This window comes from Alligator mississippiensis, chromosome 6, assembly GCF_030867095.1.
Source record: "Alligator mississippiensis isolate rAllMis1 chromosome 6, rAllMis1, whole genome shotgun sequence".
Taxonomy (NCBI): Eukaryota; Metazoa; Chordata; order Crocodylia; family Alligatoridae; genus Alligator; species Alligator mississippiensis.
In genome coordinates, this window is record NC_081829.1 from 15,441,779 (window position 1) to 15,585,426 (window position 143,648).

Here is a 143,648-nt window from a genome sequence, read left to right on the forward strand (position 1 = left end):
ACACATCTTTCATTGTGAGGTACTAGGAACATGTGCATTAGCCTGGCTTAATGTGAATTAACTAAAGCAAACTCTTTTTAAGTGATGCTTTAATGTGCATTAGCCTATTTTAATGCACATTAAATTAAAAGCACATTTTACGTGATGCTTTATGATGCATTAAAATAGGGTATGCGCATTAAACCACATGTGTAGAAGTGCTCCATGTTCTTTAGTTAATGTGCATTTAGACAGACTAATGAGCATTTTCTTAGTACCTCACAATGAGGTACTAGATTTAATGCACATTAAATAAAGCATGTTAATGCATGTGTAGACATGCCCACTGTGTAGCCTTCCTAGGCTTAGAATAGGAGCAGTGAACCAAAAAATCTGTAGCTTATATACTACAGGTGCAAAGCGTGATACCCTCAAACCTTAGAACCAATTTCCCTTAGAGCATTCTGTGTCCCTTCTTGTCCACAAGAACAATTTCCCTTCCAAATTCTAGCTTTGGAGCCCTACCTTTTAGCAGGTACCTGGGTCATTTAGTTATACCTAGGGAAAATCAATCTGTAAATTCTCCTTGCATTCAGAAGGTCTGCGGCTAGGGTATTTACCCCTTGGTCTTTCCCACAAAATATTCTTGTTGGGCAAGAGATCCAACGAGAACATTTTCAAAACTGATTTGGAAGCCTAATTCCCACTTTTACAAATGACTTCAGAGCAATTATCCAGAGTATTTTGATGCCTGGACAGGCAGGCAAATGTATGGTAGAATTAACTACTGCTTCCAATAGGAATGTATCACCCAAGTCACTTAGGGGTTTTAAAAATCCTACCAAGCACCTATTTTCTGTTTTAGGTGCCTGGATACTTTAAAAATCTGGCCCTTAGGAGCCTATTTAGCTCAGATGCTTGTATAGCTCCCTCAAGGCCCATCTCTACATTTAGAAAGACACATAGGTACCTCAAGATCTAGCCTCAGAAGTTTAAATCACTTCTGAAAATGAGAATTATGTTCCTAAGTCACTTAGGAGATTTTGGAAATGTCTTGCAAAAGCTGAAAAAAAGTTATCCCACAACGGGAATATTGTGGGGATCTGGATGACTGGAAGGGATACTAAACAGGAAATATGGAGGCAGCTTTAGTGGCAGGTGTTTCAAAAGCTCCAGCTCTGATACCTGCATGTATTCTTGGAAATGGAAGGTGGGGTGGGCAGTGTGGAGATGAAGGACATTAACAAAGGAGGAGGTTGGCATCAGTGAGCAGCGAGCAGTGGGTAAGTGCTGTGATATAGGCTATCAATTATCTGAAGTATCAGTAAAAGTTAAAAGTCAGTAAAAATAGTTATCAATAAAAATGTCAAGATAATGCAGGAAAAATATTTTTTTTCACTCTCTCGTACATGTTTCTAGCTTCTGTGATAGGTTTAATACATAATCCAGTTTTACAGACTGTTTTATGACTAGGGTGGTAAGTTTTAAAAAAAACAGACTGACACAAAGAGAAGATACAGTACCTCAACCACAAGCACTTGTGCTCCTGTCACACAGAGATCATGGAGTGAGGGTCCTGCTCTGCAGCCAGTTGGACCCGCTGAGCAGAATAGTGCTTTTGGGTCATGGAACCTACCCATGGCTCAGGAGCAGGTTTCACTGGATGCATTGCATAGTGACTTACATTGTTATTTTCTTATTTAAAAAAAATAGTCAAAAGCCCACTTTTCAAACACGGGCCCTGCATTTGGGAGCTCAATGCTGGTGTGGACATGCCATCGGCACGTGAAGGCACTCACTGTTGGAGCGTAAACGAGTCACCCAAGTGCAAATGTAGCCCCCAAAGGATGATTGTCTCACCTAGGCAAGGGCTTGCACAAGGCATCACTCACAGACCACCATTCAGAGTTGGGAGGTGGCAGAGAGGATGCAATTGCACATGGGAGCAGGAGGACCTTGGAGTTGGACAGCACTAGCTGAAAGAGAATGATGACAAGGGGGAAGGGCTTCTGGCATCAAAGGGCAGAAGAGACCTGGAATAGCAGGGGGGCTAGTGGTATTGAACTGCAGAAGGGGCACAGGGTGGAGGCAGCCTGAGGAGGACTGGCAGGAATATACTACAGTGGCGACTGCCTGGGTCACTGGGAATGGGCTGCATTCTCAATGAATGACTCCTGCTAACAGCGCAGCAATCACATGGAGACCCAGAGCCATTCACATGCGCAGCCACAACTACTCTGAACCATCTGCTTTCTCATGTCCTTGCATGGCTGTGGCACAGACAGCTGCTTTTTCCCCACAGAGGTACTAGTCCCCTCTCTACAAAACAAGTTATTCACTGAGTCTTCATGTTGCCCATGACCCTGGGTCCAGCCCAGCCCTAAAAGTGCGAGAGACTCTACTTTCCATCCCCAGTGCCTTGACTGGTAGGCCAGTGGCAGATCTGAGCATATTTGTTCTTGTCCCCTAGTGACCAGTTCTGAAGTTCTGCATCCTGGACCATCTCACAACGATGACAGCTGGGGAGGGAAATATCCCATCACCCCAGAAGGGCCATCCAAACTGATGGGCTTTTGCATCCCATGCTCTACTTCTGAACTCCACTTGGTCTTTCATCATCCCGTATGCCCAAGGGTCATAGAGGAACTTTTCATTGTCCATCTCTCTCTCTCTGATTCACCATTATTTCTGCCTTCTCCATCCATTCTCACACTCATGCATCAGCAAGCATATGTGTGCCCGTACATATCCACACATGCATGCAGACCCAGGCACATACCTGTACACACACACACTGAAGCCAGGCCTGTAATATTTAAAACAATTTTATTCATGAAAATATGCTGTACAATGCACTATACACAGTTCTTTACATTGCCACATACACAAACTCTAATAGCACAATCAAGAAGGTTACATCGCCTACAATATATGTGCGGTGAGAGATAACAGCCTGTCAGAAACCCTCCCCCCAAGTCTGTACAGTTATAAATATGAGGGAAAGAATGAACCAAAACATCTGTATAAAGCAAACTGCTGGAGCTGGTCACTCCAGAGCACCCTCCCTTCTCCGTAGAGCCTTCTCCTCTACCAGATCGCTCCTTGTCTGGGGTAGTGTCGGGGTCACTGCAGCCAGGGACCACCAGAAGCCAAGGGAGCTGATCTGAGAGACTAGGGTATGAAGTTCTAGGCAGAACAGCTGTACTTAGGCAGAGGGGGACAGACATGGCTTCCATCCTCACTGGAATGAGCTGGCAGGCTATGGTCTGGATGGCCATGACCAGAAGAGGAGCTTCCTACAAGGGAGGGGTTGTAGCCTGTGGTCTGGAAGTCATTTCCAGAGAGAGAATTTAAAATAAAACTTGAACATCAGCCGCAGATTTCTCCAACTCAAAGCAGTGAAAACTAAGACCCAACCTGCCCCTTCCCTGTGCTTCCCGCAATGTTAAAAGCCAAGCTCCTGGGGTCTACTATGTGGGGCTGCAGAACTGGTTCCTTGGCTCCAGGTATGCTACAACTATTGTTCAGACTAGATCCCATGTCCAGATAATGCCTCATGTGGGCAGAGAACTGCCATGTCCTCATCATGACAGAGAGCAGTGAACTAGTCCAGGCTAAGTATAGTTGTTCCCTCCTCTGGTCAGGCACAGCGTAGAAGACAGCATGGCCAGCTCATGACCTTCCCAGACCTGGTCTTCCCTGCAGTCAACATGAGGTAAAAGCATCTGGCCACTTTGGGCCCGGCCTGCATGGCTGCTTGGGGCAAGCCAAGAAGCACCTTATAACTGCCTGCTTATGAGGGTTGTTGGGAGACCCTTGCAAACTGATTGAGTCTGGGGAGCCTTGGCCAATGACTTGCAGCTCTGCCAAGGGGAGCAATTTTCCACCCCCAGGTACTGGGTGTAATCTGCAGACAGATGGCCTCAGACCATCCTGGAGAGCATGAGCCACAGAATTTGGGAAAGGCCAACCCAGAGATGGATTTTTGTTTCCAAAGTGACCCTTCATTTTTTCACCCTCCCCCCACCTGCATCCCTGATGCTATGGCACTCAACATCTCTTCTTTCCCCGTCCCTGAGCCGTCCTAGCCCCATGCACACAGGCCCTACCCTATCTTGCCTGCTGCACTCCCTTCCAATCTCCTGGGGCCACCTGTCTGTCCTGCCCTAGGTGTTGCAGAAGTCACCTCTAAACCATTGCTACATTTTGGCTTCCACTCCAGCTGGTCCCAGCCCTCTACCTAACATCATCTTCACACACCTGAAGCTGAACAGGTCCTTCCCTGGAGACTCAGGCATCACTGGGCTCTCTCAGGTGACCAAATGACCTGCCCAGCTCTCCACCCACTGCCCAGCCCCCCCTTGCACTGCACAATGACGGTATACACGACGCTTACCAACACGACTCCACCGCACACACAACAACCCCACGGTCACGAACCACAAAGACACCTTTGCAATAAGACGTGCCTGGGGGTGGATTCCCAGGTCAAACACACTGCGGGGCAGGGAAGGAGGACAGGATGAGTGGGGAGGAGCATGGCAGGCCTGGGAGGCACAGGAGAGGGGTCTTTTCTCTTACTACCGCCTCACCCCGCTGCTGATGCAGCTACCTCTCAGTGCTATAGGATGGCTCAGGACCAAGTGTGGCCAAGGGGCTCTCCAGACCTGCCAGGGGCTTCCGCGTTCCTCTTCCCCTTTACTCAAAGAGGAAAGTTTACTGCCAGGTGTAAGCTCAAATGTTCCCCTTACCCATCAGCAATGCACTCTAGGAAGTGTGTAGCAGGGGTAGAAAGCAGGGACAGCCAGTAACTAAGGTTTGGAGGGAGCAGGGGCTAGTCTAAGACGGATGAAGTCCCTGATGCTCAGCTCCAAGCATCCTAGTGAAACTGTACCAGCACAGGGCAGAGCCAGGCCACAGACCTAAGCCAGCTGAGTGTCAGGATGCCTGTTACACAGCAGCCAGATTCAGACAGATGGGTAGAGTTTACCTCCAGTATTTCGGATTCTCCCCATGCTGCCCCTCTCCTCCCCGCTCCCCTCCCCACCAGCAAAAGCAAAAATCAGAGTGTCCAAAAGGAACAGAGAACTTGAGGCAAAGCCAAGCTGGGCATGGACTGTGACAACCCATGCCACCTGCCCAGCCACCAAAGATGTATCCATCAATCTGCCTTCCTACAAAATAACCAGAGGCCCCAAGTGCCTGGCCAGTGTCAGCAGAGACCATAATGCTACCTGCAGGTGGCACATCTCTGAATGCCTCTGCCCTCTATTGTGCTGTTAGATGCATGTCTGGAAGATCACCTGTCTGGAAGAAACTAGATCCCTTCCCTTTTGCCCCAAGCATGGAAGGACAGTTAGGACACAGCCACACCCAAATGCTCACAGCACTTGTAAGGGGCCCCAGCCCTCAGTCTCCAGCATCATCATGGCAAGGAGGTCAGTCAAAGGTGCCAGGCACCTAGCTGACAGTCCTTGGCACCTCCACCCCACCCCCCGGGTGCATGGCAGGGTATTAAGTAACCACTTGTTGTTATTAATTTCTGTTTTTGACTAATCAAATGTGTCTGAAAACGAAATCTGAATGTATAAAATGAATGAATTAATTTTCTCAACAAAATAGTAACTTTTTTTAAAAAAAAGCATTTAAGAAAGATTATATATCATAGAATATATTAAATTCTGTACATGATCAAACAATGTAAACATAATTAATTAACCTTTAGTGTCTTTATAAATAGACTACGACTGCTATGTACCTGGAGCAAAGGTGATCAATGGTACATGGGGCTTCCTTGTGATTATCCACTGCAAACATGTTGGGCAGTTTGGGTACCAGATGGAACCTCACTGGGTAAGGGGGACAACTGGATATGCCCGCCCACAGGGTACTGCCTTTCCCCAGGCAAGAAGCAGCTGCCACGACTGGGACATGTTGCCTGGACCTTGATGCACATGAGATAATGCTGAGGGCAGGGAGAAGGGAATGGAAAAGGGATGGGACTGAAAAAAATAATCAGTTGGTAATGAATGAATTCTTTCTCTGTTCCTAGAGGAGCCCTGGGGACTCATGGAAAAGCCAGTGACATACATGAGAGAAAGAAGAGCGAGCTTCAGGGTGGAGAGGGGAGCCAATCCCCTAGGGAAGGCAGCCCTCCCCTGGCATCAGAGTCAGGACTCCAACCCACCTGTTGTACTCAGTTCCATGGATCTCTGTCTGTTCAGAACCAGGTAAGCCTGAATCTAGATCGCAAGCCTTGGAGCCCTGGACCAAAAGTGTCCTTTCCACACTGAAGGGGACACAGGCCCATGGGGAAGGATTCATCATAGCTACAGCCAGGCAGCCCCATGGAGTCAGGGAGTCCCTGGTCCCTAATGATGAGGCACTTTGCCACCTTGGCATCTAATGGTTATGGCTCTCCTGGGCTCTTTGGTGATCCGGCAGCCTCACCCAGCTTGTGCCAGGTTCAGTGTCAACTGGACTGGAAAACCCAAAGCAAACCTCAGTAGAGTTTGCAGGAGCTGGGCACCAGATCCAGGAACTCCATTTCATTTTGAAGCTCAGCACCAGAGCTAGGGCCACAGGGAACTGCATGGGGAAGCTCAGGCTGCAACACTTGGACCGGGTGTAAGTTTGACTCAGTATGGAGGCAGATGCTGCCTGCAGTGCTTAGACACGGCTCTGGGCAGGCTGGGCTCAGGCCTGCACTGGTCAGGAAGCTGGAAGTTCTGCACAGCTTTAATTTTATCACCAGCACCCTCAGTGGCCAGCTCCAGCAGTATTACTGCTGCTTTCCCCCCCCAGCTAAGACTTTATCAGGCTGGCTGGCCCCATTCAGAGTCCCCATTGGGCCCCAGCCCAGAAGCACTGGGCTGGCACCATTCTTGCTGAATGTGAGGAGGACCCTCCCCTCCCCATGAAAGCTGATCCCCTGCTTAGCATCCCTGTGCTCTTTGAACTGCTGTTGCCTACTGGGCCAGCTCAGCTGTCCTGTGCCTATGGCAGCATTTGCCCAGGTGCAAAGCAGTCCCTCCCTTGGGCTTACACTGTTAGAACCCAATATTTTACCTTGGGGGCTTCTGAGATTGGCGAGCACCTGCCTCTCTCTCTCACTCACTGCCATAGGCTGGCAGTCCCCAGGTTCAAGCTTTATGGCAACCTGCCCAGACCCAGCACAGTAACCCATGGGGCAGGAATGGTAACATAGGTTAAACTAATGTGGAAACCCAGGGGCACAATACTAAAGTGCAGGATGGCAGTAGAAACATTAGAACCCTAAGCCCCCTCCAAGGGGACATAGAGAAGCCGGAGACCCTGGAGCGGAGCTGCCCCAATTCTGGAGCCATTTCACATTGCAATCCAGACCCAAGTTTTGAAATGCTTCCAGAGCCAAGACCCCCTGAGCTAGTCCCACCTCCAGATCTCAACACTGTGGCTGGAGCAGACTCCTGATATGAACCCACAATGTCTGTGTCCATTCATTTACCCTGTCACCGGTCTGAGAGCAGAAGGCAGTTCTCAGCAGAGCTCTCCTCTAGCTGCTTTTCGAACCATATTATTATTCCATGGCAAGAGAGTGCATGAAATCAGATAAATAAGCCCCTATCTTTGACCTCCTCTCAGCCAGTCTGGAGTAGAGGGGCCAGGCTAGCAGAGCACCCAACACAGGGCCAGCTCCTAGCACAGTACAGTGGGCCCAAAGAACAGGTATTTGAGTGTGCAGCCATGGTAAAGCACCTGCTTTGCTTGTGCACACATGTGCATTATACAGGCAACTTGCCAGTTATTGGTGTTTTTCTTGCAGGCACCAAGGCTGAAAATGTGGCCATCCACAAAGTTGGCTGAGATCAGAAGCCAGAAGCCAACTTTGGAGCAGGCCCCATGTACGTGGGTGCTGCCAACATGTACCAGCTGCTAGATCTACACAGTTCACAGGCTTTCGCTTGCTCACCAGCTTGCCATCAGGTAACCAAACATGTTTTAAGCAGTACAAGGAAATCCATAATTTTTGTATGGACTTGGTGGGTGGAAGGGGCTGCAGACTGCAGCTGATTTAGTTGACACACAGCAAGGGGTCTTGCTAATGTGGTGAGCCTCCCTTGAGTAGAGGAGATCATTTTACTTGCAATTGGTACTTAAGTGTCTGAAGATGCTCAGATTAAAACAAGCCCTTCTAAAGGGGCGGGGGGTGGGGGGGTGGACCCGATTAAGGTACCCTGCTACAGGACACTACATCTACAGCAGGCTCCCCCACCCAGCACAAGGCTAGCAGATGTAAAGAGTAGGGGAAATCAAATCAAGTGGCAGCATACAGCAACGGGTGAGCCACCACTGTGGGCAATTTGGAAAGGTTATCCCAACAAATGGAAATCCCTTTGGACCCAGACACCCAGCCTGACTTGCTAAGGAACTTCACAAATGGCACAGTGAGCTAGGGAACCTGCCTAACCAGTCTGGATTGAATAAGGCTGCCCTTTGCACCCATGCCTGTCTGCTCTCTCTTATTTTTACAGCGTGAGGTCTAGAAGCTGGTATGGGAGTTGCAGCTCTCCAGCAGATTCTGGAGGTGGCTTGTCTGGAGCACCCAGCAGTACTGTACCTGGAAATGGATGGGGCTGTGTCCTATGCCTGTATTGATGTTTTACCTATGGTTTGTGTTTAGTGTTGATCTCAAGTTTAAACGGATGGCTCTAGCCTGTCTTAACAAATAAAGGCAGAAGAGAAAAGAAAAAAAAGTTTGTTTCAATGTTCCCCTTGTGACTGCTTGATGGAGAAAATCTGGGTGGGCATCACCCTGGCACCCAGCTCTGATTGGTGGGTTGAGGGGCGCTGGGCAATGAGGGCATGTTGAGACCATTCTGTGGTGGAAGAGCCGAGTCAAAGTTAAAGTCCATCTCATCACTGTCCATAAAGTCATTAAGAATAATGGACTCCACATCACACTCCAAGCTGCCATTGAACATGTCCAGGTCAAGGTCTGCTGGGAACCTGTCTTGGCCCAAAACCGGGGGGTGAATGGCCCCTTGGTAGGGGCCCTGTAGGGAATCCAGCAAGCTCACATGTGCCCCTTGGTTATTAGCGTAGGAATGGAGATGCCCATGATGGGGCATGGCTGCCATGCTGCATGTGTCACTAGGCAAGCTCATAAGGCTGACAGGATTAGGTAAGGCACTGTTGTTGACAGCAGGATGGTGACTGGCTGGTGACGGGTGATACAAAGTGTTGTTCTTCATTAGGGAGGCAGAATGGGCAGGGTAAGAGGCTAAGCCCTGATCCCCACCTCCACACATAAGGGCGTTCTGTCTGTGGCTGCGGGACTGCACCATGGTGCTGGCTTGAGACATGGGCAGGTCACCCTGGGCCATGCTCTCTTTGTGCGTGTAGGAGATAGAGGACAGCAGGTCCTGCAGTGAGGCATTCCTGTATGAGCTGACGGGTGAGAAGGTGGCTTGCTTGTTCTCCTGGATGGTCTGCATGGGCAGACGCCGCATCAAGTTCATGGCTGGCTGGCTATAGATAGTCCCACAGTATGTGTTGGTGGCAGCCCCCATGGTTGAGCACTTGGAGTTGAAGGTGAAGCTGGAGCTTCTCTGTCTGAGGGCTCCTGAGGGGAGCTGCTGGGAAGGGCTCATGCTGTAGTTGTCCTGCAGGTCATCCAGGAGGCTCTCCCCGAGCCCCTCATTCAGGTTAATGGTGCCAGTTAAGTCAGTCAGCCGGGGCAGCTCCACAGAGCACCTGGTATTCAGGGAGGGAGACATGGTGCTGGATGGACTGGGGTACATCAGTGGGGAGGATGGTGTCCCATCATCATCCTCCAGGTCATCTGGCTCATGGTTGGCCATAATCGGTGAGAGGCGCCCACTCATTGTGCTGGCCGAGGAATTGGCCCGCGTCCGGAAGTCGGCCCAGGCATCGTACTCATCACTGGCATGGGATGCAGGACTCTCGGACCACTTGGCCTGCTGGGAGGATGGGCTGTCTTCCCCACGCTCCTGCGTGGCCTGGAGTTGCTTCTTCTTGCTGGCTTTCCCTTTGATCCTCAGGAACTTGCTGTTGTTGTCCATGGACACTGCCCGCCGGCGAGGCGTCTTACCAGTCTTGCCCCCCTCAGGGTTCAGCATCCACCAGGAGCTCTTGCCAGTGCCCTCGTTCTGCACACGGATGAACCTGGTGTGCAAGGACAGGTTGTGCCGTATCGAGTTCTGCAGAGACAACAAAACACAGAGAACTCTGGGTCATTAGAAGGCACCAGTACCTTGGTCCCCTCATGGCCACACCTGCCACAGCTGAAGGAGAGCTTCCCTGGGCCGAGCACAGGCCTGGGCAGCAGCCATAGGGTAAGGCCACCTGTTTCCAAGTCCTGGTTCACTACAGAAGCAGTGTGCTCTCTCCAAGAAGCACTAGATTTAGCCAGACAGGGACTCCTCAAAGGCTCTGAGTGCCTTGGATAATGAACATCTCACTCCCTTAGGACAGGAGCATCATAAGGGCAAGCTGCTTGTTTCAGCCCTGCCAATGTGCCTCTGCCCTGGCCAGGTGAAATCATGGGGCAGTCAGCCTCCATCACTCATTTGGGGCTTGGCCTCTCTGCTATGGCTGCCAAAAAGGGGACTTGGGAGTGCCATGGGGAAAGTCTATAACATGGACATTGCACTGATACAACAACCCCCTGCACACAGGCCACTGGACAGACCCCATTCTCAGGCATGATGATGTTCTCTCTATGGGATAAGCCAGGAGTGGCTCCATGTGGAGACTGACACTAATGTCAGAAACAGCAACATGGGAGTAAGAATCAAGCCAAGCCCTGAGCACCTGATAATATGGACCACCCCCTTCCACCCTCCTCGCTGCCCGCTTTAACCCCCAGCTCCTACTAGCAGAGCCTGCCCTCCGATACCAGGAGCCTGCTGTCTGCCTTCCAAACATGGTCAGATGAAAGTGCAGCTCTGGCTTGCTGCTGCCAGGTACCTGGGAGTCCCATGTTGCCAATCCCCACCCTGACTCCCTCAAAAGCACTTCTTCCCTCTCCCTCCCCAACTCTGTTGGGTCCTTAATCCCCACTAACAACTCCCCCCTCTTCCCCCACCCCACATCAATCCATGCTCATGCTAGCCTCTGGACCATCCTTGCCCTGGAATCAGCCAGCTGGAATGGTCAGGGCACACCAGGTACAGCCAACCAATTGGGTTGGAGGCCTCTGCACTCCTTATCTAGGTGTCTGGTTCCCTGGTATATATAAAAAGCATGCATAAAATTGGCAGAAACTTCTGAACCAGTCCTGAATGGGAGCTGTGTTTGGTTGCACCCCCAGCAGTACTGTGACTCAGACACAGCTCCCTAGTCACTGACTTTTATTCCCTTTTGCACTGGCATTCACATCAGTCAACCAGTGTCATAGAAATATTTGTGGAAGAAGATGTAGGGTGACGCCCAGGTGAATATTTATTTGCATACCACAAAGGTTAAGTCAGCCATCTCAAAAGCTCTTTTGGCCTTGAGGAGCATCCATTCAAGAGCAGAAATAAGAGCAGGTGACTTTGGTGACTGCCCATACATTGCCAATAGCAATTCACAAGCAGCTAGGATGGCCTGTAGTTCCATCAGTTGTCCAGCCAGCAACTTCAAGCAGCTGGCCCAGTCAAAGCAGGTCAGAGCCTGGCTCTGGGTAATTCATAAGCAACAAACAGGGCAGGAATATCTCCACACCTCACCTCCCTGGCTCAGGGGCCTCTCACACTTCTTTGCAGCATTTTTTCCGTCCCAGGCAAATGCTGCTACTGTACTACCTTGTGACAGCTCAATGGTCACTGATGCATGGCACATGCATACTGGATCTGATCTGGATTGTGGGTCTGGGACCAACCTCTACTGCAAAGACATACTGCAAAACTGTGTTACTGAGGGCAAGTTTCTGCCACATCCCTCCTCCTCCAGCCCCCAACTCCTGTCCTGCCAGCTGCTCCGTACCTGACCCGAAGATGTGAGGAGGAAAGCTGAATGTGCGCAGGAGTCAGCACAACAGAACCTAACCCTTTGCTTTTCCTCCACTCCTTTGAATTCAGGAGCTAGGGTGGTTATGTGGAAAGTCCCTGCTTACAAACAAGAGCCACTTCAGATCCCTGAGTGCCTCACAATTGTGGCTTCGCACAGAAGTTGGGCCGGTTCAGCACCAGACACCCAGGAAGAAAATGCACATGTCCTCCCAACCCACCCAGGAATATGCGACAAAGCCTGTCCCAGCTGCACACTGCTGGCACTGCCGGCACCCACTGCCATTTGAGGGATTTTTGACACCAGAGAAAGCAAGTTTAAATGTTGCAAATGGAGCGACAGGAGGAAGCCGTGCCTTCCAACTCGTACCACTGCTTTGATGCTAATGCCGAGCGAAACAGCAGGAATTCGATCCAAGACAAACGAGAGACATGGTGAACAGGAGTCTGTGACCCGTGGATTATTCCTCGGAGTCCTGGGGAATTTTCCCATGGAATTCCCAGTGGGGCTCCGTGCAGCAGATTAGCCCTGCTGACAATAGCAAGCATCACTTGTGATGATACTGAAGAAACCCTGGCTACCCGGCAGCAAAGGGGTGAGTTCTCTTCCTCATACCCCCATGCACCAGGACCTACTAGCAGTGTGCTCTGCCCTCTCATAAGTGTCCTCTGCCCCCTCTCAGCCTTGGGCGCCCCTTCAGAGATTCTGCAGAGCAGAAAAGGCTGGTGAACGAGCAGAAGTAGCAGGGGTGGGGACGCCTGTGGCTGCAGAACTGACTTGCCGAATGATCTTGGGAAAGTTGCTTTCATGCTGTGTGCCTCAGTTTCTCTGGTTGTCAGCAATGCTTCCCTGTCATAAGGTTTGGAGCCCCCCAAAAACGTGAGAAGGTGAGAGCCAAGGGCAAGGCCCAGGAGTGGGGTAAGATACTCCTAATTCTTCATGTCGGGAGGCCATGGCTGCAGCATCAAGTGACTTGCCAAGGGACCTGTAGCTGCCTGAGTAGGCAGCTAGCTGGGGCTAGGAGTCACAACAGCAGGGTGCCAGTCTTAGCTGAGGGGGCTGTGGTGAGGGGAGCTTCAGGTGAAAAGGTAAGGGTTTAGCCGCACTAGAGGAGGCAAAAAGTGGACAGGGAAGAAGTTGCTGAGGTGCCGGGGAGAAAGTTTGGTGCCTTTGCCAGCATACAGTGGAATACTAATGAAGAGGCGAGTGAGTTACAGGCCTCATATATCATATTATGTAATGGCTTACTTCTCTGCACTTCATTTATTTGGAGATTGCTCCCAGCCTGGCTCCTCGCCAGCAGCCACCAAATCCAAGTCTACAGAAATCAATCTCGCGCTGACTGATTAAGCCGTGTTTAGAACTAATTGCTCCTTCGTGTGTGGGGAGAATAAATTACGGGCTTTAATTTCACATCTTTAAAATGCAACTGCAGGTACAGGCTGGCCATTAACCCCTTCCTGGGCTGCCCTCAGCACAGAACAGGGTGAGGACTCAGTCCCATCCCTGCCAGGTTGGGTTGGGAGGGGGGCAGAGGGGTGGCTTTGCTGTCCCATTCCCAACAGGGGGGCTTTGGAGTCCAGGCAGTTCTGGGCTGTGGCAGCACAAGGTTATTTGCCCGTGGAGGCAGCACCTGGCACTGAAAGGGGGCTGATGAGGAGCCAGCACTGGCCCTTTGCCCCCTCCGATCTGCTGGCTGTAAACAGAAAGGCTTGTCATCATCCCCAGGCAGGGCTGGCTGCCAGCTGCAGCAGGGAGGCAATCAAGGCACAAGCAGCCCCTCGGATGCACTCCCCAGCCCAGTCCATAAAACCCAGAGGAACAGTGGTTGTGTCCCTATCTCCACATTGTACCAGCTGCTCCCTGGCTCTTGGTCTGAGTCCAGGGCTCTCCACTTCTCCCACTCTGCCCTACACTCTTGGGACCCCCCTTTTCTGTAGCCTTGCCCCTCCTTCCTCTCTACACCTGCCCTCTCTCACCTTCCTCTGTACACACATCACCCCCTGCAGCTCCCCACTCCAGCCCTAGTTTTGATCCCCCACACAAAGCCATGGAGGACACTTGATAGTCCATCCCAGTACATGCATGTGTAACCAAGGGCAAGCAGAGCCCAGGGTGCAGAGGGGAGCCAGCTGGTCTGGAAGTCAGTGATACAGGGCCTGAGGGTAGGTCCTGTAGTTGGCCTTTTGTAGTTGTGACAGCAGGGACTGGCTGTTTCATGCTGAAACCTGGTAGAGGAAAGGCTGCGGAGACTTCAACATGCACTCACTGGTGGACATCCTGAGCTTGACTGAGGACAGCGGGGGGCAGGTTCCCCATGCCACAGCTGGGACTCAGAGTTGCCTTGGGGTGACGACCCTATTAGGGAGAGGGGGTACGCAAACTCCTTCTGCCAAGAGCTGGGTGTGAAGCTGCTTGCAGATGGGTGGAGCACCAGAAAGGGGAGGGACAGGGTGGGAGCAGGCACTAGATGGCACTAAGGGGAGGCAAGGGTGCTCCTTATTGCTCACAGAAAGACAACTGCTGGGCAGTATGTCACTTCACGCCCATCCTCCCTAGCCCTGTCCCCCCACTCCCAGCCCCCAGTTGGTGAACACAGGCATTCCCCCTTCCAGTGACCTCGGTTGCTAAGCACTTCTGATGCCTGTCATGCACTCTGGTCCAAGGCATACTCAGAGCCATGGGCACTGCCAGCCACCAAGGACCTGGGCTTCAGTCCAGTTCTAAATGTGACAGACACCACCTCCCCCAGCACCCGGGTTATGCAGTAACCGCCCCTTCCCAGCAGGGCTCACAGGCACCTGTATCCATGCCAGGATGGATGAATACCCTGCCACAGTGCCTGAGACGTGCCCAGGGGCAGCTGCAGCCTCCTGCCTGGCCCCTGCTCCTGTCACATCTATTCGGCTCTGCAGGTGATTTTTGTACTGCTGTTGAAAGCTCAGGCTTCTTGCTGCCAATGCCTCCTGGGGCACTTTAGTCGTCCAGAAAGGCAGCCAAACAGCAAGCTCTCCAACCACAGAGAAGGCTTGGCAAGCCATGCACAAAATGCAGGGTATAGGACTGGCCACTCTTCACACTACAGCCACAATGGATATCCAGTGGAGAGTGAGATGCCGTGGTATCTGAGGAAGAAGGGGAAGCAGAGCGCCATTCAGATCTGAAGCCTTGTCCCTAGGAAGGACCGTGCGCAAGCAGCTCTGCTGCCAATGCCAGCCCTGAGCCATCTCTGCCACTGGGACTAGCCCTGGGAGTCCCAGCAGAGATAGGCTGCCAGTAGCCTCAGTCATTTGCTTGACCCTGCTTAGGACAGTCTAATCTATACTAGTTCCAGTGCCACAGACCCAGCTGCCTTGGGGATCTCAGCTGCCATAAGCAATGGTGTACAGAGTCTGCACAGACCTCTGGTGAGGGTACAGCTCCTATAAAAGGGTGGAAATACTGCACACAGCTGCATAACACCCACTGATTAGGTTGTAGGAGCCTAGGGGCAGGACATCCTCAGATCACCAGGCAGGAACTGCCTGGGTAATAATTACCCAGTCCAGGGATATTGATGTCTCACGCAGAAACCTGCTGTAGCCTAGGCAATACCAGGGCATAAAGCCCCAGCAAGGGCCACTAAGTGAGCCCAGAAATACTGATCTGCCAGTCTCAGAGGGGGAGTAAGACCAGTGGTCCTGGTTCTAGTGGGGTGGGGGCAGTTGCTATGCAGATGCTTGTCCAAGAAGAGTGACACTATGCAGATTGCAGATAGCTCTCAGGCTACAAGACACGGCAACCACTCCTGCTCTCAACTAGATCCATCCCAGCATCCTTGAACAGGGCTGCAGGCTCTATGATCTGTACTCCCACCCACCCAGGCTGAAGTGTTGTGTCAGGACCGAGGCATGCCAGGGCAGGGGATGGGAGAGCAGCTGGGTGGTGGTTACAGAGCCATGCTGTAAGGCATCAGGGCCTCCTCCAGGAGAGGTGATGGAGGATGTGTGGGATCCCTGTGGGCTGTCCCATTGCTCTGACACTGAAGGCTTGGCAGGTGCTGTGATGTGCCATGGCACTGCCAGGGAGTAGTCCCTTGTACTGTTTGCTGAGCTCTGCAGGAGTGCATGCTTGTCCCTGCCTGCTGGCCTAGCTCCCTCCCCAGAGCAGCTGCCCGTCTCAGTCTCCCCAGTGCCCACCAGGCCAGACACACACAACCCCCCTGCCCCTGCCCCTGGCCCTTCCCCAGGGCTCCTGTGCTTTGGCCTCCAAGCCACCCAGACAGACACTTCCAGATGCTAATCCCCAAAGATGTTCCCAGGATGGATTAGATGCGGCAACTCCATTCCGCCTGCTCATTGCCCCTCCACCCCCGTTCCTGGCTAGACCTGGCCAGCTGGACTCCTCTGTTGCTTGTTCTAGCCAGCTGGTCAGCTGCAGTGACAGCTGTAGTACCAGGGCATCAAGCTGACAATGCAGAGAGCTGGAAGCACTTACATTATGCACCACTGCAGAACTGCCCAAGAGAGGGGTGCTGGGCTGGGGCCTTTGCAGGGGATAAATGTGCCCCTGAAGACCTTCTACCCAGCACTGCTCTTTGGCTTTTCCAAGGGACTTTCCATACTTGAACACTCCCTCCAGCATCACATGGGAATCTCTGACACTTAAGAACCTTTCTTCTGGGCACCCTTTCCCCAGCCTATGACGTACAGCTTCATCCTGGCAGCATGGACTGAAATATCCCCTCCCCTCTCCCAGAGAGCACCATGCCACAGCCACCCCTACTGCCAACCTCTGCAAGGCACAAGCCACAGTTACCTTCCAGCAGCTATACCATGGTGAAGGGGACAGAGAAAGGGACATGGGCAAAGCCAGGTGGTTTCCAGGCAGTTACTGCTTTAACCAAGGGACACTTGCCTCAGGCAAGCTCTAGTACCTTAAGCCAGTGTGCAAGCTCCATTGACATCCAGGGGCTGGGAATGGCCTGTCACTGGTGAGAGTGCCCTGGCCAGCACAGGCTGGGCCCCAGCAGCTGCAGCCAGAGCTTGTGGGCAAAGCTGCTTGGCAGCCTCCATCCTGGCATGTCAAACTGTGATCATCTAGCTCCAGGCTGGCCATGTAGTCCTGTGAGGTGCTAGGTATTGGCTCCAACCAAGATCCTTGGGAGCAGCTGAAGACAGAGCTTCATTCCCTAGATGCAACAGGCTGAGCAGGGCTGCCCCACCCGTTGTGCCAGGGACTGATTCAGAAAAGGGTCCTGGGACTGTGCAGCCTGCATTGGGAGATACCTACTTACCTGGCAAGCCTCCAGCACTCCCTGTGTCATGGGCATGAAGGCCTGGGCCTGTAGATGGGTGAACAATGCTGTTCTAGCCTCATGACTCATTGTACTCAAGCTCCTCTTTAAACCACTGTGATAGCTTCCCAGTTCTAAAAAGGTTAAGTAAGGCCAGTGCTCCAGGGCACACACAAGGCAAAGGGAATTTGTCTTCCCCAAGGGTCTGGCACTGGGGAGGATGGGAAAGCTGGGCAGAAGCCTCCCTGTGGGGGGAGGCAGGGGGGAGGGAATGCCTGGCTCATGCTGGGGGCTAGGCTGCCAGCCAAGAAGGGAACTTAGCCAGACCAGTCACGGAGAGGTAACACCAAGGCCAGATGGAAACGTTCCTGCACTGAGATTCCCCTGCAGTATTAATAACTGAGCTGTAGTGTCAAATACCGTCCCAGCTGCCCACTTCTGCTGAGCATTTCCAACCCGCTGCCTTTCTCCTTTTTTAGGCAATTCCAACAAGTTGGAAATCACTCCCTTCTGAGAACTTGGCACCCAAAGCCACGCTGGACTTGGTAACGGGGCTGGCCTGGGGTTCTGCAGCTGGGCCAGCATGCGTGTGGGGATGAGAGTGGGGCTGGATGCTGCAGACTCCCTTTTTTGAAGCAGTGGGACCAGGCTCTATGCGGGTGGAGAGAGACTGTAGCTCATCGGCCATTGCAGGCAGGGAGGCTGATGCTTCTTGCTTCAGAGAAGGTTCATTAAGAGCAAAGAGCAGCAGTAATTAATTCTCACCGAGCCCTGGCTGAGGCGAGCTGTGGAGTCAGATCCGCCAGTGTCCAGCACTCTGCTTCATTAGCACCCTGATGCGCTTTGCTTGCTGCATCTGTGTAGGCACTGGTGGCAGGGCAGAGAGGCTGGGCAGGGAGAGCGTGTGTGGGGGCGGGAATGGGGAGCTTAATTAGCAGAGTGAAATGAGGCAGTTTGCTTCCTGCAGCAGCAGCCTTGGGGTCAGATGCTCAGCCCCAGAGCCAGTGCTTTGAAGCGGCGGTCCTCTTCTTTTGCAAGCAGCTCCAACCAGCCCCCCAAACCCAGGACTGAGAAAGAGGCCTCTCCTGGGTCCTGACCTTGGCTCTCAGAGCTGAAAGTCCTAGGTGATGGCTGCTGTGAGGCTCCCCTCCCATTCAGCTGCTCTAGATGCAGCTTGGTATCTGGATGGTCATAGCTGTAACCTCTCCAGGATACAAGACCCCAAAGCCCAGGGAAATCCTTATGATACTGAGGCAGTCCTGCCTGCCTGCCTGCAAGCACTCGCCTGGCACAGCCCACCCCAAAGCTGCTGGAATTGCATGCCAAGGTCCCCCATTTAGCCAGTCTGCAGCATCTTTGTTAGCCTATGCTGTGGTGCCAGTCAAATCCCATTTGCACTGTAGCTACCCACGGCCAGTGACCTCAGCTTGCAGGATCAAGGACAGAACCACTCCACCTCGGCAGTACAACCTCTTCCTCAGGGTTTGGTCCCAGGTCACCTGGCCAGAGCCAGAGGATGGGGTCAGTGTGTGCCCAGGGGCTGTACTCTTGGCATAGGACAACAGGGAAGTGGTTCCATAACAAACTGGGCACCTTGCCCTTTGCTCTATTGCCCACGAGAATTTTACTGCCTGTAGGACAGTGTCAAAGGGATTGGCCAGGTCATTCCTGATCAATCGCATGTTATCACCTCCTGCAAATGAGTGCAGTGATAGAAGTCCAGATGCTTCTCCCCACTGTGCCTTAAAGCCAGCTCCGGAGAGTGCCCTGGGCTCACTCTGAGCCCATTTGGAGCAGGTACCACACTCACCCATCAACCTGGAGCAGAAAGAAACAGGTCTGCTCTCTGGGGAGTCAAATGGTGCTGTGGGGCAGAGGGGAGGTTGCAGAGACTGTAGTTTGTTTGGCACCCGTCTGTCTATGTGTCCATCCATTCATCCAGGCACTGGTCTGACTGAGCTCCTCTACGGACTCTGGCTGGCTCAACAGCTTAAGTAGGTTGTTTCCTTCTATCAGGGCCCCAGTCATTCACCGGCTTGTTTGAAACACACTGGGCATTCTCAGTCCAGTTCTGAATGAGCCCATCTCCCCATCCCAGAAACCATCAGATGGCCCCACTAGCCCTCTTACTGGACTTCCCCGGTGAGCTGTGCAGAGATGAAGCCTGAATACAGAAATCCTCTGGCCCCAGTCTGAGTGAGGCACAGCATGTATGGAGCTTGCAGGGCTAGTGCCAGGGCTAGTGCCATGGCTAAGCCTCTCCAGGCTGCTGGCCCAGCCCCTCACCACTGCTCCCTTGCTTCCAAAGGGGATTTCTGCTATAAAACACAAAGGATCCTGAGTCCCGTTAGCCTTGGGCCTGACAAGTCATCTTCACACTGGCCATTCTAGGGAAGGGCATAGGGCACAGGCACATCTTTGCCCTCACTTCACTGCCCTCTACTTCATGGGTTCTGGGACTGAAGTCAAAGACACCAAGTCCTGGCTGCAGGAAAGGAGTACATTTACATGCACATGAATATTTCAGCATGGAGACATGTCTGTCTGAATTATCTGGGACTTCTGAGACAGCCTGGGTACAGCAGGGCAGGGGGACAGTGCAGCACCTGCAGACCCATCAACATATATCTACCCACAACCACATGAGCCTCCGTTGATCAGAGGAAGCTTAAGAGCCAGTGGCTGTGGTTAACCTCATATTCATTCACTGCAGCTGGGCACTCAGGAGGTGGGGGAAGGGAGACAAGATATGGTCAAGATACTGCCTCAGCCAAGGCACTAGTTGTCCATCTGACCCCAGCATTGATCTCAGCCTGGGGGGGAGGGTATAAGATTAATGTGTGTACAAGTGCATCATTGTATGTCAGGGCTGAGGGCACTGACTTGGCTGCATGTGTGAGGGGTATGCAGATCTCTTGCTGAGTTGGCCAGAGCTTGGCACTTACTGAGCCCTTGGCACTTGCGAAACTCTTCATGCACTCCAGCTAATTCACAATTCCAGCCCTCGGCAAGGGGGCTAACACCCCACAGCCTCCCAAAGAGGAAGTTTCTTGCTCAAGGCCACGCAGCAGCTCAGTGGTGAAAGTGGGATGAGGGATGAGTAGCTCCTGTGAGCCATCCTTTACCCCACGCTGCCTTTTCCACAGCAAAGACCTGCTGGTGCTACAGGTGTTGCAAACACAAGCCACATCCAAGTGATAAAATACACAGGAGGAGGAACATTAACAGCTCCCCTCCCAGACAGCTTCAGTTACCCCAGCAGCCTTTCCCACTACCACCATCCTTTTCCAATAATACTCTTCTCCCCCTTTAATGACTGACAAGCTCCAGATGTTGGATGGTATAGCATGGCTGTCTTCCCAAGGCCTGAATGGTAGCCTGCATGGGGGTTCCTGTGGGGACAGATGTGCGTAAAGTGACCATGACAAAGGAAGCACTCCAAGGCCAGACCTTCAAAGCTTTTGCCATGCAAAGCCCCACGGCTGCCCAAGAGCATAGAAGCAAAATTATGATGTGCAACTCAGCTGACCTAGAAACCCAGCTCAGAGGGCTCAACCCTGCACTACTCGCATTGCTGGGAGGACGCTGCAGGATCAATGCAGCTGACTTTTCAGCATGGAGCCAAAACAAAGTCAAGAGCAGGTAACTAGAGCTCCAAAAGCAGCCTGTAGTCTTTGGCTGGGCACCTCAGCAAGACTACAAGCTTTGCACGGGTGGCAAAGCAGAAGGCAAGCCTTTCTGTGGCTAAAAATAATGCTAGGGATCTAATAGGGGTGCTCTTCTCTCTGTCAGCACCCAGATGAACCTCAGCAATATATGAGGGTACATTGCTGAGGGAGGCACCACATTTCAGATGCAAAATGGAGCAACATTGCTCACCCAGGCAATCCCTGCAGACCATGGGGCAATGTTTGCAGAAGCTGGGGGCTAATCCTTATATTCTGAACCAAAAGAGTGCCTCCCCAAAGCTCGCTCCCTGCAGCTCCTGTGGGACATGGTGTAGTTCTGTACTTCCTGTCCTAAACAAGCTTTTCTGCTGCCAGGTGCTGTTCACCAGCTGCCTTGCTCCCCCTACGCAGTGGGTCTGCAGTGGAGCAGGAGCTGCCGTTGTGTGATCAGACACAGCAGCTGTGTGCATGTACATGCTGGGTCCCTGGGAGAACTCTGGATTTGACTAGGAGAGTCCCTGGTTGTCAGCAAAGCAGACACAAGTCAGAATGAGGCGAAGGAGCCAGGAAAGCCAGCTGCCCTCAGAGCCTGCATAGATGGGGCCATAACAGGCAGATGGCAAGCAGGGAACACATTACTGTGGGTGTGGGAATAGAGGGGTTTCTCAGCACAGCAGAACCCCCCCCCCCGCCTCTCCCCCCCAACCAACCTCACCCTGAGCTCTGCTCCATAGATCCTGCACGGGCTGAAGGAAATACTCCCAGAGTGGGAAGGCAGCTGTGCGCTGGGTGCACAGGCAGTCCCAGCATCAGAAGACGTGCTGCCAGGGAGACAGCTCCCATCCCCCCAGGAGCTGTTCTCCAAGGAGCCTCATTGTCAAGGGAAACAGCCAGTGTGAAATTGGTCTGATTAGCAATTAGTCCCATTGTAAAAGGATTAGCCGGACCCCATTGTTTTGATGAGTGACTTGACTATCAATTTGCATCTGGAAGGCGCTGTGCTGGGTACATTTGCTCAGTGTCCTTTTGACCGGACAGACACTGTCTGCTGAGGTGCTGCCTGGCAGCTTGGGCTGGCATCCTGGACAGGGGCAACATGCAGAGGAGGCAGGGCCAGACAGCTAGGGACACAGTCGGGGTGAAAATGTCAGCGCAGAATGTTCTCCTGCTGCACTGCTTGTCCATCTCTCCTGCACTCCCTTCCTCCATCAGCCTGTGCACTGGTCAGTTAACATAGGAGCTGTCTGGCAATGGTGCTGAGCTCCTATTTTCTCCTTCAGATCTGTGGGTCTGGACACTTATTAAGTTGCTTGATCTCAAACTTCATTTCAGGGCCGCTTAACTCAGCCCTGTCTCTACAGCCACACCAAGCACTGGGATCAGCTCAAGTCAGACAAGCCAGTGAGACTATGCACGCGGCGGGTAATGAAAATTTTCCCCAGAGCCCTCAGCCCCTAGGGCTCAGGCATGCCCTCCGGAGCAGCTCCTATTGCCTGTTCATCACATGGAGTTGCATCCACAGGCCATAGCAATTGCTAGTGAAATGGTGATGGGGTCAGAACCAGTGACCTCCCCTGCCTCCTGATGCCCTGCCTGCTCCATCACAGACAGGCTTCAGGAGCCTAAGGTTTGGGGACTCAGCCACTCCCAGATGTCAGAGCCAGGGTGGATGGGATACCCTGCCCTTCTCCTTTTGCACTTCAGAATGAAAAGCACCAGTGACAGGAGGCCCTGTTCAGGCACGATCCAGACCGCACAATCCTAATGTAGATCTAAGCTCCCTGAAGTGCCAGAGCAAAGTGAACCAGCCCCTATTCTGGCAGCCGCTAGACATAATGGGGGGAGGAGGGGGGCTGAGGAGGCAGGGCCTGCGCCTCCAAGCAGGAATGAGGGGGAAGGCAGGTCCCACCCTGCTGCAGAGGCCTCCCCCATTCCTCCTCCGCTCATTCCTGTCTCCCTGCCCTGAGAAGCCAAACAAACAGCTTCCTGGTTGAGAGCTGAGAGCCGGGCTGCACACAGCAGGGCTCCCTGCTCCCTGTCACGTGTTTGTCCTGAGATGAACTGGTATGAGGCAGCTGCTGATTTAGACAAATGGGCCCCCTGCTCTCCTTCCTTGTGCTCAGGCCCGGAGGGGGTCAGTTTTCTCAGGCAGGAAAGTGTAGGCTATGGCAGCAGACGTGTGCATGCAGGGTCTGCCCTGCTATACAGTGGGCTTTGGAGAAAGTGACCCCTCCTGCACACACAGCTCAGGGCGAGCACAGTGGAATGGTTGCCTGGCTTACCTGCACACCACTGGTCTCTGGGCCCACCCATGAGCTGGGCAGGACCCTCCAGAAAAGTGGTCCCACATATGCTTCCCTTCCCCAGCGTGCCCACCAGCCAAGCACTCACTGGCTCAGAGAGGATGACTGGGAAATAGGTGGGGGAGTTGGGAGGGTGGGGAGGGAGAGGGAGATCACTGAGCAGGTGCTCTGCATAATCGTAATGGTTAAAGGTGACGGTGATAGGCAAGTGGGTGCATAGGAACATGGGTGCGCGGTGCAATTTTGTAACAGGAATGAGAATGGTGTAACTTTAAAGGTGTGTTTTGGATTGTCAAGCGAACCACAGCTGTCACAAGACAGGTTGGCAGTGGTACAGCTTTATATATATATATATATATATATATATATATATATATATATATATATATACACATATATACACACACACACACACACACACACATGCATATATATATATTTTCTTTCTTTCTATGTGTGTGTGTGTATACGTGCATATATACACACACACACACACACACACACACACACATGCATATATATATATTTTCTTTCTATGTGTGTGTGTATACATGCATATATATTTTTTCTTTCTTCCTTTCTTTTTGCAAAAAAAAGAAGAAGAAAAGCTGTTGGCTCCTGTTTGCTCAGCTGCTAGGGTTCAGCTTTTCTAATTTCAATCCACCTTGGGTGGTAGTGACCACACTGCTCTCCCACCTACACACTGCCCATTGCCCTGCCTGAAAGTAGCTGGTGGGTCCCAAACCTGATTGGTGTCAGAAAGAGGAGGTCAGTTCATTGCTGGTGAGGTTTGCAGATACCCAGCCAAGCAAGAATGGGGACCATTGTTTCTACAGAGGAATATATATGGCCTAGTCAGGATGGCCTCCCTGGACCAGCATGTGGTTCAACCCAGCCAAGCACAAGGCTACGCAGCTATGGACAAGGAACAGGGTCATTCTCTGAACTGGACTTAGGGGTCAAAATAGAGAACTGACCCACCACAAATTCCTACTGCAATGCTGTAGTTATGAGGGTAAACATGATCCCTGGGTATACAAACAAAGAAAATGTGTGTAGTTGTGGAAGGTGGCATCCCCTCCTTGCACAATGCTCAGGAAACCATTACTGGATGCTGCACCTAGTTCTGGGGTATACATTTCACAAAGGATGTGGGCAAGGCAAAAAGCTTTGCCACGTTCTAGGTCTGTAACACCTGTCTTATGGTGTCAGACTATGCAGCTCAATTTATTCCAGTTCAGCCAAGTGGTTGGAGCCCACAGTGTGGGGAGACAAGCTTGCTCTGTTGTAGTGTCCATGTTGTGGATAAAGAAGGGCTTTGCCCTCTAAGGCTATCCACCTAATACCTTCCCCTTGCACTAAATTCACTACAAACTGAAGGAAAATGCCTTGACCATCAAAAGCTGCCAAGAGGCAGCTGCTGGATAATGGACCTGCCTTCGGCCCAGGGCCTGCTCAGAGCTGCTCCTCTCTCCCTCCTGCCCCGTACCCCATGGACTTCTAAGAAGTGGAGGAGAAGGAGGTGACTCTAGGCATGTCTGTGCTCCAGAGACCGAGTGTAGCTTTAACCTTTTATGAAAAGTGTGCCACAAATGTAACTGCATCCCCTTGCTGTTCTATAGGCTGTGTCCCTGCCTTTCACGATCACATTCGGGGGACAAATGGGTTTTTATCTACCCTGGACACTGCCATGCCCCACAGGTGAAAAGCACGGCTAGAACCAGGATCCACAGCACCAGCACCAACCACTGCGACTGAAGGAGAAACTCCTCTGCCCCAGTGCCTTAGCAAGCTGCTATCCTTTGAGGGAGTCCAGCCACTGGAGGGAGCCCCCATCATGGCCAGCCTGAGGCCTCATTACAGAGCTGTCTTGTGGTCTGAAGTCAGACTTCTCTCCAGCCGGGGAAGCACAGGTGAGTGCTCTGGGGCAGCCCCGTGGGAGCGAGTTGTCATGGAGAGAGCATCAAGACTCCAGTCCTTGCAAACATTATCCGGCCTTAGTTGTCGATCTTGCCATTGGCTTCTTTTTGCATAGCCAATGTTTTGAGTTCCTCCATAGAGGAGAGGTCAGGGATTGGGCTCAGGGGAGGGTGGGGAGCTAGGCAGGTGTTAGCGTGGTAGGGCTCAAAGCTGCAGGGCTCAATGCCGCGGGCTGGCCTGGTTTGTCCCGTCACAGGCCTCAGCCATCTAGGCTGCTCTTGGCTCACAATGCCCTTCACAGCTCCCTTATCTACAGAGGCTGATTCCTGTTGAGAGCTTCGGGCCAGGCCCGGGAATCTCTGACAGTTCACAGCATTTGTGAAGGGCACCTCCTGCTAGACCCCCAGGTCAGAGGCTCACACTGCCTCCAGGGCTCCCTGCCGTCTGCCAAGTGAGTAGCAGCAGGGTGAGTGCATGGGATTCAGCGCCTGCTGCAGCCTTCCAAGAGCTCTGTTATTTATCTTGGCACGGGGAGCCCTGGACGTGCTCAGAGAGGGGCCTCTTATGTCGCAGAAAGCCCTGATCCTCCTGGGTCGACTCCTCTTTCAGACAGCAGCCATCCAAGTGGCCTGGCCAGTCGTGTGGGACCTACCAGGCTCTGCACATCAGGCCCAGCTGCTGGTCGTGCCAGCTAATGAGCCCCTTCCCCAGCTAAGCCGCTTGTACACTTATACCAGTTAACAAGAGGAAGCAGTGACAGTCCACTAATGAGACTCGTCATCGGAGAGCACAGCCGGGCACTCGCTGACGGGATAATAATGCGCGTGGCTCCGGGGGTTAATTGCTGTTTATTTACTTTTCACACACAAAGACTGTAGGTGTTGGAGGAAATATTCCAACTGCCTGAGCCACAGCCAAGGAGCCAGCATGGTGCCCTGCCCTGATGGAGAGCCAGCCAGGCCAGAGGAGGGTCAGATGATACCCAGCCAAGCAGCACGATGCCGGGCTACTGATATCGGAGGACAGAGATGTTGCTCTTGACCCTGCGGGAGTCTGGCTCTCCCCTAGCCAAGGGGCTAACTAATATAGCCACATCCCCACCCCACACCTAAGAGGCAGTACATACCAACCCCCCCTCACACATCCCCCCAGCACTCACTGGCAACATCTCCAAGCAATTTGGGGGGCAGGATATTAGTTATAGCTACCCATCTCCAACATGCCCATCATGATGGCCTCTGGGCATCATCCTCACGACACTGTCAGCATAAACCACTGGCTTAGATGCAGTTATGCCCCTCCTCCCAAGGTGAAAGGACAAGGGAAATGGGAGACATAATTGGATATTAGCATTATTTGCATTACAGTAATGCCTAGAGTTTCCACTGAAACAAGTGCCCTGCTGCGCTAGATGCTGTACAGAGTTCTAGCACTGCTAATGATGGTGTTTCCTATTTCTACAGTGCCTTTGACAGCCTTGCCAAGGTGTGAAACATGCCTAGAGCTCAAGGGAAGCACAGATGGCAACAAGTAGACTGAGAGAAGAGAGATGCTGCAGATAGATAACCACTAAAATGCAGCTTTCTCTGGGTAGAGAAATACCATTGCTCAACAGTTCACAGCAACTCTATAGCACAGTCCAGAAAAGGGAATGAAGACAGGTCCTATCCCTAGTAGTAACTTCCAGGGAACTGAATGTGGGCAGAATGTGGCCAGGCCACCAGTTCCCACTACAACCTTGCAACACTCTGAGGGGTTGTCTATGAGGGCTCAGACCATCCTCTCCTTATTCCTGCTTTGAGTTCAGGGCTTGAAAAAAGCTTCAGTAGAATTAGCTGAGCTTCAGCTGGGCTCAATGTAATGCCCACAGCTCAGCCTGGGCTGGTCCTAAAGATTGCTGAGTCTAAACCAAGGACCCAATACTGTTCCCTTCTCCATGGGCATGGCCTGCCCCATACTCATTGAAGAGCCCAAGAATCTGGGCACTGCCATATAGCCAAAGCAAGCACTGCACCCTGAGCACAGATGAGGACATTCATTGCTGACCCCAAGGGCCATACAGCCCCAGTCCTTCCCCTTTGGGGATCACATGAAACCCTGGCATTCAGGGTAGGCCCAGTGGGATGGAAAGCAACTTAAATCTCCAGATATAGCTGCACCCTGTAAAGAAGGAGGGGACAGATGTCCCAGTCTGGCAAGTTAGAGCAGGAATCCACCACCCAGAGCAGGGCGAGAACCCAAGCTTCAGCCTGGGCCCAACAGCGCAGTAGGAAAATGCCTCTTCCCATCTGGGCACTTGTTCAATATGCCCCTGTTGCCCTCTTCCCAGGCAGGGTATCAAGTAAGATTGTGTTAGTGCTTGTCATGTGGCAGCAACACCTTGCAGGTCTCAAGCACAACACCAAGCCCTGTCATGCCAGGTGCGACTCAGCCACATAGGGATCGAGTCTGATGCAAGAAGCATTGCAAGGGCCTGGGAGAATCTCATCATCACCCCCAACCCTCCTCCCTGGCTCCTCATCTAGCTTTGCCAAGTGGCTGGGACCCTGAGCCCAGAAGTGGGGAATACTTGGAACCAACCTGCTGGAGCAGCTGCTGTCAGGCAGGAAGGGTCTGAAGTAAGGGAGGGTTCAGGGAACGCCCATGGCATTCACACATCATCAGGCTCCTAGCCCAGACCCCATAGGCAAGCCCTGCAGCAAACTGCCCCTGAGTCCCCATGGACACAATTCAGGCTGGGCAGAGATTGGCTTGCTAGGTGGTATCACGCCAGCTCTGCTGAGCAGTGGAGGGGCAAGGAGCCATGCAGAGCCAGCCTGGTGCTGGACCTGGGCAGAGCAAGGCAGGCCCCTCATAGCATGGGGTGCTGCCCCCCTCTAGCTGTGCCCCCTTCCCCAGCCCTGCCCCTGAGCACGCTACGTAACTCTGCAGGGGCTTTAGGAAAAGAAGCATCTGGTGTCTGGTGAGGACTATGGTAGGGGAGGGACTGTTTGTCCACCAGGCAGCTCCTGCTGCCGTGTAGCCTGGGGCAAAGGCCTTCTGGGATCTATGTCTGACTCTGCTGCTAACACACTCTTGACCTAGGCGCAGTCCCTTGTCCTGCTGCACCTCGGTTTCCATCTGTATACAGGAGGGATAATACTAACTGCCCCACCCCAGTAGGTGCTAAGGCTATTACTGTCTCTCCCTGGCCCCGCTGCTGGGCTGATAGGAGGTGCTATCAAAAGGCTAAAGGGGCTTGGCCCAGGGGCTCTGTAAGAGGTGGTAGGATCCAAATGGAGACGCAGAGAGGAACGTGGGTCAGGGAGTATGGAGAAAAGGGAGCAACCAGCAGATGCCATCAGGGTTGGGCAAGTGGGCAGGATGGTTTTCTGGCCTGCTGGTGAAGAGAATCAGGATGCACATCCCCTGCAAGCAGGGACTTCAGCATAGCACAGCTGGCTATTGCCCCTTGCTTGCCAGCTCAGAGCCAGAGAGCCCCTGCTCCACCCATGGTACCGGGGAAGCTCAGCTGAAACAGGGCTTGCTCCCATCACCAGCTCAGCACCCAGTAGCTAAGCAGGGGCACCAGTCATAACTGCTCCCCTCCCCCCAGCTATGGGGTGTATAACAGCCAGCAGGCCCAAGAGGCACAGCACACACATTTCAGGTCTCTGCCACCCATGGTGCTGCTGTCAACCTACTGTGGTCTGCACTGGTCTCACTTATAGGAGGGCTTGGCCCAGGGCCTGCCAGCAAAGACCTGTGGGTGCTTACCTGGTGATGCCACAGGGTATGTGTCCCCCACATGGAAGGAGTTGGCAAAAACACCCAGGCTTGCATATGCCTTCCCAAGGCCACAGTCTTGTACCCAGCTCATCAGATATTTAGGGCTGGGGCTGAGTCATGACAGTGGCTCTGGGAGCTCACTCTCCCTTTAAAAGGAACAGCAGCCTCATCTTTGGGGCAGCCTGACAGGCTGTCAGGGCTTGCTGACACAGCTGGGCTCTGTGGTATGCCAGAAGGTACTGAGTGTCCTGCTGTTTGGGCTAAGGAAGTGCTCTGAACTGCCTGGTGCACACATGGGACCTCACCCATCCTGCTTCCTCCCTGCAGAGCTGGAGTCAGAGGGTTAACCCTCTCCTGGCATCCAGGGTTGCAGGGGAGGAGAGTATGTGTGCTTTGGCTGCCACCTGCTCCTTCAACAGGCTTTCCCAGATCTGAACTATAGAGCACTAGGGCAAGGACAGCTCCAGAGCAAAACAATACCCTGCATGCAGCCTGCTACTGCGGACAGCCTCCAGAGCTGGCCCACAGGACCTGGGAAAAGGGAGCACAACAGCCCAGAGGAAAGGGCAAGGTTCCTGCTTGGTTAGTCAGGCCTTTTTGCTCTGCGCTGCCCAGAAAGCCTCAAGACCCGTGGCCAGGAGCAGCTGGCAAGAACACAGACAGCAGAGAAGACAGGCAAAAGCTCCACTATCTCCAGCCAGTCAGTCCTTCGCTGATACATTGCTCCTTTCATCCTTAATTAATTCTCTAACTCCCTAGAAATGCTGCTCTTGCTATGATAATCTTAGCTCACAGCAGTGCAGCTGGGAGCTCCCTGGGCCCCCTGTTCCTACAGAAGCCTGAAAAGCAGATCCTTCAGTGCAGAGACAGGCCAGGGGGGCGGCAGCACCCTGTGGCCTGTGCCCAACAGCTCCACCAGCACCCAACCCAAGCCAATGCTGCTGCAGCGTCCCCTACAGAGTATCCCCCAGTAATACTGCTGCATCACCCCTTGCAGCCCCCTTTACTGAGCACCTCCATGGCGCGGCTTCACTGCTACACCTCCTCTTGTGAGAGGCTGGGACTGAATGCCCCCAGAGCTACATTCCTGACCACCCTGCTCAGCACCATATTTTGGGGAATAGTTGCAGCTGAAACAGCTTAGAAGCCATGCAAGCAGGGTGCCCCATGCCCCTGGCACTTAGCTGAAGTGCGGATGGAGGGCAGAACCTGGGGTGCAGCAGTGGGAGATTTGCTGGAACAAGAGGCAGCCACCCCAGATCCATGCATCAGCATCTGCATGCAGCCAGGGCCCTGCCTGTACCTGCTGAGCAGAGGCAACTACTTTCGGGTCAGTGCCTCACCTGATCCAAAACTGGCCTGACGTCCTGGTAATTAAACCAAATGCCCATTAGAGGTGTGACGGACTATGTCAGTCACAGAAGCCTGTGTCGCAGGTGGCTGACATGCAAAGCGTCCACATCAGCTTGGAAGCAGCCCCATGTGTCAGCCCAGGCCTATCCAGTGCCTCTCTCTGCTTGTCATGCATTAAGGACCTGTGTGCACTCTTGTCAGTCAGGAGCCTGGCCTGCATCTCATTAACGTATCTAACCGCTCTGCAGGTGCTGCACAGACTTAGGGTGGGGAGAGGGGTGGCCAGCACATGACAGGTAGCCTGTGCCCAAGGGAAATAACCCTCCATCTCACACACCTGGAAAAACACAAGGGACACCATACTGGTTTGGCCCCACAGGCCACAGACAGCTCCTCCTGCCAAACTGGATGGGATACTTGCTTCTTCTAGCCCAGACCCAGCCTGCTGTCCTGCTGAGGGAGGGTGGAGACATCAGGTCTCGCCACCATTCGTGGCTTGGAAGATGACTCACTGGGCAAATGTAGACAAGTCCCTTTCCCCAACTTGTGCCTTGCTCTAACCCTGGGAAAGCCTGGGGAGACAGGTGAACTCATTACTGGGCAGAAAGCCTCGACTAGAAGGTGCTGCTGAACTGCAGAGTGCAATCCATGGAACTGAGATAGGAGCCCCTTAGAAATGCATTAGCAAAACTTTTCCTTTGTCCCATCCAGACAAGAATCCTCATGCCGCGGGGCTTCTGTTCACCCCAACCAGGTTTCACCTGGCATCCAACAGGGCGAAGGAGATGCCAGGATGATTAGCTGTTGCAGGTTCTATAGCAAGCGCCCACCCTCAGTCTCCTTAAGCCCTTGCTTTTTTGTATGTGTCCGACTGCTCTTGTGCCAGGCCAGATTGGGGGGTCTCAGAGGACAGTGTCTTTTGGCAGAAGGCTCAGGAGCTTTGGACCTTTGGCTAATCCAGGCTGTAGCAGAGAAAGGCCAGCATGCACCCAGTGTGCAACATGAGCCCGACTGGTGCATATGTGGCTTGATCTGAAGCCCACAGGAGTCAAGAGGAGATTTTCCATTGATCCAGTGGGCGGCAGATCAGACCCTCAGGCAGGAAATGAACACTGTCATAGCTGTTGTGACTTCTGGGAAGGGTCTCAGGAACAAGGCAGGTCTCCATTGTCTGCACCTTTCTGGCTGGAAGGGAAGGGGTTGCCCACTGAGTGCTGCTCCCCTAGTGTGCTCTTGCCATGCCAACTGCTGTCAGGCAAACGTGAGCATGAGGCTATGCTACAGCAGCCTCATAGGGATCAGGAAACCCACCAAGCATGGCCACTCCTGTGCAGACCACGAGCAAGAGCTGCTGAACTGACCAAGCAGTGGAGCAGGCTCATCTGCTGGGCTCTGGCAAGATGCTCCAACCTCCCCACCCCTGTGGACTTGGCAGCTGGGAGTCTGCTTCACGCTTGGCTTGGCTCCCTCCTCCCTCTCCTGACCACGAGCTATGCAAGTTATTTTCAAACCAACAGGATAACGGACTGACGCAAATCAAACCACAGCGCCCGCCCCCACCTCCGGCACAGTCCCCTCCACTTCTCCCTCCTCCGGAGCTTGCAGAGTGCAACTTGGCACCTGCCATGTAGCAAGAGACTCCCATGGCTCTGGGACATCTGCCGCACCATTCCCATTGTTCCCATTAGTGACTGTCAGGGACCAAGTCTCTGTGCAAAGTAGGCTGATCTGGGGCTCTCTGGAGAGCTGCTGCCTCCAGGCCTGTACAGTGACCCGAGACAGCAGCAGCAAGATGCAGTGGCACCAAGCATGGAAGTGCAGACCTTTTGTTTCCCTCTGTGGACCCAAGCAGCAGTCACGTCCCCAGGAGGAGGATGGGGAGTGGGCACTGCCCACCAGGCATCACGGCACATCCTTCTCATCATAACACACAAAAAGTCAGTGACTGTGAACACCTGGGAATTGCCAAGCCAGGCTACAGCAGGGCCCATCTAGCCCAGGTCTCTGCCTCTGCCAGGGCTGGGGCCTGTGCTGCTCCAGAGCGGGCAGGGCAGAAACACCCTGTTGCTGGGGAGGTTGCCCCTTAGCTCCTATCACTTAGGGCCAGCAGATCCACAAACCCAGGTGGATGCTGAGGCCAGCTAATCCATTTACGGGTGACAAGCAATTCCAGAGACACTGTACCAACCCTGGTTACTGGGCTGCCAAACAGCTGGTTGCTAAGAAGTTCTGAAATGGGAGTGTTTCTGTTGCCATAGCAGCAGATATATTTTAGCCAACTGCAATCACTTGAAGTCCGCTCTGAAAATAAACCAGACAGAGCAGTGTGCTTGACCTCAGGGCCGAGGGGCATGTAGTCCCACGTGGCTTCATGGGGGATCCAGGACCCACCCTACTAACTTAGCAGATGTGAACCCTCAGCTGCAGCCACCCACTACCTGCTGCTCTCCAGAAACCGCCTTCACCTGCTGCCCCATGAGGTTCCCTCAGCTGGCAGAGCACGCAGGGTCTTGACGTGAGCCAGCCTTTCCACTTTGCCATCCACGGGGGAGGCACACAGGACAACTTCATGGTATCATCATGCCCAACTGCTGCTGGATTCATGTGCCCTGGCTTTGTGAGCAGGCCTCAGTGACCCAGCCCTTTGGTCAGGTGATGGCTCTTTCCAGCCACAGCAGCTGGGGTTGAGGCAGGAGGCATGAGTCACAGTCAGAAAGGTTTGCAATTGGTACCAAATGACATCAGTCCCAGGGGACAGCATCATGGGCAACAATTGCAACATCTGCAGCAAGGGAGGAGTAGCTCCAGAGAGGCCTGCAAACAGTGCTGGGCCATCACCAGGGAAGGCAGAGAGCTCAAGGAGTGGCTGCCTTTTAAATGCTGAGCCCCTCTTGGGCTGGCAGCAGTGCTGCACCAAGGAGAGAGGTCTCAGTCAGTGCGATGCCCTGCCATGGTGGCCTTGCCATGGAAGGGAACAGTAATCCTGGATCCTGGGCTGCAGGCCAGCTTATGATCCAAGTACAAGGTGGTGATGGGTAGAGGACAAGCTCACTCTCTCCAGCAGAGATAAATCCCACTAGCTTGTAGCTGGTCCCAAAAGGCCCTGACCCCTATTAGGAAAACTTGCTTCAAAGCCACCGTTCCCAGCTTAGTTTAGCTCCTAGCTGTTCCATTAGAGATTATTCAGCCCACTTCTGACTAGCACAATAGCTGTCGCTCAGTAGAGACCCATCTGTGCACATTTCCGACCTCCCTGGGCCAGGATAGATGTCAGGGTAGTTGGAAGGTAGCTGCAAGCCTGAAGGAAGGGGGCAGCTTATTCAGTCTGGCTTTCCCATGACCAGCACAGACTTATGCATTTGCTGTGGGTTTGCTGGAGGCTTCTATGCTGGGTTTTCTTTTGTGCTTATTGTAATTATGAGCCTGAATTAGGGTAGAAAAGCAAAGCTGCTGGGGGGCCCACAGGGTTGCTGCTAGGCTGGCCAGCTGCAGGCTCCAAAACTGTTCTGCAGCAGTCCTGTGCATTAGGCCTACCGCTGCTCTGACTTCTGTCCCAGTAAGCATGAGCGATTCTGGGCCTGACGCGCCACAGACAGGACCTGCCTGAGGCTGTACACACCTGTCTTGTAGCCAATGGGTTCTTTCCAAAAGCTGCCATCAGTTTCCACCATACCTGGCTAGACTGGCTGAATCAAAGCTGTTCTTGGGGCTTGCACTGCAGGAACAGGCTTTAAAGACACTGTCAGACATCCACAACAAGTCCTACTACCTTGCATAGTGGCTCCCTCCAGGACACAATTCAGTCAGGCTTTCCATGGAGAGTACTTGGTGCTCTACAGCAAGCTCCTCATTGGGGCCATGTCCTGCCCAGTCCTGGCTCCACCATAAGAAGGGCACCAGGGGACAAACATGGGAGTAACGAAAAGGGCACAGCAACACAGCATGGTCCTGAAGGTTAGCTCAAAAGTCAAAGGCTAAGTACAGACAGTCAAAAAGTCTCAGGCTGAATCAATTCAATCTTCACAGGTTAGTCGAAGCTGTATAGATGGAACCAATAAAGCAAGCGAACAGGATTCACTTTTTGATTCTGGGAATGCAGCCACATGCCTTCAGTGGCCTAGACCAGAAGCCGGGGGGTGCTAAAGCAGGCCTCCCTAGCTTGGGCCAAGGCTAAGCTGCCCACCATGCAAGGGGGGGCAGGTATTATGGGGGAGGTGCAAAGCATCCTGGGATGCCAAGGGACTGTGACGTAACTTGAATCTGGACGGGATCTGGGACAGAAGTTCAATAAACCGATTTTACCTAAATCAGTCAAGTCTGATACTACATCCATCCAAGTTTATCTTAAACTGGTTTCCACCATTTTGAAAGTGTTCTGTGTACACTGAACTTCTGTTCTGTTACAGCTTTGAACTGGTTTCCAATCACTTATACCAGTTTATGTGTAATGTATGTCCCTAGTCAAAGGCACAGAATCTCCTGTGTAGACAGGTGGGTGGTATGTTCACCTGTGATCATGTGTAAGCATGCCAATGATGTGTAACTTCTCATGTCTGGAGACCGTCTGTGTAGAGCTCCATGCTTGGTGGTGGGGGTGTGTGATAGGTTGTCCATCATGTAAATGCATGTATTAAAGTGTGCTACCTCTGGGACTGGCTGCAGGTAGGTTTTCTCTGTATATAAGTCAAATTGTGTTGAGTGTGCATGGATGCTGTTCTGTTGTGCAGCTGTGCTCTATGTATGTGCATTTTGTCTACAGATGGATGGTGTGGCAGGTAATGCTGGTGTGTGCACTTGCATGTGTGCATGTGTAATAGTATAATCCCTTTGCTTCTCCAGCAGAAGCACCGTCTCCTTGAATCCCCCCAGCACTGTCTGTCCCGCCCCATGCTCTCTCCAAAGGGCTCATTAGATCGAAATGTGCAGAATTTAGATAATGAATCCAAGTGCTGCCTCCTGGGGAACTCAGTCAGTAGGAACGGGGGAAGGGAGAAGAGTCGTGCGCGCGCGTGTGTGTGTGTGCGCGCGCATGTGCGTGTGCGCACACCAGGCGGGTGCACTGCATTTGGAGCTGTTTTTGCTCAGAGCCACCATGGGAGATGGCGGCTGGGGATCTCAGCAGGTGGTAGCCCATCTCTGTTACATGCTGTTGAAAAACCCTACCCCCAGCCCACAGCACTCATTGCCTGCTACCCTGAAGTTTAGCTTTTTAAAGACACGCTCTCAGGTTGCAAACCCTGGCAATTAGTGGAGCAAGCCTAGGCTCAGTGTAACAGAAGGAGGCTGGCCATTCCCAGAGCTCTCCATGGCCCCAGGGCCCTTGATGTAACTGGACGCCTGGGCTGCACCAGACAGAGGGCTGCCTATGAGGTGGGTGTATGTGCCTGCACGTGCACACATAATAAGGATGGGGTGTTCCTTAGGTTAGGGTGTGTGTATGGCATGATCTGTGCATGAAGGGTATGCATATGTGCTTATGGGGAATAGGGGTGCTGTAAGTGTGTGTGGGTGGTGCGGGATGTGCAAGTGAGGACCGAGTGTCTGCATGTACTATGTATGAGAGTGTGTGTGGGTATACGAGGCTTTGTTAGAAGTGGGTGAACAAGTTACCTCCTAATTCATGGCAAGACAGGGCTATGGCTCTATGTCTGCCTAAGAAGGAAACAAGGCAGTCCTTGGCCAATGTCAACCTCAGGGCCTGGGCTTTTGTTGCTGCCAGCTGCCACTTGCTCAGATATGAGCCTTCTGGACTGGCTTGTGCTACAGTTTCAGGAGCCAAACCTGCCCAGGGTCACAAGCCTGCACACTGTTCCTGAAAGGGCAGTCAGATCTCTCACACTGTAAGCAGGAGACGCATGTGGCAGAAACCTCAGACCATAGGGCTCTGTCTGATTCCATGCTCACATGCACGCACCCACCAGCCCTGCCCTGTCCTAGAGCATAGCAATGTGGGGTCCCTCAGACAAACACACACTGAGCCCTGGGAGCAACGTGACTTTGGGTTAACCACTGATTATCTGCTGCCGCCGTTGATGAGCAGCTCTTCAGACAGGCGATTGACTGGTGGCTGATTAGACGGCTTGAGCACCGCTCCTTGCAGCTATTTTTAATTTAGCTAGCGGCAGGACTCTCCTGGCTAAGACATGGGCTACATAGCTCTCAAAAGCCACCACCTCTGATGTCTGGAGAGCCACGAACAAGCAAGCCTCAGTCTCTCTCTCTAATACAGTGCAGCATGCAGACAGGAGAGCCAGGTGCAGGGTGCAAAAGGTTACTGGCATGTTTAGCCCTTTATTTTCCCAGATGGAGCTGCCTGTTACTATGAGTAGGGATGAAGAAAGCTCTTGCTTCCAACCTCCCATTATCCAAATGGTAGGTGGCATCACAATTTGGGTGAGCTCCCCTCACTGCTGCTCCTTGGCACCAACCTGCCAGCTGGCACACAGAAAGTCAGCCAGGAAATTGCTCCCTGTCCCCGGGGGAGGTCTGAGCAATGACAAGTGACATTCCTGTGCCTTCAGGGGAAACTCCCGGTAACCAGCATCAAGCATACAGAGACCTGGGCACAACCTAGCGCACATTGCATTCTGCATTGGCTCCTGTCCAACATGCTTGGCATCTTTCTGGGACTTGGTCATCACGGATCCAGTTCTCATACACATCCCTCCACCCAGTTTCCCCTGCCAGCAAGGGGTGCTGTGGCTGATGAAAACAGCAGAGGCCTGGCTCAACCATGTTCAATCACAATGCAAGATGACCTACCGCTCTGACAGATGTTCAGGTCCCCACTCTAACTCATGGTGCTTTCCATAAAGTGCCACGAGTTACAGTGCCCCCCCCCCCCCCCAACGCAACAGGTGTTCACCTGTGAGGGGCTGGGGGGAGGGGGGTGGAGAATCAAGTCTGCCTGCCTATCCTGTGATCAGGGATGGGCTGATGTATTCCTGGCCCTCTCTCCCAGCTCCCATGCTCTCTGCAGAAAGGGAAGAAGGAAGGAAGAGGGGGTGGGGGAGGGGGAGCTGCAGGCTGGGGTTTGCCTGGTCTGAACTGAAGCAGTAGGGGTGGAGGGAGTTCCCCAAGGTGGGGGCATCCAATCCACCCACCCTCCAGCCCACAGATGCCCCTCCTCTTCCCCCCTCCCTCTTTCCTTTCTGCAGACAGCACCAGGGGCAAGGCTGGGCTGCATCAGCATGGCCCCAATGGCACTGATAGATTGATCCTAGGGAACACAAGTTCCCTAAGCAGGGGAAGTTCCCTAAGGTGCTCCACTTTGGAGCACCTTCACCTGATCCCTCATTAGATAAGGGTTATAATTTGTTGTACCATCAACCACTTTTAAAGCAGTCTACAGCCATGCATATATGTCATGGTGTGGCTGTAGAGCACTTTCAGGGGGACAATCACATGACAAATACAACTTCTGTCTGTGCCCTTAGTTGCACTTGTCCTCTTCTCCCATCAAGTGTTGCTGGTGGAAGCAGAGCTGGGCCGCTCTGCCCAGAGAAAAAGCACAGCTGTCCCAGAGCACAGTGCAGGGCTTCAAGCAAGGTAAGGGGAGGGGACAGTCCCATTAGGAGAGTCGTGCTGGTGAGCTGCTTTGGGAACTTGACTATATAGGACCATCAGAGGGGATCTTAGCCAGTCCCTTCACTATTGCTCAGCCAAGGCAGGAAGAGCCTTGTAGTCCTATTTCCCTGGGAGAGAACCCACTCAGGCTTTTCTCATGAGTTCATGAGGACAATGCTCTCTCTGATCCATGTAGAGCTTTCCCTGCCCTTCCCCATGCCACCCATGCCCACAAGCATGGCAGTGCTGGATGACAACCCTGTGGGTGCATCCAAATGTAGAGAGCCCATAGTGATGAAGCTGCTGGAGGCCTTTCCTCAGTATTTTCTCATGCTGGGCCTGCCTCATCATCCAATGTTTTTCCATGGCATTTATGGACTCTGGGCTGGGACTCCTCGGTGACAGCCACACCAAAGAAATTAGGCTTGGCCCAAATCCATCCCCGAAACCAGTGTGCAGAGCACTCACCCCTCTGAGCGCTCCTTAATGGAGCTGAGCAGCAGCATGGGCATGCAGAGCTCCTGATACAGGGCTTAACCAAGTATTAGCAAGAGAAGCCATCCAGGGACTTATGGCAAAGATCCCAAAGGTAGCACCAGACATCCTAGCCTCATGCCTATTCCCAGCCACCCCACAGCAGAGAGTGTTTCTGGGAACCAGGCCTTTATTAAGCTCCCCTAATAAGTTGTGCACAGAGCAGTGCACAACCAAAAGATGCCTTTCCCCCTTCCTGCAGCCAGCTCTTGCCCAACAATGAAAGAAGCCAGCTTCAGCTGCCCAGGGGGTGCAGTGCCCTCTTGTTGCTCTCCCCGTTACTGTGAGGCTCATGACAGTTCAGCAGGCTGGATCACAGAGCCTGTCCATTGTCACTGGAAACAATGTCCCCTAGCTGCTCCTCTCTCGTTCCCTGCACAGCCTGTCTTCGAAGGTGTGCTGGCAACCCCAGTGGCAGGCTCAAAACTGCCCAAACTCTGCTGTAGGGATGGATGTCGGAGGCTGCTACCCCAAGATGTTGGCCTTAATCTCAGGGCCCACTAAAAGCAGCCCACAACAGGTCCATTCAGAAATTTTCCCCCTCGCCATGGAGTTAGGCAGGGCCATTATCTTCACTGCAGACAGGGGGAGACCAGAGCAGAGAGAAGTCCAGGGATTAGCCCAGGGTGACCCAGTGACAGAGTAGGGGAAAGGACCCAGTGCTCTGTCTGTACTCACTCCTCCAGAACCAGCTAAGCTTCCTTGTCCAGAAACCCACTCAGGATCCCAGCAGAAACAGCCCCTCCTATCCAGGCTTATTCACCGATCCCATCCTGCCGGCAGGTGCACGTTCCACTTGCAAATGCACCCAAGGGTGTGAGAGGATGGTAGTACACAGACTATTGAACTAGCTTTAGCCCTGGGCAGGGTGTCTAAGCACTGCTTGTCCCTAATATCAAACTACCTGGGAGGGAAGGAAGGCCCCCCCCAGGTGGATGAAACACTGACCCCAGCTGAGCATGGTTTAGTCCAATCTGAGCCCCTTCCTTGCTTGGCACAGCTGGCAGAGACAAGGTACCTTGGAAAGACCCCTCTGCACTACCAGCCACTTATCCAGTAATACTCTAATTACACCCCAGAGCTGGCCACCAAAATAGCTGCAGTAAATCACATGGAGCTGCCATGTAATTTTTGCATGAAATTACAGTATTTTTTCCCCTGGGTTCAATTTCCTCCACACCAAGTTCTTTCTACAGCCAAATAATTAAGGCAGCAGCACTCCATTTTCCTCAGGTACTTTTTTAATTCCCCTACTGTTGCCCTCATCTTGCAGCTTGGCCTCTGCAGCTCCAGGGCCATTCTTGGCCAGGGAGGTAGTATGTAAGGAAGCATGACAACAGGGTGAGGTAGGAACCCCGCAGCTATGACCACCGACCAAGAAAAAGGTTGCAGGGGCTGCAAGGCAGGAACACCCTCAAATAACAGCTTTAAGTCTATTCTATTTGGTGTGAGAAAGGCTTGAAAAGATATAAGAGGCAAGCTTCAAGTCTGCATAGATGGAAGGGCTTGGTGACAGGACTGAAAAGCCCTCACAGGAAACCAACCATAGGTGCCACAATCTTGGGTCTAATTTCCAGAGAGACTAAGTGCCTACAGTCCCAAGCAAAGCCCATGGCAGCTGGAGGTACTTAGATCTCAGGACGCCAGGCCCTCACCTTGCCTTCGGCACTATTCAGAGGCTTCAATCTAGAAGAGATGAGTCCATCGGTGTCTTGATTCTGTGGCTTATTGTATCACCCAGAGCTTCGTGCCCTCCCAGGGACCTACAACCTAGTCATTCCCATACTGCAGGGTTCAGACCCCAGAAAGAGCCTCTTTAGCTATCTCTAAATCTTCCCAGAGCTTGGATTTTCCTCTTGTCATGTGAGCTGATCTGGGAAACACAGCCAACGTGACCGCTGGATGCCAAGCAGCTGATCGTGTGCCAAAGTGTTCTAGGACTTGGGCAGACAGTGCCAGTGTGCCATGGACTGGCTGTCCTGACAACCAGGCACTTGACATCCCTGAGATTTTACCTCCAGCTGTACAGGAGACAGACGTGTACTGTGGCCTGGCGTCACATATGGGCAAGCCAAAGGCAGCAACTCTGGAGAATGAAATAAGGGTAAGAACTAAGCACAAGGAAGATAAAACCTACCATAAGAGCTGAGAGTCTATATTGGGGTGACCCTTCTGAAGCTCAGCACATGAGCAAAAACAACATGACACACACATATGCTACACTGCACTCCTCAGAGTTTGCCATTTATTAAGGAGCAGTAGAAGCTGGGAACTGCACAATAAATGTTATTAGTCAGCACCAATAATACAATAAGATTCTGGGCTCCAGCCAACGGAGGGCAAGACATTGGCAAATGAGAAGCCGTTGAAGCAGTCTGGCCTTTCCTCCAGCATGGTGTAACGGTGTACACCTCCCAACTCCATGCACACAGGTATGCACACCCACTTGTGCCTTTCAACAGTGAGCCTTCGGCTAATGTGAGATAACTCACCAAGGGTGGCACTCCTGCCACAGCAGACTCTGGGACTTTCCTGGGATGTGTTTAATTCATTGCTTTTCTCATGTAGAGGGGGCATTGAGTCTGAATGTCAGAGAGAAATATTCTGACAGGAAGAGTGCTAACATGCCCCACCACTTGGGACACTCTGAACTTGGGAACAGAGCACAGGGCAGTGGACCCAGGAGCCCAGGCAGATGGACAGATCTGGAATGAAAGGACATTCACTTCCATAATATCCACACTTCTACAATAAGCCCCCATCTTAGCCAACGGCAGGGGTGAGGTCTGTATTACCTCAGTTCTGCTTAGGTGGTGCCTCAGGTCATTTGCGATTCCTAAAAATATAGTATAGAATAGATATTTAGGAATAGCCCCAGTCACGGATCCTGTAAAATTTGCCCAGTCTGGTTTGGATGCCTAGGAGAACTAACCCAGCCCACACTTGAAAGTAGTTTAACTTACATTAACATGCATTTCCACCCACTCCTCTGAACTGGGCAGGGCTGAAACACTGAATCACTGCAGGGAATGCTGTTTCTCCCACTACCTCTCAGCCAACCCCCGGAGAAGTCCTCTCCTGGACGCCTGCTGCCGTGGAATTCCCAGCCCCCGGTGTGAACGCGTTTTAGAGGCTGTTCTGAGCCTGTTCTTTGGAGGCTGCCCCAGTGCTACTTTCATCTACATTAGAACTGGACTGTTTCCAAAAGTGCATGGTAAACTGGGCACCGGGCCATCCACTAGGTTACAATCACACCTCGAGGACATGCAGAAGAGACATGGCTTGGCTACAGACCTTTCGTTCCTGACGGATCCAGCACATGGATATTCCAGAGCTGGGCACAGCATGACCACATGGATAGGTTCCCTGCTGAGAGCCCCTGTTCCTTTTCTAGCCTTCCTCCCCATCATCTTACATTCTCTCCTAGTACCACACAGGGTTCCTCCCACAGCATCAAGCCTAGCTTCCTAGGTGCAGTAAAATGGGAGCACTACACCTCTTGCATGGCTGAGCTCCAGAGGCCAAGAGACCTATGCTGAACTCCATGAGCAATGAGCAGGAGCAAAGCCTCATTCCAAATTTTCCAACAGCACATAGATCTGTGTTTAAGAGGCAGCAAGTAAAGAGCCTGGTCCCCTTCACCTCCTTGTCCTGTCTACCTACCCTGTCCTTGCTTTTCCTACTTTGTCTGCACTCTGTACAAAGCATGGATGGTTTCCAACCCTTTGGTGGACAGCCCTATCCCAAGGCCACTCCCCTGCCTTGCTAACTCCAACCAGTGCAGCCTGCTGCCAGTTCCATGCCATTGAAGGCTGATGGTAGCTGCAAAACCACCTAGAAAATCATGAGCACTGCCCTTCAAGGCAATGAGAACTCCCATTCCCTGACCAGGTTGGTTTGGCTGTTATGAAGCAAGATATCTCTACGTGGAAAGGTGGCACTTGAAAAAACTGCCCTGAAAACCCATAGGAAAACGTGTATGGTGATTTAGACTCTCCCTGGCACAATGGGAGCTGAAGGCACTCAGTCCCTCTGAAGCCGGGGCACTTGCTTAATGGACTCGGCATGGGCTAAGATGTACAATGTAGGGACTAAAGGAAATATGCTCAGAGGCAGTAACATTCCCCCAGGCTCTTGCTGGAAATGTGTTCTGCGAACAGCCAACCAACAAGCAACAGAAACCTTGACCCCAAAGGAAGGCAGGTGATTCCCCAGCCCCAGCTGCAGCTGTGCCAGTTTCCTCTCTCTAGCAGGATGATTTTGGTGCCTTTGAGAAGCAAGTTGCCAACAATTACAGTCAAAGCTGGGCATGATCTGGGCAGGAGCCAGGTAAACTGCTCCCATGTCATAGGTGGGAGATCTTTGCTACCAGTCGAGATTGACTCAAAACCATGGGGCCAAGGTCATGACGTGGATCAACATATGAAAAGTAGATTAGGTCATTTTGCTGTTATGATGTTTTGGGAAGAAAAATGTTGGGAAAAATGTCTAGGGAAAAAAATGTGATTTTCAAAAACATTGTTTTAGGTTTCAGGGGAAAAGGCTTTTTCCCCCCTGGTTTCCTAAAAGGAAAAAAAAGCGACCAGAAATTTTGAAAAAAATAATATTAAAAAATTTGCCTGTGGAAATAATTGCCATTTTCCAATCAGTTCCATTTGGCTCTGGCAAGACATGCTGCTGAAGCTATTTGCATTTTGCTCTTTCTCTTTTACTGATTATCCTAGAAACAGGCTTTCCAAAGAGTAAATGCTGGCTTAGCAATGGCTTCTTTAGAAACACCTGACTTTAACACACCTTCCTTTGAAAAGCAACGTTTTCATTTTGTGGAAGGAACTGTAAATGCCAAAGATATGGCAAACATATTTGGTAAACCTAAATATGCTAGTACAACGAAGGGTTAGAGATCTGCAAACCCCACTCAGGTTCCTAGGATTTGCTCTCCCTCATCTCTAGCACCCAGAATCCCTTTCAATTTCTATTGCATTCTCCCAATTGAAATGCTGCCTGCAGTTTCAGCTTAGATCTGCTGTTGCTCTCTACTTCCTGACCTCAAGTGTCCTGTGGTGTTGCTGTGTGCTGTTAAACAGAAGCCTTGTCCATCCAAGATGGACAAGGTACACAGTACCTGTGTTTCAGTGATGTAAAAAGTGATTTCTCTGTAGCCTGTATCTTAGTTTGTTAAGATTTTAAAGTGCTTTGGCATCCTTCAGGGTGAAAGATGCTTTCACATGTGAGCTTATTATTACCAGTATTATTTATTGCGGCTGTGTCAAAGCCCCTCAATCCTTAACTAAAAACACAGCACCATCCATTCTCCCCCCTAGCCTTGCCAGTGCACTGCAGTCCTGACTGGCAGCCCTCCTCCTCCTCCAGTCCTGGGCCCCAGTCAAACTCTAGTAGTGCCCCCAGCTCCGTGTCCAACACCCCCTGTGATTCTCATCTTAGCGCTGTGCTAAGCAGAGACCAGTGACTGTTGCAAACAAGACATAGGCCCTTAACATGGGCAGGTCTAGGCCTCAGCCTAGTGCACCGCAGAAGCCTGATAGGGAAAGTAACCCAATTCACCCCAGCCTTGAAGTGTTTCAGGAAGCAGCCTTCAGATTAGGGCACAGAACGCCATCCCTACAAATACCTTTCCCCCATCACCTGCCCCATTCCCTCCTCAAAGACCCTTCCCAGTCACTGACTACCAGAGCTGCCCTTCTTCATCAACCTACCAGCCATGATAGTTTCACATGCTTCTTCCCACAATACTGCACTGGCCCCTACCCAGACCCTCACCCATATCTTAGCTCCCCCATGATGCCTGTTCTCTGTCATGCTGAGGGATCTGCATGTGACACATCAGACTAATGCTGTCCCATTCTTTGCAGTTCTCTCCTCTCTGTTGGAAATAGGAATTAGCCTGAAGGGCAAATATCTGGTAAGAAGTAACACATCCCACCCCATACATCAGTCAAGGAGGGCAGCAGCACACTGGGGCCTGACCCCAGGATCACTAAGGTCTGGGACCAGATGCTGCAAAACAGGAAGATTCTAATTAAAGGGAGAAAGTGAATCACCAGGCAGGGGATGCCCACAGCTAGTCCCTGACCACACAGAGTTAACAGTATGCTCTCCACCCAGGGCCAGGCATAAGCCTCTGGGCAGCTGGAGCGAGACAGCTCCACTGAAGGCATCCCCCGTGCACAAGAAGATCCTCCTGAGATGGCCAGAGAAAGGCTGCTCATGCCAATTCCCCCAGCAGATCATGCTGCAGACAGAAAAGAGCCAGCTGGGGTGCTGCTAGAGAGGACCGAGCAGTGATCAGCGAGGGAAAAAGGGGAGCATGCCTGCGATTCTCTGCCTGTCTATCTCCCACCCTGTGGCATTTGGATATGAACTGCCCAGACTTGCAGTCCCATCCCACTAGTCCTGCTGCATGGTGTGGCTGTAGAGCTGCCCCTCCATGCCTGGCTTGGCAGGGGGGACTCCATTAGTAAGCAAAGTGTCCCACAGAGAAGGGAACAGGCAGTTGCTTGTGTGAGTCTCCTGCCAGCTGGCTTGGCTTCATCCACCCCAACTCCCCCGAGTTGTTCTGCTTCCTGGCCACTGTGGGCAGATAGCTGGACTTGGCACCACTCAGTCAATGGAGAGCACAACCAGAGCTTGCCTCCCTCTAAAGCAGGACACTGAGGTCCAGAGCCTGGGATAATAGCAGGGGCTAGTACCAGCCTCTAGGATCCCAGCAGTCCCACACATGCTGCAAGGTGCTGAGGGGAATGACGGCCAGTTATTAGTTCAGTGCATAAAACATGCTCCTTCCAAAACTAAGGTAGACCTTGGGCATAGTCTACCTGACAAGGCCAGCAGGGCCTGATCACTGCCCATGAAAAAAGCCACCACCCCTGTTATCTCACTTCATAGATAAGGGAGGACAGAGAAGTCAGCCTCACAGTCACAAAGGCCTGAATACTCAACACGCCATGAACCCTGGGCAGGTAGAGATAGGGGTAAAGGGGCCAGGACCTCTCTGAGCTTGCTGAGACCTCTCTGGCTGTGGAGACAGGACCTGGGACTGCACCAGAGACCTTGAAGCTGGCACAGTCCCCATCAACAGCATGAAAGGGCCTGGCACCTGTGACAGCAGCAGGCAAAAAGCAACTGTTCATCCCATGCAGGGGAAGAGCTCAGCAGCCCTCCAGGGTACACACGTGTACTCACACACACACATCACAAACTCATGCATGCACCAGGCCAAGACATGTCACTGTCGCAGGTCACAGCTGCTCCTGCTGAGCCACAGCCACTCCTGCTGCCCCTTTAGGAGAGCCCAACCAGCCACTCCCCACCTGAAGGGTCCTGGTCTCTGCCCACAGTCACGCTATGCCATTCATAGCCACAGAGAGGCTGGGGAGATGGGATTGCAAAGGGAAGGAGAGGCAGACCGAAACCCCCTTGCCCTCAGCCATCCAGCTGTGGTGAGCCATGCATGATATAACTGTTCCATCCGGAGACCATTACACCCCAAGCACATGCTCAGCAGACCAAAGTCACGCAAGAACGGGAAGGTTACTGATGGATGGCAGAAGCCCCGAGCCTAAGAGCCACAGCTGCTACAAATCCCAGAGTAGGCAACTACACCCCTTGTCCCTGTTATAACAGAAGGGACAGGAAGTGCTAGCATGCAAAGAGCTGCACACAGTCCTGGAGCTGTTTGGGAAGAGGGTTATGACCATGGGGCAAATCGAGGCATGGAGAGAGGGCATGACCAGGTCGCTGAGGAAGTCAGCAATGGTTCTGGAATTAGAAGATGGATTCCCTCTTGCTTGTGAAGCCTGGCTCATGGCTCCAGGCAGCTCTGCCTCCCAGTCACTGCAGAGCCACAGAGATTGGACTTCCTCTGTTTCCACTCCATTCAGCTCCCTGCCTCTGTCTCCATCCCCACATGTGTGCAGGCTCCATGGCTTCACAGACGTGAAGGTCAAAAGGGGCCATTCAATCATCCTGTGTGACTTCCTGGACAGGCCATTACATTGCACCCAGAAACACTTTGTCGATGCCAAAACTTTATTTGGGCCAATACCATAGCCTACAAAAAAAAAAAAACCAAACCCAAAAAACAACACTGTGCGCCACAGGCAGAGAACAGGATATCCTGATATCAGCATCAGGACACCTGCATCAGGGAAATCAACCTGCAGCTCCGGAGCCATCATGAGGGTTTGGGCTTCTACAACCATGATCCACACTTGCATGAGAGAGGCATCCTGGGACGAGATGGTCTTCATCTATCCTCTAAAGGTAAGAATCTGTTCTCTTACAGGTTGGCTCATGTCCTCCAAAGGGCTTTAAACTAGGTCTGTTGGGGGACAGGAAAGCAGAGGATAAGGAGAACCTAGGGTCAGCGAGCCACAAGCAATGCACTGGATCAGCCCAGGTAAGCATTAAGGGGCCCGACAGACATCAAGACAGGGGGTGCCAAGGACACCCACTGAGGGGCTTAAATGTCTCTACACTAATGCTAGGAGCATGGGGAACAAGCAGGAGGAACTTGCACTCCTGCTTGCAGGCAACAACTTCAACCTGGTTGGACTGACTGAAACCTGGTGGGACCCTACTCATGATTCAGCAGTAGGCATTCAGGGTTACAGGTTGTACAGACGGGATAGAGTGGGGGAAAAGGGGTGGGGGGTGTTGCTCTCTATGTTAAGGAACAATATACATCCTCTATAGTCAAGATGGGATCAAAGGAGGGCCAAACCGAGGTACAGTGGGTCAGGATACACGGGGGTCGGGGACTTCAAGAGGGATGTGGAGAATCTTGAAAGGGTCCAGAGGAGGCCACTTGTATGGTCAGAGGCCTGCCAGCAAGACTCTACAAGGAGAGACTGAGGGACCTGGATCTCTTCAGCCTTCCCAAGAGAAGGCTGAGAGGTGATCTTGTGGCTACCTATAAATTCATTAGGGGAGGGCAGCAGGGAATAGGAGATACTCTATTTACTAGGGAACCCCCTGGAGTAACTAGGAACAATAGCCACAAATTGACGGAGAGCAGATTTAGGTTGGACACCAGAAAAAACTTCTTCACAATAAGGGTTGCCAGAATCTGGAAAGGGCTTCCATTCCAGGGGAGGTGGTGCTCTCCCCTACCCTGGGGGTCTTCAAGAAGAGACTGGACAAGCACCTGGCTGGGGTCATCTGGCCCCAGCGCTCTTTCCTGTGCAGGGCAGGGGGTCAGACTCGAAGACCTACTGAGGTCCCTTCCAACCCTAACATCTATGAATCTAGGAGAAAGGACAGGCAAAGTGTCACCTTTGCCCACAGCCTTGGCCAAGCTGTGTCTCTTTTCTGCCAGTGTGTCTCCTGCACACCCCGCACCACTCCAGCCTGCCTCAAGCTGTTTCACTGAAGCTTTCTTTTCCATGAGGCAGCTTCCCCTTCCCCCTGGAGCCTGGAGAGGATCCTTGCATAAATAATGAGCTCTAAGTTCACTCCCTGTTCCCATCACCAAAACTGCAACTGCCTTCCCAACCAGGTGCGAAGAACAGTGGTGGTGTCCAAAGCATCCCTATCTGGCGCCGTATGCTTCTGGGTCTACCCTGGCCCTTACAACCCCATGGCCCACGTAGGATGTGGTGGGCTCTCCAAGGCCAAGACCTGCAGCCACAGTCACCCTGGATGGGAGGCATTCCCTCACCTTGTTATCCATGTGATGCTTGCTGGGGTCTCTGAGATGAGGGCTTTATCCTCAGGAAGCAAGGTGCTAATATGCTTATTAATGGAACCAGTGGTGTGCCTGAGAGGCTTCTTAATGTAAGGTTGAGCAAAATAGTGCCAGGAAGGAGAGGAGACTAGAAAGTGCTCCTCCAGGGGAGCCTAAAGGATGTGGTTCCCTGCAGCATTGTGATGGTGCTGGACTGGGTTCAGCACGCTTCTCTGGCATGCCAGCAAGGCACAGGGGCAGCTGGGTTTGACGGCAGCTCTTGATGGGATCCAGGAACTGATTCCCCCCTCCCACAAGCTGAGCCTCCCTCCACAAGCAAGCAGCCTGCCCCCAGCATCTTGGCTAGCACGTTTCCTTCCATGGAAACAGGTCTCCTCCTGCACAATAGGAGAGACCCAAGGGCATCGGTGTGCTGCTGTACAGGGAAGGTCCTGTTTACCCCTGTGCTGCCCTGCAGGTGCTGGGGCTCAGATGAGTTGCCTGGCCTGCTGGAGCAGTTGTCACTGTATTAGCCAGCTGAGCAGTAGCAGTCCAGCTCCCCTGCTCAGTTGCCTGTGTGGGGAGCCCAGACACAGCTGGAATCCAGTGAGCTCCTGAGGCCATGAGTCAGGCCAGGAGAGCTAAATATTATCTGGAGAGTAACGACGCTGAGGGGTGGAGGAGTGAGGCTGCGTGTATCTTCTGTCTCCCAAAGCTCAAGAGACAACAGCGTTGCAAGGCCAGGAGGAATGGGGCACAGGCAAAGCAGCAATGGCTACCTCATCCTAAGAAGCCCCAGCCAGGTACTATGGGGTATCTGGCCCTACCTCAGGCAGACAAGGTTCCTTGGGTTAATTTGATATCTTTTATTAGACCAACCCAAATAGTTGGAGAAAAGTTATTAAGCAAGCTTTCAGGTTCAAAAACCCTTCGTCAGGCCCTACCTCAGGAATTCATCAGGTGGTATGAGGAGGAGGATATTATATACCCTTCTAGCAGATCTTTCACATCCAGCAGGCTGTACACACACACACACACAGACAGGGCCCTCCAGAATATCCCATGCATTCACACGGTGCAGTTACACACACTCGTTCCAGCTACTATATACACACATGCTGCCGTGCCCACTCCCGGTCACACACAGATATACAAGCCCCCAGAGCCATGCAACCCCCGGCCACATGTGCACGTGTGCACACGCACAGATCTGTGCAGTGACTCAGCTGACCTACCAGCAGCAGCTTGCTTTGCACCTGTTAATTACCTCCCCCTCCACCCCCTCAGCTTCTCTCACCAGGGTCTCACCAGCCTGTGCTTACTCATAATTCATGGAGGGAGGGGAGGGGGGCGGGGGGAATCCTCCCACACACACATCAGCTGCTGCACTGAGTGCACAGTGAGCTGGAGAGGCATTCATGCCCCTGGTGCCCTGACAAGAGTGGGGGCTGGGGGACTTATTCCATTAATAGCTGCAGAGGATTAACCCTCCAAGTACCAGTGGAGAAGGGCAGGCAGCATAGGAATCTCTGCTCTGCCCAGCAGAGCCCCTGTTCTGCCACCTCCCTAGTCTGTGCCTCAGCTTCCCCACTGGCATCACTGGAGAATAGGACTGACCCACACCCAAGGCCCACAGATGCTTCCAATGCTGGACAAGATCTCTGTAGGGAAGACCTGAGGGCCTGCTGGGCTGGGATGTGGCTACTAGGGGACAGTCACAGGCAGATGGCAACTCTCCTAGAGCCCCAGCACCCTACTAGGAAGGCTCACAGTCCTCCTTGGACTCCCATTAGCCCCTTGAATTGTATTCCCTGGTCAGACACACTAACTTTGAGCTGGGCTTTATCACTAAGTCCCCAACTGCCATCAGCATTATGAAGCTAATCCCACCTGCCAGGGGGCACAGGCTGAGGAAGAGATGGGTTCAGTACCGGGGGTTGACTGTTTTCCTCCATGGCCCTATTTCCATCTTGCCTTTCCTCTGCCCACAGACACTGCATTTCCAGGTTATGAGCAGCCTCCACCACAGGAGTTGATAACATCAAGCCTGCCATGAGCACAGGGATGCCTGCTCTCTTCCCCAGCACTCACTCTGGAAAGCAAATAGTGGCCCTCCCTCTACCTTTACCCCAGTGGTGCCAACCTGTGCCATCACCACTTGGAAGTATGCTGCCCAGTAGGATTTTCCTCTTGGCCTGTCAGGGAGTGATACAGGCAAGGACAGCCCAGTACAGTGCACCCTGACATAGCCCACCCAAGTGCTGTCTAGCAATTGTGCCAATCAGTTGTACACACTCAGGCACTTTCCCAAACATCCATATACCAGTACAATGGGTCCAGATACTCAAGTTTATCTCCTCATGGGCAGATACTCCTGAGCATTTGTGCTCACATGAATGTGCGCTTAGAAAAGGGGACATTACCTGTCAACCCAAGAGGCTTGCTCTCTGCACATGTGTATCAGTTGGCTAATGTCCAAGGTATGCTACACTTGTGCCTCTCTTTCCATTTCTACCTGCTCTGCCCAGATATGACCATCAAAGTAGGACACAGCCAGCCTCCTTGCAAGGAGTAATGCTACAGCATGACCTTGGCTTCTGGAACAAGGTATGTCCATGGCCTGTGACCCATGCTGGCTCATTTCCTCAGAGAAATAGTCATGCATGATGGACTTGCACTCACAGAAAGAAGAGGGATGAACTCTGAAAAGGTTCTTACAGGGATGTCACCAACTGGGCTCTTCTCCCAAGCTTGGGAAAGCCCTTAGATCAGGGGTCAAAACCTGCAGTCCATGGGCTGGATTTGGCCCATGTAACCTTTAGATCTAGCCTTCAGCATTTGGCAGCAGGGGGCTCCAGCTGCCTGCAGGTGCAGGTGCTCTCCCGAAGCTGCCACAGGGATGAGTGCTGGCTGCAGGTGTTCCCTCTATATGGCTGTGAAGACAAGTGGTGGCAGTGGCTGGATCCTAGTGCCTGCCTATCCACCTACCCGCCTGTGACCCAGGGGAGGTCATTTTAGCCCACAGCCAGAAACGACTGCCTACTTCTGCCCTAGATCACGACAAAGAGCAGGAGCACGTGCTCTATTGGGGCATTTCAAGTGGCTTCAGTATACAGGGTCTGGTTTAATCAAAATATAACCATCTGACTGGAGATAGGCCTGTTGCACATCTCTGGGTTAGAGTCAGAGGAGAGAGCAATGTGAGGGTGCTGTGATGGGCGTTTGCTATAGATCACAAGACCAGGAGGAAGTGGAGGATGAGGCTTTCGTCAAATAGCTAGTAGAAGTTTCCCAATCACAGGCCCTGGTTCTCATGAAGGACTTCAGTCACCCTACCATCTCTGGGAGGGCAATACAGCAGTGCACAGGCAATCCAGGAAGGTTTTGGAGAGTGTTGGGGACAACTTCCTGGTGCAAGTGCTGGAGAGATCAACCAAGGGCCGTGCTCTTCTTTACCTGGTGCTCACAAACAGGGAAGAATCGGTGGGGAATGTAGTAGTGGATGGCAACTTGGGCAGCAGCAACCACAAGATGATTGAGTTCAGGATGCTGAGGAAAGTAAGGATGGAGAGCAGCAGAGTAAGGACCCTGGACTTCAGAAAAGCAGACTTCGACTTGCTCAGGGAACTCATGGGCAGGATCCCCTGGGAGGCCAGTCTGAGAGGGAAAGGAGTCCAGGATTGCTGGTTGTATTTTAAAGAAACTTTACTGCGGACGCAAGAACAACAAACCATCCTGATGCACAGGAAGACTAGCAAGTAAGGCAGAAGACCAGCTTAGCTTATCAGGGAACTCTTCATTGAATTAAAACACAAAAAGGAAGCTTAAAATAAGTGGGAATTTGGACAAACAACTTGGGACAAGTATAAAAATATTGCTCGAGCATGCAGGAATGAAATCAGGGAGGCCAAAGCGCAACCGGAGTTGCAGCTAAAAGGGTATAAGAAGGGTTTCTGCAAGTATGTCAGCAACAAGAGGAAGATCAGGGAAAGTATAAGTCCATTTCTGAATGGGGGAAGCAAACTAGTAACCGAGTAACAGATGATGTGGATGCTGAGGGTGTTGGCTGATGAGACTACAGAGTCACTGGCCATTATCTTTGAAAATTTATGGCATTTGGCAGAAGTCCCAAATAATTGGAAAGGGGCAAATATAGTGCCCATCATTAAGAAAGGGAAGAAGAAAGATGTGGGGAACTACAGACTGGCCAGCCTCACCTCAGTCCCTGGAAAAATCATGGGGCAGGTCCACGAATCCCTTCCTAAGCACTTGGAGGAGAACAGTCTGCATGGATTCACCAAAGGCAAGTCATGCCTGACCAACCTGCTTGCCTTTTATGATGAGATGACTGGCTCTGTGGATGCAGGGAGAGCGGTGTACTTGATATACCTTGACTTTAGCAAGGCTTTTGATACAGTCTCCCACAACTTTCTTGCAAGAAAGCTAAGGAAATATGGGCTGGATGAATGGACTGTGAGGTGGATAGAAAACTGGCTGGATCATCAGGCTCAAAGGGTAGCAATCAATGGCTTGATGTCTAGTTGGCAGCCAGTCTCATGTGAAGTGTCCCAGAGGCCAACCCTGGGGCCAGTTTTGTTCAATGATTTCATCATCAACCTGAGATGGCATAGAGTGCACCCTCAGCAAGTTTTCAGGTGACACCAAGCTGGGGGGGAGGAGTAGCTACACTGGAGGGTAGGGCTAGGATTCAGAGACCTTGACAGATTGGAGGATTGGGCCAAAAGAAATCTCATGAGGTTCAATAAGTAGAAATGCAAATTCCTGCACTTAGCATGGAATAAGCCCATCCACTGGTACAACCTGGGGACAGACTGGCTTAGCAGCAGCTCTGCAGAAAAGGACCAGGGGGTTACAATGGACAATAAGCTAAATATGAACCAACAGTGTGCCCTTGTTGTGAAGAAGGCTAATGACATACTGGGCTGCATTGCTAGGTGTGTTGCCAGCAGATCAAGGGAAGTGATTATTCCCCGCTACTCAGCACTGGTGAGACCACCACTGGAGTACTGTGTCCAGTCCCCTGCCCCACCCCCACGACAGAAAGGATGTGGACAAGTTGGAGAGAGTCCAGCAGTGGACAATGAAAAGGGTAAGAGGGCTGGGGCACAGGACTTGTGAGGAGAGGCTGAGGGAACTGGGCTCATTTAGTCTGGAGAAGAGAAGCCTGAGAGAGGATTTAATAGCAGTCGTCAACTACCTGAAGCGGGGTTTGAAAGAGGATGGAGCTGGATTGTTCTCAGTGGTGGCAGATGACAGAGCAAGGAGCAATGGGCTCAAGTTGAAGCAAAGTAAGTTCAGTTTAGATATTAGGAAAAATTTGCTCAGTAGGAGGGTAGTAAGGCGCTGAAAGAGGCTGGTTACCCAGAGAAGTGGTGGAATCTCCATCTTCGGAGATTTTTAAGACCTGGCTGGACAAAGCCTTGGCTGGAATGATCTAGTGTAGACTAAGCTTGAAAGCTACCAGTTCTTCAGGCATCTATAGTCTTACTGGGAGCACAGTACAGAGAAGGTCTCAGTTCTTAAGAGTTAGCAACAGGCAGAACTGCCTCTGACAGCCAAAACACACCCTGGGTTTTCTTACTGCCAGGCTTCCTTTATCCATTAGAAAGGGAACAAGACAAATTTTGCTTTTTCTTTGCAAGCCACCCATGGGTTCCCAGTTAAGTTTAGAAGCATCCATCTCCTCACCACAGGCACTCATATAACCCCCAGCTGCACAGGGAGAGCTGGTGGTAAAAGGCAGAGCAGCTGCACAACCATGCCATTGTCATCAGTGATCACGTAGTGGAATCAGTGCATTAAGTTTAGAAAGGCAAATGCCTCTGCAAATAAAGGGATGTGAAACTAAGCTCCTCCTCTACCTGCCTTACAGGACCTGGCTTCCGGATTCTGTGTTACCCAGGCAACAGCTGATGACATCTTAAGCACCTTACAGGCAGGCAGGGAAATTCTCTGCTTTAGGTGGTAGGGATGCCATCCACTGTTGCCACGGAAACACAGAGCCTTGAGTGAAGATCCCCACAGGTAAGGGAAGGTGGAGCAGATTTTCAGTTTTATTTTATTGTTTTCCTGTTAATTCTCATGGAATTTGGGCTCTTTTCAGATGGGCTGTGGCACCATTGGGAGGAAGAAGGGCTCCTGGCTACTGGCCCATTCTCCCTGCTGTCACCCCTGATCCATCTCTGGGGTGTGATCCCAGCTGTTCACACAGGGAGGATCTGGCAGTGCAACACAATGGGAAGTGAAGCTTGGGGCTTCTGGCCTGCTAAGCATCTTTCTCACCTCTGGTGCATGATTGCTGTCCTGGGCTAACCTGCAGCGAGGGCAAGGAAAGTCTCTGACTTCTCCATTCAGTACATTCATTGCCTGCCTCTATCTTCCCAGCTTTCCTTGCCTCTTCCTTTAGGTCTCATTCAATGATGGTGAACATCAGTGTGCTGATCCTCACTAACTGCTGTCTTGGCAGGAGGAAAGCTCCTTGGCCTTCAGCATCAGCACCTCTTTGCTATAACTGTCACAGTCTCAGGCTTCAAGTTTATTGCACCTCAGGTGGATGTAGACATAAAAAGAAAGCGCCCTTGAGTTGCCATCCTATTAAAGATGGTCTCTGCCCTTCCCCCGATAGTCTCCGAGTGCCTTACAAACCAGCATAGACATTCCTTAACTTCAGGAAAGTTGCAAAAATTCTCTCCAAAGACAGGGAAAACTGAGCCACATCTCTCATTTCCCCAGATGCCTCAAATTCACATGGCTTCAAGCAGCTCAGCACCCTGTCCTCAACTGAGAAGGAATACGGGACTTGTAACCAACCCCCCTGCCAAAGCATCACCACTGGAAAGAAATATCTTTTCCCTAAGAAAGCCTTAGCTTACTAATGGCCCAACGCTGCCAGACTGAAGCTGCCAGTGAGCCCAGCACTTTGTTTTGTTGTTGGAAAACTCTGGACACTGCCCTCCTTTGCAGGCTATGGTTATGCACGGGATGGTTTAATCCAGGGATTGGTTACAAAACAGGCACGAAGTTAAGTGACAGCAATTCTGTGTCTAGGTGGAACTACAAGAGGAGGGTCCCTTGGAGAAAAAAAAAGACATGGGCACTTCCCATTCCTTCTGAGGAACTTTAGGTCACTGAATCCTGGGGTAAAACTAGCTCTTCTCCATATGTGAGAGATAGTGAAACAGTCTCTGGCTTCCCAGGACAGCTGCAGAAATGCCCCAAGGAGATGGATCAGCAACAGAAACCACATAAAGCCCAAGAAGGTCCTACAAGGGGAAAGAGACACACAAAAGGAGCAGCAGTTTTCCAATCAGAATGCTGCAACAAACAGGAACACAACAACCAACACACCTGCTGGGGTCTCCAGGGAACTCAACGGTTGGCCACACAGGGGACCTACAGTTTACCTGCAATGGCAAAAATTACATCATCTTGAACTTTTCTTAGCAGTTGGCTCGGTGTGCAGCACAGTGAAACTGAGAAGCTGTTCTAATGTGAAGCTGTCCCTTTCTGCATACGGCTGCAATTTGCAGTCTTGCATGGGTTAATAAGGCCGCCTGTAGATACAGCTTGTTCACACTCTGAAAGATGAGTCCGGCCTCAGAATGAAAATAATTTCAGTCCCTTCACATGGACCCAAACGATAACTGCAAATGCTCCAGTTTGGATGTAGGAGGGGACTTTCTAGAACCAACATCGCCTGAGTTAGTCAGTTATGGGAAGAATGACAAATTGAATGTCACAGCAACTAAGAGAAGACAACTGGACATCAGGTCATCAGGTTTTACTCCTACCTTTGCATCAGGCAAGTTGCTGTGGTACAAATTCTTAAAGGTGGCCACTGATTTTGGGTGGAGAAATATTAAAGTAACTTTAAGAAGAGCACACAAACCCAAAGCACTAAAAGCAGTTTGTATGTCTCAGCACTCAAGGGCCATTTTGGAAGATTTTAAAAGCATTCCCAGACTGAAGCAGACTTGGGATCCACCCTCCCTAGTGTACATTGGTGGCTGGCACCAGCTCCTTCAAAGGGAGGTGCAAAAACTGTCAGTAGCAGGTAGATGATCTGCCTCTCTCTACCCTCTCTTCTCACAATAGATCACACCCTGGTCTCTTATACCTAGAGGCCTGGCTGAAGCTTGAAACACAAGGTGTAGTATCCCTTCCAGATTCCTTCCCTTCAATATTAACCTTTGTTTTTCTGTACCTGTTTACCTCCTGGTAAAAGTGGAAACAATACCAACACCCAAGAGAAGGTTGAAAAATGAATATGTGTAAAGGGCTCTGAGAATCCTGAATGGGAAGTTCTGAATCCGGAATGGGCCTGAGACAAGACACCTTGATCCATACTCATTTCATAGCAGGGGTCTGTGGACCAAGAGATTCATCTTTCCCTAATACTGATGTGAAATATGGCTCTGAACTCAGACTTCTTATCTTTAGGGGTGGGATCAAAAATTGTTCTTATTGCTTTAGCATTTACATCACAGTAGTACCCAGTATTCACAACAAAGATTGAACACACTGTAACGAGATCGTTCAGAGGCTGCCCTGTTAGTTTTACATGGAAGTTGTTAAGTGATGAGTGACAACAAAACCCTCACACGTGCATTGTGCCAGTTGCTGTACAGAGAGAGAGACAGTCCTTGCTCTGGAGAGCTTGCAATAGAAATGATATACAAATGTTTAGTAAGGTGATAACACACAAGCATATGAACAAGGTGACAATCAATGCAGTTCTACTAGCTTCATGGGTTTCTTATTATGTGGAGCTGTTTATTTGATTTTCATTTAGTTCAAGTAGAAAAGGGGTTAGTTTAAGTCTGTCACTCATAAAATACAGCCCTAAAGACCTATACAACCTACTAGAGGGTCAGAAATGTGCATGGTGCTCCCTGCAAAGAAGTTTCTTACATCTGGCATGCAACCCACACCAGAAAGGTTTGTCAGGGTTATAACAAGGACATTGAGTGTCACAATATAGGACTCAGGAACATACAAGGTCAAGGAAGCCAGGATCCCAACTAGAAATAATGTAACCTGCGGTCGGTGAGCGGGACACCAGCCATTGGTTCCATTTTAGGAGGGGCACCAGAATTTTGCCCATTCTGAACTATGGGGCTACCCACCTCCCACAGGGGACCCCACTGGCCTCCTCCTCTGAAAACCTACTCTTATCAGCTCAGACATTGTTGTCACAGCAGTCTCCATAACTTCAGCCAGGATTCTGCTTCAAGAGCAAATGGATGGTAAGAAGTGCCCAAACACTGCTGCAGGCTGCTCTGTGTCTGTTGTTCCAGCAGGAGCTTCAGGGACAAAATTCTGCCCCAGCTAAGCTGGACACAGTCTCTTCTCCTTGGCATGTCAGGGGCACCCTGCCTCCTGGCCTCACAGGAACTGAAATTCCACATGGATGCATCGTGGCCCAGTGATAAGCAGGGTGCTGGGCCTGGCCTAGGGCATCTGTGGGCCAGTGGTAGATGCAAGGTCAGGTAGATGCCAATAGCTAGGGAAAGACATTCAAAAAGCCTGAGCCTGAATTGATTCAATCTTTGCAGGTTAGTCTAACCTGGCTAGGCTAAACCGGTTTGTAACCGTACAAACATCCCAAAAATGCTGGCACATGCCTGCAGTGGCACAGGCTAGAAGCCGGAGAGGGCTAGACCAGCCCTCCCTTCCTTTCCACAGGGCTCAGCTGAGTGGGGGGGGGGGGTGGGCAGGCTCTGGCTGGATGCTCTGATTAGGGAGGGGTTCCGCGCCCCCCAGGCAGCCCAGCAGGCAGTTCATAACACAGTGCTTATCTCCCCTAACTCAGTGTTTCTCAGCCCATTAAGAAAATAAACAGCCTCTCTCCATTAGTTCAAGCTCTTCTTAAACAGCTTTTCCAAGGAAGGAAGGGAGGGACGTTACCAGCTACCTGTTGATTAGCTCCAAAGAGCCCAAATCAGACACTGTCCTGTCTGCCTTTGTCCCGTCTCCCACAGCACAGACCATAGCCAGCATGTGGTGTCTGTGTAAGGCAGAGGGGAGGGGAGAATCCCTGCTTAGCAGGGAGTGGTGAGGGGAGGTGGGAGCAGGGGGAAGCCAGGCAGACACCTGCAGTCTTTGCTGGAGCTCCAGCCAGGGAGCAGAGGGGAGGGGCCAGCTCTGCTGTGGAGCAGAGAGCCCAACCCAGAAAGCATGCTGGGATGCTGGGGGAGTCTGGTTTAACTTAAACCAGCAAGGGGTCTAGGACAGACATTACATAAATCGGTTTGAGCCCAAGAAGTTAAGTCTCATACTATATTCAACCAGGTTTATCTCAAATCAGTTTTAGGCATTTTCAAATTGGTTTATGTGCACTAAACATCTGTTCTGTTAGAGGTTTAAACCAGTTTCTGATGACTGTAATGTATGTCCCTAGCCTGTAGGCCTGGCATACCCTAAGGGCTGCAGATTTTACTGCAAACCTAGATAAAACCCCAGGGAAGGCACTTTGGGGAGTCCTTCTGCAGCCACTCATGAGACCATGTCCTTTGCTGTTGAGCCCAGAGTTGCCTCACTAGCCGCTTTTTGGGTTTGGAGTGTACCAGTGGAAGGGGGTCAGTGGGGCATGCTTGAGGGTGTCCCTGCCAGAACACGCTGGCACTATGCTGTAACCATACCTAGAATGGTCAGCAGCTGATGACTGCCTCATCTCCAGGGTCAGGAACAGACTGAAAGGTGAGCAGTGCCATCCTGGGGACCAGGAGGAGAGAGATGGGGGAACAAGGGGTGGACTGGGTAGGACTGGGATTGCTGGGATGGATGAAGACAAGTTTGAGAGTGTGGGTTGTCAGGATGGTGGAAGTGGTACATGCAGATAGTGGGGTGCATGTAGGAATGAGGGCTGGCGGTATCAAGTTGTGATGAAAAGGATGAAGAAGTGTGTATAAGGAGTGGGTGAATAGTGTTTGTGTGGAGGCTGACTGTGAGGGGCTGGGGCACAGGCAAAACAAGGGATATGGTGAGTGTGCTAGAGCAGGGGAGGCCAATGTGCAGCATGCATGTCACAAGTGGCATGGGCAGCCTGTGTATGTGGCATGTAGCAGATTGGGGAAGGAACAGGGAACAGTGACAGATAGGATTGGGTGCAGAAAGTTGGACAATATCAGGCAGGGAAAAGAAAGCTGGGTGCAGAAAGAAGAGCATTAAGTTGGGAAGGGGAAGAGGATTGGAGTGGCACTCAGGGAGGCAGGATTTCCCTGACATGTCATGGAAAAGGGACTGTGCCAAGGAGAAGGGACACTTTATGGTATGCCTGACCAAAAAGTTGGCCCCCATTATGCTAGAGGATGGAACGAGTGTGCAAGAGGATGGGGTTAGTGTGAGAGTCTAAGGAGAATTTGCAAAGGGACAGGGTTGGTGTGCAAGAGGACAGGGTAAATGTATGAAGGAGTAGGAGTGAGAGTGTTATGGTCAGGGGTAAGCGTGCAGGGGGATGCAGAAGCCAGGACAATTAGGAAGGGACAGGTGTGCTGGACTGACCAGGTCTCCCCACCATCCTGCAAGTGGCAAGGTCCAACCTGAGATGGAAGCTAGGGTGATCCCTTTGCCCTCCATGCAGTAGTTCTAGCTGAGCAGCTGGGATGCTGCTGGGCAGCTTGGATGGAGAGCGAGCAGCTCCCTGGGTTAAGCCATCAAACTCCCTCCCCCTCTGGAGCACTGCCACAAGGGGCTGGCACCAATATGAGTGGGAATGAAGCTTGCTCAAGTGTCCAGAATCATTGGTGGCTTTGGAGATGCCCAGCTTTGCTGGAGAGCCCACAGTGAACCTTTGCCTGTCCAGGGCCCACCTAGCCCTTGTGCCATCCTCTCAACCCCTTCCTACACTCTTCCTAATGCAGCATGGCCCAGGAATGCTCAAAGGGGCAATTACAACCAACCTCCCTGAAACAAGGGGGCAATTCACCTTTACAGCCTGACTCACTACCAGGAATCCAACGAGGGGCTCTGCACTGCTGGATGCAAAGCTGCCATGCATGGGTCAGGAGAGAGGCAGTCTCTGTTCAACTAACCCCGGAGACGGGATGTTGGGACTGACCCTGGGAAGGGTCCTGTGGCTTGTTTCTGCCCAGGGCTGGCAGGCTGTACAGATGCCCCCACTCTTCAAGCACCTCCTCTCTGGCTCCCACGCACTGCGCTGCTCTTGGACTCTCCAGCTTTGTGACACTGAGTTTTAATTGAATTAGACGCTGCTGCCTGGGCAGAGCAGCCTGCAAACCATCCTCAAATTCCTGGGCAAGACGCCCGATCGCTGTCTGCAATCTGACCCCTCCAAGTCTCCTCCTCCTCCTCCTCAGTGCTGACCTAGAACTGACAAGCCTTCAGCCCCCCAAGCTGCAGGGTGGGGGGGTCTGGCTGGGCTGAAAGGAGCTCATTATGCAGACGATTAGGCATGGCGAGCAGAGCAGTGGGAGAGAGTAGCGCCCCAGGGCCGGGAGCCTCTCCCAGCCAGGGTCAGATGTGCAGAGCCGGCCTGACAAACGAGCCTCCTCGCTCGCGCCAGCTTCCTCCACAACAGAATGTACTGAGGGCTCCGGCAGCTCCAGCCAGGGACACAATGTGCTCCCTACTCCAGGGCCTGTTTTTCCTGGCCAGCCTCCTGCTCCACACAAAGGAGAGCAGCCAAGCGCTGTCACTCAATAGAGCCTTTGTAAGGTTCACAAAGTCACCTCCCTTCACACCTCAGTGCTACCCCCATCGGTCTCCTGTTCCCTTCCCACGCTCCCCTCCTACTCTTACAGGGGTGCCACACTCTTCTGTTAGCCCCATCTCCTGGCCCGGCTATGGCCTTCCTTTGGCTGTTCTTTTCCTCTTCTCTTTTCTCCTGCTGGCCCCTTCTTGCTCGAAACTATCACCCCTCTCTCTGTCCCCTCTCTCTGTGCCCCCACCCCCTTGCCCTTCTTTGAGCTTCTCCTCCAGGCCTTTGTCCCATGCCTGGGCTGTTACGAGCAACAGAGATTGATGCCATTGTGCCTGGCATGATGAACTGTGGCCCAACATCTTGGAGGTAATGGCACAGTGCCTACAGGAAGCATCTGCTGCCTTCTAGGAAACCAGTTCCCAAACTGTCTGGTGCCAGCACGTGCAGGAGAGCAACTGTAGCAGGCAATCGTGTAGGTCCCTATGGTGGGAAGCACCATGGCACAGGATGTATGGTGGCAGCCCGATAGCAAGGGTTGGTGATGTGTAACACGCAGCAGTGCTACCCACAAGGGTGCCCAGCAACCCACTGTACCCATTGCTTATCAGTAACATGTAACTATCACAGCTGTAGCACAAGACATCTGTCCCTACTGTAATTCAACTATGCTCTCAGGTCTTCCCTGCTCCAGATATAAACACTTCTTAGCCTTACACTCCAAGCCATTGTGCTAATGCCAGCTGCATGAACCCAGCAAAGGCAGGTTCTGGCTTTGGAAGGCATGAATCAGAAATAAAATGGGGTGCTGCAGAGAGATCTTAGGGCTCCACCTCTGCCATCTATTGTTAGCCCTGTCTGCCAGCTGATATATTCCCGCAGAAGGGGAACAAGCAGCTCACAGAGGCTGTGAAGAGGGGGAGGCAGGCAGCAGGCAGGCACAGGCGGAGGGCAGATAATGGGACCAGGCCACTGCTTAGGTGAGCAGAGTGTAGGACGGGAGCTGCAAACAGCTGATTCTTCAGCTAGCTGACGAGGCCAAAAAACATCTTGGACAGAAGAAAGTATTTCATTTTACTTTGGAGTTTCTTTATTTAGTTTTTTTAATAAAGCTAAAATAAATTTCTAAGCAAAAAAAAATGTCATTTTGGACCGAAAATTCAAAATAACTCCTTTAAAAGTAGGGGGAAAATGCTTACTTTTTGTTCTATTTTGCTGCCTGTTTTTGTACCGGAATATTTTTGCAAACTCTGTATGAATTCAAGAAATGTTCCATTCAACTTGAATCTGAATTTTTGGTGAAAAAAAAGTTGTATCCTAAAGGTTTCATCCAGTTTTGTATGGGATCCAGCTCATGCTGTTCTACACATTTAAAATCCTTCTCATTCTGAATGCAAGAAAATACAGAAAACCTCATCCCAGATACCTGCAGAATTAGGCAACCAACACAGGCAAAAAAGGCTGTTGATAATGTGAGACAACTACCAGATAAACAACACACCCTCCAGAGGAGCTAAGACTGGTACCCTGGTTCCTTAGCTCCCAAAACACAGGTTCGTGCTAAGGAAGAGCAGCAGGTCTCTTATCTTCCCCATGGACACCACCACTAGAGGTGCGCATCACTCTGACACACTAAGCTAGCTGCCACAAGAGTGCTCCTGCAACGTCTACCCTGTGAACACACGTCACAATGAAACCATTCCTAAATGTCACTGATTGAGAACCAGTTCACAGTTTTGTGAAGTGCTGGGGCTTTGATACCAGGGGGTGGGAGTGAGCACCCAGCCTGCCAAGCCTCAGAGTCAGTGGCTGGGTGGGGAGTGCTTGCATCCATGGCTTGGGAGCCCCAGGGGTGGGTGACTTGTGGCTGGGGGCATTGCCACTTTCCTGCTTTCCCGTGTTTCCCAAGCATGAGTTCCAAAAACTTCAACAGCCTCAAATGACCAAGGTCTGCAGTATGCTTGCCTGACTTGTATGGGGGGAAATGCTTGGACCCACACGTTTTGATTCCCAGGGGTTGGCGGGGCATGATGGTGGGCTGTGTAGTCCAGAGTGAGGACACGGTTTGTTGTTAGAAAGAGCTTTTATAGAACAAGCAGTGCAGGAGAACTCGCTGATAAAAAGTACCAACAAAAGAAAAAAGGGGAGGCAATAGAGTCCTGGTTACCCACCAAAGTAACCAGTTCATAATGAATTGGTTCAAAAGAGTATTTATTTGATTTTCCAGGTACACTTCTGAACAATTTCAAGAGGCTTTAAACCAGTTTAACAGACTTGTGTGTCTGTCCACTTCCAGTTTAAACTGCATTTAAATCATTCGAAAGTGTTATGCATGCCCATGTCCCTAGAGACTGCATCTCCTGAGGTGCTGGCACCCGAAATGAGGCAGACAGACAAGTCCAGCTGAGCACAGTCGTTCTGGGCCCATTCCCCAGGGAAACCTCCCAGGTATCCAGCTGAGGTTCCTTAAATGAATGGCGTTTCCCAGCATGCAGTTCCTTCTGTGACTGATATGCGTGCTTGGGTTATCACACTCTCTAGGAGGCATGAGGCAGTTGCGTGAGGCAGACGAAAGAGAGTAGCAATATCATAGTCTCCCTTTTTTATAAGCCCTTCGTTTCAGTCTTGCATGTTGTCCCCACAGATGCACAGATCCAGGAGTCTCAGAAACCTCCCCAGAGATGACCCCGGACTGCATTCCTGGAGACTGCAGACTGCCATGGTTCAGCCTCCCTGCTATCCCACAGCATCATTAACCTCTCCCCCTCAAAAATATTTAAGAACCTGAGGCAATGCTCCTCCAGACGTTATGCTTCTCCGGAAGAATGGGCCAGAAGCCCCCCCCACCACGAGCTTTTCCATCATCTCCCACCCTGTTGCATATTGCAATCTATTTCCCTCATCTCAAAAAGACCAAGCATAGCTTAAATTCCTCACTTTCAATGTCCTGAAGCAGGATGCAAGCAAAGGCCCTTGGGTTGAAACCCGGGCAGAACTGCCTAGAGTCCTATCAGTGCCTCCCTGAGAAATTCCATTAAGGTGCAACATGTAGAAATATCTAAGACTCCCGTATGCAGGCCCCTGTGCAAGGGGGAAGAAGCAGGTGAGAGGCTCCACCATAATGCTGACACAGAAACTTGACTCAAAAGCTGCCCCAGCAGTCTTCGACATTGCTCTCTGCTGTATCCACCGATGGAGTTAATAATGGGACCACCTAATAGAACTGGGAGCCGCAGCGGCTGATGGAGCGTCCTACTGTGACTGCCCACCCCGTCCACCAGGCCACGACCCATCGCAGCTCCCCACCGCTACCGCACAGCAGAGGCTTCCTCCCACAACACATCTCCTGTAATTGCTGCTCTTTGATATTCAAAATAGAGCCTGGAAATTCTTCGTCCTTATGGAATGACACCTCCCTTTCCAAAACCAGCCTTCCCAGATGAAAATACACAGGTGTCTACAGCTTCAGACATATCTCCTGGCATCCAGCACTGCAAGGGTTAAATCCTCATAGCATCAACTCTCTATCAAGACCTCCTCTCTCTCCCTCTCTCTCTGCTGCTTCACTGCCTGGCAAAGGGAGGGGGTCTTGCCTGCATCCGTCTGGCAGCTAAGCCCCTGTCGCCATGGGGGCATTAGCACCATTACTGCAGGGAGCTCCCCGGAGGAGAGTAAGTGGATCAAAGGGTTTTAGCAGCAGACGGCTCCCAGACAGGTCTGGATCATCTTCAAGGCAGCCACTTGAGGCTACAAATGCACTTTCTGCCTGCAGCTCCAAAGCCAAAAGTTTCACACAGGCTGGATTCCTGTTAACCCCTTGCAGCTCCTAGACTCCAAGACACTTTATGCCAGGAGCCTCCCTTCCCAGCAGCTGCTTCCCCAACACCCTCTCTCTGGCAGAGGGTAATCCCCTCGAAGAGCTTGCTGTGGCAAGCTCAGCCCTATAGCAGCTGTGTGCAGGAATCCCCAGAGTCCTGAACATGGAGATGCTGCAACCAAGACTGGGGCCTAGCTCCAGGAGCTCCATCCCGTAGGTGGGTGCCTGGACAAAGGCTCAGATGGGAAGAGCATCTCAACAGCTGCAACTCCTCCTGCCACCCAGACTCAAATGGTTTTCGCCTTGATAACTAACGCAGTCTCGCACCCCTCAGTCAGTACCAGCACACAGGGAAGGCTCACAGCACCTGGCAGGGAAGTGACTCACCAAAAGCCCCAAATGAGTCAATAGCAGAGCTGGAAGCCGAGCCCAGAGCCCAGGGCTCCAGCTCCTCTCCCAGTCTGAGAGGTGGCTGCAGGCAGGGAAAACACGGTGTATCTGGGTCCAAGAAGGCAGTTTTCCTTAAACCCTCTCCGGGATAACTGTTCTTCTGGCGTGGTGTAATACCCACTGCGATGTTGTGGCTTAAAGCCCATTTTATGGAAATGGGAGGCTCTTCCCTAGTTTGCTCCTGTGGCCATATGGCTGAAGGCAGGTAAAACTTGGGGACATCCAAACCCCAGGCCTCCGAGCTTGGGCCTGCATGTAGGATGCCCTCCAAAAGACATCAGAAACATCTGAAGCCCCTGGTGGGGGTGGAGGATGTTTGCCGGGTGTAGGGCCATGCATGGTTCTGGACTGACTCGTGGATTTGGATTTGGATTTGATTTGGCTTGGAACACGAAAAAATTTATTAAAAAGAAAAAAGTCTGTAGGCAGTCCCCATGGATGGAGGCAGTGGTCATTCTCTAAGGTGGGCCTTCTGTACTGAAACCCTTCCAGTCCTTCCCCACTGCTGCCCCATGGTCTGTCTCAGCTCCCCCGCTGCAGATGGACATAAAGCTCCTTTGCCACATCACAGTATTTCATACTGCCCCTAAGGCTTCCAGCCCCAATTACTTTGTCCTAGCCACTATAGGCAGCCCAACCAACACTAGGTCTTTCCCCTTTCTGTCTTGAGTTTGATGCAGTCCTCAGGCTTCAGCTTATGCTTCCTCCACAGGGCTGACTGGGAGCTCAGGAGGGAAAGAAAACTTCACTAGAGTAATGATGCTATGAATTATTCAGTGATAACAGTAATTATAGGAGCTAACAGTCACTGCCCTCCCTCTGCAGGCAGGATCTGACTCCTGGCTGCTCCTTGGAAAGGACCTGGACTGGCTTTCCAAGCTACTTGGATAACCAGGACTTGGAGGACAGCACAAGGAAAAGAGGCTGCAATCTGGATGCTCCCATCTCTGTAGGCTAAGTCGTCTAAAAGGCAGCCTTCTTTCTTCAAGTCAGGGGCATCTGTGGGAGGGCATATGGGTGCAGCAGAATCCATGGCACGGGACATACTGAGGTAGTGGCAGTGCCAGAAAGAGGACCCAGAACTCCTTATCCACAGGTCCTCACTCCTTTTACCAGAACACACTGCTGCCTTTGGGACCAGCTGGAATTATTGTCTATCATTATTATACATGCTGGAGGCATGCAAGGCACTTGAGGCAAGACAATAGCTAAAGTTTTCAAGTACCTCTAAGCAGACAAGGTTCCTTGGGTGAATCTGATATCTTTTATTAGACCAACCCAAATAGTTGGAAAACAATTATTAAGCAAGCTTTCGGGTTCAAAAACCCTTCGTCAGGCTAAGGAAGTTTCAGCAGTTGGTATGTGCTATGTTGTCTGCCTATGTCCTTAGACCAACACGGCTACAACCTACACCCAAGTACTTCTAAGGAACTTAGACTGACACCTGTGTCTAAGTCCTCTACAGTGAATGGGAAACTCAGTCAAGGAAATGTCAGCCTGTCATGGATACCACCAGTACTGGGGAAGAGATGGCACCAGGAGCCTCTGGAACAAAGCCTGGTCTGGTGATTGGATCACTTCAAATGAAGATATTTTGTTAAGAGCAGGCTGCAGGAGGAAACCACTGAGTAACATCAGAAAGAGACAGCCGGAGTTTCTTGGACATGTTATGAGGAAAGAGGACATTGAAAGTCTGGTCATAACTGGAAAGATTAAAGGAAGGAGAGATCATGGAAGACAGACGCTGACTTATGTCAAGAGTCCATCTAAATGGATGAATGTATTGACACTGGAAATTCTGTATGCCTCAAAGAGAAGAGATCTGTGGAAGACCATGGTCCACAGTGTCCTGTTTGGATATGGTACCTAGAGAGAGAGAGAGAGGTGATTGGATCTAAGGGCCTGCCCCCAACCTGTGTGTGACCTTATGCGGCTTGAGTTTTTTAGCAAATTAGAGGTACAGTTCTGCATGGAAAACACAGGCCTTTGCCCAGGTCAGGGGTGGGCAAAATGTGGCTCACAGGCCAGATGTGGCCCGCCAGGCCATTCTATCTGGCCTGCACAGCCCCTAAAAAATGCAGAAAATGAATATTTATCTGCCCATGGCTGCCTGTCATACAGCCCTCGGTGGCTTCCTAAAACTCAGTAAGCAGCCCTCTGCCCGAAATAATTGCCCACCCCTAGCCCAGGTGATCATCACAGTAAGTTTGACTGTCTGTATGTGAATGTGACCATAATCACATTTTTGTACCTGTACTGATTGTCGCATCCAATCATGGTAAGTACATGCGAAATTGGGCATTCTTCAGCATTTTCAATTGCCAGGCTATCTTGAAGCCCCAACTCCTTACCTTTCCTACACCTTGATTTCCCCAGCTTTTAAATGAGAAATAAAAATGTTCTCTCAACAAAAAGAAGGAGTTTCAAAACAGACTCCCTGACCGCGCTGGGAGGTGTAGCTGACTGGTGCTGCTTGGGGCCGGAGTGGTCGTATCATTGTTATTAAACTATGCGTGGGATATCTGGTTTCCTCTGGGAATTCTCTGGGTCAGGGAGAAATCTGCTCATTTTGTCCAAACAAGGATCCGATGTTCAAAAATTAACCTGCAGTCACCATCATTAACCAAGTGTAGCCTTGTCCCTGTCATAAATCTTATGGTCTAACAGCTGGTTAAGGGGCTTGGCATGCAGCCTCCCCATGCAACTGCTCCTTGGCTCAGGCACTCAGGATACAGGAAAAAAAGAGAAAGCAGGTCAGCCAAGAAATACGCCGAGTGGTTTGAGCGGATCCTATTGCTGGGGTTCCAGAGTTGCCTGGCTGGCTGTGAACAGGGTGCTAAGAAACCTCTGCCATATGGCCACTTCTCGTGTGAGGCCTCCTGAGGACATGCTGCCTGCCAGCTGGTGGAGGCAGTGGGTGCGTTGTTATCAAGCCTTTATCTCGCTCTCAACTGGGAGCCTTCACAACAGGTTTGTCATGGCCCTGCTGAACTGTACCCACAATGCATGTGCTGCCTGTTCACTCCTGTTTGCACACAGGTTTCCCAAGGCTCAAAATGCAGGTTTCCAGTGCACAGACAAGGATGTCCAATGATGCAGGCCTGCTGGAAAGGTGGCCTTTACAGCAAGCTCAGCAGAAGTAGGCTGAAAGGGCTGGAAGCCTTTTTATTCTGAACTTCAGATCAGGGGTGTCATATTCATAATGCAGTGGAGAAGCTCTAAAGTTGGAGACTGCACCTCCTCATTTCCTTCCATGGGATAAAGAGACCATACCACACATCTCTGTGTTAGCTTAGATCAGTGATGGCTGTGACACATCCATCTGGCATTTTCTCATACTCAGGGCTTCTGTTTTGCCCTGCACATTTGCCACAGCCTTGTCAGTGGTGGAAAAACTCCTCTCCAGGCATGGTTCCTTGTCATGGGAAAGCAGTGCGAGTGGGAATGCTGGCACTGACCAGCCTACAGCCGCCCACAGACACCACCAGCCTCAGCCAAGTGTATCCCTCCAGCCTCAGATACTAAAATACCATAGTCCTGTTGTTGTCAAGGCGCATATCGCAGCTCAGCCAGGAGGAGGCACTCTCCCATGCACCAGCCAGCTGTACTTATTTCATCCAGAAAAGACCAGCAATGCCCTAACTGACCCACGTAGCAACATAATAAAGGCTTGGCCAAAGGGAATGACAGGAGCAAGGGCCATCCCTTTACTATTATTATTTATGGAACCAGTAGGAAAAGGCTTTAAGCAGGACAAACCAGAGGTATAGATTCAGTCCCATCCACAAGGGTCTCAACATTTAAAAACCCACTTGCACCAAATTATACCATCTGTCCTCCTCAGCCATGGACTGGACACATAGGCCTCTCCCCAGCACCATGCCCTGGTCACTGGGCACATCTACATGTGTACTTTAATGTGCATTAGCCTATTTTAATGCACATTAAAGCATTACAACCCCCCTCTCTCCCCGTGTTTTTTAGATAATGTGCATTAAAATAGGCTACTGCACCTTTTTCTAGTATCTAGTCATGGAGGTATTAAATTTAATGTGCATTACCTAAAGCACATTAATGAATGTATAGACACACCCACTGAGAGACGCATGTGACCACTATCTGCTTTTATCCTTTTTTCTTGGCTCCTCCTGGGTTGTGGTGGGAAGCAAAGGGTGAGCTCAGAGTGGACTCATGGCTCCCTTCCCTGGATTGAAGATATTACACTATCCTACTGACAGCAAAGAAATGACAACGGCTGAAAAACCACTGCTGGGGGGAATATTCTTCCCAGACATCCCAGGAGAGACGGGGAGACTCAGACAGCACATCCCCAGTGCCCCGCTCCCACTGGTGAGCTGGAGGGCTGCAGATGGGGGGAAGAGAGGGAGGGCACAGTCTGGTAATATGCTTAGCCCAGATACTTTGTGATCCAGCCAGCTCCGTGGATGCATTTACCTGCATTACCAGCTTAGACCAGCAAGTGAAAGACGTGGAGCCAGGGCCAGCAATTAGCTTGCCAAAAACTCCTGCTCATTCAAAATACATGGGATAGAACGCTGTCTCGCTCCAAATGGGTGCACTAAAAAGCTGCATGAATGTGAGAACAAGGAATGATAGAGGCTTTCGGGGAGTTTTCTTCGAAGTGCTGCTCTCAAACAGGTCCAGGTCCTGTCCCCCCAGGTCCTACTGCCCCAGACTGGGGCAGAGGGAAGAATTGGTGCTTCCCTCATTTCCTGCAGTGTATGAACAGGGAGTCCGTTCTCTGCTGGACTGACACCCTGGTCCCCCTTATGCTACTCCAAGAGCAGCAGCGGTGATAGAAATGGCTCCCCAAGGAACAGCTGGGGGCATGCTCTGTTCTGGCTATTAGGGGATAGTCGGTGACTCCCCAGGTCTTTTGCAGCCACCAGATGAGTTTGGGCAGGCGCTAGAGAACACAAGAATATGAGGAACAAAAGAAGGGCTGAAAGGCACCTTTATTTCTCCCCACTCTTTTCCCTCTCTACTCCTATGCTTGGGCACAAGAGCAGTGCCCAGGAGAACCACACCCTGAAGGTGAGAGGTAGTACTGCTGCCAAGCCACCATGCAAGCTCTGGGAAACGGACCCCTTCTGGGGACTGACAGGGCTCCTTCTGCCTGCGTCCCTCCCTCCCTCCCCAGACTCAACTGTTCACCGACACACTAAAGACCCAGTTTGCCTCTGCCCAAGCCTGGAAATGGAACAGCGCTGGAGCTGTGCAATGGAAAAGCTCCAACAAGTCGCTGAGCTGGGCAAACAGGGTCTCCAAGCACCAGCACTTGAGACTCCACAAGGCAAAAACATACGCTTGATTTTTGGAAGGCAGCATCTTGGCAAAGACAGTGACAATGGAGAGAGATGGTTCAGACAATCCAAATCTATCAGCAGCTCCCAAGACCTATGTAGCTGCTTGCTTTTTTCCTAAGCAGCACCAACGAGCAGGTCATTTAGGGTCCCCTTAGCTCTGGAGGGCTATTTCCTAACATCCTGCATTCCTGACATGGGGCTAAGCATGCTCCTTGTGTGTGCACACTGTGTGAGGAGGGTCTTGGGGAGGGGTCTAGGTAAGCAGGTTGTGAGTCTAAGGGTGCTATGCAAGCAGGGTTTGGCCAAGGAGTTTCAGGTAAGCAGGTTTCAGCTGCGGGACTGCCGTGAAAGTAGGATCCACATGAGGGGTTTGAGGTATAAGGTTCCTAGCATGTGCGTGCTGGGTGAACAGGGTCTGCCTGAAGTATCCTAGGTAAGCAGGATTTGGGTGTGGGTACCGTGTGACTAGGATCTGGTGAGGAGTGCAGAGAGGTTGCAGCTGGCTGCTGCCTATGAGATTTCTGCCATTCCTTTGTGATTCTCTGCAGATGAGTATTACCTCTGCTTCATCGTGGCACTTTTCCAGAGCTGGGCCTGGCCCTGGGGAGAGTGGTGCTGACTGGGCCTGTCCCTATGGTGCCCGTGCAAGCACTATATCATGTATGTGTACATGCCACGTGTCTCAGCTCCACGTACTGACTTTGTACACATCCCATTGCAGTGCCTGCACTCCAGGCAGGCCTCAGACCTACATGCAGACTTTGGTAAGCCCCAATTCTACCTGCCAGCCCTGTATGTATCTTGAATCTATATTATCACAATATGTATTCCAGCTCCACTTGCCCACCTGCATGTAACCTGATTCAAAAAGCCTTCCTCCTATGTGGCCCAATTCCATTCCCACCCCTACATGCATCCAACCTGAGTGTCCCCATTCCCTGCTGGACGCATGGTATGTTCCCAGGCCTGTCACAGCGCACATAACCCACTTTCCCTCCTTGGCACCCTGGCAGCCTATCGAGAGTTATTTGCGCACTTGCTACAGGCAGGCAGGAAGCTGCCAAAGAGCAGCCCAGGCAGCGTGTCTGCAATTGAGAGCAGGCAGCCCAGCCCCAGTCAGCTATCTGGGGCAGCCTTGCGTGCGAAGGAATGCTGGCAGCTGGCCGCAGAGGAATGAGGTCGTGGGCAGGGCAGGGGATCGGAGAATCGGCACTCATGGGAGAGAAAAAGGATCGCAAAGTGGTGCCCAGAAGCCCCAGGGAAAGAGCAGTGCTGACTCCCCCCCACCTCTTCCCCACTGAATGCCCCATGATTAGATTCGTTTCTTTCCCTCTTGTTCTCTGGAGAGCCCGGCTCTGACCTGATCTGCATGGATTGCAGGGATTAGCTGAGTTCAAGAGATACCACAGCCATGTTTCGATCACGGGATCACTACAGCTTGGCAGTTGGGCTGGGAAGAGGCAGGGAGCTGTCTTTCCATGCTGTGCAGTAGGAATCCTTGGAGGCCTGGGAAAGGATGAAGAGACCTTTTCTGCTCGTCCTGTTGGGACAGGGTGAGGAGACAACTCAGTGGTGCATGGGGAACAGCAAGGAAGGCCTGAGTTCAACAGTGGACCTAGGTTTGTCTCCCATGCAGCTCTCCCGCAGCTTAGTGAGGGACTGGAATGGAAGCCAGTCCTTCAATCACACCATGACCTGTGACAAAGCCAGGTCTCGGTCTGCCACCCTGCGGCTTGTATGCTGGGGTCAGTCCTCCCTCTTCCTCCAAGTGGTGCCAGCAAGACATACCACCAGGGGAGTCACCTTAGGGATACAAGGTCCAAACCAGCTCACTTCACTCCCTTCCTGAGTGTAGGGTAGGGTAGGCCAATGTGCCACAAGATGGGCACAAACAGTAGAGCAGGAAACCTAGCATACCTCTTCTGTGGCCCTTTACAGACTCCGGAGGGGCTGTTCCCATGAACTCCCATGAAGCAGTAAAAGGTTTCGGATGGTTCCCCAAACCAAATGTGATTGCTTGCCCTTCCAAGGATGGTGGATGGTGTCAGCTTCTTAGCTGAAAAGGTCACCCACCTCCATGTCTCTCCTTGCATTCACCAACAGCGGATCTAGAGGGCTGGGTACTGGCCTGATGTTTTGCTACCAATATGTTGTGCGAGTTTGGGCTGTAGCCCCCTTTCTCTGTACCTCGTCTTCCCTTTGTCTTCTCTGTTTCGACATCCCCTGCAATAGGGCTCTGATCCTGTGCTGAGCACTAGCCAAGGGACTAGGCTACAATTTTAGAATTGTTTAAAGAAAGTTTATGTCAACTTTACCTCAAGAGAAACCTCTTTAAAAAAAAAAAAATCTGTGCAAGCAGAGCTTTGTCTGCTCCGAGCCCTCCTCTTTTCAGTGCTGGGAACATGGACTCCACTGCAGGACAGCTAGCTTGGTGATGGGAGTAGCTGGCCTGTTTTGACTAACTAACCCAATGGAGCTTGATACAGAAAGGAGCCCACAAGCTGTGAAAAGTAAATTTGAGTTTTAAAATGTCTATCATCTCTCTTTAAATAAGAAACAGGAGTTTGCCATCAAATCTGCCTGGCAGTCCCATAGGGACTCTGCAGAGATGTGAAGGTGTACCTGTTTGGAGATGATTGCAGGAGTGGGGCTTAGACTGGTGACCTGAGGAACAGCAGTGTAATGACCTGCTGATCTGTGATTCTTACCTTCCTAACTCTCCTTTAAGTGGGTCTCACCCCATCAAAATGAACCAGACATACATTTTATCCTTTTGCAAGTTAACACAAAAGAGTCACGCTCCGCAATGATTTACACACATTATTAGCCCGGCATCCCACAAGAAATTTAACCAATGGGATCTGCAATTAATACCTGTAACATAATAGAGTTGATTATAATAATTGCCATGATAATTATGTTACACCTAGGGAAGGATGCAAGGAGAAACCCCTGCAAAACAGGCTCTTTGTCTTTGCTTTTTTGTTTTCTCTCTAACTTGCAGGTAATAGCTGGCATTGGACAAACCTTCTTTTAATGGACTCTTAATAATGCTGTAATTTCCCTTTGCAGTGAAAGTTTTCCAAACAGTCAAAGATTCAAAACAAAGCAATGATTGTTCCTATTAGCATTAAATTCTACTCTGGGAGTGAGAATAAATCAAACAAGAGGATTCAATTCAAAACAGAACTATAAAAAATCCAATAATGATTTTTTAATATTAATAAGAAAAATATATTGTTATGCACCCTTAGCATTTAAAGTTCTAATCCAATCAGTGCAAAGTGCAGAGATAAATCACAGCAGCAGAGAAGGGAGCAGCCATCAAGCAAGGCAGCAATAAAATGCTGTCTTACATCGCTGGGACAGAAGTAAGTTTGACAATCTTAAAAAAAAAAAAAAGGAAGGGGGTGGAATTTATGAGCTTGTCACTCCACAACAAGCTTGTTAATTCCTTCTTTGCATCTCAGCATGCATCCTCCACCCTGGGTACAAAGTGAGGATAGCTCTACTGAAACCGGACAGGTGAGGCACTCCTATCCTGATTAGACTGCAACCAGGTAATGATAGCAGAAGTTAGACTTGGGAAGCTGCCCATATGCAATTTAGGAAAATAGGATTTGCTCTACATATTCAGATGTCTGGTCTTTGTAGCCCACCATCATGCTTCCAGATGTTGCCTAGTGAGGTCTTCATTTCGGGGGGAGGGTGCAAAAGCTACCCAATTTTAAACACCTAACCAGCAGTGTGGTATCAGAGCAGAGAGATTCTTGCCTAGCCACTCTGCTGATTGTTTTATGGCTGGAAGTATGCAGATTGATTCTCCCGATCTAAACACTAAGTTGCAAAAATTATTATGGCCACAATTACCCAGTTTTTGTAAGATCCAACTAAACTATTTAATTCATTCATGTGTTTCAGTTCATGCTACAAATGTCACAAAACCTGTGAATGTTCATATACACACACAAAAAAAAGGAGACAACAACTTGAGGCAGCCATCTAAGGAGCCAGCAAAAGCAGCCCCTTTTTTAAAGGAGAATCTTGCCTTCACTGTCAATCTCATGCAGTTTCAGTGGTTCTTTGTCATTCTCCTTCCCATATCGACTGCTGATTTCACGTTTGGCCGCCTTATCTTGGTTGGCAACATTAGTGCCTGGCCAGAATAGGACATGTCGGGCTCTGCTCTCAATACCCAGGTGTGCATCAAGAATAACGCTCAGCATTGCAGATCTCAAGCTGTGTAGTTTATGACACAGGGCATCAGACTTTGAGTTAGTGACTGCTCTGTACAGGTATCACTGAATGGTTGGTGTGAAATCTCAGTCTCAAAGGTCTAATCAGCTGGGCAACCTCAATACGCATTGACTTCAGCTGGTCTTGTGGTGCTTAGCACTTTTGAAAAACAGACCCCATGTGATTACTTTAAAGCATTAGAATGAGGTATGTTGTACTGCTGTGGTGGCCCTTGGTCCAATGTGGCAGATCTGTTGGCAGTAAATGGGGAAGGCTACCACTTAGTGGATTAATATGAGATGTTCTTGATTTATGTTTCACAACACACTAAGTTACCATACACTAGCGCATCTAACCACATAATAATAGATTGCAAGTTCCCTGGGGCAGAGGACAGGCCTTCATGCCGGTCAGAAAAATGCATATCAAATTGAAGGTGCTACCATAAACAAATAATAACCATAATCACAATAACACCCTCTTGTAAATGCCATTTTCCTCACACTGGGATTCTGGATGACCTAGTAGCTGACAATGGCCCACAATTTACAAGTGAATCATTCTGGCAATTTTCTTTGATTCGACAGTTCAAGTAGACCACGGCGTGGCCTACTTAGTATAGTCAAATGGGTCAGCTGGAAAGTCAGTACAACCCGCAATGGCTTGATAAGAAAATCTGACAGATTCATAGTATTCATATTTAGAATGACTAGAACATTGCAACATGCTCCACATTACTTCATTAGGATCACCTGTGGCAGACACTCATAAGCAGAGGTATCACAAGCTTTTGTACTAGTGTTCAGAAAGCTTCTAGAGCCACAGGCAATTAGTCCCAAGGTAGTTACACAAGCGTTATAGCCAGGAAACCAGAACAGAAGGAATACTGTTGCAAGAATGCCAACTGGTCCCCACAGTGCAAATGAGAGAGGAGGTTAGGCTCCAAGAAGGAAATGATTGGAAGCTTGCTAAGGTAACAACCAATGCAACTGCATTTGGGATTCAGCCACACCACTGCACGTTCTCTACACACCAGTGGCTGACAACGTTTCAAGCTGCAAGCTGGAATAACCTAGCTCCAGTCTGGCAGTACCTGGGTGGCTTTGGCAGCACAAACAGCAAGTGGAGTTTGCTTTTACCCATACTTGGGCCAGCTAGCACCATGGTTTTTTCCCAGCTCTCTGCTGCAGTGCCAGTGCTGCTAGAAACTCCCAGCCCCAGCTCAGTTCCCCAGCACCTGGAAGCTGCACCCCCGCTGCATGGAGCAGGGGGCAGGAAAAAGCAGCAGCCATGAGGGGGCAGCTTCCAGCTACCTGGCCCTAGTGCAGCTCTTCACTGCCCAGTCCCAGCATGGGCACAGGCAGAGGCAAAGCCCTCTGGCTCTGTTGCCAACCCCTGTTCTATACCAACCTACCCACCCTGACCCGAGTGTTAGCCCTGCTGCAGGAAGAGAAGACAACACCATCAAAATAAGGAAGATGCTAACACCCTGGATCTTGAGAACCCCAAGCAGGCTAATGGCAATGAGATAAGTCCCCTGCTGAGGACTGTTGAGAGGCTCAGCCCATTCATGTTCATGAAGTATGCTGAGATCCTTGGATAGGAGGCCAACAAAGGGCAAGGATCAATCACTGTCATTGTAGGTGTAAATCTGGTGTGCTGTATAGCAGTTCTTCTCTGGTTTTACTTTAGATAATTTTCTCAGATGTTCTTGGAGCAGGAGAAGACAGGCCTGAGAAAGCCTCATTCCCCAGTCACATTCTTGGCACTGGTTAATTAACTTAGCTGATTATAACTGCCTTTGATAGCATCTCTCTGTCCCCAGCAAAAGTGGTCAATTTGAGGGAGGCTAAGGAATCACCCAGGGAATGTAGAGCACTTGTCTCCAGACAGCCATGATCGTTATATATTTAAAAAATAGGAGCTACAATACCTAGAGCCAGGGCTTCAACAATTGCTTTAGCATGCACTAACTGTGCACAAGCTTTTACTCTGATTGCTCATTGAACTGGGGTAAGTGAACACACAACTACCTGTCTGGCAGTTCCTGCAACTGCAGATACATTCACTCCCACTGTGGATGTACTTGTGTGTGCACATTGGTTTTACAGCCTGGACTTGAACATATTTTTCCAGTGGCAATGGGCAGTTGCTGATCCACTGCATAAGCCAACATTGCCTTTCCACTCCAAGAAGCATTTGGGTGTCAGCGAGTCAGGCTGTTAAACTGGATGCACAGTCTAATGAAGGGAAGGTAAAAAATAAATAAATAAAGTCAAGCAACAAGTCTGAATCCCAGCAAGGCTGAGTCACTTGTTCCAGTCTTGGATGTTGCTAAACAGAAGCCCATGCAAGGTGGCTGGTGTAATCCTTTCGCAATCTCTTTATACCATCAAATGCTGGGCCAGGTGTTCTCCAGACTTTCCCTCCTCCTCCTATTGTTGTTCTTCCTGCTGTCTGTGGCTCTCCACCTCGGAGGTGGCTGAAACTCTATATACAAGTGCTACTGACGGAGCTGCCTATGCAGGCAGGTAAACCACAACAATGCAATGGAGATTTTATTTCCCTACTGCAGCAAAGCCACTTGCTAAAGGGTATAACATTGAAAAATGTGACTTTTCAGGGTGAAAAGTGCAATTCAAATATGCATGATGATGAGGGTGATTAACAGGCCTGGCTCTTAACACCAAGCAGGACTGAGATTTTCTGGGATTAAGGCTTTTCCCTCTCAACATTAAATCTGGCATTGGAGCTTCAGAGAGCTGGGGGGAGGAGAATGGGAACACTGAACACTGGGATTCTCCTGGCACAGGCTGGGAGCTGGCTCCCTATCCTGGTTTTTGGGGTACCCTAGCACCATGTCATGCTCAGCATAGAGGTGCTTAGGGGCTTGGCAGTTGCAGCTGTTTAAAAACTGCAGGTGAGCTGAGGAGGAAGTACTTATGTCTCAGCAAATCCTTGTCAAGAGCCCTGTCCAGGATACAAATTCCTATTATAGCAGTGGTTCTCAACCTTTAGAGACTTGAAGCCCCCTCCATAACTCTCTTGAATTTAGCAGCACCCCATTTTGAAAACTAATTTCTTTATTAGAGTGCTTACCTCCTCGCAACCCAGAGCTCTCTCAAAAGGCTCTCGAAGGATCCTGGGGTATGGTGGCACTGCCACTGAAAATCATTATTTTAGACCAGCTGTCAAACTTGATCACCCCTGCATGCTGGATCTGGACCCTATAGTGGCAGTGAGCAGTGACTGTAGCATGGAGGTTAACAGGGCTGTCATTCAGGCTCTGTCACCGGCAATTCGGTGGCAGGGCCCACCCCTGCCTCTCCTGCTCCCTCTACCATCCCCGTGGGCTAGGTGAAATGGCTCTATATGCCAGATTCTGTCCTTCAGCAGTATCTAGGACACCTCTGTTTTAGATGACGAAATAAGTGGCCAGATTTTCAGAAGAGCTCGGAGAGGGACCCTTGGAAAAACTGGCCCTGAGCTCTTTAGGAAAAGTTTATGTAGAACCAGAAGCCTCTATGGGGTTGGCTTTTTTTCATCTTTATTTTGTATAAAATAAAGTGTCAAGAATGTGACACTGTACTAGACAACACATTAGGCTATTTGGAAAGGAAAACAATAACAAAAGAGAAGACAGAGGTGAGCGTTAGCACTGGGGTAAGAGTTGGGTATATGGAAGTAGTGAAGGGACAGCTGACAGGTAGCCAGTTTAGGACACTGAAGCACGTGATTGATGGCAGGTAGGTGGCAGAATGCTATTGCAGGAGCAAGAGTGCAAGTGCTTTGGCTTGGACAGTGCCACGGTGGGAGGGCGGAGGTAGGTGGTTGCTGCAAGGTCTAGGGGTCCAGGGCAAGGGGATGCTTAGGTCATGGGTGGGCCAGTAGGAGTCACCCAATAAAGCACAGGGGTGGCAGGGTACCACTGAGAGTATGGTTGGGGATGGTGCATGATAATGCCTCTGCTCTCCCACCTGTCTCAACCCTGGCAGGGGCTGCTCAGCAAGGAAGCCTGGGGAGCGCGGGGGTGGGTCATTAGGCCCCTTAAAGAGGCAGCTCTCCCTGTAGGAGAAGGAAGAGAGGGACAGTGGTCACTGGAGGTGCAGAGGCTGATACCAGGTGAGGGTGGCAGAGGCACAGCCCCACTTGGCCTCACTTCTGCCACCTGTCCCTTCCTGATCCCCAATCTGTACCTGAGGAAGCCAATCAAAGAGTCGTGTAGACTCATAGAGACATAGGATCGGATGGGACCTGTAAGATCATCAATTCTGGTCCCCTGCAGTGGGCAGGAAGTTATTGGGCTCAGATGAGCTCGGCAAGGTGCCTGTCCAACCTCATCCTGAACACCTCCAAGGAGGGTGACTGCACCACCTCTGCTGGGACTGTGTTCCAGATTCCGGTGCCCTTACAGAGAAAAAGGTTTTTCCTTATGTCCAGCCTGAATTTACCCTCTATTATTTTATGCCCATTGGTCCTCATCCTCCCTTGAGGCGCACTCCTGAATAGTTGCTCTCTTAGTTCTTGATGCTCCCCCCAACATACTTGTAGGCGGGTATCAAGTCACCTCTCAGCCTTCTCTTCCTCAGACTGAAAAGGCCCAGTTTCCCGAGTCTCTCCTCATAGGGCCTACCCTCCATGCCCTTAACCAAAGGGGTGGCCCTTCTTTGTACCCTCTTGAGCTTATCCACGTTCTTCTTGATGTGCGGTGCCCAAACTGGACTCACTACTCCAGCTGAGGCCTCACCAACACCGAATAAAGAGGGAGAAGCACCTCCCAGTATCTATTGGCCACACATCAGCTGATGCACGCCAGAATTTTATTTGCTCTGCTGGCAGCCTTGTTGCACTGTTGGCTCATATTCATCTTCTGGTCAATTGTGACTCCCCAGCTCTTGTTCAGATGTTGTGCCAGCCAGTGGACGACCACCCACTGTATAGTTGTGATGGGTGTTCTTGCAACCCAGGTGAAGGACCTTGCACTTCTCCCTGTTAAACCCCATCTGGTTTCGTTCTGCCCTTAGTTCCAGTCTAACAAGGTCATCCTGGATCTCTGCTATTCTCTGGTGTACCTGTGTTTCCCCACAGCTTGGTATCATCTGCGAACTTAATCACTGAGCTTTCTACCCCCTCAGTGTGGCCCTCACTGCTGCAGCTGCTCCTCTGGGGACTTTGACGCTAGCAACTGGAGCCACCTGTCCTTGCAGCCCCTCCCTCAAGCCCCAGGAGAGCGGGAGAAACAGGAGAACAAGGGCTGAGAAGCAGGGCCCTGGCAGAGCACACTGCTTGGGCACAGGGGCTGCTAAGGGCACAAGGTGGAGCAGCATTGGGAGTGGGAGTCCCCAGAGGAGTGGCCATGGGCACCACTTGTCCATGGGAGGCTGGGACAGGTGCTATGACACCCCGGTTGCAAATCACTGTATTATAGCCTGTTGGCAGGGGAAAGGGATGAGACTGTGCAGGTGGCTACCAAGGTCTCTAAGGCTGAAAGGCAAGATACTGTTACAGAGCTCCAGGCTCAGTGGGCAAGGGCAGGGACAAGAGCTGGGGCAGGGGCTGGCCAGACAGGATCCAGGTACACATTAAAGTGCTTACTGACCTGGATGCCTTAAAGATGATTGAGAGGAGCCCCAAAGGCAGCTGAGAGCAGGAGCCCTACACCTCTATGAGCCCTCTGACAAATGCTGCTGTCAGAGGTGAACAAGGCAGCAATCCCAGGCTGAGGCAGAGGGGCAGCAAACAAGGGAGGCCCAGCTACCGGTTCAGAGTACAAGGATCCAGTTGTGTCTGGTCTCATTTTAGTGCTTCACACGTGCAGATGAATGAAGCCACACCAGCTAAATGCTGGGTCCTTATCACTGTTCCCATTAGGGAGGGTAAAGCTGAGACGCAGGGTGGGGAGAACACTAGGACAAGGGGCAGAGCACTGGGGTCAGGGTCCCAGCTCCCAGCCCTCTTCTCTGGCCCATGCTCGCCTGTCTCCCTCTTGATCCTGGTCCCAAATGCTCCTTTCCCACCTCATACACTGGCTGCTCTACTAATAGAGAATAATGGTGACACTAGTTTGCACTCTCATGGCTCCTTAGCATCTTCCAACCCAGGTGGGTGCAGGGAGCAGCCCCAAAAGGAGCCAGTGGACAGAAAGATAGATAGCAAAGAACCATAAGCTCCCATCCTCTCCATGCAGGTTGGCCAGCCCAATTCTCGTCTAAGATGCCTCGCTAGAGTTCAGCCCCAGAGGCTTGCACCTCCCACCCCCTGTGCAAGGATCCAGACTCCCCGGGAGACAACAAAGGCTACTCAAAGGAGGAAAAGGGTGTCTAGCAAAATGCCAGATGAGCCACCCTGCAAGATGCCATTCAGGCAAAGGGACACCCACTTTCAGTGGAGAAAACTTTAGAGTAGGTGAGGGACGAATGGGGGAGCCCGAAGCTGGGGAGGGGAGTGAACTTTTGAACTTGCAGTCTGGAGATCAGCGCATTACCTTAACACAAGTTAAAAATAAATGTCTCGTCTCTTTAAATGAGTCTGTCTGCAATTACAGCTTGGCATGTCTGCTTCAGAGCGTCCCAGTCGCTGGCATCGCTCCAGGTGGCAGGCAGCTTCTAAGAACCCTTTTTTTCTTTCTTTCCTTTTTTTTTTTTTTTTGAGCAAATCAAAGGTGTCTGCTCCACTCCTCTGTCTCGGTCTCCCCCTGTGCTCCCTGAGACGCTGCAAGTTCTTCAAAAGCACCCCGGAGCTCCAGTCCCTTTGATACATACAGTTCAACAAAAAGCTCCCTTCTTCCTTCTCAGCCCCCTGGCAAGGCTGGGAGACTCTGCCAATCCCCTCTCTTCTCCAAGGAGGAATGGGGTCAGCCCAGCCTGAGGTGTGTTCAGGGGACAGAAACTGCTGCATTTCACTCTGCCTGACTGTCACAATATTTACCAGTATCCTGTATACACAGACTAAGCAATTATATAGACAGGGAGTCCTTTGTGTGTGCATGAATGCAAGGGACAGGGGTGAACACATGCATGTGGCCAGCCATCAATAAATATGTGAGCACCTGGAGTGCATATGGTGTGTGTGTGCAGTCATGGAGCCATAAGAGTGAATTTGTATGTATATGCGGGTGCATACATGCATCTAAACGTGGATGAATATATATTAGAATGCAGTGTGTTCATATGGTTATATGAGCATTTTTATGTAATATGTGCAAAAGGGCAAGCTAGTGTGTGCATGTATTAGCATGCTCGGTTTATACATTCATAGGAGTGCTAATGTGTTCAACCATATAACAGCAATGTATGTGCAAGTGAGTCTGGGAATGTGCTTGTACATGCTGGTAATGTGTGTGCCCAGACGCTGTACTAGTGAGCACTGGAAGAGCAGGAACATGTGGAAATACTCACTTTGTACAGCTATGTGTGTTGAGTCTCTGTCAGGATCACACGTAATACGTGCCCAAACAATGCAGTGATAAGCACTTGGGAAAGGCCTCTGTGACAGGAGAAGTGACACAAGGGAAATGAGCACAGAAAGTCTCTTTCTTCCACACTTGCTTGGGGTTATGTGCTTGTGCAACTGGCCATATCAGAGGCTGGAGAGCAGGAGAGGGAGATGGACCATGTCAGTGAGTGTTCAGGTTCACACCCTGGCACAGTTCTCACCCTGAGTATGAGTATGTGACTGGCCGTGTCAGATGGTGTGTGTGTGGATGTGTGTGTGAGTGTGTGTGTCAAATGGGGGGGGGGAGGGGAGAGTATTCACACTATGTTTGGCTCTCGTTTCCTTCCCAGGGAACTGCAGCTGCTAAGGCAAGGCCCAAGCTGGGCCACTCATTTGCCTATTATTGTTGCTTTCTTTGCCACTAAGCCTTGATGCCAAAGTTGCATGTTCAAACCACCACTGCCCTGGACACAGGTTCCCAACAGGACCACTTCAAAGTCCCTGCCAGGCTCACCAGCCCCTGGGGCTAATGGGGCAAGATGCTCCCTGGTCTTCTTACCATGCTAAAAGAGCCCAGCCAGCCATCACCCCGACTCTTGAGCCTTAATATTAGCCCCAGCCTGCTCAGTCCCAGCCTGCCACAAACTACAGGCCTCTTGCTTTTCCTTTCCTGCCATGCTCCCAAGCATCCTGCACCTGGGGGATGCTTGGGAAACCTCCTTATTGTGTCATGCAGGCCCTGGGGGAGCAATGAGGCATGTCTCCATCTCTGGTATATCCCTGGCTCCCCCTCCTCTGCTATAACAAAGCACTGGAGGCAGTGAGCTGCACAGAGAGAGGAAAAAGCCAGGCATTAACCCCTAGGTACCCGCTCCCAGCACACCAGCAGTGCTGGGTCTCTCTCAAAAGTCCATACAGCATTCAACCTGAGGAAACTGTATGCATAGCCCAGCTCTCTCCCCTGCACTCCCTCCTCCCCCTGGACACAGCTGGGGAAGATGGCGTGGATTCAGAGGGATATGAAGTGCCAGCAAACCAAAGGAGCAGGGACGCAGCTCTCCAGGCACAGGGAGAGGCAGACACTGATAGGGCGAAGGAAAAGGAAGGAAAGAGAAGCTGATAGCCTATGGGTTGAAGAGCCGGGAAATGAAGAGTGTGCACTCATGGATATGTGAGTCCAGGGGTGCAGGAGCTAACTCTTCTCACCAGCAGAGATTTCCATGTTAACCCCCCACAGGGGAAGTGGAAGAGGGTGCCAGCACTCCCAGAGGGTCCCCTGCTCTCTGCTCAAACATGGAGCTAAGTGCAATGGGGGAAGGCACCACAGACAGCAAGCAGGAGGGAGGAGGTTAGCAGTGTGTGACAAATAAAAAAGGCTTACCAGCTGCACAGGAACCCTCACTGCTATGGGAAGTGGGGCTTTCCCTGAGGAGCAGGGGACCAGGTCTTTCTCAGTGTTTTCACAGTGCCCAGCACAACAGGGCCCTGATCCTGAATGGGGCACCTGGGCAGCAGCGTGCACTCGCTATCAACCAGTGCCTGTATTCACCCCCTCCCAGTGTGAGGCAGGGAGAGCAGCCTCTCTTCTCCAGCGGGTGAAAGCAATCTTTGTGCCGGGCTTTCGGCTCTCCTTGCTGGCAAGCAGCCAAGACAACACATAATAATGAACAGATGCTGTCCAAAATGAGCTTCAGCAGCACACAGGCGAACTGTTCCAAGTGTCCTTCCGTAACCCAAAGTGCCTTTCACCTCAGCAATAATCAGGCACCTTCACCAGGAGAGAGAAGCGGACGTGAAGTGTCTAGCTAATTAAAAGTAATGCGATCGGGGAGTAGAGCGCTTGCTGCAAATGGGTTCAGGGGAGGTGGGAATAAAAACATCTGTTTGGGCAGCACCTTACCTCCTGCAGGGGGGTGCCTGGGGGGTGGGCACAGTAGCAGGGTGGGAATGGCAGCTAGGAAATCCAGACTAAGCCTTTGCCTGGCACTAGGCGCATCTACACGTGAGCTTTAATGTGCAGTAGCCTATTTTACTGCCATTATAGCATCACATTAAAATAATGTGCTTTACATGAATGCACAGTAAAATAGGCTACTGCACATTGTGTCACTTAAACACCATGCACATTCATTACAGCACATTAAGGCAGCCTAATGCACATTTGTGTAGTACCTCACATTAGAGGTACTAAATTTAATGTGCATTAGGAAAAGCGCCTTGATGCATGAGTAGACGTGCCCACTGAGTATTCACCGCACTAGCCAAATGAGGCACCAGTGACAGAAGAACACAGGGGATATGTCTGGCAGCAAAGAGAAGGAAGCTAGATACCTGGAGGGGAGTGGGATGGCAGGACATTTGGGAGAGGTGGTTTTAGCCCTCAGTCATAGTTTAAATCCACATGAAGTGCATCCCAAAGTGCAAAAAGAAGAGGCTCTTGTCCATACAGAGGCCTCTTCAAGTGGCACTCTGACTAATGTAATTGGTCTCAGAACTGCTCCTGTAGCAAGAAGGACAGATGCAAAGTATTCTGGAAGCTCACTGTGGATCAAAACAGGGGAGAAATCTGCCTGCTGCACTCTGTGGGCTTACATCCAAAAAGTTATGCTATGGGAAAAAGGGTTGCATGAGCAAAATTAATCCTTACATTTCCTAATGTCCAGTTGCTTGACTTTAGAGCCTCTATACTCTTTAGGACTCATTTCTTGTGTGTAATTTCCTTTTAAAGAACATTAACTGAAAAACAGAAACCCTATCATAGCCCATCCCATTGACATCTATATGGGTCATCAGCAGTGTTGGATCCAGGAATCCACCACAAAGAATTCTGTTCCAGCAGCCACAGACCTTCTGCCCCTGCCCCCTAGTCTACTTGTGTCTCAGTTCTGTATCTTCCACATCACCATTTCCTCATTTTAGTGCCAGACTTTTCTCTTAGCCAGTTTCCACCCTCCCTCTTCTTGTCTAAACTTAGCTGCTCTTAGTCCTAGTCTCCCTTCCTTGCAGTCCAAGGATGAACTTGCATGTTACACTTAGACCACACTAAATCTGTGGACGATTAACCAGTGTTAAAGTTAGAACATGCTGTGAGCAGTCACACGCTAAGGAATAATACTGTTTCTTGCCTGTGAAGCTCTGCCTTGCCACTAGAGGGCTGGCAAGCAGGGACATGGCTAGGAACCAGCCACCTGGGCTTTATCCCTAGCGGGTTGGGGAAGGACTGGGAATAATGTAACCTGGGATGCTGGAGGACTTCAAATTGCTCGTTTTATTTATGAGGAGGAAACTGAAGTTACCCTGACACGTTAGGTAGCACAGCCCAGAAGTGGCATTACTGAGACCCTCCGAGGGCACTTAGCATGGGTTTATGAGCTTTAATGTGTGGATGCTCCGGTTTTAAGAGCCTTCAGTATGAGCTAAGTATAACATATAAGTTTACCCCAAGTCTTTCTTCAGGCCCTTTATCCCAATCTGCTGTCTCTGCTGACTTCTTTCCCCCCAACTCTGGTCTTGATCACATTCCCTCTGCATCCCAGTCAGAAGGCCCCATCCACTTCAATGCCTGGGCATCACCTAGACGGTATTACACGTCCAGAGCCAACAGTCCTTTAGCTCACAGTTCTGCTGCCTGGCACCATAGCAGCCCTAGGAAGCCTGATAAAGCAATGACACTTGCTCACTTCTGGACCATGCTCAGAGCAGATGTGATCCTCAAATAAATTAGCTGCCAAACTCTAACACATCTCTATTGAGCGTGTAGAAAGTTGAGATTTTTACAGATGCCTAAATTTCAGGTCTCTGTCACAGAGCAGGGACTTAGTTGCTACCATTTCTCAAAGAAATACTTTTCTAGCCATTTCCCACATCAGCAAGACACATTTTCCCTTGTTTCATCCATGAAAATGGCTGCACCATTTTAGCTGAAACTATCCAAAACATTCAGCCTGAGGCAGACCTGAGGCATAGAAATTTTCAGCCCAAACAGTTAAAAGTTTGGAAAAGTTATAAATAACTTAAAAATATAACATAAAGTGACAGGAAGCCTTAATTATGTTCAATACTACCATCTCCATTTCTGATAAAATAGCATGAGAAATCAGGACAGAGGTTGATGTAAAGGGCAAACAAGAATGGTCACTAAAATCTGGCCTTTGGTGGGTACTGGAAGAATCAAGGCAACTCACCCATCCAAGGGCAACAAGAGAAAAAAGTCTATTGCTTCCTCAGTTATCTAGAAGGAATTTGCTGCTCCTTGTCTCAAATGCTATTACAATGCATCACAGCAAGCACATTTGATAGAAAACGGTCTCAGATGAGATGAATGGATGGGGTGCGGGACATTTTTCAGCAAAGCCCCTCTCTCATTTCTTTGCTGGGGTCAATGAAATACAAGTCCAGTACTGGGATAGAGTCTGCTTCTGTGCTCTTAGCACTGCAACAACCTCCTCTGATATGAACAGTCAAGGGGAAACTTGGCTGTTTCCTAATTTCCCTCTTGCTCACTTACCTACTCTCTCTTCCCACTAAAGACATTTAAAACCAGGCCAGATCTTCAGCTGGTATAAAACACCATCACTCTTTTAACTTATTCTGATTTATACCAGCTGTAAATCTGGCTCAAGAGCATTAAGAAGCATTGTTCCAAGCTGGGAGGATTGCTTCACAAAGGACAGTAGAGCTGAGCAGGTCTAGGCAGCTCTTCTGCCTCCAACATCTCTGCTTTGCTACTGCATTGAACTTGAACTGATTTATCAAGCCTGGAGTCTGTACAAAATATTTACAAGGGCTTTTAAGTAAAATTCCAAACATCAGGAAATCCATTTCCCAGCCCAGGAATCTGGCATTCATGTCACAGAATCGAGCTCGAGAGAAAGAGAAGCAGGGAGGGAGGGAGTGGGGGGCAGCGACTGAGCTAGCGAGCAGTGTCCTGTAAGTGCTCCTTCTAGTCCACAGCATCTTAGCTGTAGTTTATATTCCAGTGGTTATTAAAAATAAAGAGAAAAAAAAAAAAGCTAAGAGCAGAGCAAGCTGTTCATTTGGAGCCTTTCCCTTGGGTTTAATAAAGCCCCACTCACTGCTGTGGTATCATTTTTATGCTATCATAAAGCTGGACCATTTAGCAGGTTTGTGTTACTTCAGCAGTTAGCGCTGCATGAAAAGCAATTCTGGGGGGAAAAAAAGGATGAAAACCTCCAAAAGAACAGAGAAAATTGATGGGCGGGAGGGAAGCAGAGCTCTGTCAGGGGAGATTCCTCCAAGCCTCATGGTCCTACCCCAGCCCCGTCTTCCTACATTAGCTACCACTGCTAACAGCCTCTGAAACACACGGGTAAACTGGCGAGGTCTAGGATGAGAGAGTTCCCTCCTTCACTTCCCTTCTGGAGGCATCATTACTAATTAAAAGACACCTCTGAGTGTAACATGTTGGAGCTGGTGAAGGGATACAGGTGACTGCTCTAAACAAGATAGGGAAGGGCCAATGAAGTGAGAATTTCCCCTGCATAGATCTACTCAGGGGGACAAATAACCCCTGAAAGGAAGGCAGCCTGCAGGGAGGGAAGACAGAAAGATGTAAAGCTTGCATGCAGCAACCATGGCCCAGCCCCAGGAGAATGGGGTGACTGGAGGATCGCTGCAGCATTCTCATGCTCCAGGGAAATGGAGGAGAAAAGGCAAGAGCCCAGCGTCAGTGTGCGTACTGCTCACTCTTCTAGGATCCCACCATGTGCATGGCTCCCAGGTTCAGAGGGGTTCATTTGGGGAGTTTATTTTTAGCAAATTATGGTTCATGTTCTAGGAATTAAGTGACTTAGTAGCAGAATCCTTGTCTGCCACATGTGAGACCTGGGTTTGATTCCTGGATGCACATATAACTACAGCCATCAAGGCACCGAACGTCCAGGCTCTGGCCTTTGGATACTGTCTCACTGGCCTAAGTGGGGGATGGAAGGTCTGGCCAACCTCCATTCCTCCATGCTGCTGCCTAAGCATACGTGTCAATGGTCCTGGTGATCTCTCATGCATACACTATGATCCAGAAAGACTGATGGTTGCATTACTACTTGCTTGGACCTCCCCGGCACTCTTCCCAGGGCTGATCAGTCCTCCCCAGCCTACCTGAGGACGAGCACACAGAAACTGCAAAGCTTGTCAACCTCCTCCATGGCTCTACGTCAGGGATGAGCTCCTGGCAAAGGGGGAGCCGGACTGCTGAGGGCTGTGCCCTATGAAACCCTGTGATACAAGAAATGAGCACCTGGGCAGCATGTGGCAATAGTTAGGACTGTCAGTCTCCTAAGCACCTACTCAAGCAGGACCAGACCAGGAAGTGTCCTGTGGCCCAACCTGCCTACAGTGCATGAAGGTGAGAGCCGTTTCCTCCTGCGAGTAAGGGTTATTTTGCTGACTGTGTCTGAGGAGGTGCTGAAGAGCTGCTTTGGGGGCAGGCCCCGAGGTGCCTTCATGCACAGAGGGTGGCTGTCTCTCTTCAGGGCTGCCCCAGGAAGCAGAGGCAGGCAGCCCCATCCTGGTACAGGTGGATGCTGCTCGTGCCTCCAAAACAGACTCTGCAGAAGCTGCTTGGCCCGGCAAGGAGCTCACGGCCCCTCTTCTCCGCAGACTCCGGCGACTGGGGAGTGCTCTGCTGTACCAAAGCACTGGGGAAAGATCTCCTTATATGGAAAGGAAGGGGATTGCGATGCACAGAGGCAGAAGGACTCGTGAGGAGTCAGCCTCACGGCAGCTGCTGCTGAGCAGGCTGGCAGGGCAGTGACAGGAGCTGCTCTCAGCTGTCAGCGGGGAGAGCGGTGCAGCCAGGAGCTTAGGTGGGGCCATTTGGATGCCCGTGTTAAGCCCAGCAGCGACAGGGACACATGCCCCAGAGATGGCCCTGAGGGACACAGTACCTTTGAGTTTGGGAGGGCTTCATTCCTTGGGGCTGCCCACAGTGTAGCTCATAACAAAGGCAGGCAGGCTGCACGATAACTTGATCCAGGACTGGGCTCTCTGGCTCCCTTCCTGCCTAGATGTCCCTGGCCAGTGTGCTGTTTGGTGATCCCCCTTGAAGCACTTGCTATGAACCTTCGACCCACACTCTTGCCTGTTTTCATATTTCTCATCCCACAAAATCACCCGTTTCCTAATGCCCCTCCTCCAGAAACAGGGAGGAACCTGTCATATCCAAGTGGGCCTAACCCAGTGATCACTTGTGTAACAAGTGCCTGCCTGGACATCCTCCCCTCCAGCTGCGCCACTGCCTGGACATCACTGCCTGTGCACCTCCTCTCCAGCAGCTTCTGGCATCCTGGTCTGGGCGCCGTCTCCCTCACCTAACACCCCTCATCTCTTTGGTGGAGGTTACTCTCTGTCCTGAACTCAACCTGCCATAACTGGAGGAGAAAGCTGTCCCCACTGAAGTGAAGGTGGGATTTTAAACCTGATTAGCTAAACCCACGCCATGACATGTGTAGATACTCTCAGCGGTTTCAGCCAATTCCCAGCAAGTGTAACCTAATCCCAAATAAAACTGTCCACACAGGGGTTTGCAGTGATTTAACTTAAATGGGGTTAAACCTGCACCCCCAGCACATGGGAATAACCTCACCTAGACCCGGTCATGATCTGCAAAACCCACCCTTACCAGAGGGCTGTACACACAGCAGGCCCCAGCCCATGATGCTGGGTCCTACCTGCTTCAAGAGCACAAGCAATCGGTAACAGGGAATTTCAAACAGAAGGGAAGGAAGAGCTCCTTTCTCTGCAGTGGCAGATCCTCCTGCATTGTGCTTGGTGCTGGGAGGAGGCTGCAATAATCCTGAGCTGCTCAGACCTATCTTTCCATCATTTTCGGAGGTGAGGGGCATGGGGTAGCATGTGACTCCAGAGATGATTCCATCACGTTATTCTGCCTGGTGCACAAATGAATGTGGCTGTCATTTATTTCACTCATGCCTTAAAATGCCGGGGTTGGTGCTGGAGAGACCATCGTCCTCTGCCCAAATGGGAAGTGTCCACATAATAGGGTTTCCAGCCCAATCACAAAATGCCCCAGCCTGAAAGGCTCACCTGGTCGCTGTGGGTGGGATGAGTGCTGTGAGCACAGTAACTTGAGGGAAGAGGAGGGGAAGGGAAGGTTTGGAAATTAAGGTTTGCCACTGTCAGAGCTACATCAAACAGACACCCACCAGCTGATAGCCTGATTGTTATATTTTGGATGTCAGTGGTGCAAGCAGAACCTTTAAAATGCATCAGTGCTGCTGCATTTTTGACAGAGGGTGTTGGTTTCCCATTAACAAGTGGAAAGCGTGAGCTGGAGCAGAAAACTTCAAGCGCTTTGGAATTGATAAAATAACAACTCCCTAATTAAGCAGAACTGTCAGTCACGGGCGCCTGCTGCCCTGCATTGGAAAACAGCAGCAGCTCCTGGCACATGTGCCCATCGTGACAGCACAGGGAGTGCACTGCTGCTTCGCTGCACCTTGGGGAACCCCAGGAAGTGACCTGCAGTCCCCCTGGGGCCTCGCACTCCCCTCTCCTCACACACTGGGCACAGTGGAAACAGCACTGCTTTGTGATAATAAAATCCTGGGGCTTAGGCATCAAGATTCCTGGGCCTATTCCTGACTGTCTCACTTTCCCTAGCAGTAAAGTAGGGGTAACAGAGCCCACAGAACATGGGGGGTTACTGGATTATGGTTCATAAAGCACTGTGAGCCCATGGCTCAGGCTAGAGGAGGGTGACATGCTCCCATTATTAGGATGTCCTTCCAGTTTTCTCAACACCCTGTAGCCCACGCCCCTGGGCAGTTTCTGTTGTGTCTGGACAACTTGCAGTCTTCCTGCAGTGTCCTGTGCACTGGGCTTGCAGCTGAGGCCAGGCCAGCCCAGCTCCCCAGAATGCAGCAAGGCACTGCCATTCTAGGGACAAAGACCATGCAGCCCTCCTGTCCACAGGCATGCTGACATGCTCCTCTGCAAAGCGCCTCCCACATGAGGCAAGGTGCCAGGCTGCACAAAGCCACATTTCAGGTCAAAGTATGCTTCAGGAGGAAATGATGGAGGAAGGCGTTCAGGGCCTTTCAGGAGCCAACACATGCATGTGTATATACAGGTAATACCCCAAAATAGATCACACACCAGCCTCTTTTTGTCCTTCTCTTTCTTATGCACCACGTCAGCCCCTGAACAATTTCCTACATGACCTGCCAAGCTCCAGGCACTGTGTTGATATGGCTGCACACAGGTGAAAGAGGCAATCCTAAATAGCTACAGCAGGACACAAGGCAGGACTCCTGGGCTCCAATCCCACTTGGGTGTAAGGTTAGAGGAGATCTGATGGTTGAAGCCAGGGCTTGGAGTTCTAGTGGGCTCTGGACAGGAGTCCTGTCCAGTGGAAAGAAAGTCGGCTCTGTTATCAGCTCTAGTACTAACTCCCTGGAAGGCATTGGTCACTTCCCCTCAATCCCCTTGCCAGACGTGGAAGATAGTAGTTCCCCCTGCACACTGCTCAAAGATCCTCCAAAGCACAGTCCTCTCTCAGTGCAATGCATTAGTATCATGATGCTTGTGCAGGGAGCTAATTAAAGGCAAAAGCCCATTATCCAAGACCCCCCTCCAACACTGCTGTGTCAGTAATGAAACTCTGTAAAACCATGATGCTTCTCCCAGGCCTGGGGCAGGAGAAGGAAGAGGGGTCTCCAAGGGCTCTTTAATAAGCTGCAAGCAGCTCATTACTACAAGATTGACTGCCCAATACTCCAGGTGCCCGGTCATCAGCACGAGCACCAAGCCTCCCCCCAGCCAGAAAAATGGTGCTCCCCTAGCACAGGTGGGGGCAGGGTTGGGTGCTTCCAAGACTGCCAAGTTAAGCTTTATCAGTGCATCACTTCTTGTCATGGGGAGGAGGGAGACAGCCGTGATGCAGCCTGGGGGTGGGTAATGGGTAGGGCAGGGACCCTGCTGAGGCCTGGGGAGGCAGGGACATGAGAAGATGCTGTTGCTTTGCTGCCAACTGCCTCATTTAGCCTTTGGGCAGTACCATCCAAACACTGCTTACAGCCTCAGGTTAAACAAAGGGAGACTGCCTTTATTTCAGTGAGAGGGATAACAAAATAAAGTCAGCGGTCAGTCCTGCTGGCTGGGCCAGGTGCCCTGGCTCATTGGCAGGACTGCATGGGAGAAGGCAGGTGTGGCATTTAACCCATGGCACGTTGATGGCTTACAGGGATCAAGCAGGACAAAGACTCTACCCCCACCATAGGTTTAGGCTGGTATTGTATGTGCAGGATTTACTGTTCTCAACCAAGAGAGTCCCAGTTTGTTGGCTTACCATGGCTCCATAGCAGCCGTGTTATTCTGTTGCTGGAGGAAAAGGAAAAAACGATCCCCTCCTGTGTGCTGCTGCTGTGGGCAATGCAGGGCTCGGTGGGGAGCATTGTGTGAGCAGGTGCAGGACAGAGGGACAGAAAAGAACAAGGGAAAGCAAGAAGCTATTAGCGCATTAAGCCTACTATGTGCAGGGCCCGTTCCAAACCCACAGACAGTGAGCACAGACGCATATTATAGATCAGGGGTAACCTACAGCAGACAGGGCAAAAGCAGTCTCAGCACCCTAGGCTCCTTGCGCAGGAGTAAAAGAAGCACTGCTCTTCCTAACACTGCATTACGGAATATATCTGCTATGAAAAACCCACGCAAAGGCATTTTGCTGGGCATTCCCTGCCCTCCTTGCTAACTCTGCAACTCCAGAACCTGGACAGGCGGCTTGCTGACTGCTGTATTTGGGTGGGTGGGGTCAGACACGGTCTGAATGTCACTGGGAGGCAGCAAGAGGCAAGTCATTACTTGCTGCAGCAATGCCACACTGCAGACAAAATCCACATGCACTCAGCCCAGGAAGATGAGAAACACAGCGCCACTGCTGACCTTCTGCCATCCCCCCCCCCAATGACAGTTACTCCTGTTTGGGAACACACTGGGCCACCCAGATGGGAGGTCTGCACAGAGAGAATGTCTCTAATGTCCTGAAGAAAGTCTAAGATTTACCGTCTTCCCCTGTGACAACAGCAGTGTCTCGAACAGGAGCCTCAACCTGCCTGCAGGTGCCTACCCACTACAGAGGGAAGCTGGGAAAGACCCTCACAGACCTGCCTATGCTTGCAATGTGTGGTCCTCTCTTCCCCCTCAAGGCAGGCAGGCCCCAGGGCTCCAGACTTCCTCCATGGAAGCCAGGGTGCTGCAGAGAAGCTGGAAGCACTTGGCTCCTTGCCTGAGTTACTGCCCTGCCCACTTCACAGCCACAGCAGCTACTTCAGCTTGTGGTGGAGCTCCAGCCAGGTGAGTTTGCACGCTCGTCTCAGGGTGTTCCTTCCCAGAGGCACTAAAAATTCATTGAAAATTCCCTGAAAATTCATTCATGCCACCACCTGGCCAGACAGCTCCAGAAGAGGCCCTTCAGCACAGAGTTTTCATTAAAGAAGTTTGGGCAAGGTGATACCTTAGAGACTAACTGGTTAGACAAGAAAATCTGGTAGTACCTTACACTAAATGCTCAACTCCACCAGAAACTTGTCCCACACATGGCTGCTAATGTACATGCAGGTAGATGGTGCTGTATAGAAGACAGGCGAGGTAGTGGCCCTCCCCTATAGGCTCCAGATCTGAGAAAAGGAAGCTCACCAAGCTGCGGGAGGGCAAGGGAAGCAGCTGCATTGCTCACAAGTGCTCCCTAGTGGATGCTTTAGTGCAACATCTCTCCAGGATGCTACAGAAAGCTGTCCACCCACTCGGCCAAGTGGCTGTGGGTTGTGTTGTGGACACCACATCTGGACAGGGAAGCTCAGAAGAAAATGCTGATTACCACACTTATTCTACAAAAAAAAAACAAAAAACACTTTCACAATGCCTCTGCCTGAGGCTGCACTGGGAAAACAGTCCATGTTCGGAGTCCCGAGTCACTCCTTGCTCTGTGCCCTGGCCCTAAGCACTCTGCCTCCATGCCAGCAGTGTGCGGAGTATCCCCATCAAACACCTCCCCTACCCTCATCTGAGTCCTTAACACTTTGCCCAGGAGGGACCCTCGTAGCAGTTGGTCATTGGCCACTGTTGTTTTTACATATGTCAGGTTCGGGTGTTATGCCTTGTGGTCATGTCAGGGTTGACCGTGTAGTTTTACTAATATGTTAGACAATGGGTTTGTATAGGATGGTTTGGATAGGGGTGATTCTGTCACTGGGGAGATGAAGTGGGGGGGGGGGGTGGACTACATGCCCTCTGAAGGTCCCTTCCAGCCCTACTTTTCTATGATTTCATGGCCCCTTTCAGTCATTCCTCCCACTTGCAAGCTGCAGTCGACTCTAACGCTGGTACTAACACTCTACATGGAAAGGCTTTGTGTTTTGCTCCAAACCTGGCCCTCAGCCCATGTGCCACCCTCAGCCAGGGCTCTTACTGTCTGGGATAAAAAGCTTCTGCTGATCTCTGCTCACGGGCAATTTCCACCTCCCATATGCCACAGCAGTGCCAGCACCAGGCCACTAGAAGCATAAACATCCACCCTCTCAGCTTCAGCTAGATCATAGTTCATAAACTTGCTCGCCACTCACAAATGCTGCCTCTCATCCCACCCAAGCTCCTCCATAGTAACAACAGAAATTGTTATTATCTTTTCAGGAGACCTGGCATCTGGGACCATAAAGCATTTTACACTCACTCAATAACAATATCTCAGAGAGCTGAAGAAGAGATAGGAAGAGAATTTCTGTACCCACTACTGAAAGGCCCTACCTCTGGGCTGGAATGCATCAACATCTGAACCTCTCCAAGGAGGCTCAGCACCCACATTCCCCAAGGATGGCAGTTTGTGGCCCTTTAAGTAAATCCTATTCAAGCACCTTTCCAGCGTGGAACATGGTTCCCCAGCTCCCTTGTTGGACTCTGACCCCTTGCAATCCCCAAATACATCAGTGTGCCTCTTCTGTCACCCTCCATGTGCTGATCCCATGTGCTCTTGGATAAGATCCTCTAATACATGCATGCGCGCACACAAGTGCACATAGTGGCACTGCCGTTTTTTCCTTTTATCATGGAAACCTCACTGGTCACATCTCTGCAAAGTGCTCTTGTTTTACTCTACTCTACATATGCTCTGAGAGCATTCTCCCCCCTAAGAAGTTGGCCTTGTAGTTAAGAGTACTAGGCTGGGATTCAAGAGACCTAGGTTCAAGCCGTAGCTCCGCAGCACACTCCCTAGGTGACTTAGGGCATAAAAAGATAATACTCCTTGGTTTGTCTTCCTAGAGGATGGGGCGCAAACCACCCGTACTGCATCAAGCACAGTGCTCTCCGTTGGCCCAGCAGAAGCTATAGTCATGCCAATAATAGCACACCTGAGTGACTGGATTCAGTTCTTCACCAAATTCGTCAAGTGCTCAGGTACACAAAATGGGGCCAAAGTAGCCCCAAATACGACCAAATGGGGATAAACTCAGCACAATGAAAACAGACACAACTCCTCTTGGTTCCGGTGGAGTGGATCGATCTGGCCCATAGCCTACAACAGAGCTGGTATTAACAGCATATTGGTCATTAGCCAGTAATCACAATAGAGGTGACAAGGCTTAGGGGAGGGGTTAAGAGAAAATGTCTCCTCTCTTACTGACACCATCTGGACACAAGGCAAGCTCTCCCCCTCTGCCAAGTGTTGCAGACATGAGGTGTGTCTGCTGGTGCCGGGCAGGTTGCAAAGGCCTTGTATTGCTGAGCACTGTGCTGTGACACAGACAGAGCACCTCTGCTCCCAGGTGCTACGGAGCTCAGCACAGCCTCCCTGCCCCCAGTGCTTGGTCTACGGGAGTGCCGTGTAATACAGTTCCACATTAAATCAGAGTAAGAGGGGGATCGATCGCTGCTGACAGAAATATTTAACAAACCAAAGGCAACAGCCTGGAGCACTGCCAATGAAACCAAATCCAGAGACAAGAGGGGTGTACATGTGTGTGCACGCACATGAGGGATGGGAGACACAGCATCTTCTGTGAGGAAAGACCCGAGTGCTGCTTGCTTTCTCTCTCGAAGCGCTGCAAGGGTTAAGCGCTGCCATCCCCGATACTCACACATGTACCGAACCTGCTGTACAAAGCCATTTCTGTAGCACACCTGTTTGTGGAGAGTCTGCTGCCTCTTGCTGCTGTCAGACACTTAGCAGTGCTACATCCTCTCTGAGCAAAGCGCGCTTATTTAACTCCACAAATGTAGTACAACAATGTCTCCGCTGACCACACATTGGCAGAAGCACATTAATTACCTTTCTGCAGGGTAAATCTTGTGCATTCGTATCGTGCACGCACACATCCACATACACGGTGTACAGGGGATTGGCAGAATAGTAATTAATAATGCTCTAGTGCTTGCATACGAACAGGCAAAAATGGGGTGTTACACAGTACCGAAATCTTCCCGTCCAAACCCCAAGCCAACATCATTGTGGCACACTTGATTCCAGCTTTACTGGCCAATAGCCCTGAAACCATCCGAGAGGCGAGTCAGTCACTTCTCAAGTGATAAAGTAGACATATATCCCTCCCCACCACTCCTCCCAAACCCCCTTGTTCTCAGTGATGCATTCACTCCTTGACTGAAAATTCAATTCAAGAACAAAGATTGAGAAGAGAACCTGATCACCACCCCACAAAATCCAGGCATGGGGGAAGGCAGGCAGGCAGGGGCCCGTCTTGGGTGCCATTTAGCCAAACTGTGTTCGAATTAGCACTGAAACGCAAAGGAGAGTCGGGAAGGTGCACAAAACCCCGGCTCTGCTCCCGCTGCCAAATGTCCTTCCCAGCTGGCAGGTGCAGGGACACTCCAAACCCAGCAGCAGCCAGGGCCAGGTGAGGAAGCCAGCCCGCCCTAGCTCCTGGGAAGGGGGAGGGCGAGCAGGTGAACAGGAGCTGATGCAGACAAGTTAGCCCTGCAAGGACCTGCCTTTTGGCACATCCAGTGCAACAGGAGCCCTGTCTCTCTGCAACCCCCCCACCCCCCAGCCTGCAGCCGAAGAAGCCAGCGAAACTTGCCTCTCCCCAGATGCCCAGCCCCAGAGAAGTGCTCTCTGCCCGGTTGTGGGGTACCAGGCATGGAGACGAGCTCCCCTCTCCCTAGCAGAGACGCGGCGCCCGGGGTCCCGGCCGCACGCACAGGCTCCCCGGGCAGCCGGGACGATCCCCGCTCCCGTCTGCCGCCAAACCTGCCCGCTCCGGCCGCAGACGGGCCGAGGAAACTTGCAGCAAGCGCAGGCTGGGGGCGGGGGGCCTGGGTAGGGGACCTGGGCAGGGGACGGGGACGGGGCGCTACGGTACCTTCCACCCGGCCGAGCTGTTGCTGTCTCCCTTATCCTTAAAGTAGGGCACGTATCGGACCATCCAGTCGTAGATCTGCGAGAGGGTGAGGCGCTTCTCCGGGGAGCTCTCGATCGCTTTGGTGATCAGATCCGCGTAGGACAGGTTGCCCCAGGCGTTCCTCCGGGAGGTCTTCGCCTTGCGGAGCTGTCCAGCGTCCGCGCCCAGGGCAGGCAGCGCCGGGCCGGCTTTGCGCTCGGCCAGGGCGCCCGCGTTCTCCGCGCCCTCGCCCGCTCCTCCCCCGGCCGCCAGGGCTTTGGGGCCGCCGCCGCCGCCGGCCGCCGCGCCTCCATCCTCCTCTTCGCCGGGGAAGTCGGGGTGAGGGAGAGGCCAGGTGCAGGAGCGCGGCCGGCTCTGGGGTTCAAAATCCGGGTCGATCTCAACCTGATGCGCCTGCAGCTTCTCTTCCATGTTCCCCCCCGCTCCGCCTCCCCCGCGGACTTATTGTAAATTTCCACACGGCCGGAGAGAGGCAGAGGGAGCGGGAGCCGGGGATTCACACCCGGGGGGGCGGGGGGAGCCCGCGGGGGCAAGGGGGGCGCGCCGCCAGTCCCCGGGTCCAGGCGCTCGAGTGCGAGGGAGGGGACGGGGGAGGGCGGGCGCGACCGCGGGGCGAGACGGGCGAGCGGCCCCAAGTCCGGCGATCTAGGAGGCAGGTCGCTCCAGCCACCTCGCAGCCAGCCGGATCCTCACGCGGGGGGGGTGCTGCATGCTCGGCGGCAGCCGCCAGCCCTGGGCGAGGCGAGGCGAGGCGAGGCGCGGGTCGGACGGAGCACGGAGCTCCCGGGGAACTAGGAGCGCGGCGGGCAGAGCGCGGGGGAGCCGGGCAGGGCGGCCGCATCCATCCAGGGAAGCCGGAGCGGGCGTGGGGCGGGGGAGCGGCTCGTTCAGCAACAGATGAGCGCCCGGCGGGCGGGCGGGCGGGCTGGCGGGCGGGGGAGGGAGGGAGGCGGCCGAGTCCTTCCCCAAAAAAGAAAAGCCTGAGGCTGGAGGCGAGTCCGGGCGGGCGCGGGTCCGAGCCGGTCACCTGGGCGCGCGGGGCGGGGGGGCTCCCGTGGCAAGTGCAGCGCGGCCCGGCTTCCCCCGCCGGAGGCACGGTCAGGGCATCGGGGTGCCGGGCAGGGAAGCGGCGCTGTGGCAGCCGGCGGCCGGCGACGCTGCCCCTGCCCTAGGCCCGGCTCTGGCCCCCGGGCCCGGCCGGAGCGCGGCGGAGCGGCGGCGCCAGGGCTGGCATGCTCACAGCGGCGCGCACCTGACGGAGGCGGGGGGGGCGGGAGGCTCCCCGCCCGTGACTGGCAGCTCCTGCCACTTGCCGCGCACTGCTCGCCCGAGTGGCATGAGCGGCAGCCGCCGGGAAGCCCAATCAAGGCTCCGCGGAGCGCGGCTCCGGGCCAGCGGCGCCCGCTCGGCCGCCCGCCCCTCTCCGGCGTGCGCGGCTGCAGCAGGTGGGCGCGCACCTAGCACCTGCCGGACCCCGCTTGCTGCTGCCGCGCCGCCGCCGCGCTCCGCCTCTCTCCCGGGACGGCGCCGGGGCCGGGGGGCACCATGCTGCCTGCGGCTGCCACTCGGCTCTTCCGTGCCCTCCTCGCCCGGCGCGGCGGCGGCAGCTCCCGCGACAGCCCGCGCCGGCGGCACCTCGGGGGCTGGGGGAGGGGCCCGCGGAGGGGAGGGGAGGGGACAGGCGGGGGAGTGCCCGAGCGAGGCACCTGGTGGGGGCCCCCCGTCGGGGGGGACCCGGGCCCCGCGCTGCCCCGCTGGGCGGCAGCCCAACCACATGGTGGGAGATAGCGCCGCCGGGCCGCGCCGGGCCGGGCCGGGCTTCCCTCGGAGATCCCGGCCCCCGCCCCGGGGTCAGGGTCCCCCCGGCCGCCCGCGCGGCACCGGGCCAGCCTCGCCGGGGCCGGGGGAGCGCGCGGCCCACGTGCCTGGCCCGCCCCCCGCCCTCCATTGTTACACCGGCCGCGGCGCGCACCCCTCATTGGAAGGACGCGGCCCGGGCACCGCCCGCCGCGGCTTGTCATTGGCCGGCGCTGAGAGCGGACGTTCCGAAGGGGTGGGGTAGAACGCTTCGGGGCGCCGAGGGTTTCCTCCCTCCGAGTGACGTCAGGGTTTCCAGAGGTAACCCGGGGCAACGAACCCTGCGAGCCGGCCTCGCGCCGGGCCACGCCCTTCCGCCCTGCCCTGCCGGCCCCTCCCCCCGGAGCTGGCTGCGGGGTCTCGTACCCAGGATCCTGGTGGGGAAGGAGACCTGCCCCAGGGCACCTCCGTCTGCCTCTCTGGGAACCTTTGGAGGCCCATGGTTCGTGGCTATTCTTTACTGTCTGAAAAGTCAAATTCAAGTTGTCCCGCAGCATTTTCTCAGGACGGCGGAAGCTGGAAGCCGAGAAGTCTGACAAGCCCCTGTCTGGGCCACGTGTGTTCCCAAAGACCATGGCATTGACTTGGGCAGACCCTTTCCTGGCCTAGGCTGTTCTACCCAAATCTTTCCCTCTGCTTTGCTTCTCCCGGTCACCCTTCAGAGCATCCAGAATAATGTCGTCTCTGTTCTCCCCCATCCTTGCTCTTCAGTCGCTCATGGCACGGGTTTAAAATTTGTTCCACGATAGCTAGACACGGGATATGCGAGCTCTCTGTTGGCCCTGCAAACCCGACTGATGCTCCAGCAGCGCACCATGGTGGTGAGGAATGAGCGTGAGGCGTAACATTCGTAGCTCTTAGAGATGAGCGCACAATGAAGCCCACTGAATTTCCAGCTCCAGTCTAGACCAGGCCTCCTCTGCTGTACAAAGCACCTTTTCTTTATAAAGGGCTGAACTAAACCTGACACCTGAACCTCTCCAAGTTGTGGGACGGTAGAAGCTAGACCCAGATCCAAAGTGTGCAGCACAAGCTGCTGGTTTTGTAGGGTCCCAGAGTTGTGTTTGAATGCTCTATGGCTGGAAACCATTCATACGACTAAACTCCTTTTGCAGTTTCAGGGAACTTTGTGGGATTTTTGGTCTCATGGTTTTGGCTACATCGTGAAAAGGGTTTGTGAGTAACATCAGGTCAAATATTAGAATGTTTCACTTCATTTGGTTTCCTGTGATATCTGAACGCACTGTCCTAATCAGCACTTAGGCACATTTGCTCAGGAAATTAGTGAGTAGAACTTGGGTCATTTGGAGCACGCCGACCACAGTCCCTTTGCACAGCCACATGACCTGCCCTGGAGTTTCCCTGAGACACGGCGTCGTTTCAGTGCTCCCCACCACTGATAGCCAAAGTGCTTAGTCAGCACTGAGAATTAGGCACTTTTACCTCCCTCAAGCTTTACCAAAAGGAAGCTCTTTTCAAAACTCCTGAGTCACACCATTAGGTTAATGAAAAATTTACAATTTTGGTGGTATTTATTTGTGTTTGGTTCTTGAGTCCTTAGGCCACATGTTCAATCATTTCTCTGCAACCAGGGAGGCTAGCAGCTAAGCTTTCTTGAAAATAAAATGTAAGGTTTTCATGCAATCACATGATTCCAGGACCTGAGGCTTAAAGGCAAACATACCAGCTATCAGGAAAGTTAGTGACTGTACATTAATCGGATCAGGGTTTTACTTTTTTCCTACAGCATAACCTCACTGATTTCCCTAGAGTTTCATGTCCAAGAGAAGAGAGCCACGCCCTGGGTTATTTCATGGAAGTACAGGGAAAAGTACCTGCTTCTTCCCATCACTTCCTCCTGCAGCTCCTTGAGGAAGCAGTTTCGTGTGTCAGCAGCAAGCACGCTTTCTTTGCAGCACTCCTGGGAAACCTGGGTCGAAATGGGTAGCATGGCCTTTAGCTACCATTCATATGAGAGGCCCTGCTCTCCTTCTTGCTGCTGCTGACTGGTGTTTTGCCAGCACAACCAGAGAGGTGATTCCAGCCAAGTGTAAAAGGTGTGCACGCTTTGCACATGTAATCACAGCTGCTTACAGCAATCCAACTCCAGACCCTTTGTGCCGCCAAGCAGGATTGGGTTAAGGACACAGAGGGAGTGGCATCCCTTTCAGTACTGAGCACCTGCACTGGAAAAGGGCCAAGCTCTCAACAGAGCTGGGCCTCCAAGAAGCAAGGCAAGCACAAACTGAGACATCCTAAGCCTGCACTCCATACTCACAGGAGTTTGCTTGGCATTGGTGCTCATTGGGTGCGATGTTCCTTAACTGGCACACCAGGTCTCCCTTCTGAGACTAGGGGAAAACAAAATCTGCATCTGAACTATGCTATTCAGGGCCTGTCTGCTTAGGGTACTATTGGTGACTAACCCCTGAGATCCACCTCCATGACTTTTTCTCTGAGTTCTGGGCACCACACTAGGACAGGGGAGCCATGCACCACAGTGAATAGCTGGCCAGTTGAGTCAGCAATGGCCTATAGTCCCTCTGCCGATCTGTGGATGGGCAGGGTCCAGGGCAATGGAGGCTTCCTGATTAGCTTGCTCTCCCTGCTCCAGGGAAACAGGTTCCAGGGGCTGTTGATTTTCCTTCTCTTGCCCTTCCCCTCTGCACAGGAGCAGGCATCGCAGACACACATGAGTGAGATCTGCCTGTACTCCCTGGGATGGCACACAGGCTCATTAGGATAATTGGACTGGTGACTCCCCAATGATCTCACTGGAATGTCATGCTGCTAGAATTAAGTCAGACACCCGCAATCCAGGCCAAGGGTGTAATTAGTAACCCAGCTTGAGGAGAGTGGGAGAGAAGATGCCAGGGGTGACTGGGAAAGGCTGGAGCATGTACAAGGGGTGTGTCTTGTTCCTGTTATGTGACTCGATCAAGACCTGATCAGTACAGAACATCACAGGCCTTCAGATGTCTCGCTAGCGGTTCCCCCTCTCAGAGTAGGGCAGGAGAGGGTTTCAGTGAAGAAAATGAATGCAACCCTGCAGGCAATTCTTCTTCCAGATGACTGCACAGATTTATTAGCAGGCCTGGTGCTGTCTGTCAGTCACTGAACACTCCTCAGGCCTGCCCACCACACCTCTCTTCAGCCACATACCTCACTCTGCCCACAACACCCCTCCGCTTCCCTCTGCAGTCATATCACCTCTCCCCAATCTCCACTCCTGCAGTTATTCCTCATGGGCACATACTTTTTGCTGTGTTCCACCTATGTGTTTATGCAAGAGTTCGCTTTCCCACTACCAAGGTGGCAAATAAGGACAGGAGTGTGCTGGGGCCTGTATGACTGTGCAAGTACTGTGCAAGGGCCAGCAGCCTCTCCCTTCATGGTCCTGTGGGGCACAGGCTGCCCTTAATCCTAATAGAGTATGATAGGACTATCTGCGGTTGCCACCAGACTCCCAAGAGCAGCAATTCTCAACCTTTTTAAACTCAAGGCATCCCTCGTTACACTTGAGGCACCCATTGGAAAATTCCAGCTCTTACTAAAGAAATAGAGTAATTCTTTTGTTGTAAAGAACTCTGAAAGATCACAAGAGGTCAGAATTGCATGGCACCCTACTTGAAAGGATCTCAAGGCACCCCAGTTAGCCACAGCACCCTGGATAAGAATCACTGATGCAGTCATGGGGTGTGGGGTGGGGTGGAGCCGGTGCTAAGAGGAACACAGTGGATCGCTGTATTAACAGCCTATATGGAAGGAAATTAAAGAATAGCATCAGCAGTGAGTTCTGGTGCATTAGAGCAAATGCAAAGAGCATTAGCTACAAGAACAATATAAGTTTTTGCAATGTGAAACATGATGTGGTCAGAAAATGCAGAGCTTCATCTAAACACTGTCTCCATAGTTTCTGCCTTAAAATATGTTCTACCTCTTTATGCCATTCCTAGTAAATTATTTGCCGTTAGAGTTCTTAGGACATCTCAGATAGTGATCTAAAGGGATCTCTGTTCTGGGGCTTCTGTCATCTAAGTTAGCAGCTTGGCTTGCTGAGTCTGGTTGCAGTGGGAGAAGGCAGTATAGATTTGTACATTGTAGACTAGCTAAATCATTGATGCATAGCATATGTTTCCATAAGCAGAAGCTTTTTCCATTAGATGCATGGTGGGTGCATCTACACAAGATGCTTTACTGCACATTAGACTAATCTAATGTGCAGTAAAGCATCAGTGTCTACACATGCATGGGACTTACAGTAAATTAGGCTAATGCACCATTTGCTAGTACCAACAAATACAGGCACTAGATTTATGGTGCATTAGCTACTGCACAGTAGTGCACATGTAGATGATGACTGGGAACAATTCCCCCTCACATCTCTCCCTTGGTCCTGGTGCTACTTATCCCTCACATTTCCCCCCCTCGGTCCTGACATTGCTTCCCCGCTGTGTCTCATCCCCTGTTCTGGCGCTGCTTACCCCCATGCTCTGGTATGAGGTATTGCCCCAAGCCAATGCCACTGAGTCAGGCTGCAATCCTGAGCTCCACAAGGCTGAGAGATGTCTCTGCTCCTGGGCAGTTCCTCTCCCGCCCCATTCCTCATCCCCCTGCTCCCCAGACTAGAGGCTTGACCCCTGTGCCCCCTGCCAGCCCAGGGCTGGCACCCGGGAGAGCCTGGAGCTCCCCCTGGCTGCTTCAGGGGGGCAGAGCAGGGAAGCTGGGCACAAGCAGCCCTGGACTGAACCCCTTTGTTTGGGAGCAAATTTGTTCCCAACAGGGGTGCACATGTAGACGTGTGCTCAGGAGCACTTTAATGAGCCTATTAAATATATCAAATGCATGTGCAGGCACACCTGGCATCTGATGGAGTAAGCCAGTTCTTATGAAAGCTTATGCTAGGTATCTCTGATATAATTAGTCTACAAGGTACAAATCTACCCTGCCTTCTGCCTGACTTAGAATTTAGGCTAACATGGCAATGGTAGACCCATTAACCTAATAACTCACTCTCAGGTTGCCAAGCCTCATGCTGTATTAGATAGAGTAACAATTAAAAGGGGAGCTGGCAGTCCAAGCTTCTCTTGTAATATTTCCCATTATGAGGGATTCTTGCAGCATTTCCTTTGAGAAACACTCTCATCTTTCATTCTTTGCAATAGGTCTTTAGTATTCAGCAGGGCATAGTCCTCAGGCCCACCAGGCACCTCTTCTTAGTTCCATAATATCCCATCCAGCTTTTTCTAAAATGTTAAACATTCCCATGAGGTATAAAACATGTTTGAGGTATCAAACATCCCCTTTCCCTTCTCTCACTTGCATTCTTATGGAGGAGTCCATCAGTGTAAATGGGTTGGTGTGCCTGGCTGCTCCCATGACCCTCATACAGTCCAAACAATTGTCCATAAGCGAGCTTCAGTGCCTGTGGCCTAGCCGCCTAGCTTTGCTCCCCTGGGAGCCCCTCGGCCGGTTCTTGTAATACAAATAGTGATCTTTGCCTAAACAACAAACAAAAGAAGAGAACAAAAACCTTTGGCCTTTCTCCAGGTGTCAAGAGAGGGCCCTTTAGCTCTGGACATTCCTAGAACCAAACTAGCTCCTGGGTTTCAGTCTGTTTCCTGACCGCAGACTGTTCCTTCCCCAGCTGGAGCTGCTTGCTCTGCTCTCCCCTTGGGCTTTTAATCACCCACTGCTGGGCTTCTACCCAAGGGCTGTCTGCCCCACTTAAAGGGCCTGACCACCCTCTTACAGTCAGCCTGCCAGAGTACTAACTGGACACCAACATTTTTAAGTAGGTCAAAATGCAGAATATGTCCAGTGTATGTGTACACATGCAAGAAGTATGAGGAATGAGCAGGATAAGCTGGAAGCTGCAGCCTATGAAGAGCTATTACCTGACTGGTATCACAGAGACCTGGTGGGACAGCTCTTATTCCTGGAAAATCAACACTGAGGGTTGCACCTTTTTTTTTTTTTGGAAGGACAGGATTGGGGAGAAAAGGTGATAGTGGTAAAAAACATATACACATGCTCCTTGGTTCAGGAGGAAGAAGATAGCAGAGCAAAGTGCATTTGGGTGAAGATGAAAGGTGCAGCATTGATATAATGGTAAAGATTTATTATAGGCCACCAAATCAAGAAGAGGAGACAGATGAGGTACTCTTCAAGGAGGTGACAAATCCATCCAAAATCTATGAGATGGTACTGGTGGGAAACTTCGATTTTCTGTGCATCTAGTGGAAGAACAATAGAGCAAAACATATAGAGCTGGTTCCTAACTTACGTAGTGGACAACTTTCTTTTCCAGAAGGTTTAGAATACAACTAGGTGATCATCTACCGTGGATCTTGTTCTGACCATTCAGGAAAAAATGGTGAAGGATGTGAAGGTTATGGGCAACTTGGGTGGAAGCAATCACTATACGATAGAATTCCAGATCCTGAGATGAGGAAGCATGAAGTCAGCATAACCAAGATGCTAGGTTTAAAAAAGGTGGATTTCAATTGACTCAAGACATGGTAGCATGCAAAGACAGACTAAAGACTAAAGGCACCCAGAAGGGCTAAAAGCTTCTAAAGGGCACAGTATTGGAAGCCAACAAGAAACTGTCCTGACAACATGGAAGCACAAGAAGAATGGCAAGAGACTCATGTGACTGCACAAGGAGCTTCTAGGATGCCTCAAATGCAAAGGGGAAGCATACAGGCAATGGAAAAATGTGAAGGTCACCAAGGTGGTATACCAAGAAACAGCAAGAATTTGCAGGGACAAAATCAGGAAGGCAAAGGTAAAATAACCAGAGCTGCATTTGGAGAGGGAAGATACGGACAACAAGAAAGGGATTTCTAAGTATGTTAGCCAGAAAAGAAAGACCAAGGAAGCTGTGGGTCCACTGCATACTAGCCAGGGGAAACTCTTAAGAGAAGAAGATGGAGCTACTCAAATGCTACTTTGCCTCAGTCTTCACAAAATAATAAGCTGCAGCCAGGTACCTAATAAGGATTATTTGGATAAGGAAAGAAACAAGCTGACAAAGGAAGTAACAGAAGAGACAATCAGAGAATGTTTGATGGATCCTAATGATTTCAAGTCAGCCGGGCCTGATGAACTAAATTGCAGGATACTGAAGAACTGGGAGAGGAGATCTCAGAGTCCTTGGCAATGATATTTGTGAAGTTGTGGGAGAAGGGCAAGGTACTAGAGGACTGGAAAAGGTCCTATATAATGTAGTCCTTAAAAAAAAAAAAAAACCCCGAAAAAACCAAAAAACCCTGGGGAACTAAAGTCTTGTTAACCAGGAAGTTACTGGAACATATCCTAAGGAAGTCCATTTGCAAACATCTGGAGGAGGAAATGCTGATCACAAGCAACCACAATGGATTTAGTGAAAACAAAACATGTCAAAAAAACTTGATTTCCTTCTTTGACAAAGTAGCTACTTGGGTGGATGAAGGGAATGCTGGACTTCAGCAAAGGTTTTAACAACATCCTACAAGACCTTCTTGTAAAGAGATTAGAGAAATGTGGCATGGACAGAACTACCATAAGGTGGATAGACAACTGGATCAATAGCCATAAGCAAAGGGTAATTATAAATGGATCTATGTCAGAATAGCAGAAGGTTTCAAAATGAGTCCCACAAGGATCTGTCCTGGGATCAGAACTGTTCAACAGGCTTTTTAATGATTTGGGTGCTGGCACAGAAGTTTTCTAAGAGCAAGTTTGCAGACAGCATGAAACAGGTAATGATTGCAAACATGTTAGAGGATGGGGGCGCAATTCAGGAGGGTCTTGACAGATAGGAAAACTGGGCTCCAGCTAACAGTATGAAGTTCAATGCTGACAAATGCAAGATGCTACACCTGGGAAAGAATAATCAAAAATACAAATACAAACTGGGAAACATCTGGCTGGATGGCAGCACTACAGAGAAAGATCTGGGAGTCCTGATAGATCATAGCTTCAGTATGAATCTGCAGTGCGATGCAGCTTCACAAACGGCAAATGTGGCTTTGGCATGCATCAAACAAAGCATTAGGGGCAAGACATGGGAAGTGTTAGTGCTTCTCTACTTGGCACCGGTTAGGCCTCATCTAGAGTACTGTGTATAGTTCTGGGCCCCACATTTTAAAAGATGAGTGGAGAAATTAGAGAGGATCCAGAGGTAGGTGACAAAAATAGAGGCTGAAGGACCTAACTGTGTTCAAATTGCAGAAAGTTCCTTAATGGGACATGATAGCAGTCTTCAAATATTTGCAAGGGTGCCATAAAAAACATGTTTTCTTTTTTGCTGAAGAGAGTAGGATGTGGAGCAATGGCTTGAAGTTGCCATAAAGTAGGTTTACTACTACTGGCTACTTGGAAACACTTCTTCACAGTTAGAACAGTGAGGCAGTGGAATAGACTGTGCTAACTGACTCCAATGGTGATGTTGCAACCCCAACCAAGGGACAGTTCACTTCAAGGTAAAGCATCTTGCCCTTGAAGCAGACAAGAAAGAGAGGAGGAAAGAAAAGGAGATAAATCCTAGCCTATGACCTACTCTCCCTTGTGGAAAAACTGGCAACTTCTGTGGACAGGTCTGTGGCTCTTAAGTCACCTCATGACCCATCAATGAGCTGTGTTAGAGACCATACCCGAAGTGAGGGACCGCTGTCCACAGAACAGACTGCTCCTCCTTCCCTCTTTCCTCCTCCCTCTCCCTGCACACTGCTATATGTGTTCAGATTTGTTAAAGCTTTTCTCAGAGGCACCGGGTGTTGGTTGGAGCCAAAGCCGGGGATGTGCCTATCTATGCTCCTGCTGGAACTTGAAGCCAGAGGTTCCTGGCTAGAGGATCTTGCCCCTCTGCTCAGGGTCTGACTGATCTCCATATCTGGGGTCAGGAAGAAATTTTACCCCATGGTCAGATTGGTATGGACTGTGGGGGTTTTTGTCTTCCTCTGTAGAAGGGGGTCTAGGCCTCTTCCTGGGGTCTCTTAAGCATATATTAACAACATTTGCAGTACTAGGATGTTGGCTACTGTGGTCACCCTGATTTATCTGTGGCAGTATAGGGTGTTATGTCTTGTGTTGTGCCAGAGCTGACTGTGTAGGTTTGCTGAAAGGTTAGACAGTGGATTTGTATAGGATGATCTGGATAGGGATAATCCTGCCTCAGGCAGGGAGTTGAAGTAAATGACCTACAGAGGTCCCTTCCAGCCCCACTACTCTATGGTGCTATGATGCCACATTTCAGTACTGAAGGACACTGAAGAGCCCTGAGCTGGACCTCAGAGTAGGATTAGGTGCATGTGAGATGCTTGCCTGTGTATTTTCTTGGGCAATGTCACAAAAAAACTCCCCAAATTAGAAGTCTTTAATTTTCTCCAAGTTCTTTTGTCATCAAAAAGCAAATGATCAATGTTGTAGTGAATACTAGAGTGAATACAGAAAAAACTGGATCAAAGTACAGTTCATTAGGACTGTCTCTTGGATAGCTGAAACACAAGAGAACAAGGGAAACTAGGAGGGCACAGGGTGAATGAAAATGCCCTTCCTTTATCAGGGACTATTGAATAAGGAAGCTTCAGACCCGTTCGGTGGTCCCCAGCCCAAGCTCTTCTGGCTGTACAGAGCTGTTGGAAGTGCCATAATGCCGGTGAGTTTATTTTAGGAATTTTCCCAAGGGTTGAGAAGTATACCCTGACTTTCTGTTCTTCTGGAAATTTCAGCATTTCAAAACTTGCTTTTGTTTTGAATCAGAAAGAAAAGACAAGATTGAAATTTCCTACTAAGTGAATAATAAAAAAGAAAAAAAACAATGTTTTTTGGAATTATCAAATGATCTTGTTGCAATAAGGTGATGGCATCCTGATATACAATATTTATTTAAAGTATGGCATATTGTATTAATCTTTTAATAAAATATAAAAAACTGAATGTTAAAGTCAAAATGAATTATTTTTATCCTATTTGAAATGAGATTGATGTTTTGACATTATCAAAATGGAACATTTTGACGTTACTGAAACAAAATGATGAAGTCTAAGTGATTAGCTTAGATTTTTTTCCTCTTGAAAATTTTATCAAAATCAGCATGTTTCTGTAAAACATTTTGACTTCAGCAAAACTGAATTTTTTCCTGGAAAGCGTTTCTATTGATATTTTAATTAGCTCTATTAAGAAAGGAATTTTGCAAAGACAAATTTAAAAAACACGTGTAAGTCATTAAATTGATTTCCTGGAGCGACAGCAAGTATTATATCTGATTAAAATACTTTTTTCCTCTTGGAAAATTTCATCAAAAATAAAAAAAAAAAAACCTAACATTTTAATGAATTTCTTTATTTGTGGCATAAATTAAAATAATTAGCTTTTTAACCCCAAACCAAAATAAGTTTCAGCTAGGATGTTTTGATTTTCAGTTGCTAGTTTTCCAATGAAAAATTATACATTTCTGTAGAATAGATACAAATTTTATACCTTTTCCATTTAAAACAATTCGGATGGAAAAATTTTGACCAGCAGCCGGTTTATATTTTTGTATTGAATATAAGCACTTGAGTGGCATTTCTGAGAACTTTCTAGCTTCTTCTGTAATACTTAAGATTAGTTGCAGTAATATTTCCTGGCACGGAATATGATTTTAAAACATCATTGCTTGATGGAAAAAGCTATTTGTCCTGCAATGTGCATGAAACCTTTATATCATACAATCCAGAATTGTCATTCCTGTGAAATACACCTAGGGTCTCTCAGCTCAGTTCTGTACTTTGTTGAGAGCTTTCCTATCTCCTGGAAAATGTTCCCAAACTCTTCCTCAATTGTTTTGGTCCTTGTCCCTCCCCTAAGCACATGTACCTATTGACGACATCAAGGGCTTGAAACACTTTTCCCAGCATTGGTGCACCCTTCCCCAGAGCTATTACAAATCTGATCTTTTCCAGTGTTTATCTGACCATAGATCTCACTAAATGCTGCTACTTTAACAGGATGCACTAACAGTGATGAGCCTCAAGTTGTACCTAGTGGCTTCCATTTCTTGGTTGCATTCAAGTGGGCAATCTGGTCATCTTCTGCCAAAGCAGTATCTATTGCTTTTAGGTCAAATTCCCTTGGTGTGGTTCTTGTCTTCCTTATCCATGCTGTGTGTGTTTTGTTGGCTCTTGCACGTCATTGCAAAATGATTTAGTCCGCTGCAGTTTTAGGGTCTTTTGCCATGTCAGGCATTGTCCAGGTTTTTGCCGTTCATCACTGTGGGCATAGTTCCATGCGCTGTTCTTACTTTACCATGACTTTGAGCTTCATATGCCTTCTGCCTTAGCTTTCTTTCTTGTAGTATTTTGGATTTTCAATCACAGCATTCAAGCATAAGCTGCAGTTGCTTCAGTCTGGATTGGGTAATTGGAAAATTCTAACTGCTTTGGCAAGGGTTAATTCGGAGCCCCCCAGTGATCTCTGCATTTTCTCAGTTTCTCAGTTAGCCCTCTAACTTTGCAAGACTGGCTACCCTGCCACAGAGCCCTATAGTCTCACCTTTTTGTATCTTCAAGTTAAAATCCACCCTCTCCTGTATGTCACTTTTTCCATGGAGTGCTATCCTCCTCACATTTCTGCTCTAGCTTCAGTTAACATTCTCTGCCTGAGTTAATTGAGAACTGCTAAATACATCAAGTGCGTCAGAACCAGCTATTAAAAATAAAGCTGCCTCCTGACTCTTCCTTTTCACTGGCACCATTGTTTGCAGATACAGAGTAAAGCACTACATAAATCTCTTCCAGTTTTCTGTCTTATTTCCAGAGCCTCAGCACTGGGAGAGCTTTTGGTTGCTCTAGCCTTCCACTCAGGTTGTATTTTCATATCATTCAGTGTCCAATTCCCGCTACCTCTGCATAACAGACCATGAGCGTCTTTTGCCTGTTCCCAGACTTCCTGCCTCTGAAGCTAAGACACTTAAAGATACGGTTCCAAAAAACACAGCTTGTGCTATGCGGGATATCAGAAGCCCTGGAGCTTATCAGCTGTTGGGATATTTAAGAATGTTATCAGACCTGGAACTGCATGGCTTTTGTATGTGTCCCATGCATGTAGCCTCCTTGCTTTTTCTCTCAACCCCATCCCACTGCTACATTGGTAGGCAATAACTTGTTTGGTATATTGGAATTGGAAATTCAAGACTTTCTTCCTTGAGAGAGAGACCAGCATGAGGCCTAGGCACCCCCTATCCAGTAGGTGAGTGGTAATAGGATAATGCAGTGTCCATTCTTTTCCATGTAGGAATCTGAATAAGAAAGAGACAGGGGAAAGAAGTCAGATGAGCCAAAAGGGATTATACAGATGAGTATGGACAGTGAGTGGTGGACTGAGACATGGCCCTTTTCTATCATTCATCCCTTGGACATGAGCAGGTTGGAAGGGAATGGATGCAAGCACATAATTTTCTCCAGCATTTGGGGGAGCAAAACTGGAACTTGGATGATAAACGAAAAACAATCAGATAACATTTTTGGGTGTCAGGACCTAGGTCAATGAGATCTGGTTTTGTAGCAAGGAAACAGAGTTGGGAACTAGCAGGCCAGGTTCTGTTCCCTGCTTGGCCCAGTGGGTGACCTTGGGCATGCCACTTCCTTTCTGGATCCCTTTCTTGTCCATTTATATTATAAATAATTGGGCCCAGAGACTCTCTCTCACTCTAGAGGTGGGACTGTAATACCATAATTAGCAATCACTGTCCTACTGTTGAGGCTCTAAGGTTGCTCAGCTTTTGTGCAGCTGCAGATTGCTCCCACGAGTTTACAGTGGAAATGCATTTCTCCCTGTAGGTCTAGCTATGCTCTATCAGCTGCACTGTCATTGCACTTTCTTCTGGTGGCTTGCTTTAACTTTTGACCAGCAGTACTTGCCCACATAGAAAGGTGCAGGAGCCCTGGCCCCATCCGAGCAGCAGTGGCTCCACAGCAGCTGGCAATGGAGCTTAAGGAATCTTACATGTCATGGGGAGGTTGTTCTTTCACCAAATGGTGCTGGAAATTTCACTATTAATGTGATTCACTATGAGCATGGTGGTGACACCCAGGTGCCCCTGTCACAGATCAGATCCCCACTGTGCTGGGTACTGCACTGACAGCCCCTGTCTTAAACAGCTTACTGCATGAACAGGGTTAAAATGCTACCAATGAACAGTCCTGGGCCAGGGTCATAGATTCATAGATGTTAGGGTCGGAAGGGACCTCAATAGATCATCGAGTCCGACCCCCTGCATAAGCAGGAAAGAGTGCTGGGTCTAGATGACCCCAGCTAGATGCTCATCTAACCTCCTCTTGAAGACCCCCAGGGTAGGGAAGAGCACCACCTCCCTTGGGAGCCCGTTCCAGACCTTGGCCACTCGAACTGTGAAGAAGTTCTTCCTAATGTCCAGTCTAAATCTGCTCTCTGCTAGCTTGTGGCCATTGTTTCTTGTAACCCCCGGGGGCGCCTTGGTGAATAAATACTCACCAATACCCTTCTGTGCCCCCATGATGAACTTATAGGCGGCCACAAGGTCGCCTCTCAACCTTCTCTTGCGAAGGCTGAAAAGATCCAGTTTCTCTAGTCTCTCCTCGTAGGGCTTGGTCTGCAGGCCCTTAACCATACGAGTGGCCCTTCTCTGGACCCCCTCCAGGTTATCCGCATCCCTCTTGAATTGCAGCGCCCAGAATTGCACGCAGTACTCTAACTGCGGTCTGACCAGTGCCCGATAGAGGAGAAGTATCACCTCCTTGGACCTATTCGTCATGCATCTGCTGATGCATGATAGAGTGCCATTGGCTTTTTTGATGGCCTCGTCACACTGCCGACTCATGTTCATCTTGGAGTCCACTAGGACTCCAAGATCCCTTTCCACCTCCGTGCCACCCAGCAGGTCATTCCCTAGGCTGTAGGTGTGCTGGACATTTTTCCTCCCTAGGTGCAGCACTTTGCATTTCTCCTTGTTGAACTGCATCCTGTTGTTTTCTGCCCACTTGTCCAACCTGTCCAGGTCTGCCTGCAGCTGTTCCCTGCCCTCCGGCATGTCCACATCTCCCCATAGCTTTGTGTCATCTGCAAACTTGGACAGAGTACATTTCACTCCCTCGTCCAAGTCACTGATGAAGACGTTAAAGAGTATCGGTCCAAGGACCGAACCCTGCGGGACCCCACTGCCCACACCCTTCCAGGTCGAAACCGACCCATCTACCACGACTCTCTGGGTGCGACCCTCCAGCCAATTCACCACCCACCGAACTGTGTAGTCATCCAAGTCACAGCCTCTTAACTTGTTCACCAGTATGGGGTGGGATACTGTATCGAAGGCCTTCCTGAAGTCTAAGTATACAACAACCACCCCTCCTCCTGTGTCCAGGCGTTTTGTAACCTGGTCATAAAAAGAAATTAGATTGGTCAGGCATGATCTGCCTGCCACAAACCCGTTCTGGTTTCCCCTCAGCATAATTTGTCCTGCCGGGCTCTCACAAATAGGTCAGATGCCAGGAGGGGATGGGTTCAGTGCTTTGGAAAGAGTCCACTCTTTTCCTGAGATTTTTATCAGCCAGGTCCACTGGCATCTGTGGAGGTCTCTGGACTTACCCCAGTGGCAGTGCGATGGTGATCACAAAAAATCATGGTTCTGCTCTGAAGTATGGCAACTTCTATAGCCTGGCATTGGGTTCCTGGCAGTCAACACTGACCTAATTTTGCTCCTGAAGGTTATGTTTCCACATGATCCCTGGGAGCAAAGTCAGGCCAACCCCACCCATTTGACATCAGAGGTGTCTCCCAATGTCCAGTGCCTCCCCCTCCACATCCCAAGGGCAACTCCTGCTATGGCCGCAGCTCAGGCTGGAGACAGCACAAGTAGCCCAGAGCAGTAGCCTGCCTCCCTCTTGCATGCAGCCTGACCATGCTTGGAGCTGGAGCCCCTTCATCAAGAAGCCAGCCCCCTCCTTGCTTGATCTCTCCACTTTCATTGCTCAATCTTAACTCTGTGTTTCACGTTTCAATTTTAAAAAATCTCTACTGGAATGTGCTGTAATGTCTTCCCCCCCACACTGCTCCACACCCAGACTTGGCCTCTGCCCAGCATCTTTCTTCAAGCTGGGGTGTGTGGCTGCCTTCCCAGTAACATATACTGAATGCGTTGTTTCATGAGCCTGCCTTGGATCAGGATCAGGAATCGAGAGTTAAACCCAAATGTGCATGGCCAACCTGCTCTAGAAGGGCCATCTGGTGGGGCACTGAGTCCAAGCTGAATTTACTGAACATTTTTGAAGGTCACTGAACAGGGGATCAATGCATCCACATCTTTTCATGCATAAGAACCCTGCATAGCTAAGAAGGAGCTAGCAGGAGAATGAGCATATACAGGAAAGGCACCTGGAGCTTGGCACATATGCCTGCCAGCACATACCCACTTCCCCATGATAGGGAGGAGTTAGCAGGCAGATGCAACAAAAGCAGCCAGGGTTCTACATACCTCTGCACACACGTGCTTACACACAGAGTCGTGCAGAGTTTAGGCCTAACACATGCATAGTGTAGGCACATACACCACAAGCCCCCAGGTAAGAAAGTCACTGCTGGCAGAATCTGCTTTTGCCCAGTGTAAGCCCGCCTCAGAAATCATGGCATCTACAGCCAAAACAGGGACCGCAAAAGATTTGGAAAAATCATATTCCCATCAGGTCATCTATTACTATAGGAAACATTCCCCCCTCTCCCCATCCATACTGTCTTTCCTCAGCTGAGGAGCCCTGCTCACCCCAAGTCAGGGGTCCATAACATACAGCATGGGCACCTCTGGCTAAAACGTATGCACATGTCTTTGCAGTCCAGGGTTGGATCCCATGAGTTTGGATCATGGGAAGATACACCAGCTTCCAGTTCTCATCCCTAGCCACCTACTGCTGCCACAGGCTCAGCCTGCTCACTGCTAATCAGGCCAGAGCAAGTCACTTTTGCTGGGACTTCATTTGAGCTCCTGGACCAAAAGCCCCAGGAACCAGCATGCACCCCGCACCTGTGGCCCCTCTCTGACCTGTCCTGCAGCTCTCTCTCAGAGGCAGGCTGGTGCTATTCATGTCTTACCTCCTGTACTGTGGACCATGGGCACCAGGAGCCCCGACTGGATTGTCAGGGCCATGAAATCCAGGAACTCGTATCCTGCCCCTAAGGAGCCAGGCTGGTGGTCTCTCCAAGAAGCAGATGCACACGACAGGGAGCTCCATTATTAGCCAGGAATGAGGCAGCACTGCATCCATGAGGAAGCCAAGCCCAGAAGCAGTGGGGGTGGAGGAGTGTGCAGAGTCCATGCTGCAGGTCATTGAGGACCAGGGAATGTGTTTCTCATTAGTCTTTGATGAATGCATTGTGCAGGGGTGCAGGGGTTATGGCTAAAGGATTAGAGCAGCTTGGCAGGTTAATGTTCTACCAGCTCAGGCTGCTTCTCGGTACAGCCAGCTGACACTTTGCCGGAGGTTTGCTGCCAGCGCGGGAGGAACACTGCTCTGTGGAAGGGAAATTACCTCCTGGAGAGACACAAATACTCCCTGCTTTTAAAGGGAACATGGGGATCTCTCTCTGAAGTGTCCCTGGCTCTGTGCAAGGCTAGGCAGCTTTCCCACCATGGATCACAGGTCCGGGGAGCCAACACCATCATCCTCCCAAGGGCTAAGCACTCCTCTGCCCTTTTTTGAGTGTGGAGATGATGCTGGTTCATTCTGTAGAGCTGAGCTGGTGACCCCTCACAGTCCCACCGTGCATAGCTCCCTTCCCCTGACACACACACACACATCAACCCCAGACCCTCAGCCAGGGACAAATGTGATGCACTGAGAGGCCTTGGCAGACACTGAATTCCATGACAAACTTGCACATGCCAGTGCTGGCTGCCAGGCCATGCGAGTGGGTGACTAGAGCTGTGCAAATGGGGGAGAGAAGGACAGGACACAGCCTGAGGGCAGCTGGCAGAGAGGTGGCAAGAGGTGGGCATGGAGAGAGGTAGCTATCCAGAGGAGAGGAGGTAGCTGGGCAGGTTGCAGCCTGGGCTGAGCCCTGAAGAGGAATCAGTCCTGAGCGATGGGTGGGGCAGAAGGGACTGGTTCCCAGATGCTGGAGGAACTGGGTGGTTCCTGGTATCTCAGGACACTCAGCAGTTTCTTGGATGTGGTAATAACCTGTCATGGAAGGATCCTTCTGGCAGTTGTGGGTGGTACACAACAGGCAGGGCCCAGAGCATAGGACTCTGCAGCCAAATCTCAACTGTGGCTACATGGCCGCCTGGAGAGAATCACTCATGAATGCCTGGCAGTGCTAGGAGGAAAGCTGCTGGTGCTGAGAGACAGACTGTGGCCTGATTACTATGACTGGCTATGCTGAGAGGGTTTGTAGAGAGGGGTGCTGTGCATGGCCCCAGGGGGGAGTCACAGGATAGAGGAACCAGCGCTGCTGCAGCCTCCTCCCCTCAGGTTGACACCACAGGGCTCAAGCTCTTGACCCTCCCTTCCCCATCAAGGCCCAGGCTCAGCTACACTCTTCCCCATTCCTCACTTTCAACTTTGATCTCCAGACTTTTCTTTGGAACCTTTGTTTCCATTTGCTACCTGCCTATTACATTTGCAGCTCCCCCTGGCCCTGGAGCACATGATGCCAAACATCTTTCATTCAGATCCCTCCTGAAAACCTAGTCTATCACCCCCCCCTCCCCCCCAATTTAAACTCTAAGCAATTACATGTACAGAGCCAATTCCTCAGAAACAGTAAAGCAGCCCATTGATGCTATAGCCAAAGTGTAGTGTGTGGACTCCCAGGCTAGATGCTGAGATAGACCCTTTAGGGTGAAGTTCTGGAGAGCATGCAGAAGGAGTACAGTGTCTCATAGACCATAGAGAAATAGCCCTAGGGTGCCCCTGAGCTGTATCTGTGTGTATGGCATTGTGCTGACGTTCACTATTTGCCTCCTTACTAATGCGGGCAGGGGTTTTCATTATGCTCTTCAATCCATTATAAGGACCAGGTTGCCCCAGAAGGGTCACAAAGCCAATGTAATAACTCTTCTGGGAACACCTCTCTGCTTGGGGAGTGTCAGGAGCTGGGGAATGGCTGGGTATCTCTGTCAGCAATCCTGGGCTGCAGAGCCAACCTCTGGTGGCTGCGGACAGCTAACCTTGGGTCTTTTCTTATCTGTTCTAGGAGCCATGTTGGTCTCCAAAGGGCCCCCTTGGGCCTGTTCCTCCTACAGGGCACTATGCAGTCTGTAGTGCTTAAGTCTGCTAAAATGGGGAGCCTCATGGGAGCCTGTGAGGGGAGGATGCCACATCTGCTCCCTCCAACCGAATATCAGGTCCTAGCAGAGATGGAAGGTCACTAAGTCACTCAGGACCCTACAGTCTGCTCGTAATGGCCTTGCCCATCTCCGTTGTGACTGCTTCAGACAAAAAAAAACTGATAGAGTTTTTCCTAGGACACACTTTCAGTCTTAGAGATCCTCAGCCAGGCAGTGTCTCCTGATATCAAGCCCCGTCTCTCCTGTGCCAGTTTCTCTTAAGCCCATCCCCTTGCCATGCCTTACCCACGTCCCTGTTCTAGCATCCTTCACGTGCCATTCTGTCATTTTGGCTGAAAGCTACACCAACCCAACCCTATCAGAAGTCAGGTCTAACTTGGATAAAGGCCTCTCTATCCCAGTGTGGGTCTGCTTCCCCTGCTGGAAATGCTGGTCCCTGTGCAGGTGAAGACCATGGTTCTTATACACAGAGCGAGCTCAAACCAAGCCCAGCAGCCACAGATTAAATCTTGGACTCTCACTCCTAACACATCATTGTGAGGTCTGAATAACACAGCACCTCAGCCAGGTACAATGCTCCACTCCCTGTGATACCTCCCTTCAACAGAGCCATATGGTTCAGGGAGGCTTCATCAGGCTGCAGTTGTCCCAGTCTAGCATGGGATGGTCAGGAGTGTCATGGAACCATTCTCTCTGGCATCTGGGAACTGTTCTGGGTCTCACCAGGTCAGAGACAAGCTCTATAGACCCTTCTGGTACTGGGGTCCAACTTTGGTCCTTCCAAAGAGCAAAGATTGCAAATGATCCAAGAAATTTTACTAGGACTGTCAAAAATAAAGGCTGTGCATGACTCATATCCAATAACGTAACAGTTCCAACGAAGATCCAACAGGTCCCCAAAACCAGCCCAGACCAGCACGTGGAGTTTCCCAGGCCCCACACCAGAGCTGAATGAGTCACATCCAGCCCTTTCCCATGGTAGCATTCTGAGCCATGCCTCACTACAGATGCTGAGAAGGATGGCTGGTATTTGGGGAGGTAGGTGAGATGGTCATTTGTTAAGTGCTGACAATGAAACACAAATAAAGCCACCATGCCTCACCATGGGCCATGTGTACAGGTCATAGGGTCAGACAGGTGCCTGGGGGAGCCCAAAGTCAAACAGGAGCTTATTTTGCTATAAATGAGTCTGGGGACAAAATGTCTCAGCACAAGCAAGTTGCATAAGGGCAATGAGTGAAAAGAGAATGAAGCCTGGTGCGCTGAGTCTGAAGACAAGGCATGGAAGAAGAGGCTAAGGGCAGAATTGGAGGAGGAAGTCAAAGGAACGCTGAAGATGGGAGACAGCAAAAAGAGACATTGCACGCTCAGCAAACCCCATCTGAGACTGTGTAGTTCCAGATAGGTTTTTATGGACGACATATGATGAGCTGTGCCAATTGGACTGGAAGCCAAAGGGAACCATGTCTGCCTGAGTTCAGTAGAGTCCCATTTATGGCTGTTACAATGATGTGCTGCCTCTTCACTGCAGTGAGGGACTCTGTATGGGTGTGAAGGATAGTGGGGGAAACTGGCAGAGTTGTGGGGGGAAACCTTGGCAGCTCCATGGGAATTCCCAGTTTGGAGCAATAAGTATCTGCCTTGCTGCAGAAATCTCACACAGCTCAGACCAGATCTCCTTCTCCGAACTGGCCCCCAAGGACAGCAAGCCACATATCCCCTTGACTTCCATACGCTGTCAGTCATCAGCCACAGCACATGACAAATCTCCATTGCCCAGAAGCAGTGAATAATGACATATACAGGTGCTGGAAACACTTGTGAGGCCACAGCTTCTGCAAGTAGCGCTGTTTTGGTGGTGCTCACTTCCCTGGTGTTACAATGCCAGCCTGACTGAGGAACAACGGGTAGCACAAAGGTTCGCAAGCAAAAGCAGGAGTAATAGGGAAGATAAGACAGGAGGGAGAATAACCAAGAAGCCAGGGCTTGCTACTGTTCTCAGAATGGCTGTGTATCTCTGGGGAGGCTCCTCACCTCTCCTTGCCCTGCACGGCACAGGGCTAGAAACACTTGTCTTCCTCCTGGAGGGTTGTGAGACTGAACTCACTGCAGTCAGCAAAGCACTTGGACACTTCCTCCTGGAAGACACGTAAGGGGCAAAGTCTTCCTCCTATTCGTTCAAAAAAAGTCATGGGGAATAAAATCTCTGTACCATCCCAGGACAATGAGGCCAGAAAAAAAGCTTTGGTGCTGTGGAAAATTACAGATGCTCTTTTAAAAAAAAGAGGTGTCACTCTTCCCTTCAAAGGCTCTGTATTTGTGCTCATGAAGGAGGCAGGCATTTGTCAGAGGATATTTTTAAATGGATACATAGCACTCAGAGTGAAGTTAACTAGCAAGACATCTGAAAATCCTGTGATCCAACATTCCTGAGGTTTGGGCCAGAGGACCTGCTGACCTTGAATTAGAGGTCAGTTTTTAAAGTACGTTCAGTTCCCTCCGTCTGCCCAAAGGAGAAAAAATAAAGGCTTTCCAAAAGCATTAGAGGAATGTTAAACCATCTGCAGACGCCCCTAGGACTCACCAAAGCAGAAGCTTCTATCATTTCAGTCACTCATTAATGCACAAGGCACTGTTCCCAAGGCGTCCGGAAAACCAGCCTCATCCAAGTGAATGCATGTCCCTCCCCACCCTGGCTGACATAGTGGACCAAGAGCTGGAAGTGTGCTAACAAGCCAAGGAGCTCTCTGACAGCTTAGTGAGTAAATAGCACTCTCTTAGCCTCTGGGTCAAAGAGCCAGCAGTTCAAGCCCCATTTAGTGGAAGCTGGACCAGCTTCAGTTATCTGTATCCCAGCCTGGCATCAGACTGCTCATGGCCTTGCCCTTGGGGTGTTCAGTTACATGAATCCCTCTTGCTTTTTAAAACTAATACTTTCAGCCCCTGCCTTCTCTAACTCCACTGTAACTCCTTCTTTGGCATATCACTGGCCATCCGCTACTTTCCTTCTGTTTGCTGTGGATTGCAATACCAAAGCCAAGCAGGGGGGTGGTGCTTGGAATGGATGTTACTGTGGTTATCAACACAGCAGAGGCAACTTCAACTGAAAGGAGGGGATGGGGAGATGCTGTAGACAATTCAGAAATGAGCACTACGTTTCCAGGCCATGTCCACTCAGGCCAACACCCATCCACAGCTTAACAGCAACACACTAATGCAGACACACAAGCACTGGCATGTGTGCACAAAGCAATGCTTGTGTGCACAGACAGTCTGCTGCAGAGTGCTTGAGGGAACTGTTGAGGTGGCTATTCCTGACTGTGACAGATGTAACTGCTTACTTATAAGTAGACTGCAGATGGACATACAGAATGGAGAGAATAGCTGCAAACCTGGCCCTGCTGAAGCAAAATGTGTTTGCCATAGACTCCAGTGAGCCAAGGACTCCATCAAAACACTGCAAGTTACTGGCCATTGTGAAAACTGTGCATTAAAGGGCCTCATTCTATTCCACCTGCAGGGCTGTAAATGGACGTAGGCATCTAAGTGCAATTGTATTCCACCCTGTTCGAGTCCATGAAAATCCATTAATGCATCTACTTTTGTAGCACACCATCATCTGCCCCTTAAGACTGAGATATAAAAAAGCAGCAAGAGGAAGGACCCACCCACTTTTTGTATTAACAGGTTTTCATAGACTCAAGCAGTGTGGAATATGAATTGCACTTAGGCTCTTAAGTCCACTTATGCACCTAATTTTACTCTCTCCTAAGTATGAAACAAACAAACAAACAGCGTTCCTCCTTTTGGAACAAAGAAGTCTGTACGTTCTCAGTCCAGGGGATTCTAAAAGTCTAAACTCACACCACCAGGTAGTATGTGAATTAAAGTTGTGAAGACTGATTCCTCCCCCCCCAATTGTCTAAATGCTTTCGGAAACCAGAATTCAACAAAGCGGATTTACACTTTGTGGTTTGAAGATTCCCCAGTGCTTCCCCTTTTCTAAGAAATAGAGCATAGGCCACCTTAAACCAACACTTACCTCAAAATTAAGAAGCTATTAAAGGTTTTCTCTTATGAAGTGATGGGTCAGTAGCTTGCTTTGGCAAGGGGCTAATTAGACATTGGTGAGTCTGTGGTAAACAGAATAGTCATTAGTGAATCTGGATGAACTACTTAATCTTTGGTGAGGCTATAACTAAATACATACGTGCCAGGAGTCTACAACGCACTATGGAAATTGCACTGTGGCTCTGCAATTAACTGCTTAGAAGTTGGCTAATCTACAACAAACTCTTTACATCCCAGCCAGAAGAGGTACTTAAGAACCAGGCAATCAGTACTGAAATATTGAAGTATACATCAGGCAGAGATGAAAAGTGAAATGCTAGCCTGTCTTAGAAAAACTATTTCTCTGATGCCTGTATGAGGAGAAGGCTGGGACCTTACAATATACCTTTAGTATGCAGTATGCAACAGTTGTGCAAGTGATGCCCCGCAAGGGACTGAAGACTCCCACCAGACCTCACCACAGCCTACTGCTCACTGTTACATCTCCCAGATCCTAGTGCTTCCCCTGAGCACATAACCTGCCCTTTCTCCTCTTATTCATTCCTCACAAAGTGAAATGGTTTCAGCACTAGGTTTCAGGCAATACTTCCCAGTGCAGTGACACACTGATTGAACTACCTCCTCCACTTTCCATTTCTTTAGCCCTTAATTTAAAGCAGAGACACCATGTACTGCAGTGCCTGAACCTTCCTATTTGTCTCTAAACAACAGAATATTCCTACATCCAAAACCAGGTATACATGAGGTAGATCCTCGCTTATGAAACCAGCCATAAATGGACACTATGGGGCCAACTCCTCCAGTAGTGCCAATCAGCATAACTCCACCAAAGTCAACAGAGTTACACTGCATTACACCACCTGTCACACTCAATTTTTCTTGTTCCCTGGGACCAGAACCCAAGACTCCCTCCTGACTAGCCTACAGTCACGTCCTCCCTTGCTGATTTTCCTTCTGGCCCCATCCTCCTTGGTTTCCTTTCCATTTAATGGCCCAGCTTCAACAGGCCGGCTGGAAAATTTATGCAACCTTGTTTGGTGGTTAGGGTACTCTCCTAGGATATAGAAGACATGCAATCAAATCCTCTGAGGCTGCAAAGATCCTGGAACCCAGGTTTTTTACTTGCTGCTCGAGTGCATTAACTTGGCTACTCAACAAAAGCTGGCCGCTCGCTACTGCCCTCCCAATCTCATCTTCCAACTGTTTAGACTAAAGATTTGGAGAGTTGCACTCCCAAACAGAACAAGATCCCAGCAGAGGATAGGTGGTGTGAGATGCCTGGGTGGCCATACTGAGCACTAAAGTTTCTGAGCATGGGCAGAAGGCCAAATCTAGTTACCTCGGGATCTTCCCATGCTAAGGTGGAGGCGTGTAAGGAAACTGGGTGCCTCATTATAATTTTGTCTGTTGCACAAGGTGGAATAGGATTGTGCTTAGTGACTTAGATGCTTAAAATCTCCAATGTAGAGTAGAACTTGAGCCTAAGACTGAGATAAGACAAACAGATGGAGCCAGTCAGAGAGATGGGGGCCAGAGCTAAGGCATAGACATTCTCTTCTCCCATCTGCCCACTGGATGACCCGCTCTGCTAGTCCTTAGATATGAGCTAGTTTAGCCAAATACTGACCTCATAGACTGATTCCTGGTTGCTCACTCCCAAAACAGGCTCTGATGAGGGAGAACTGAGGAACAAGACAAGGCTGGTCTCTGTTATAAGACATAGCTGTGGTTTTGCTTTTTGTAGACATCGTGGCAGAGGAGAATTTTAAGGAGGGGTGTGAGAGAAGGTAAGAAGATGGCCTTATGGATGTTGGAGGGACTCCAAAGGAGCAGAGAAGAAAACATGAAGGTGCTAGAAAATGGAACCTATGGCTGAGGAAATCTGAACTCTAACTAATTAAAAATAATGCAATAATAATAGCAACAATAATGTTAATATTCCCCACTACAGCTTCAAGTGCAGATTTCACACTTCATCTTTGTTTGTAACACCACTGAGTTCAAACATTGGTGGCACTTAATTGTGTCTTTTTCAGTTCTGGCGCCCACTGCACCATTTCTCTTCCCTTCCCAATCCCTTCTTTCCCACCTAAGTATGTAGTTGCTTCTAGAGCTATTCCCTATGGACTGAACCTAGCCATGGCTAGATCCACCTGTAAATAGGTTAAAAACAAACAAGTCCATGCATTTTAAAAAAAGGTGCATAGAAAAATTTACTGCAATTTTAAATTTCTGGATACATTTCCAGTAGCTGTAGCCACCAGTACAGTTAAAGTTGACAAATCTATTCAATGATAACTAAACAGAGAACCTTGTTTAGTCAAACCTAAATATGTACCCTGCATGCCCTAATGCAAAGTCAGGGATTTGCACATGCCTATGCCTACATGCCAGGTTGTCGACACTATATGCAAATCCACTGCTTGCTCACACAGCATAGGCAAATTTGAGAACTTTGTAGCAGGAAACCAGCTCCATGTTACGCTATAATATGACAACACAGAAGGACTAAGCATTACAGAGATAGCTATTCTATTTTCTATTTTCCATATGCAAAGATCAAAGCCTTGCAGTTTTATCCCAAGTGACATTTACTTTTAGATAAAAGAGAGGGAAAAAAAGTCTTCCTCGGAGTTGCAGAATAGTGTCTCTCTTCAGCTGTAATCCCCTCCATCTTGAATAGCTGCACAGCCTTGCCTCCAGTGCAGGCATTTAAAGGTGCAGTAAAAAAGAAACAAGACAATAGGGACAAACATCACAGTGGCTGCATCTACACGAGATGCTGACTGTGAAGTAGCCCAATACTACTGCGCAGTAATGTCATGTGGCAAAAACTGTAACGCAACACTAATGTGCAGCAGTATAAGGCTACTGTGCAGTAGCATCACAAAAAAGGTGTTCATCAGCACTACTGCACAGTAACTCAGATTACTGCGCAGTCATTTAGCACTTGTTTATACACCACTGTACTAAAGTACTAAATGACTGCGCAGTAATGACTGCACAGTCAGTGTCTCGTATAGATGTGACCAGTTTGTATTATGTTTATATTATCTAAGTATGAGATTTCCAATGTTGCATCAGGGATTTGGAAGTCCAATTCCCACTTCTCTGGAATTTAGGACCCTTTAATGCAATGATGTGTATGGTTGGGTGGGTGGGGTACATCCTAGAAGACAGTATAAAGAGTACAAAAGCTCTGCAGTGCTTTGGACAGTTTCTTATAACACTAGCCTGTTTCATTGTGCTAAGAAAGATTTGCGTTTTAACAGAAATGGACCATTCCTGTGCTGTGGGATAGGGTGCCTGATGGCACTTTCTCCCTCCCACTGACAGTCCACCATCAATATATACTAATTTTTCCCTACTGAATTTGCAGTGCAGTGGCCCCATCTTGTCTTGCCCATTTCATTATAGACATATCCAGTAAGAATGCATAGATGGTTGTTTGCTGCGCTGTCACAGAAGGAGGTAAATTCCCTTCTGCTAATACACTAAATTCTGTTTGGAAATGGCATTCACCACTTAGAATATAGTAATATCTACCAACCTACCAACCAACTAATCATTATTATATTTCAAGTGATGATGATCATACTAAAGCTGCCAGTGCATTCACTGAACTGAACATATTCAGACTAGGCTTCACAAAATGTGTCACCATTAGCTAAAGAAAGCACAACATCTACTGCTTTACATTTTTGACAACTTAGTCCTGCTACTCCCATAGAATGTTAAAGGCCCTCAGTTCCCATTGAAGCAAAGGAAAGAGAAGGATACTACATGCCTCAAGGGATTAAGTCCTTTTATAATCATCCCTGAAAAAACATCTATGTCATTGGTGGGGTGCAATGTGGTGGAGCCCTCTAAAGACTTGAGAAGCCACGATGAGAGTGAAACACAAGATAGATTCATATCTTTTGGTCACATAACTCTGTCTGTTATTTTTATATACGAGATTTCAACTGCAACATCTGCTGTTGTTATTCCATCAGAAATCCTATTGTTCTTGGTGGAATGGCTGGATTGGCTTTGTGCTAGAAAAAGTTGAGATTGTTTCCACATTCTGCTGGCTTGGAGGATCTTACAAAATCATCCTAATATAATAAAATGCTTAGTCTCTCTCTCTATACATCTGTCCATAATACTTTTGGACAACTGCGCATGCGCTGCTGAGAGGGCGGGTGGCGATTGGCTGCACAGCCTGGGCTGTGTGGGCTCAAGTTTGAGCTACTGCCAAGGAAGTTCATGGTAGCGGCGAACACTCTCCAGCCACCTGAGCAGTGGGGCTTCCCCCCGCCTCCCTGTCTGAAGGTGGAGAGGGAGGATCACGGTGGCAGTGCCCCCACCATGCCTGGCCCCAGTGCGCCCAGAACAGCTGACAGGGAGAGGGAGGTGGATGCGGGCCAGGGAATGCGGAGTGGCAGGGAGGATAGAATGGGGCCAGCCCCGGAGCAGATGGAGAGTGGGGGGTATAGTGGGGCTGGGAGGGTAGAACGGGGCCAACCCCAGAGTGGCGGGGATGGGGGGTAGACTGGGGCCGGACCCACAGTGGCAGCAGCAGCGGGGAGAGCAGGGCTGGACCCAGAGCAGTGGGGGGCGGGGGGGAGCAAAGAGGGACCAGACCTGGAGCAGCAGGGGGAGGGAGCGCGTAGGACCCGACACGGCTCCAGCCCCACCCCCATCATTTTTGACAGGCAATTTGCTAGTATTTTATATAGTATTATATATAGGATATATGGTACAGGAATGATAAGGTTGTAAACCAAAGCACACAACTCTACCTCCTTATGCATATGTATGGTATTAGAGTCTTTAATTATATGATCACAGGCTGTTATTAGTCTGTAGCTCCTGCCTCATTTGCTATACCTGATCATAGAAGAAAGAAGCTATTCAATCTTTTAGTTTCCTTATTACTCAATGTATGAATCAAAAACTTTCATGTCCAGTTTTTATACTAAACATGAGTCAGTTATCCAGAAGCTTACGACCACTGGAAGTGAGGGGTAGTCACCAAGGAGGAATACACAAATACGGCCCATATTTGTAGGGAGAGGATAAGAAAGGCAAGGGCAGTGACCAAGATCAGGTTGGCAACCACAATCAAGGACAATAAGAAGTCCTTTAGTTATATAGGGAGCAGGAGGAAGACCAAGGGAAATGTAGGACCCTTGCAGAATGGGATGGGACAGCTGATAACAGACAGTCAGGAGAAAGCTGAACTCTTTAATGAATTCTTTGCACTGGTGTTCCTGCATACAAATGGTGGTCACCTGCCTGGTTGGATACTGGACGGATGCAGGGGTGTGAATGCAAAACAATGGTCAGTGTCAAACTGGTGAGGGAGCACTTAGAGTGGCTGAATGTCTGAGTTGGCAGGACTGGATGGACTACATTCAAGAATGCTGAGGGAATTGGCTGAAATCATTGTGAGCCCATTGGTGGGCAAAGGTATTTGAAGACTTGTAGTGCTGAAGAGAGAATCTGGAAGCCTGGAAAAGGCCCAATGTGTTGCACATCTTTAAGAAGGGGAGGAGGAAACTATAGGAAACTATAGGCCAGTCAGTTTGACCTCAATACCAGGTAAACATTTTTTTTTAAATGATCAAAAAGTCCATTTGTAAGAGACTGGCAGAAAGCATGATGCTGAAGGATAGCCAACATGGTTTTGTTGTGGGCAAGTCATGTCTAACCAACCTCGTCTGCTTCTATGATCAAGTAATGAACCATTTAGATAAGGGAGACATGGTTGATGTTGTATACTTGGACTTTAAAAAGACCTTTGATATGGTCTTCCATAATGCTTTTATTAAAAAACTGGGGGATTGTGTGCTGGCAGAGTTCATGGTCAGGTGGGTTGGGAACTAGCTAAGGGGTTGAGCCCAGAGAGTGTTAGTGGATGTGTCTGTATCATTTTGGCAGGAGGTGCCCAGTGGTGTTCTGCAGGGTTTGGTTCTTGGCCCCATGCTGTTCAACATCTGTATCAATGATTTAGATGAGGATCTGGAAAGCACGCTGGCCAAGTTTGTGGATGATACTAAGTTATGGGAAAAAGTAGTCTTGCTAGGGGATAGGATGTGGATCCAAGCAGACCTGGACAAGCTGGAAAGATGGGCGGAGTGGAACCAGATGTAGTTCAATAAAGATAAATGCAGAGTGCTTCATCTGGGAAGAAGTAACTAGCAACATGAATATAGGTTTGGAGGAGATGTCCTGGCCAGTGCAATGGCTGAAAGGGACCTCAGGGTTATAGCTGATCACAGGTTGAACAAGAGCCGCCAGTGTGACATTGCAGACAACAGAGCTAATAGCATACTGGGATGCATTAGCTGATGCATCACAAGCAGGGCTAAGGAAGTGATACTTTCTCTCTACTCAGTGCTGGTGAGACCCCAGCTGAAGTATTGTGTCCAGTTCTGGGCACCACGCTTCAAAAAAGATGTAGAGAATCTTGAAAGGGTCCAGAGAAGGGCCACAAAATGATTAAGGGCCTAGAAAACAAACCTTATGAGGAAAGACTAAGGGATCTGGGATTCTTCAGCCTGGGGAAGAGAAGACTGAGGGGGGATTTGGAGGCAGTCTATAATAGGGTAGGCAAAATATGGCTCATAGACCAGATCTGGCCCACAGAAGGGCTTTGTCCGGCCTGCAGTGGGTCCCTCATCCCACCTGGCTGAGGCGCCATCTGGCCATGGCATGGCCTGCTGCCCCCTGGGCTGGGGCGGCTCTGCAGTGGGACTACCTTAGTAGGCAGCCCAGGTAGCAGCAGCTCCTTTGCTGTTGCTGCTGGCCTCAGCCCCGCAGTACAGGCAGGGACCAGAGCGCACAGCCCCAACCCCATGCACCTCGCACCTGCTCTGGGCTTACCTGTCTAGGCTGAGCAGCAGCAGTGCAGGATAAACTGCTGCTCAGCGTGGAGCAAAAGTGGCTCCTTCCCCCCACCAGCGCTTCCTGGTGCAGCTGCCCAGAACCTGCATGGGGCTGCCCTGTATCTTTGCTGCCTCTGGGCTGCCCCATGGGGCAGTGGTGGCAGCTCAGAGCAGATGCAGAGCAGCCCTGCACAGGCTCTGGGTGGCAGCACCAGGACGTGCCAGCAAGGAGGAGTGGGAGGAGCCACTTTTGCCCTGCACTGAGCAGCAGTTTCTTTCCTATGCTTTCACTGCTGAGCCTGGGCCCCAGCACCAGCTCCTGGCACATACATTCAGGCTTAGCAGCAGCAGCAGCAGTGGTAGTGGCACTGGGTACTCTTTGCCTCGCTGCCACTGGGCAGTTTTTGGTGCAGCCACCCAGAGCCCGTGCCGTGCCAGGTTGCCATGCAGCTCCATCACTGCCTCCTCTGGGCTGCCCTGCACGGCAGCGGTGACAGTGTAGAGCAGCTGCAGGGCAGCCCAGAGATGGCAGTGACGGAGCCGCACCACAGCCCGGTATGGGCTCCAGGCTGCCACACCAAAAACTGCCCAGCGGTGGCAAGGGGGAGAAACCGCTTTGCCCCGGCTGAGCAACAGTTTCTGCCCAGAGCCACTGCCACTGCTCAGTCGGGACAGGTAAGCCCAGAGCCAGCATGGGGCACGTGCAGCTGGGGCTGCACACGCTGGTCCCCACTGCTACTGAGAGGCTTGAGCCAACAGCAGCAGCTGGAAGGAGCCACCCCAGCTCCTGGGTCAGGAGGTGCGGACCGTGTGCAGGGTGCACTGGGGCTGCACACTGTTGGCAGTGACAGGGAGGCAGGTATGCAGCCCTGGCTCCCCTGGAGGAGAAGGCAGAAGAGCAGATCCCCAGAGTCATTGATGCTGCTCAACCTACAACACGGGCTGAGAAGAGGCAGACCCCGAGGAGGAGGAGACGTAAAGTTCTGGTCATCAGGGACTCCATCCTGAGGGGAACTGATGCTCCAATCTGTCGCTCTGAGCCCTGGTCACGGCAGGTCTGCTGTATGCCTGGAGCGAGGATTTGGGACATCATGGAGACCGTCCCAAAAATCATCAAGCCTTCTGACTACTATCCACCGGTTGTGGTCCATGTGGGGACAAATGATACATCCAAGGGCAAACTGAACAACATCACGGAAGACTACAAGGCCTTGGGACACCGACTCAAGAAGATGGGAGCTCAGGTGGTATTTTCCTCCATTCTCCCGGTAAGTGGACAGGGTAGGTGTCATGAGGCCTGCATTGATGTAGTTAACCAGCAGCTTCAGAGCTGGTGCTATGAGGCAGGCTTCAGATTTTTTGACAATGACCTGTATTTCTGTACGTAGGGCATGCTGGGCTGGGCTGGGCTTCATCTCTCCCCTAAGGGCAAATATATTTTTTCTTCTAGGTTGGCTGATCTCGTACGGCTGCTTTAAACTAGCTTCACTGGGGGAAGGGGCCGATCCGAGTGGAGAGGATGCTTCACCAGCATGCAGGGTGACAAGAGAAAGGGACGCCCAGGTAAGCAACAACATCCTGGGAGTAGGGGGCCACAACAGTCCTGGGAGTAGGGGGAGGCACGTGCACCCTCAGGAGGCCTCAAGTGCCTCTACACCAATGCTCGTAGTATGGGGAGCAAGCAGGAGGAACTGTGCCTCCTGATTGCGAGTAATAATCTAGACTTAATAGGGCCCACAGAAACCTGGTGGGACCCTACCCATGACTGGGCAGTGGGCATTCGGGGATACACCCTGCATAGAAGGGACAGGACAGAGAGGAAAGGTGGGGGGGTCGCGCTCTATGTCAAAGAGCAACTCACATCATCAAAGATGAGCTTTGAGTTAGAGGAGGGTCAGGCGGAGACACTGTGGGTCAAACTACAAGGTGGTCATGGTGAAAGGGACCTTATGGTGAATGTCTACTACTGACCACCCAACCAGGGGGAAGAACTGCACTGGGACTTCTCCAGTCAGCATATGGAGGCGGTTAGGTCAAAGGATGTCATTGTCATGGATGACCTAAACTACCCAGACATTTGCTGAGAGGAGCAGACAGCCAGGTCTGACCGTTCGCGTAGGTTCCTGGCTGTATTACAGGACCTTCACCTTATCCAGGAGGTGCACAGCCCAACTGTAACGCCTTGCTGGACCTGGTCCTGGCCACTGAGGATGACCTGGTGAGGGGATTGCAGGTCCTTGACCACCTGGACAATAGTGATCATCACCTGCTGGAAGTCACCATCCGGCACAGGGTGTCAAGGGCTTATAGCAAGACTAAAGCCCTTGACTTCAGAAGGGCCAACTTCAATGAGCTTCAGAGATTAGTGTGGGAGGCACTGAGGGCCCAGAAGGTAAAGGAGATGGGAGTCCATGAGGTCATGCCTTAAGGGGGGTGATCCTCCAGGCCCAAAGGGTAACAGTCTCTGAGAGAAGCAAAGGGGGGTAAGAGTGCTCAGAAGCCCCCATGGCTCAGCAAAGGCATTCAGGAATGCCTGAGGACTAAAAGGGGGGCATACAACCAGTGGAAGGGAGGGGCTATCATCAAGGAGGAGTACTCCTCCTCGGCCCGGGAGTGTAAAAGGGCTATTAGGAAGGCCAAGGCAGAGATGGATACTCAGGCTAGCGTCCAGGATTAAGGACAACAAAAAGTCCTTTTTCAAGTACATTGGGAGCAAGAAGAGGGTACCAAGCAATGTAGGGCCCCTGAAAGACTCAAATGGTAACCTTATGGCTACGCCAGACGAGAAAGACGATATTTTTAACAGTTTCTTTGCCTCTGTTTTCTTGAACAGGGACTGGGACATCCCTCCTGCCAGAGGTAGGGACAATCTCGGGGATAGCTCTGTCAGGCCTTGGGACAGCGCAGAGGTAGTTAGGGATCTTCTGGAAGGCATGGACATTTTTAAATCTGCAGGTCCAGATGCCCTCCACCCAAGGGTGTTGAGGGAGCTGGCAGGGGTCATCACAGAGCCCTTGGCCTGGCTGTATGAGCATTCGTGGTCATCTGGCCAGGTGCCATGGGATTGGAAACTAGCTAATGTGGTCCCCATTTTTAAGAAAGGGAGGAAGGAGGACCCAAGTACCTATAAGCCCATAAGCCTCACCTCAGTCCTCAGGAAGATCTTGGAGAAAACCATCAAGGAGCACATCTGTGGGGGCCTGCACAGGAGATCATGCTCAGGGACAATCAGCATGGGTTCATCAAAGGCAAGTCCTGCCAGACCAACCTGATTGCCTTTTATGACCAGGTAACTAAATCCTTGGATGATGGTGTCACCGTGGATGTAGTCTTTCTAGACTTTAAGAAGGCCTTTGACACTGTCTCTCACCCCATCCTCATCAATAAATTAAGCTACTGTGGCATTGATGCCTACACAGTTGGATGGGTAAAAAACTGGCTGATGGGGCACACCCAGAGAGTAGTGGTGGATGGGTTGTACTCAACCTGGCGAGATGTGAGCAGTGGGGCCCCCCAGGGCTCATTCCTTGGGCCCACACTGTTTAACATCTTCATCAGTGACTTGGATGAGGGGGTGGGGCGAGGTGGGTACACTTGAAAGGAGAGAGAGCCTGCAACTAGATTTAGACAGACTACAAAAGTGGGCAGACAAGAATAGGATGGGGCTCAACGTAGACAAATGCAGGGTGTTGCACCTTGGGAGAAGGACTGCACAGCATACATACAGGCTGGGGAGTTCCCCTCTTGAAAGCACAGAGGTGGGAAGGGATCTTGGAGTCATAATTGACTCCAAGATGAACATGAGCCGCCAATGCCAGACCGCAGCCAGCAAGGCCAGCTATACCTTGTCATGCATCCAAGGTGCATCTCAAGCCAGTCCAGAGAGGTGATACTCCCCCTCTATGCAACTTTGGTCAGGCTGCAGTTGGAGTACTGCGTCCAGTACTGGGCACCACACTTTAAAAAGGATGTGGCCAGCCTGGAGAGGGATCAGAGGAGGGCCACCCGCTTGGTAAGAGGGCAGCAGGACAGGTTTTATGAGGAGAGACTGAGGGACCTGAACCTGTTCAGCCTCAGCAAGAGGAGGCTGAGGGGGGACCTGGTGGCTGTCTACAAACTCATCAGGGGAGATCATCAGCAAATAGGAAGAGCCCTATTCTCCCCAGCACCGCCTGGGGTGACGAGGAACAATGATAATAAGCTGATGGAGAACAGGTTTAAGTTAGAGATCAGGAGGCAATATTTTACAGTTAGGGCGGCCAGAATCTGGAACCAACTTCCCAGGGAAGTGGGCCTCGCCCCTACCTTGGGTAAATTCAAAAAGAGTTTAGATGATCACCTGTCTGGGGTCTTGTGAACCCAGCATTCATTCCTGCCTGTGGCAGGGGGTCAGGCTAGATGATCTATTCAGGTCCCACCTGACCCTAGCTACTATGAAATTATGAAAGTATGAGGCACCGCAGGGCATACAGGCTCTGGGCTGTTGCAGGGTGGGTGAGCGGGTGGGTGCTGACCAGCTCAGGGAGGCATGCAGGGATCTCCCATGCACACCCCACATACCCTGAAACCCTCCCTCACAACCACAGCCTCCCCCACACATGATCACACACCCCAGAAATACTGTACCCACACACACACCTTTGTACCTCTGGGGAGAGTGCCGTTCACTGCTACATGCACATACCCCACTACACACGTGCACCCACACACACACCCCCAGCCCTCCTCCTTCTCTACACATCCCACAGCCCTCCAAAAACCTCATACCCACCCCCACACATATCCACACATCCCCATAAAGTCCCCATACTCACCCACCCACATCCACACACACCCATAGCTCCCCAGAAACCCCGCACCCCTCCAAACCCCACACAATATAGAAGAGTAAGACTTCATTTTAAGCTATTATGCACTCACTTCTATATATACAGCACACATACCCAGATCAGGACAAAAATATATATTTTTAAATTAAATTAAATTTATTATGGATGTTTGGTTTTTAGTATATAATTTGGGGGGGGTTCCAGTTCTAAGATGGCAAACCTTCTTCACAAAAGGAGTATTTTCAGGGGCATAGGCAGGGATTTCCAGTGGCAAAGGTCAGGGGTTAGGGGCGGGACTTCAGTCCCATCATGGCAACTAGAGAGCTGGGTGCTTGTTAAGGGGTGGAGCTACCCTTGTGGCCCTTGACAGCTCATCAAAACTTGTTAAGTGGCCCTCCAGCTGAAATAAGTGCCTGCCCCTGGTCTATAAGTATGTAAGGGATGAATATTGGGAGCTGAGAGAAAAACTGGGTGTCCCAGGGGAGGACAAGGAGCAATGGCTATAAACTGTTAGAGGATGGTTTCAGGTTGGATGTCAGGAAGAACTTTTTTACAGTAAGGGTGACCAAAATCTGGAATAGACTTACCTTGGGTGGTGCAATCCCCCCCAACCTTGGAAGTCTTCAACTGGAGACTGGACACACACTTTGATGGGATCATTTGATTTTAGCAGTACTCCTGCCTGGAACAAGGGGGTTGGACTCAAAGTACTCTTAAAACACTGTGGACAGTGCAGTAAAATTAAACAAGGCTGAAACTAGCTCTTCTGGCTGTGGATGGGAAGCAATCATGGTGGCCCCTATCCCAGGCCATCCAGCTGGTCACAACATTCAGAGCTCTCCCAGACTGTGAGGACCATTCTCCTCTCCCTGCAATATCACTTCTTGTATTTTGCTCCCCAGGAACACACACAGGTGAGAAGAGAGTTTTTGACTGCATTGCTCCTTCAGTGTTCACATGGTGAGCTACAGCACACCCTTCCCAGCCACCCCACCAAGAGGAACAAAGAGCAAGCACACTGTGGGATCACATCTCCTGCAAATGACTTAGCTGAGTATGCTCCTGGAGGCAGAAGCAGCGTCAGCCTCTGGCAGACAGCTGGCTGGACCAGTTGAGAGCATCACCAGGGAACAAAGGCAGTCTCCTTCCTAGGTATGCATGTGATCTGCTAGCAGGGATCGCCAGGATCTGGCTACTACTGCAAAAACCTACTGGTGAGTGTGTGTTCTAGGAACCCAGTCTGCAGCCAGTTCACGAGTTGTCTTTGTCCCACTTAGGGAGCTTTATGTCTGGCTGAAGCAGCTCATGCCTTTTAGCTCTGGAGTGCCCCATTCAGTCTCCAGTGTATCAGCCAAGAGAGCAGCTGTCACACTGGGAGGTCCACTGCTATTCAAATAGCTGGGAAAGATAAGGCCTGTTGGTTCTGCACTTACCTTGTACTCAGTCCCCACCAGGCTGTTGCTGTCCCTTGCCTCTAGGAAAGAGGATCATCTGCTGGTTTTGACTGCCTCGACTTAGGGTTAGAAAAGAGCCTGCACTAAATACCCAGATCAAGATTTATGGCTCCGGATCCAGATTTTATCACTGGCACCAAACCCTGGTGAGAGCTCTTAGTCCCATTCCCAGAGGCAGAGTGTGTACAGGCCATCCTGGGCTTAGGAAAACATTCCCATCCTCATGTTCCCATACATCCTTTGATGTTAGGGCTTCACCAGTATCTTCAGGCAGTGCTCAGCACATGGTCCCTGGCTTTTCATGATCCAGGGCTTCCCTAAGGGGCTGGCTAAAAAGTACCACCTGCTGTGTTGGCATCCAGCTATGAAAATACCAGCTGCTCTCTCAGAGCCCTTTGCTTCCCCTCCCACCCTGCTCTGACATTGTCTTATGCTTGGCACATTGAAAATCATTAGTGTATGATGGTGTCAACAAGGAGGAGCTTGTAGCATTACACAGGCTGCCCATTTAAGCCATCATTTTCTGGCATCTCTGCCCTACGGCAAAGGTCCAACCAGCTTCAGAGCACAAGCAGACCCCAAATCAGCCTAACAGATGGGCTTGAGCATGGGCAGCCAAGAGGCCATGTAAATACATGTAGTGTTTGGAGGGCAGGATTCCCATCAGTGAATATCTAACTGGCTGGCTGTCCTACATGTTCATGCTTTGTAGTCAAGGGAATGCTCTACAGCTAATTCAGATAATCCTGCTTTGGGCTGGCTTCATTTTCAAAAATAAATAAGTAGCTGAGGGGAGTTTCTGGCCCATCTGACTCAAATGCTGGGCTGCAATGGTGGAGAGGGGAAAGCCAGCAGAGCTTTATTTAAATTGATTTTTAGTGAACAAGTTATTTGGTTCAAGCAATTAAAGAAACACACAGCTCAGGGTAATCTCAGAACTACTCTTGCAGACATGTAGGGTGAGATCTTCAAAATATAAGGCATGCAAGTTTGCACACAGAAAGCATGCATGATGGCACAGTTAATTCTCAGGCATGATTACTGCAGGTGTACTCCAAACTGCATCCAGCCAGCAGACAAGCGCATCCAAGTGCACAGACAAACCAGGTAATTGTGCATGGGAAAATCTAATTTCCATATTAACCTGTATATGAGTTGTGACAACTGCACGTGAATAAAGCACAGAAATCAGGAACCAGAAAGATAAAGAAAACAGAGGAAATAGCTATTATTTAGTGATTTCGCCTATCTAGTTACACTGACTGTGATGAAGTCAATTGGAGCTCACACATACACTGTGCCTGGTAAATATGAGTAGTGTTGGAACATCTTTGTGTGTTTGTTAGGCCTGTGCGAACCGGCTAGTATTTGCTTCAGATTTGGATTCAGCTAATTCAGGGGACAGTGATTCAATTCGGTGATTCGAATCACTGTTCTGATTCGATTGGGCTGAATCTCCCAATCAGGCAGGCCTGTCCCCTGCCCCACTCCCAGCTCAGCAATGGCTGCCCCACCAGCCCCAGCTCCTGGGCTCTTGTTAAAAAAAAGCCCTGACTCACCAGGTGCTGCTGGGCAGGGGGTGATCCCTGCTGCCCCATGCCACGTCGGGGGCTCTGCACAAGCCCCCAAAGCCACTGCAGGAGCAGTGAGTCCCAGGGCTTTCCTCAGTTTTTTTTTTCTTAAAGGGCTGGAGCTGGTCCAGGCAGGACACCCGTAGGGGGACTGGGAGAGCAAGGGGGGAGGGTCAGGGGGCTCGTGGCAAAGCCCCCCCATGCAGCGTGGGGCAGTGGGGGGCAGCGGGGATTGCTCCCCCCTGGGTAGCACCCAGTGAGCCGGGATGTTTTTTTAAAGTACCGGGAGCTGGGGTGGGCAGGGGGCAGCCAAGGGGGAGCGGGGGGTGGGAGGGAGGGCTGGGGGAGTGGTGGGGGTCAGGGTAGCTGGCAGGGTTCCCCCCATGGTTGCATCCCCCCTCCCCTCCCCCTAGTACTTACCAACTTCGAGTGGCTGCAGCTCCACACAGCAGCCACCAGGGACTGCCTGAATCATCAAAGCTCTCGATTCAGAGATCTTTGAATCTATTTGGACGTTTAAATTGGTCCCTTGTTTCCATTTAGATCCAGAGATTTGGCTACTGAATCAAGCTGAACCTCCTCCGAATCAAATCACCACCCGAAGCTTCACACACCCCGTGTTTGTGCATTTGATCCTGAGCCCCCTTCAAGCAAACAGTAAAGCTTCCTTTGATATCAACAGGATTAGGATTAGGCACTTCCTGGGGAGGGTGAACTTTGTGAAAGTGGTAAAAGAAAGTAATTGTCTCATCCACTACTGGGTAGGGACCTGCAAAGAGGATCTGTGCTAGGCTAAGAATGAAATGAATGCAGTCTAAAAGGAATAGAGATGCTCTGCTAGTTCTGCGGATGGGGCACCTGCTTGCATGCAAGGTTCTGTATCGGCCTGCCATATGCAGCCCCTATAAAGGTTTTCTGTGCTCAGAGAGCAGGGATGCACCTTCTGCCTGGATCACTTCTACTTTAGATTCAGGAAAACAGGAAAAAACCAACAGCAAAATTCCCCTGACTGCATCGGCACTGAGTCGCGTCGGCAGTGCCTCCAGTGCTGCCCCAGCTTCATCTGGCACCCTCAGTTGCCACTTACTCTTTGGGTTTCATAGAGTCACTGAAATGCTGTAGCTTTCAGGAATCCCAAATTCATTCCTAGCATAAGTACTGCAGTTCCCTCTAATTAAATAGAGAAGCAAACAATTCAACCAGGTGGGAAGTGGTTTCATGGATACTGATGGGAATCAGATACCAAAAAAAATCAGTCTCTGTTGTCTCAACTTGAGACAGCCACAGCTATGATGGGTCACATCTAAGGCCCCATGCATACACCTGTGCTGATCCATTCCTGATGTGGAAAAGTACCTGACCCAGATTCTGGGCTCATTAGTGAGTTAAGTTCCTCATGAAAAGCAGGTTTCTTTATTCTGTTTCAGAATATGAGTAATGCCAGGTGGTTACACAATCCCAGAGCTTCTCTACATGTGCCATCTTGCTTCTTTTTCCACCCAGAGCAAATCTGATTCCAGGACATTAGTAATGTCAGTGCCCAGTGATCTTCTTGTGACAGTAGGACCTGCAAATTCACAACACGTGCAGGGCAGTGGTTGCATAGCAAATAGGCAGATTCTTCACAAGTATATAGGATCCCTAGGTCCAATGGGCCAGATCTGCCTCTCACCTTTGCACTACAATGCCACTGACTTCAATGGAAATCATCCTAATCTATAGCTGTGTAAATGAAAAGAGAACAAGCCCATATACTAATGCTAATTTTTAATCATGATGATTAGGGGGCACATCTACACAAGATGCTACATTGTCATAGCTATGAGCTACGGTAATATAACTTGTTGCTATGGCAATATAGCATCAGCGGGCATAAAGTATGATGCTGACACTGCTGTGCAGTAGCGATGAGCATGTTGCTACTGCGCAGCAGGGTTGGAAATGACCCATGCGCTGCTGGGACTGTGCAGTAATGGTGGTTACTGTGCAGTCATTTAGTATTTGCTAAAGCAAGTACTAAATGAATGCACAGTAACAACTGCACAGTCAAGCGCATGTGTAGACACACCCACTATTCACTAATTAGGATCCTGGTTTCCTAATCAGTTAGGCTCAGTCCAGCAGTTCTTACTCAGAACAAACTCCCATTGACTTCATTAGAATCAAGGACTGAGTAAAGTCTGGAGGATTTGGTCTGAAGAAATAACAGTATTGTACAATGAGCTGAGCTGATGTAACCAGAGCAAAATCAGAGACCTCCAGTTCTTACAGAAGCAGCACTCCAGAAAAGTCTGATTTCCAGGCCTCAGAACCACTCAGCACTGGCCTGCTTCTGCCAATTCAGATCAGTTGGGGCTTTACCTTTGAATTCAGTGAGAGCACTTTTGATAATCTGTTCTCCCAGTGCAAAAGGACAACTAGCAGCCATGGAAAGACTCCATTTCTAAGGGTTTTTAATAATTGGCTTCCTTAAAAGTTTTACTTCAGCATTAGATTAATGCAAACATTTTTAGGTGCTCCTGTGGGCAGGATCTTCAGTTCATGTAAGTGACTGTAAAGCTTCATTGGCTTTGATAGGGTCAGACTGATTTATGTTCTTTGAAGATCTGTCTCACTGGCTTTTATTTAATATTTGATCTGGGAAGAAAATTTTAAATGTAAACTTTAATTAGGTCAAAAAAGGCTGAACCTTACATGTGAAGTGGCAGAGAGGATGAATTTGAGAACAGAAGCCTGGATTCCTGGTGCTGTAAAATCAGAGACAAAAAACTACATTTGCTAATATGTTACATAAGAAAACCTGCATCTGTTACGGAGAAGAGAAAAATAGCCAAACCTGTGCTGATTTTCTTCTGTCATGTTGAAATGTTGATATCATACAATTTGTTAACTTACTGACTTCACAATTTCTTCTCCAATCTGTTGTAACTACCTATGTGGCCTTTCTCATTCTAGTATCCAAAGCAACTTGCAATCTTCAATGCATTTATCTTCATCCAGTAAGGTAAGGCAAAGCCATTACCCACATTGTGCAGATAAGAAGTTGGAGGTAAAAAAGGCCAAGGGTGTGTCTTCAGTGTACCACTGGCAATGCTAGGGTGAGCTACTCCTAGGCAGGGTCTGCCTCCTGTTTCTGCAAACCCAGAAAGGCGACTGTGAAGCTGCTTTTGGGGGTGCTCCCATCAGACTCACAAGTCTGCAGAGATCTAAAACACAATCACAGGAGGCATTCCTCAGAGAGGCTTTAGCACAGCTTTTCCCAGTTCGTATGCTATTAAGAACAGGATGGGCCTCTGTCTTGTGGATGCCTAGGGGCTAGCTTCAAAAGGGGCAGGAGAAGATATTGGGTAATGGCTGACTTGTGAAATAATGATTAGAGTGCTGTGCTGGGAAGGCAGACCTCTCTGGGCAAGGGTGACCCAGAACTTAGGTCTTCTGGCTTCCCTATGAATGCCCTAGCCACTCAGCTATTGGGAGAGAAAAGATGAGAATCTTCTCTTTCCCCAATTATTTCTAAGTCTATGGGTACATCTACACGTGACACTATGTTGCTGTAGCAATGTGCTATGGTGACATAGAGTCCATGGGCATCTATACGTGACTGACAGCTACCTCGCTGTAGCAATGTGTTTCCCCGGTAAAGCACACTGCTACAGCAAAGTAGCTGCTAAAAATAATTGTGTGCTGCATGTACAATGCAGTATGGGCTGTTACTGTGCCATAATTTAGTACTTCCAAAAGGAAGTACTAAATCACAGTGCAGTAACAACGACACCATGGTGATACATGTAGATATGCCTATTAATAATGGGTTTTAATCAACTCCAGTTTGGAGCATCCACATGGTACACATATATATACCCTGGCTGCTACTGCACATGATTTGTCTGGGCCTTCATAGACATCCAAGTGCACAGGCCTATGTGTCCAGGAACAGAATTCCTCTGGGTAAGTGTTAAAAATGCCACGTAGGTGACAAAAAAGGGGCAGGGGGCAGGGAGAGTTCTCCCTTTCAAAATAGTAGGACAATGGAACAAGTTGCACAGGAAAGTTATGGAACCTCTGAAAAGGGTGGATGGGCTTGGGATGGTTTAGCAACTGCACATCCTGCACCTGTGCATGAGGCTGGAGTAGATGACCCATGGGGGCCTTTCCAACTCTTTGACTTTATGAGGGAAATGAGCTCGGCTCTGTTAAACCCTAAGCTCATGGTTTTCATGCTGGTTATTCTTCTTTATTTCCTTATTAGCAGCATTGGAACAAGCCAATTAACTTCAGTTTACAAATAAAAAGAGGATCTGACTCTTCAGACATTTTAAAGAGAGAATCTGCAGCCTTTCTCAGTTTTTTACCAGGCAAAATTCACCCTAAAGTAACAGACTTAAGTCAGGTCCAACATGCAACTTTAATCAGTGAGCTTGAGTGAAGAGAGAAAGACATAGTATAAAATCAGGTAAGTAGGGAAGCAAAAATGGAAGAGATTTTAGAAGGTCTTCTATTTTAGCCCTCTGCTGAAGGTGGGATCAGTCCCATTTAAACTGTCCTGGATAAATATTTGTCTAACCTTCACTGTGATAAAGATGCTGCAATCTCCCTAGACAACCTGTTCTAGTATTTAAGCACCTAGCCTAGTGGGAAATTGCATGGAGTGAGCCTGGCACAGGTAGGTCACAGAGTGTGATTATGCTGCAGCTCATAAGGCTTGCATATAGGAGTAGTACTTTCCAGTGGCTGTGTCTACACGTGCATTTACTCCAGCCTACACTTACTGCGCAGTAAGCTACTGTGCAGTAAGGGGTTTTGGATAGGTGTCTGCATGTGCAGAAACTAGGCAGCAAATTTGCTGCCAGGTCCCTACAGCCCTGCAATGCATCCCTGTGGCTACCGAGGGGAGCTCCAAGCTCCGGCTGCAGCTGCAGCTGCCACTAGCCTGGCAGCCCTCTTTAAATCCCAGCCCCACTCTGTGCTCTCTGGGCAGCCAGTTCCTGTACCCAGAAGCAGCATGGCAAATGCAGAGGCAGCATGTGTCCATGCCCACTCCGCCTCCCTGCACTATGGCTACCCCAGCCCCTGGCCCTGGCAGTGACAAACAGTGTCTCGTGATCCTGATGGCTGCCTTGATCACCCTGCTGGCCCACTACACCAACTGTCACCTGGCCCATGGCTGGCTCACCCCACCTGGCACCCCCATGACCAGCCTTCCCCTGCCCACCCACAGTGCACTATCCCGGGGCCACCACCACTGCTCAGCTGCCGCCACCAGGGACACTGATGAGGGGCTGCAGAATACCACTGCTGGAGCCTCTGTTGCCCTCCTAGGCTTCCAGCCCCACTGCCTCTGGGCCCACTACACCAGCCAGCACTGGTGGCAGCACCTTGTCCACCAGACCTAGGATGACAGTGGGTGAATGACTTCTGTATGACCCAGGCCACCTTCTGGGACCTGCTTCAGCAGCTCTGGCCCCACCTTGAGCACCAGGACACTGGCATGTGCTCAGCTCTCCCAACCTACACCCACCTGGCACTGGCACTGCTGAAGCTGGCCATGCCCACCAGCTGCTGGTATGTGGGAAACCTGTTCAGCATGGGCAAGGCCACCATGGGGCATGCCATCCTGGAGGTGTGCAGGGCCCTCCAAGACATGCTGGTAGACACCATCCTCTGTGTCCACGATCCCCTGGCGGTGGTAGCAGGATTCCATGCACTGGGGTTCCCCCAGTGTATCAGGCTGTGGATGGGACCCATATACCAGTCTCCTGCCCAGCCTATAGTGACCACCCATATTATAACTGCAGGGGATTCCACTCTGTGCTCCTTCAGGCCATTATGGACCACTAGGGCATGTTTAACCACATGAGCACCAGCTGGGCTGGCAGTGCACATAACACCCATGTCTTCAGGAAGTCTGGCCTGGTGAGACTTGTGGAGTGTGGGCACTTCGTGCCGGAGGTGCCGGACCTTTATCTGGGCACCATGACCATCCCACCCCTGCTCATTGGAGACCCTGTCTACCCACTCCTGCCTGGGCTGATGAGGCCCTATGCCAGCTACCTGGGCCCCAACAGGCCCACTTTAATCACTGCCTGGGCTGGACCCAGGCCCTGATTTAGTGTGTCTTTGGCTGCTTCAAGGGCTGCTGGCATTCCCTCACTGCCCACCTCGAGGTCACCAGGGGGAACTTGCTCTGGGTCATCGTCGCAACTTGTGTGCTGCATAATATCTGCAAGGCCCAGGGAGAGTTGTTCCATGAGGTCTGGGCAGAGGAGACACGGTGGGCAGAGGTGGCCTGGCAGTGGGAGTACCAGCTACAGTGGAAGCAGCAGCAGCAGCAGTGGTTCCCCCCCACCGAGGCCCCAGGAGAGCCATGCATGTGGCAGTGGGGGCCAGGGCACCAGGTGTGGCAGCGGCTCTAACCTGACATCCCCGCTGGCCCCTGTTGCCTCTCCGTCATGTCCAGATCTATAGAGTCAGGAGACAGAATCCTTTTGTAATAGTTTGCAACATTTCAGAGATATGATGCTGTGCACCATGGGCTGTACACTGCCCAGTCTCAGATCAGGGGTCAGCCATGCAAGGGGGCCCAGGATCCATAGTAAGCTGTGCAGGCAGGCCTGAGCACAAGTGGCTTCTGGCCAGGTTCCCCATCCCTATGTGCTCCCCTGTGGCCAGCAAGCCACTGGGTGCTGGCTGCAGGCAGCCTGCCTCCCCTGACCCATCCCCAGGGCAGAACAAGGCAGGATTCCGATAGCGCCTGCTGCCACAGCTCCAGACCCTGCTCCCCCCTTCTCCCCCACACAGACCGCCTGCTCTACTGCAGTGCCACTCAGCCCATGGTGCCTTGACTTGGGGCACGCAGGGCTCCTAAACACCTGTGACAAGGAGTTGGCCATGCTCCTGCCCTCTCTACAGGGGGCCTCTCTGGGCCAGGGCCAGGCCCATGCCATGCCTCTACTGCACACCAAGCATGCCCCTGCTGCATGTGCCCCAGGCACTGTGCATTGTGTTGTTTGTGCAGGCTGAGAGGTATTAAAGCCACTTCACTCTGCTGATGATGATCCTTCTGGTGCCCTGGGAGCACCTGTGCTCCTGGTTTGGGGCCCTGAGCTATGAGGGCACAGGGGGCAAGCCTAGAGGGCTACCTGTGGGAGCACTACACTTCTCTGAGCCCCACTGCCAAGGAGGATATTGCCTCCAGCATCAATGCCTTCCTGCAGAGAGGCCCATGTCTGCCTAGATGTGGGGGCATGGGCTGGTCATAACGTTTTGCACTGTGTCCTGCCTCTCTGCATGCTGTTGGAGGAAACCCGGAGCCAGAGAAATGTAGGTGGGCCAGG

General features: G+C 50.7%; 1 protein-coding gene and 1 long non-coding RNA gene across 2 annotated transcripts; both read right to left on the reverse strand.

Moving 5' to 3' along the window:
- Nucleotides 1-2,788: 2,788 nt before the first annotated feature.
- Nucleotides 2,789-99,251, reverse strand: FOXO6 (forkhead box O6). The gene is made up of 2 exons (XM_006259454.4): nt 97,339-99,251; nt 2,789-10,181 (listed from the first exon to the last, which is right to left on the reverse strand). Exons 1-2 carry the CDS (start codon nt 97,786-97,788, stop codon nt 8,769-8,771), a joined length of 1,863 nt encoding a protein of 620 aa, XP_006259516.1. The 5' UTR covers nt 97,789-99,251; the 3' UTR covers nt 2,789-8,768.
- Nucleotides 99,252-109,547: 10,296 nt separating this feature from the next.
- LOC109283545 (uncharacterized) lies at nt 109,548-115,572 on the reverse strand. Its single transcript, XR_002090743.2, has 2 exons — nt 115,321-115,572; nt 109,548-111,499 (listed from the first exon to the last, which is right to left on the reverse strand). It is a non-coding gene; the product is annotated as an uncharacterized LOC109283545 (long non-coding RNA).
- Between the last annotated feature and the right edge of the window lie 28,076 nt (nt 115,573-143,648).

Bases quoted from the DNA above. Each gene is read 5' to 3' on its own strand.
- FOXO6 (XM_006259454.4), bottom strand. From the start codon at position 97,788: ATGGAAGAGAAGCTGCAGGCGCATCAGGTTGAGATCGACCCGGATTTT. The intron at 10,182-97,338 runs GTACCGTAGCGC...TTGTCTCTGCAG, and splicing joins ACAGCTCGGCCGGGTGGAAG to AACTCGATACGGCACAACCT.